At 45.1% G+C, this 144,179-nt stretch overlaps 2 protein-coding genes across 10 annotated transcripts; one reads left to right on the plus strand and one right to left on the minus strand.

Moving 5' to 3' along the window:
* The first annotated feature begins 3,806 nt into the window (after positions 1 to 3,806).
* On the plus strand, positions 3,807 to 106,976 carry PHF10 (PHD finger protein 10). 5 transcript variants are annotated; one of them, XM_088448982.1, is made up of 13 exons: positions 3,807 to 4,010; positions 9,611 to 9,738; positions 18,510 to 18,640; positions 21,019 to 21,102; positions 23,695 to 23,828; positions 44,833 to 44,886; positions 44,972 to 45,121; positions 46,910 to 47,019; positions 47,369 to 47,543; positions 71,750 to 71,899; positions 82,437 to 82,545; positions 92,545 to 92,733; positions 106,134 to 106,976. In XM_088448982.1, exons 1-13 carry the CDS (start codon positions 3,936 to 3,938, stop codon positions 106,217 to 106,219), a joined length of 1,575 nt encoding a protein of 524 aa, XP_088305108.1. In that variant the 5' UTR covers positions 3,807 to 3,935; the 3' UTR covers positions 106,220 to 106,976. The 5 variants fall into 5 exon arrangements, with proteins under 5 accessions (XP_088305108.1, XP_088305110.1, XP_088305111.1 ...); XM_088448984.1 differs by having other exon boundaries at positions 44,833 to 44,859; XM_088448983.1 differs by having other exon boundaries at positions 3,809 to 4,010; positions 47,369 to 47,528.
* A 1,409-nt stretch (positions 106,977 to 108,385) lies between these two features.
* Positions 108,386 to 114,703, minus strand: CUNH6orf120 (chromosome unknown C6orf120 homolog). 5 transcript variants are annotated; one of them, XM_088448988.1, is made up of 2 exons: positions 114,592 to 114,703; positions 108,386 to 110,417 (listed from the first exon to the last, which is right to left on the minus strand). In XM_088448988.1, the coding sequence occupies exon 2, from the start codon at positions 110,411 to 110,413 to the stop codon at positions 109,853 to 109,855; it is 561 nt and encodes a 186-aa protein (XP_088305114.1). In that variant the 5' UTR covers positions 110,414 to 110,417; positions 114,592 to 114,703; the 3' UTR covers positions 108,386 to 109,852. The 5 variants fall into 5 exon arrangements, with proteins under 5 accessions (XP_088305114.1, XP_088305116.1, XP_088305113.1 ...); XM_088448990.1 differs by having other exon boundaries at positions 108,386 to 110,425; XM_088448987.1 differs by having other exon boundaries at positions 108,386 to 110,420; positions 114,592 to 114,702.
* Positions 114,704 to 144,179: the final 29,476 nt, after the last annotated feature.

Consider the following 144,179-nt stretch of genomic DNA (forward strand, 5'->3'; position numbering starts at 1 on the left):
AATTTTAGGCAACAGACCCCGGGCACCTGAGCGGTTTTTATTTTTTACACTTCATCTGGACACGGATACCACCAAGCAGTGGCGTAACTTCATTCCAGACGCCCGGAGGCAAGTTATAATTTGGTGTCCCTTCCATCACAGCCGCTGACACTATAATGTAGCAATTCGCATGCTGACAGGCTATAGATAGACAAAGGCAGCAGCTGATGGTCTGACATGGAGCTCTCCACTAGTGTATGGTGGCTTCTCAGGTGCCGGGAAGGGGTGCCATGTATTGGGCGGACATGTCGGTACACTCCGGGTACATAGGCCCTGATTCAGAGCCGGACGCTCTTTCAGAGCGCTCGCTCTGAATTAGGGTTTTGGTTTTATTTGGAGCCGGCCTCCTGGCCGCTTGCTAAGCTGTGAGTGACCAGCCTCAGCTTTCGCGAGCGGTCAGGTGATGGTCGCGATGGTCGCGACCATCGGACTTGAGACGAGATCCTTGTGGTAGGGTTTCATTCCGGCAAGCCCCAGTGAGCAGGAAGCTGAACTACTGACATCACAAGTGATGTCAGTAGGGCTGCCCTCAAACGGCAGGTGTTCCTTTGGGAACACCTCCGTTTGGCCAGCCACCCCCCTCCCCCTGGGACTGCTAGTCGAGGCTGCGATTAGCAGAGAACGGCTTCCAGTGGAACCTGCTGCTCCGCCTTTCGCTGCAGCTTATGCAGTCCTTAGAAGCCAGTGTTATGCGCATGCGATGTGTCATCGCCAATTCTGCGCATGTGCCGAACCCGGCGATTGGAACTGCGATCACAGTGACTATGCAGACCCATCGCAGAGTGATTGAAGGAAGTGCCGTTTGGGTGTGGTGACGGGGATGGTTGGCGAAACAGGCGTGCCATTGAGTTTGAACGTCGTTGCAGGGACGTGCATAAATTAGGCACTGCGATGCCATATGCAGCTCCAGTACTCGGGCCCTGATTCAGAGCGCGCACTGAATCTGGGCGTTTTTTTTTTTTGGAGCGGCCTTCTGGCTGCTCGCATAGCTGTAGGTGACCAACCACAGCTATTGTGAGCGGCCAGGATGATGACCATCGGACTTGCAACGAGACCCTTGTGGTAGGGTCTCATGGCCGCAAGCCCCAGAGAGCTTCTTGCTCTAATAGAGCCGGAAGCTCTCCCACTGACATCACTGGAGATGTCAGTGGGGCTGCCCACAAACGGCAGGCGTTCGCATGGGAACGCCTCCTTTTGTGAAGCCACCCCTCCACCATGCCTCAAAAACGGTGCGAGCTGTCGATCAAAATCGACAGCCGCCCCCTTTTGGTGCGAGACCTGGAGCAACGGAGCACCCGTCGCTAGCCTTGTCTTGCGCATGCGCACGTCGGAATCGGCTCCGGCGTGCAAATGCGCAGTGGCCTAACATCGACCCGCTCATGAGCGCATAGCGTTCGCAAGCGGGTCTGAATCAGGCCCTCGGTGTGTGCAATGAGTTTAGCAATTCCTGAGTAAGGTCAGACCTTGTGCACGTGAGGCTGCGATGGTACTCGATGTTACCGATGGTTTTGCAATCTTGCTAAACATTATGGATGTGTGCAAGGTAAGGTGGGCGTCCTTATGTAGTACTACGACGGCATAGCGATCGAAATGGATTAGCATTTCATCGCAGACTGCGTGCGTAATCGCAGCCGCGATTGCAGTTGCGATCCTTGCTGAATAAGGCCATGTCACTACTACTAATATCTCTATCATTGGGGGCTATTCAATTGTTTTTTTTTAAGAAGCTTTAATTAATAGGTGCCCAATGTTGCAATTATATTGTTTCAGGGCGCCCATTATCACGCTTGACACGCCTAATTAGACCGGGTTTAGCAGCGTAAAAATACGGTTAAACCCATTCAAAGTCCTGGATAGGGCGTCCCAAATCAGGACTTATCGTATACATTTCTGCTCGCCTCCATCAGAAGGGATCGAGCAGAAATGACAGTGCCGGCAGATATCGCACTGGAACAGAGCAGAAATTGAATTGCTTCATCAGTCGCCCAGCACTGCCTGTCCCAGTGAGTGAAGTGTGTGTGCATCGTACAGGTGTAAAAATGGGTACACACGATGTGTACCCAGCGTGATGTCGCAAACGAGGGGACGGGGGGGCGGCATCGGAACGAAGGGGAAGGCCATGCTACATTCAGCAGCATGGCCACCGCTGACGATATCGACTGTCGGACCTACATGTAGGTCCGACGGACGAGGTAACTGACGACATGCGGAGGCGTGCATCATCAACATTGTTCGTACACACTGGACGACTAATTTGTCGTAACGATTGGTTGTTATCGCAAGTTCTTTAACAATGGAATAACCTCCCATCAGAGGTGGTTGAAGCTAAGACGGTTGAACAATTTAAACACGCTTGGGATAAACATATGAATGTCCTTAAAAGAGCCTAATAGGAGCAAATAGGGTTGAAGTTGCCAAAAGGATAAATGAATAGAGGCAGTCTAGATGGGCCAAGTGGTTATTATCTGTCGTCAAATTCTGGGCCTGATTAAGACCCGGACGCTATTTGCGTCCACTCGCTGGCTAAAAGGGGCCGGCTATTTAAATCATGTGCTCGCACTGCGTCGCGTAAAGCCGCCCACTAAGTAATAGCGAGCGGCCGCACTATGCGCTCGCACCTGTATAAAGACGCCCCTTTGCCACTCGCAACACACGTCATCTCCGGCAGTTGTAGGATTAATTGGGAACATCGAGAGCCATCGGAGCTGCTCGCAGTGCTTGTGGTAGCCTTTTCCCACTGCAATGTTGCGAGCATGTCAGGCTAAAATACAACCCAGTCACGTGTGTAATGACGCTACTTTGCTAATTATGCACACATTAAACGCCGTTCTGATGGTCGGGCACGTCTGCATTCGCACATCCACATCCCCGTTTTCAAGCACCTTCCCGTTACCACCCACAAACGGCACTGTCACTCAAAATAGCGGCCTGACTGCGGGCTACAGGCGAGCACTTTCCCATCGCAATGACTAGTTCGCGCACGCGTATTGCGACTCATATGCATGCGCAGATTGCAAAAAAACACTCAATGCGAGCGAGCACAGCAGTGTCCGGGTCTGAATCAGGCTCTCTGTTTCTAATGTGGAATAGGGATGGCCATCGACAGTCGATAGATAACTATCGATTGTAAACACATATTCAACAATCGATGGTGACCATCGACAGACTGTCCACCGATGGCCAACCCCAAACGGCCCCCATACATCAGAGATTGATTGCAGCAATCGTGCAATTTGCAATCGGATGTGTATAAAAATCTTTCCCTTTTTCAATCGATTGCAGAATTGCCACAATCGACTGAAAAAGGGAAAGATTTTTATACACAATCGATTGCAAATTGCACGATTGCTGCATTCAATCTCTGATGTATGGGGGCCTTAAGGCGGTTTAGGGCAGTAGGTTGTGTTTAGGGCAGGGGTAGACAACAGGCCAGCTGCTGTGGAACTGCATATCCCAGTGAACCCTGCCATAATTTTGATACTAACATTGTAGCAGAGCATGCTGGGACATATAGTCCCAGAGCAGCTGGCGTTCCAAACGCTACCAATACCTGCCCCTCATCTAGGCCGGGGGAAGGTCGGGTGCCGGCCTTTGTGTGGGGGCGTTTCACTGCTCTCTAGGCGTGGTTATAGTATCGGAGGACCTATCACATGCAAAATTAGTGATTTAGAAAGCGTGTATCTGGGCTGTAGGTGTGTTTATAGTATGGTGGACCTACCACGCGCGAGGTTGGTAGATTAGGAGGCGGGTCTCTGCGCTGTAGCCGTGGTTAGGGTAGCGGTGGGTCTATCAGAAGCTGTGTCGGTGGATTAAGGGGTGTGTCAGAGCGCACGGGGGAGGGCTGGCAGCTGGTGGTGCTCCTGTTGTTGTGCTACTTTCTTCCAGCGGGTCGGATCATGGCTGCCTTCATGCCACCAGTGCGGCCTCTGTGCGACAGTGATCCAGCCACCCCTGCACCGCCCTCCCTAAAGGTGACAAGCTGGGCTATGTATCCAACTGTACATACGAGATATGTGTGTGTAACTCCATAGGTCGTCTGTGTGTGTATGTGAGCGCTGCTAAGATCTCTTCCCAAGTCTCTGATTTCATTCACTGTGTTGTACGTCTCCCCCTGGGATGATATTATTATTATTATTATAGTATGTCTGCTTCTTCGTGTACTGTAGTGATTATGTATTTGTGGTAGTTACTTACTTAGGGTCACCATTTTACCTTTTATATATAAATGTCTGTACCCTATGCCGCCATTGCAATTATCACATTTTGGTTTTATTTTGCCATTTGTTATGTCACTTGCTGCATCTCTTTCAAAATCGAGCCAGCCATTGCCTATGGCATAACAGTTTGGTTCCGAATGGCTTTAGATGCTTACATGAGGGTGCGTTTGAGCAGCATGTCTACAATATAGTAAAAGTGGGTACACTAAGCTAAGTAAACTCGTAATATTACATAAGTTATATCTCTCTTTAGATATATAAGTAAAAGGTTAGTGTACCCCATGTCCTGAACTTTAGCCATAAATTACTGTGATACAAATTCAATTCCAAGCGATGTGCCCTTTGAAAGCATCATAACGGTGGCAAGTCACAACTGTAACATCGCTCGTTTTGGCTCTCACCCCATTGGGGATGTGCAGTAAAGTGACCACTGTTTCTTCTCTATAATTCTAAGTGCACAGTTGCACGTTGCTCAAAATTGAATTGGGCCCTGTGAATATTACATGGTTTAATGCTACACAACAAACATGGTAAATTGCATTGTAGCCACCTACATAGACACAGTGTACAGGGGACATTAGATTACTACCTTTGTCTCAAAGGAATTGCTATAAAAATGCATAATAATACATGGCATGGTAAAATGCCAACGTCCGTATTCAGTGCTATCCTAGAATTGTACTTTTACTGCATTTGCGATGGGAATAAGATGCATATTTTGAGGAAAGTCTCTGGTGGGAAGCTTTTCCCGGCTACATTGCAAAGTCCAGGGCATGCCGAAAGGGGCACGATTGAGAAGAGGTGTATATGGACACATCTGTAGGTGAATCATTGATTTCAGTTGTGCTTTTTGGTGCATATGTAATTTTGCTTTAAAGATTTTGTGTATTCTCTGTGGGTGATGTGAGTAATTCTGAGCACCCCAGTTATTTGTGTTGCCACTAGCCATGTCTGTGCAATACATCTTTTTAGATATGTGGAGTTAACAGGAGCATCCCCAGTAATTAAGTTGGCTCCTATACATAGGCATGTATTAAATAACAAAGGTATTTACACCTTGCAGAGCAGGTAGCTGTCTGGCTTGCTAATGCCTCCTGCGCTGGTGCATGACAGTTGTAGAATTCCATCTTTTGTCTCCTGATCAGTCTTTGATCCCATCTGTGTGCACTCTGTAGTGTCTCACTTGATACATTTCAGATAAAATACTTATTAATTTATCACGTGACCATTTAGATGGAGCTTTAGGCCGGGTACACACTATAAGTTATATTCTATCGTCCAACATATCATTCCAAAGTGGCTCGAAATGACTTGTACTCATCATATAGTGTATACGCCCAATCAGTCATTTCCAGCCGTTGGTCATCGCGTTGTCCCATCTGCTTGTGCTGCTAGCAGGTGGGACAACACAATGAACTATGTGGTGCACATCGTGTAGTGTGTACGCATGACCGCACCTAGGACCTCATTCAGAGCCGCTCGCTCTGAATGAGGGCGACCTCATCTCTAAAATGGGGCAGCCTCCTGGACGCTTGCTAAGCTGTGGGTGACCACCTACAGCTTTAGCGAGCGGCCAGGTTGATGGTCGCGATGGTCAAGACCATCGGGGCTTACGACGAGACACTTGTGGTAGGGTCTCGTCTGCCGCAAGCCCCAGTGACCTTTCGGCTCTATTAGAGCCGGAAGCTCCCCACTGACATCACGAGTGATGTCAGTGGGGCCAACCCCAAACGGCAGGCGTTCCGTTGGGAACGCCTCCGTTAGGCCAGCCACCCCCCCCGCCCCGCCTACAAAACGGTGCAAGCTGTCGATCACCATCGACAACCGCCCCTTTTGTATTAAGCCCCGGAGCGAAAGAATTCTCTCTCGCTCCAGGGCTTGCGCAGTGCGGCGGGCCTCTACGTCGACCCGCTTGCGAGCGGGTCTGAATGAGACCCCTAGTGTACAGGAGAAGCAATTATTTGGATGAAATCCCCCGACACATTATATCGTGCCATTGGTCGGAAGATTGCATAGTGTGTACACTCTATATCGTGTGTTCTGGGAATTGGTGAAATTGGCACGACCGTCTTATCATTTATCACATCGTTTAGTGTGTACACAGCTTTATATGACCCTATTGTTGATGCAAGCTGTCATACCCAATGTTTTTCATATTTTCCGTTTAAAGATACATTTCTGGCTAGAGGGATGTAGCTGCCGCCTGTCTAAATGCCGACGCTGATATCCCGACAAGGGAGTTAAGATAGGCATCGAAATACCGACGCCTATCTTAATCTCGATGCCGGAAAGCAAATGGACGGATGCCCGAACGAGGTAAGTCTGCGATGCCCGTCCTCTTTGCTGCTGGTGTGTGTGCGGGGGTTAGGGCAGTTGGCAGGGTTAGTGTTAGGTTTTGGGGTGGAGGGGAGGTTAGGGTTATGCACCCCTAGGGGGGAGGGTGAGGGTCAGGGTCAGGCACTAAGGGGGGAGGGTTAGGTTTAGGCACGACGGAGGCGGACTTAGGTTCAGGAAGGTGCTAACTTTGGGGTTAGAGTTTAGGCTACCAGAAGTTAGGGGGGGAGAGTAACTAAACTTGTCGGGATACCAACCATTGGGATGTTGCTGTCGGTATTCTGACAGGAGGCATCCCGACAGCCAGCATATCATACTGATTCCCTGGCTAGCTAAGGATCGTTTACTCTCCAAAGATCTGTTTTGAAGTGCAGTCTAATTTGTTCATGTAATGATGGTTCAAAATCTTTTCTGAAATATGTTAGATATGTTGTGTAAGCCAGAGATGTTGCTTAAAAAAAACAAACAAAAAAAAACGTATTATTGTGGCATTGTCTATTCTCGTGACTTGTTTTTTTTTTTTTAGAGTTTACGTATTGTTTATAGATTATGTTCGTAATAACCATACACCGAGGGCATACAATTATATGTGAATTGTATGCACTCTCAGCTGACAGCGTATTTAGTTATTTTTTCATAAATGGGTATGTTTTCAATGTGTGCAACCAATCGGACACAGTCCTCATCATCACTCAGCAACTTAGACCAGGGTCAGACCCCTCCAGACGGTTACATTTTAGACTTTCTGCTGGCCATTTTAATCCCAATTTGTGACTACATGCTCATACCACGCTTTTACTGTACTTGGCCACGTCTTGACGCCCATTTCAACCCCAGTCCCGGCCTCCTAGTTATATGCATTGCATGCCCAGCATATGACTTAAGGCGTACATTTTGAAAAGACCTGCATGTGCATTAAAGCAAAAATGCAACTTGTGGCCGGAAAAAAAAAAAATGCGCAAAATCGTTTATAATGGTAGGCATCAGCAGTAATTTGTTAAGCAGTCTACATAGGACTATCTGGGCCTATTTTGTTACATGTTTCGCTGAGTTCATTAATCTAATTAGCAGTAATAGCTGTAGATTGTACATTTTTAATCATGTATGTGTGTTCATTATGCATCAGGGTTGCTGATTGGTTAGATTTGCTGCCTCACAGCACTGGGGTCTTAGGGCCTGATTCATTACCGATCACAACTGCGATTATGCACGCAATTGGCCGCTTGTTGCGTACTGCACATGCATATGCATCGCAGACCGATGCAGGCCCATGGCAGAGTGACTGACGGGAAGTGGCATTTGTCGGAGGTGACGGGGGGTGGTCGGCAAAACGCAGGTGTGCCAGGGCATTTGAACGGCGTTGCATGGGTGTGCATAAATTATCCACTGCGATGCCATACGCAGTTTGATTACTCATAGCGTGCAATGAAGTTAGCGATTCCTGAGTAAGGTTAGAGCTTGTGCAAGTGTGTGTGAGGCTGCGATGGTATTCAATAGTACTGATGGTTTCACAGTCTTGCTAAGGATTATGGATGTATAAGGTAAAGTGGGCGTCCTTATGTTGTGCTGCAACAGCATAGCGATCGCATACTATCGCAGTGAGACTGCATGCGTAATCAATATTAATGTTCACTCTAGGGCAGGCAGGGCGCCGGACCTAGAGCTAGGGCACATCTGTGCGCCCCCGAAAAGGGGCGTGGCCAATGAAAAGGGACGTGTCTTTATGATGCGTCCCCTTTTCGTCACTCTTGGGTGCTTGCCCGGCACTTACGGACTTGCCGGGCAGCCCCGAAGTGCTGCGGTCACTGTGAATGGATGCCGGGCATCCATTCACCCGCGGTGACCGCTGCTCTGTCGTTTACCCCACCCGCGGGACACTGCGGCCCGCGGGTGGAGGACCGAACCTGCAGGCTGTTTCAGCGGGGTGCTTTCTGCCCTTCAGAAATACGGCATGGTGCGGCGCCCCGCTGAAACAGCCTGGCGGAAACGCTAGATATTGCAGTTGCGATCCGTAATAAATCAGGCCCTTAATTACAGTCCTATGTATGGAGTTTATATTTTCTCCCCGTGTATGCGTGGGTTCCTCTGGGAGCTCCAGTTTCCTCCCACAACCCTAGAACATGCAGGTAGGTTAATTTGATTTCTGGGGAAAAAAAAAAAAAAAATTAACTCTTGTATGTATTGCTGGGTACTCGCTACATGATGTGTACCCAGCACGATATTGCTGGCGATGGGACTCGCATTGCGACAAGTGCATACACACTTGATGATAACGGGTCTGACGGGGGGTGTTGCGTGTCATGCTGCATGGCATTGTTAGCGGCATCCCCTTGTTGGCCCTGCAGTAGGACCAACGGGCGATGTCGCTAGTGAACCGCGGGAGTGCACATATCATGGGTACACACTAGACCATGTACCCAATATGTCACTCCGATCCATGGGATCGGGCAACATATCGTCACTCTAGTGTGTACAGAGTTTGTGTGTTTACGTGATTGGGAGTATAGATTGTAATATGTGTTTTTATATAAAGAACTGTTAATAAATGATGCCCCTTCATTTTAAATCTGCACCACCACCTAGTAAAATATTGTACTATGGTGCCTCTTCCACTCGCCAAAGTCACAAAAGCTGCTTTGAGCAGCCACTTTTTTTCCTAGGTGATGGGTACAGAATGCCGGCACTTGGGATCCTGGCGGTCAAAATCCCGATGCCGGCATCCCGCCAGGGTTAGGATACAGACACCTGTCGGTAGGTATCCTAACCCTCCACCTCTCCCTACCCTAACCCTCCCTCCCCGGTGCCTGAACCTACCGCTACTACATATACTTTCAGGTGGGATGGGTACAGTAACCCGGCGGTCAGAATCCCGACACCAACATCCCGTCAGGGTTAGGATACCAACCAACAAGTTGGTGCATAAACCTAACTTCCCCTCCCTGCACCTTAAACCTAATCCTCCCACCCTGCTCTCCATCTTAGTGCAATTTGTTAAATGTATTTGTCCCTGTCTACCCCAGGAAGATAATTCAAATGATGGGAGAGAACCAGAGGAAACTTCCAATGATGGTAGCCAACCCCCCAAAAGAAGGCGCACAGCTTCCGGAGAAAGCTCACCAAGCTGTGAAAATTCAAACCAAGACTTTGGGCAAGTATTTTTCTTTTTCTTTACTTGTGTAGTGAGTTGAATTTATGCCAACAAAGTTTGTTGTTGGAGGGTAAACTGTGAAGAAAGTGTATAGTTGTGTATTCCCGTCTGTGTCATACACCTTCACTGTAACTGACCTGCACTAGTGCTATTGCAATTATTACCATCAACATCTTAATTAAGTTGAATTTTGACTTTCAATTCTTACCAGTTGTAGTAAAACAAATTTTTATACACCCCAGCACTTTTGCATTATATTGCTGACTAGACTGTAAGGCATAGGTCTTCAACCTTTGGCGGCTCTCCAACTGCTGTGGAACTACAGATCCCAGGATGCCCTGCAACAGTTTTAGCATGCTTTTATATCAAAATGGTGGCAGAGCATGCTGGGATGTGTATTTCCACAGCAGCTGGAGGGCCAAAGGTTGAAGACTCATGCTGTAAGGCCTTCCATAGACTGTGAGCTAGTTAGTAATAGGAGACTTTTTCTCAGTACTGTGGTAGATCCTATGGTAAAGAAGGTACCCTTTCTTGTGTGCTGCATGTGAAGGAAATAGATGAAGTGTGTGTTCTTACTGGTATATCTCAGGCAAAATAAGTTATTCAGCTTCCTGCACAGTTTATTGATCTAATTACCTGGATGAAGCAAGCCTTTATTACAGGCGGGATCATAATATTAAATGTCCAAGATCTGTAGCAAGTGCTGAATTGTAAAGAATCTTTGGCAGTTGAATAAGCATCCACGAAATTTGAAATTTGAAACCACGCGCTACAGGTGATGAGGGACATCCTAAGCATTTCCCCCACCTATTGCTGTGGACGGCAGCATCTCCTCCTCCAAACGGCATCTGAGCCTTCACCTCCCGGTCACATGTCACCTGACTGTCTCTACTCAAGATCTCTGCAGCTCCCGTTCCCCGACACCCTGCACGAGTATGGCGGGCAGCATTGGCTGTTGTGTGACTGTGCCCTGGGCCTCCATGCTGAGGTGTCCGGGCAGTGGCTAGGTGACGCCAGATCCCCACTTCTCCTCCTGGGCCGCTCCAGTTGTTGTCTACCCTTACCCCCTTCCTACTCCCAACAATGCCTGCCCCTTGTCCCCTCCCTGCACCCCAGCATTGTCACGACTGCTGTCTGCACTTACGCCCTCCCTACTCCCAGGACTGCCTGCCCTTATTCCTCTCTAGCTCTACCCCAACTTCTCCCTGCCTTTACCCCCAGCTCTACCCCCAACTGCTGCTTGTCCTTAACCCCTTATACCACAGCTGTTACCTGCCCCCAGCACTGTCCCAGCTGCTGCCTGCCCTCATCCCCCTCATAATATGTGATGGACCCAGAAACAGTGGAGTAGGATCCCAATTTATGAAGGATCCCTGGGACTCACAATTTTTTTCGCGCACTGATATTCGTATTAAAAATTTATTTTTAGGGATAAATTCATTGGCAGCAGTCCTGTTTGAAGACTCTAGTCAAAAATAAGGAACAAAAAATATGAGATATGGTAAGAACTTACCCTTGTTATCTCTATTTCTACGAAGTCCATAGGGTTCCACAGGATACCTTGGGGTATAGGTGTGACGTCAGTCGCAGGGCACCAAAGAGTTAAGCTTTCAGCCTCCCAGGATGCACTAGGTCCCCCTCCTATACCCCGCCCCCGGGCCAAGGCACCTCAGTTAGTTACCAAGCCATAGGCCGGAGGAGGAGAAGGAAGAGAGAGAACAAAGATCTGGACACATACAAGAATCACATTCTCACCAGAGGGAGACGGAAAACCGGTGACCAGAGCAAAGCCCATCTGCAGCACAGGTGCGACAGGGCGGGAGTCCTGTGGAACCCTATGGACTTCGTAGAAATAGAGATAACAAGGGTAAGTTCTTACCATATCTCATATTTTCTACTTCAGGGTCCATAGGGTATCCACAGGATACCTTGGGGATGTCCCAAAGCAGTATCCTTTAAGGGTGGGGACGCTCCTGTGCAGAAAGGAGAATCCGCCGCCCGAAGGAAGCATCCTGAGAGGCAAAGGTGTCAAACCTGTAATACCTCACGAAGGTATGGACAGAAGACCACGTAGCAGCCTTGCAGATCTGAACTGCCGAGGCACCACGTCGAGCTGCCCACGAAGGACCCACAGACCTAGTGGAATGAGCCTTCAGAGAAGGAGGGACCGGTAGGCCTTCATGAAGATAAGCTTCAGAAATAGCCATACGGATCCAGGCTGCCAAAGTTTGCTTTGAAGCAGGCCAACCCTTTTTACGGAAGCCAAAGAGGACAAACAAAGCGTCCGACTTCCTAAACGAAGAAGTGCGGTCAACATAAGTCCTTAAGGCCCGCACAACATCCAAAGAGGCCTCACCCACGGAAAGACCCGGTGAGTTAAAGGCCGGAACAACTATTTCCTCGTTAATATGAAACTGGGAAATAACTTTGGGAAGAAACTCGGGCCGAGTGCGGAGCACTGCCCTGTTCCCATAAAAAACCAAGAAAGGGGGTCTACAAGAAAGAGCCCCTAACTCAGAAACACGTCTGGCCGAAGCAATGGCCAGAAGGAAAACAGTCTTAGCTGTTAGCCATTTAAGATCCACTGAGCCCAGTGGTTCAAACGGTGGTCCTTGGAGAGCCCTCAGGACCACAGCCAAATCCCAAGGCGCCACAGGTGGAACAAAGGGCGGCTGAATGCGGAGAACACCCTGCATAAAGGTGCGCACATCCGGGATTGTAGCAATCCTACGGTGAAACCAGACAGATAGGGCCGAAACCTGTACCTTCAAAGAAGCAAGGCGAAGCCCATGATCTAGTCCCGCTTGCAGGAAGGCGAGAATCCGAGACAGACGAAACTCCCGCGGTGCATAACCTCTCGGTCGACACCACTGGAAGAACGTATGCCACACGCGATGGTATATCCTCGCGGAAGACGGTTTCCGAGCTCGTAACATGGTACGCACCACAGAGCTGGAAAACCCCCGGGACCTCAGCATGGCCGTCTCAACAGCCACGCCGTCAAAGACAGCCGAGTCAGGTCCGGGTGAAGGCAAGGACCCTGAGACAGAAGGTCCGGTCGTAGCGGCAACCGCAGAGGAATGTCCACGGACAGACCCTGAAGGTCTGAGAACCAGTGCCGTCTGGGCCACGCGGGAGCTATCAACAGGAGCGTCCCTCCTTCCTGTTTGAATTTCCGGATTACCCGTGGAAGAAGGGAGACCGGAGGGAACAGGTATGCGAACCGGAACGTCCACCGGACGGACAGAGCATCCACCAGAGACGCCCCTTCGTCTCTTGTGCGAGACCCGTACACCGGCAACTTGTTGTTGTGCCGGGACGCCATGAGGTCGATTTCTGGAAGACCCCACCTGTCCACCAGTAGTTGAAAAACGTCCGGGTGCAGGGACCATTCCCCCGGATGAACGTCCTGGCGACTTAGAAAGTCCGCCTCCCAATTGAGCACTCCCGGGATGAAGACCGCTGATATGGCCGGAAGATTGCGCTCCGCCCAAACCAGGATCCGAGAGACCTCTACGAGAGCCGCCCGACTGCGAGTTCCTCCTTGCCTGTTTATGTAGGCCACGGTGGTAGCGTTGTCCGACTGGACCTGCACCGGGCGACCCTGGAGAAACCGCTGTGCCTGCTGGAGAGCATTGAAGACCGCACGGAGTTCCAAGATATTTATTGGAAGCTCCGCTTCTGTCGGCGTCCACCTGCCCTGGAACAAGTGTGGACCCGAAACTGCTCCCCAGCCCCGAAGACTGGCGTCCGTTGTCAACAGGACCCAATTTGGAACCCAGAACGGACGTCCCTTGTTGAGGTGGGTCGTCTGTAACCACCACGTAAGGGACAGGCGAACCTCCTGGGTGAGCACAATCGTCTGGGACCTCAGAGACTGAGTCAGCCCGTTCCACTTGGACAGGATCAGGTGCTGCAGAGGTCTGGAGTGAAACTGGGCGTATTCCACCATGTCGAACACCGACACCATGGAGCCCAGTAACCTCATCGCCGAGTGTAAGGACACCCGGCGGCTGTGCAGACAACTGCGCACCCTTGACTGTAAAGCAGAGATCTTGTCCTCCGTCACGAAGATCCTTTGCTGTCCCGAGTCCAATAAGGCTCCAAGATGCAGAATCCTCCGAGACGGGATTAGAGTGGACTTCTGCCAGTTGATTAGCCAGCCGTGCCGTTGCAGCAGTGCAATGGTCAGGTCCAAGTGGCGTAACAGGAGCTCTGGAGATCCTGCCACCAATAACAGGTCGTCCAAATACGGCAACATGCGGACTCCCTGCAGCCGCAGAGAAGCCGCCATGACCGCCATCACCTTGGTGAAAACACGTGGTGCTGTTGCCAGGCCAAAAGGTAACGCCCGAAACTGGAAGTGGTCGCTGCTGATTGCAAACCTGAGGAACTGTTGATGGCGCCAAAGAATAGGGACATGCAGGTAAGCGTCCTGTATGTCCAATGACACCAAGTAGTCCCCAGGTTCCAGCGCCAGAATGATGGACCGTAGGGTCTCCATCCGAAACTTCGGGACCCGCAAAGACTTGTTGAGTGCTTTGAGGTTGAGAATCGGACGATATGACCCATTGGGTTTCTGTACCAAAAATAGATTTGAATAGAAACCCTGGCCCCTCTGGGAGAATGGAACCGCCACTATAACTCCAGCCTGGAGCATAGTGTGCAATACCCTCCGCAGCTCCGTAGCCTTGTTCCGGTCTGATGGGAGACCCGTGGTGAAGAAGCGAGCCGGGGGTCTGTGCCGGAAGGAGAGGGCGTATCCGTGGGAAACCACCTCCAGAACCCAAGTGTCTGTCGTAGTAGTCGACCAACACTGGGCGAACTGTAGCAGGCGGCCTCCCACCCTGGGATCCCCCAAAGGGAGGCCCGGACCGTCAGGCCGCAGGCTTGCCATCTGGCTTGGGGGCCGGACGTCTGGTACTCCATGCCTGCTTCCGGGGCTTGACCGATTTCTTAGGGCCAGCCTGTCGAGGAAACGACTGTGGTTTGGGCCTGCCCTGGGCCCTAGATGACCGAAAGGACGATGGTCCCGAACCAGAAGGAGCAGCGGCCGACGGGAGACAGGCAGATTTGGCTGCCGCCAGCGTGGCCACAATCTTATCCAGATCCGGACCGAAGAGAACTTCTCCGGTAAACGGCAACGCTTCCACACCTTTCTTGGAATCTGCGTCCGCCTTCCAGGATCGCAGCCACAAGGTGCGACGAGCAGCTACCGCTGCTGAAGAAATTCTAGACACCAGAGTACTAATGTCTAGAGCCGCCTCGTTGATGTAGGTGGCCGAATCACGGAGATTGCCAATCAACTCCGCCTGATCGGCCGGACAGTCGGATTCAAAAGAAGCCTCTAATGAATCCGCCCAGCGCTCCATCGCTCTGGCAACCCAGCAAATGGCCATAGCCGGCCGTGCTGCCCCCCCTGCAAGGGAATAAGCGGACTTCAGGCAGATTTCTACCTTGCGGTCCGTAGCATCCTTAAGGGAGGACATGGATGGCATCGGCAATGTGGCACTACGGACAAGACGGGTCACGTGAGAATCCACCTGTGGAGGGGATTCCCACTTCGCAAAATAATTATCCGCGAACGGGTAAGCCACCGCCAGGCGTCTCTGCGGCTGGTATCTTTTGCCAGGTTGTTTCCACGCCTCCTCTAAATGGTCCACCAACTGACCCGAAAGAGGAAAGACTGTGGCATCGCCCTTCACATCTTTGAAAAAGGCATACTTAGATTTAGCCGCTGGGGGAACTTCGTCCTCAATCACCAAGGCTGTGCGGACCGCCCGAATAAGTCCAGGAATATATACTTTGGACTTAGCATCAGCGTCCTTAGTATGGAGAGGTTCCTGATCGTAAGGATCTAGAATCTCCCCATCATCAGACGTCCCTTCGTCATCCTCATAAGGAGCGGACAGAGACGCCACCGGCCTTTTATGAGACCGCATCACAGACTCCCCTTGCAACACATCCGACAAGTGCTGTACAGAACTCGTCAGGGAGTTAACCCACGCTGGCTCCTGAGAACCCGGGAGCGGGGAAATAGGGAGACTGTGGGGTACCACCAATTGTCGTGGGAACCCCTGCATGGGTGACGACACCACAGACTGCTGGGACAAACCCATCGGAGTAAACGCGGGCTGCGGAGCTAACTGGCCCACTAAAGCTGTTAACGCCTGAGCGAAACAAGCCCAGGGCGGCTCCTGTACCGGTGCTGTAACCGTAATAGGCCGCGCCATGGACAAACACTGCCGGCAAAGGCCCTCCGCGCTACCCTCCCCCTCCGCTAACGGTACTTTGCACGTGGTACACTGTAGCCGGAGGGGAAAATCACTTTCAGACATGATGGCACCACGTATGTGACCTCTCTCACCAATTAAGTATTAAATAGGCGAGAGACCACCCTGCAGCACCGCACCGCAAGGGCTTTAGCAGAAAGAACAGGAACAGTAATAAAGCTGACAGTTTAGAGAAGAAAAGATTACAGGCAGCAGCGCTAGCACAGTCACATACAATGCAGAGAAATAACAATTCCTGCACTAACAGCGCTGATCACTCAACTACACAGACACAGGGCCTGGTAGGACACAGCGCTGCATACACAGACCTGACCACAGCGGAGGAGAGGTATGCGGGGGGACCCAGACCACGATGCTTCCGTCCAGCGCTTCCAGCAGCGTTCACCATGCGTTCTGGAGAAGATGGCCGCCGAGGAGCAGAGAGGAGGCTGGCCTGGGGGAGGAGCGCTGCCACAGGACCAGTCGGCAGCATGCAGAGAGGGCTGTGTGCAGCGGGGGAGGCGCCGGCTGTGAGACAGGGAAGGCGCGCTCCCCTGGCATGCATTTAACCCCTGGGACGCCGCAGCGCTACCGCTCTGCTGCGGTCCGCTGTCCCAGGGGGTAGTGGAAGCGCAGGTTGGTCGCCTGGCTCCACGCTGCAGCCAGTCCCCAGGGAGCCCCCTGCCTGGGGACTTAGGACCATGTGATCAGCGGGGACCCACCGCGGGACCCCGCTGCTTACCTCTGTCCCCCTTGAATCCGGCCATGGTCCGGAGCATCTGGGGTCACCGCTAGCTGTGACCCCAGACGCCCACCAGCATCCCCGGATCAGTACCGGCGTTCTGGTACCGGCGGGGTGTAGGGAAGACAGCATGGACGTCAGGACTGACTGTCCATGCTGTTCATCCAGATGTGCAGCCACAGCTGCATGAAGAATAAGCTTCAGGGGCTCTTCTAGCCCCCACTCCAACAGGTGCACCCGACTCCGGCCGGGCACCAAACTAAACTGAGGTGCCTTGGCCCGGGGGCGGGGTATAGGAGGGGGACCTAGTGCATCCTGGGAGGCTGAAAGCTTAACTCTTTGGTGCCCTGCGACTGACGTCACACCTATACCCCAAGGTATCCTGTGGATACCCTATGGACCCTGAAGTAGAAAACAGGGTATTCCCTGCATATCCAGTAAATTAAGAATTTAATCCTGAATGAGTTGGATAAATATCAGTCTTTTGCTATGAGACTGGAATGTATATATCCATCAATGATGTAGACCTGGTGAAATGGATGCAACTATAGCTAGCGTGTCCAGTATAACTGTACATTCGATGATAGATGGGGGTGGGCGGGGGGCTTAAGGACTCCAGTGGGCAGAAAACTTAGGCATTATTATTATAAAATTCTTTATAGGCTATATGCAGTGAGTCCAGTATTGCCATAATCTCCATACCATGAAACTATGGAGATGAACTATTCAGGCAGATGTCTATCATAAGGTTAAGGTAAACAGACCATACCTACTAAGTATAGGCCTTAAGCAAATTGACATGACCCCCCCCCCCTCTCCCCTCATTGCAGTGGAACAAGAGATGGCTGTCGGGGAGATGAAGGGCCTCTCGACCCAGCAATGTTCAGGTCCAATATACTAGTCACTATTTATCCAGGACAGAATGTCTTAGGAATACAGAGCAGCTATATATGATTCTGACTGGGAGCTTGGAAAAGTCATGCCACTTCCCAAAATGCAATTTCCAGATGGAATACAAATGTAATTGCACAGGCATAAAAGAAAATGGGCATTGTGTCCATTCTACTCAAGAGGTGGTAACTTATTTGGCAAAGAGGGTCCAGGCCTCTGTCATAGGTTTGCAAGGAAGCTGGCCCTCTATCAATACCTTATCTAATCATTATTATTTGGCTATATTATCACTATTTTGTTTTTGAGACCTGTTCTTCGCACAACCTTTTAAATGTTTGATGTAGCATAATGTGTGTGTGTTTTTTTTTTTTTTTGGGGGGGGGGGGTATTCTTATAGTCTTCCCTGTTGTCTTGCTTGGGTACATCCCATTTCACAGACTTCATGGAATTTTTAAGGCGAAAAGATCAGATTATACTCACTGATCATGCCTTTTTTTTTTTTTTTTTTTTTTTTTTTTTTAGATACTCCACTGTATCCCTGATTTCCCTCTCATGTTTTTCCAAATAAATTATATTTTTGAAAAGAGCACATGGGAATTCACTCGAAGACAATGAGCTAACCCATTATAAGGGCTGATGTTGTATCTCATAGAAAAGGAATTCTTGTCTGTATAATCTGATGTTTTGCAAAATGGAAGATGATTTTTTTTTATTTTTTTGTTAAAGAATATTAGCAATGATTTTTGAAAATTTAAAGAAAACAAAAAGCTGTACATAACTTTTATAATTTAATTTTTTTTTTTTAAATGACTCATTTGTTTTTAAAAACACTCTTAATTTAAAACACTTTTTCTTCTTTCTATCAGCTCCAGCTATTTCCCAGCAGAAAATTTAGTTGAATACAAATGGCCAGCGGATGAAACGGGAGAGTACTATATGTTACAAGAACAAGTCAGTGAATATTTGGGTGTCACTTCCTTCAAACGTAAATACCCAGGTAATTATTGTTTTCAGTGGAGAGGATATTACGGTGTAAGTATTCAGTAAGGCTTTCCAGCATAGTCCTCTTCTTCTAAAGAAAGTTATTGAGCTTTAAAATGTTGAAATCCAGCCCAAAGGCACAAAGACAGGTCTGTGCAAAAATATTGGTGCTAAGCCATTTCTTTTTGTACACTTCTGTTTAGACCTTAATCTGAAGTCTCCTTCCTATTAACATATTTGTGTAAATAGATTATATTGTTTTAACAGAGAAAATATATCAAAACTCCTTGTACAACAGTTATGGCCATTATTTTATTTACTCATACTGGTTCAAGGTGCGTACACACTAGACGATGTTTGGAACGTTATGTCTGATTCCGAAGCATCAGAACAGCATATCGTTCAGAATCGTCCAGTGTGTATGCTTTATGTCGTCTGGTGTGCGCTTCCATGGGGTCATCAGTTGCATCGTCAGGTTGGCCTGCTTGTAGGGCCAACCTGATGATGGGGCTGACGACCCCATGCAGCAGGGGCCGACATACCGGGCTGTCGGGCACTGGATCGTCTAGAGTGTACGGGCCACCCGATATGTCGACCCGTCAGCAGGCGGGTTGCCGGTCGCATCTCTGGGTACACACACCGCTAAGTGTGTACCCAGCTTAACATTGTTGCGGCTATCTACCATTTCCCCATATCTGGCATGGTAAACTGCCTCTTATGGTACAGTCATCTGATTTTTACTTTTTATACTGAACAACAAAATATTGGTATCAGTATTATTCTACCAATATTGGCCATCTTTTTACAATAATATTATGTTCTATTTAGTATATAAAAAGGCAACAACTCTACAATTAGTTTTCTATATCTCAAGTTGAATTTAAACTGCTACCTTTTGTATAGAAGAACAAAGTTTATGCATAGAGTTCAACTACAGGAAATCTAACAAAAGCAAACGAATCACCAAAATATATTTATCTGAAAACATGCAATCTGATGAAAAGGTAACTGGAAAAAAAAGTCATATTTGTATTTGTCAGAGCTCCCAAGAGTATAGTTAACAATGTATAAATTACACAAGTAATGTTTTCAGTATAGGAGAATAATATTTAATGCATACAGGAAATAAAAATAAAGTAAATAAAGTTGTATTTGGAAGGACAAGAGGGCCATTGAGCTAAAGTGAAAACTCAAAAGCAATGTTTAAAGTGTAAAATATATACTGTACATATGAATGAAACGTAGTCCCTGTGCCAGGTCATTTCATTATCTGCTCTGCCTCGCTCCCCTCTTTATCCACTGCTTCACCTCCTCTCAGCCTGCAGCTCTGTCCTGCTCTGCCCCGCACCACACCCTCTGCGGCTGTCTCATCCCGTTCCTTCTCTGCCTTCTCCTCTGTCCTGCTCTGCCCCACGCCACACCCTCTGCGTCTGTCTCATCCCGTTCCCTCTCTGCCTTCTCCTCTGTCCTGCTCTGCCCCGCACCACACCCTCTGCAGCTGTCTCATCCCGTTCCCTCTCTGCCTTCTCCTCTGTCCTGCTCTGCCCCGCACCACACCCTCTGCAGCTGTCTCATCCCGTTCCCTCTCTGCCTTCTCCTCTGTCCTGCTCTGCCACGCACAACACCCTCTGCGGCTGCCTCATCCCGTTCCCTCTCTGCCTTCTCCTCTGTCCTGCTCTGCCCCGCACCACACCCTCTGCGGCTGTCTCATCCCATTCCCTCTCAGCCTGCAGCTCTGTCCTGCTCTGCCCCGCACCACATTACATCCTCTACGGCTGTCTCATCCCGTTCCCTCTCTGCCTTCTCCTCTGTCCTGCTCTGCCCCACACCATCTGCGGCTGTCTCATCCCGTTCCCTCTCTACCTTCTCCTCTGTCCTGCTCTGCCCCGCACCACACCCTCTGTGGCTGTCTCATCCCGTTCCCTCTCTACCTTCTCCTCTGTCCTGCTCTGCCCCGCACCACAACCTCTGCGGCTGTCTCATCCCGTTCCCTCTCTGCCTTCTCCTCTGTCCTGCTCTGCCCCGCACCACAACCTCTGCGGCTGTCTCATCCCGTTCCCTCTCTGCCTTCTCCTCTGTCCTGCTCTGCCCCGCACCACAACCTCTGCGGCTGTCTCATCCCGTTCCCTCTCTGCCTTCTCCTCTGTCCCCCCCATTTCACTCTGCAGTTATTAAGTATTATTGATATCCTGGCAATGCATTGAAAGGTTTGTTTTAATATTTTGGAGAGAGAAATATATTGTTTGTTATGTGTTTCAGTATTACACCATAGCAGTGTTTTGTCACTTCTTTTTTTTTTTATTCTACATAAAAAATATCAATCATTCTTTATTTCATGAAGTATTTTATTTTAAGTGTACAGATGAAAACAGCAACACTTCTTTGTCTTTAAAGATTTAGAAAGAAGAGATCTGTCACACAAGGAGAAACTGTACTTGAGAGAGCTAAATGTCATTACAGAAACTCAGTGTACTTTAGGTAACTATAAAAACAGATGTCCTGTTTTCTCACTGTGGTACCTGAATATTCACAGCTCTTCTATATTCCATTAGGCATTGACTTTAGGGCCTGATTCAGCATTAGACGGAATTGCAAAGATGCACGCAGACAGATTTGCCCCAGCCCCCAAACAGCAGCAGACTGTCAATCACTGACAGTCTGTTACCACTCTGCGTGCAATCATGCAGGACCCATTCTGCACATGCATACACTGCTGAATGAGGGCCTTAGGACCAAAATGCAATTTGCCATTGTAGTTTGCACTGACACAAAAGTTTTCTTGGAAATTAATATACTTAACCAGTATTTCCAGTGATAACCCTTGCCTTATACTGGTCGCTAATAGGCCATGCAATGACTACTCAAGTGTAGGAAAGTTATACTCACAAGATTTGTGTGCCATAATTGTCTAGTTGTGGAGATTGCTTATGCTGGATATCATTGTTATTTTTGTGCAGGCTGTAAGCAAACTTAGGGCCTCATTTATCAACAAGTTTTATCACTTACACAATAATTTTTATCACTCATTGGGGCAGATGTATGAAGCTGTGATAAGTGATTAAGTGCAGAGTGATAAACGACCAACCAATCCGCTCCCACCTGTCATTTTTCAAACACTGATAGTAACATGACAGTTGTGAGCTGATTGGTTGGCCGTTTATCACTCTGCACTTTATCACTTTCCAGAGCTTCATACATCTGCCCCATTGTATGATAATGGTGCTCCAGCCAATCAACTCCCCACTGTCATCTGTTTGAAATATGACAGTGGGGAGCTAATTGGCTGGAGCACTATTATCACTCGTTGTGAATGATAAAACTCGTTTATAAATAAGGCACTTAGAAAGTATTGCAAGCTATTTAAAATTTAGGGATTGATTTAGTAAATGAGATCCCATTGGATCCTTGTGTGATGTGAAAGTGCCTGCATCTTCAGATATTATAGAACTGTAAATATTGTCTATATTGATGCGTCCCATTGAGATGTAACGCACGAGGCTCCTTTGACTTATCAAGCATTCTAAAGACTAGAGAAGTTGCCTATAGCAACTAATCCGCTTCAAGTACATTCTATAAAATGATCACAGTAGAAGTGAATTGGTTGCTATAGGCTACTTCTCCACTATTTAGAAGGCTTGTTACTACTTCTCTCTTGCCCTTAATAGAAACTCCCCCTAAGCCTTACTCTTATGGTGCATACACACGCTCAGACTTGCTAGATGAACGATTTGACCAACTATTTCATGCACGATGAACGATTTCTGACAGTATTAAAATTAATGAAATCGGCCAAATCTGTCTGCAAACACAGTCGATGTCAGATATCGTTATCTGACATGCGGGAACACGCATCGTTGCTTGATGTATGTCCTACATGTTAAAGATATGAACTATTTTTACAATCGTTATCGTTCATATCTGTTAAGAAATCTGACCCTGTGTATGCACCATTAGATATACCAGAATCCATTTCCATCCAGACAGACAAAATGGCAGTCTGTTGAATGAGTAGGTCTGCAAGCAGACTTTGTGGCACCTTTTTATAGACAATAGAAATAAAAAGTAATTTATACCACATGTTCTTCATCTCTTTTATAATCCATTAGGGTCAAAGGGAAAATAAAATGTTATCATGGCGTGTACACAACTGTTCATGAGTGTAATACATTTCTGCATGTATGTATTAACCTTTGCTATAGCTCCAACATAATATGCAAAACTTTACAAGGAGTATTCAACCATTTACATCAGTCCCTGTTTCAGTGGAGCCCATGCCCAAGCACTGTGGGGTTGAAATGCTGGCCACAGTGCCACTCATGGAGAACCATCAGTCGCCATCACAGGCTGCCCTGCCATGTAATTGCGCAATGGAACTTTTTTTCTTACTTGGTGGGGGGAGGGGTCATAGACTGGGGGGAATATGGAGCTCCCAATGGAAACCTGAGCAAACATGGAGAGAATACACAGATAGGGCCCTGGGCTACACTGCTGTTTAAATTCAGTACCTACTATAACTGCATTTTATTATGTAGAAAAGTGGTCCTCTTAAAAGCATATTCAGTTTTTGTTTCAATCCCTACATCTTGGTTGAACTATTTTAAATACAAATATATTTTCTAAAATGTAATGCTTATTTCATGTTTAACTGTAGCAACTGTATTCGATTATATGTGTTGGTTAAAGAAAGTATGGTTGCAAGATAATTTAACAGAAACACAAATGCTTTCTGAATGGGTGGTCACTATGGTTACAATAACACAAGACTGCTTATTGTATTGAAGTAGTAACCACTATTATAGATTAGGGGGCAAATTTACTGCATGCTATCACTTCTCAGTGTGTTTAAGCAGGAAAGGTAAAACCGCAATATTATTCAAAGTAACACATGCCATGTACATTTCCTGCTTAAACACACTGAAAAGTGGTGGCTTGGTGAATGTACCCCCAAGAGTACCAATACAATAACGTAATGCATGTATATTCACTAGACTAAATCTTCCCACTCTTGGACAAACCTATTTCTCTTTGTCAATGCCTGGTTGGACTACTCTCCCCTTGCCATTTTCGAAGGTCTGACAGCTTTACGAAGCGATGAAGTAATTGACCTTATGATGAAGGAGTATCCAACCAAGCACGCGGAGTACTCTGTAATTCTTCAAGAAAAAGAGCGCCAACGCATTACTGACCATTACAAGGAATACTCGGTAAGTCATGCTGAAAACCATACACTAGTACTTTCATTTATGTAATTGTTATGAAAGGCATTGACCGTCCATTAGATCTGCTGGCTCCTTGTGCTGAGGTAAAAATTCCTTTCCACAATAAATTGCTTTGCTGAGTGACAACATCAGTATGTGGGCATCATTTAGCAGAGTTTGGTTGCAAAATGTTATACGTGTGATGATTCCTGTTGCATCTTTTCCCCTAATGATTGTAATTGAAGTAAAGAAACTAGTTTTAGATGTTTTTTTACATGTTTATTAATTTGCATAAAAATGTTTGCTTGGGTGTGGTCCGTCTTCTGGTGTCTGTATTTCTTACCCTGTGAGTTGCATTGTATCAGAGTTGCTGGATAGGTATATGACGGTGCTATAATTGACAGTCTGCTCCTGATTGGACGGCAGTGGTGCCCCTCCATACAGAGGTCATCTCTCTCTTCTAGCAATGCATATGTTTAGCCCTTCCTTCTGCCGCTACCTGTTGCAGTGGTGTGTTAGGATATGTTGAATAGGGCAAGCAGCTAGGACCAGAAGCATAGTGCAGTCAAAGTCTGGTGGATAGGATAGGAAGGAACTCCTCTTTAATCTGCTAATAATTGGTCACTGATATATGCTTACACATGAGATCTAGTGAAATCCAATTGCAATCACTGAAATAGAAATGTGTGACTATTGCTGGCCATACACTGGACGATTGATCACACGATTTGGGCAGTTTCTACATGTTGGACAGACCAATCATTTGAAAATAGTTGTATTTTGAGTCTTCTGCGACCCCGATGCGCGTCCCTGCTGTCATCTAGTTGGATCGCAGATCAGATGGTTTCGCAGAGAGATCTCAACTGATCGTGTAGGAATTGACACACAATATGTAATGTGATTGATCAAATCGTATGGTCTTATGTGAAATAGTTGCATTTTAAATACAAAATGTCCTGTATCTCAAGGGAAGAATTTTCAAGGGAAATCGTACAACTGATCTGACCAACTTTTGAATCTCACCGTGTATGGCCACCTTAAGTTTGCGCATGTGCCTTCTTGCATTTGTTGTAATGTCTTAACTAATGCAGGTCCTTTTGGATTTAACAGCAACTTTCCTATCTACAGAGAACCAACTTTGGTTTGTCCTCTCTTGAAAGAATGGCGTGTTTAGACGGTATGCTTGCTTAGATTTTCTCTCCATTTTCACACACAACTACCAAGCTAACCTGAGTGTGGCTTGCTCATAAAGCTTTTCAAGTCTTCCAACCACAAATCAATGTGTGATTTCTCAGTAAAGCACAATTAGTTAAGTGAATAATTTAAACATGTTACAGGTTTGTTATTCAGCCTCCAGATACAGGGGTGAGTGACAGCATGCCCCCTTTGGTGGGCGTGCCGGGGGCGTGGCTGCCAGACGGAGGCGTTCCCATGGGAACGCCTACCATCTGAGTCCGGCCCCACTGACATCACTAGTGATGTCAGTGGGAGTGATTTTGGCTCTGATAGAGCCAAAATCACTCCAGGGATTGGGTCACCGAGACCCTACCGCAGGGTCTCGTCGCAAGCCCGATGGCCGCGATGGTCTTGAGCATCGCGACCATCATCATGGACGCTCGCTATAGCTGTGGGTGGTAACCCACAGCTATGCGAGCGTCCATGAGGCCGCTCCAAGTTGAGGGAGGAGGGCCCTGATTCAGAGCGAGCGCCCTGGTCAGAGCGTTCGGCTCTGAATCAGGCCCGCAGTTAGTAAGCTAATAGTCTTTTGAGTAAATAAGACAGAATGTCGGAACAGATGTTCAATCTTCTATGGCAGCCGTTCAAGTGCACAGCTTCCCTTTTAAGTGAGGTAGAGACAGGTAGCTAAAAAATGCACCCATTTTGTATAAGATGTGGCTCCTCTTTTACTATGTCTTTTTCCTATCCTCTAGCATAGGTAGGTCAGGTACTGCTTGTTATTTATCTGTAGCGACAGTCTTGCCTTCTCTTTCTGTCTGGCATGCACCATCTGATGCTGCAAGCCAGGAATTGGCTGCCTAGGGAAGCATCATGCAGGCTAAGAATAGCTCTGAGCATTCCTCGAACCTAATACACATTACTAGGGCGTTCACAAGGAGGAAATGACATTTTGAAGCAAGATGGAGCCTGAGCCAGACCACAAACTCTAGACAGACATTAATTTGATCGTAATCTTCTAAGTTAGGAGTGTTTTCATATAGTGCAGCTCCATCCTGGTTATTTGTGGTTAATCACTGTATATTCCGTTTCATTAGTCTTCTAGAGCCTGTGGGAAAGACAAGGTAAATTTAAAACACAGGATAATAAAGTCTGTGCAACCTGTGATAAAAGTCGTCTTTTGTGTTAATTGCAGTTCTCATACTAAAGGAAAGTCAGCCTGCAGAACAGTTTGAAGAACTTGTAGCTTGGTTGAAAGAATCTTTTGTCAGTAATACCCCTTTTACACTGGAGCTAAAACCCGGGTTATTGAAGGGTTAACCCGGGCAGCTCCCTGGTGTAAAAGGGGAGAGGGTTGGATCACCGGGTCGAGTGACCCGGCAATCCAACCCAGGTAACTAGCAGGGTTTAACACGGGCGTAGCCGGTGAAACCCTGCTGTGAGAACTGCGCACTCCGGGTCACGATGACCTGGAGTGCGCTTCAAGCCGGCCGATTGGCCCGGCTTCAGTGGCGCTTGGAGATGACGTCATCTCCAAGCATCCACTTTCACACCGGGAAATGTGGCAGACCTGACTCTAGTGTGAGCGGCGCCGACTCGGGAATATCCCGAGTCGGCGCCGGCTAAATTCCGGGTCTGATCCGGATAGGAACTCTGTTCCAACTCCGGGTCAGACCCGGAATTTTCGTGGAAAAAGGGGTATTAATATGATCTCTCTTATAAACACAAACAATATCACATATAAGTATGGTTATAGAACAGTGGTTCCCAAACTTTCTTGGTTCATGGCACCCTTATGCTGGCCACACACATGGGCGATCTGCACACGATCAGCCGATGTATACGATTTCCCTTGAAACTCTCCCCGGCAGCTCTGCACACGATCTCCACATGATCTGCACACAATTTGGTGTCCAATCTTCATATGAGCTCTCCTGCATCCAGACTTTCATAGTGCATCACCTCCTAGATCGTCAGATCTCCCTACTGCATGGCAGATCTGACGATGCGATGTGCGACCAGCGGGGACGCGCATCGCATCATGATTGTGAGTGGGGACTCACAATTTACTGACGATTTGGCCATATTTTACACGATTTGTCCTCACGATTCGACAAAATCGGTTAAAAAAATCGCCATGTGTGTGTGGTCAACTTGAGTGTCCCAGATTATTTTTTCATGGCAGCCCTAGATGCCACTGGTACACAGGGGTCAGACCGTAGTCCCCATTGATGAAAATAGGAACTGTGGTCTGCAGTGGTAATACACTCTGGGTTGTATTCAATTAGTGGCGATAAGATCGGCTGTATATCGGTCAATCATCAACCGATTATCGGCCGATTCTATTGCACCCGCAATAATTTATCGCACTTTTACAGTGAGACATGTTTTCTCCATCTCAGACCTGGAGAAAAAAAATGGAAAAGGCCTATTTTTGCCTAAAAAAATTGTTTTTCTAATTCAGAACCCACTGGACACCCTCACCCCCCCCCCCCTCCCTCCCAATGATACATTTTTTTGTAAATTGCGTACTTTGATGAAGAAGTACCGTGCAAATTTTTGTTGGAAACAAAAAACCCAGTTGATAATGGTTTCCAAGTATTGGGTCTGGTTTTTCGGAGGGGCCGTATGGATGCGACAAGTGTTTTAAACATTGCACGTGGCCGCAGCAGGCGTTTTTCTAACGGTGGTTTGTGAAGGGCACAGGGGAAAGGTAGGTACTGGGGGGTAAATGATAGAAGTAAGTAGAGGGACAGATATAATAGAAGTAATTTGAGGCAAAGGAGGAAAAATAAAGGCCAATCTCACACAAAGATAAGACACATGGACCCTGGGGTGATATTGAGTCATATATTGGGGGCTGGATGGGCATGGTGATATACATACTGGGGGGGGGGGGGTGGGCAGACATATAAACATACACTGGGGCTTGGGTGGGACATAGTGAAACACACACACTGGCTCCTGGGGTGGGGATATGATGATACACACACTGGGGCTTATGGGGGACATGGTGGCACACGCACTGGGACCTGGGGTGGGTGAAGGGGGCATGGTAACACACACTGGCCACCTGATGGGGATACATGGTGACACACATGCCGGGGCCAGGGGACAATTACTACATAGTGACATACACACTTGGGCCTGAGTGGTTAGGCATGATGACACATGCTTTAGCCTGTGGAAGAAAGGGAGACAGCTGTACAGTGAGGTACTATAGGAAGCTGTGGAGCTCCACATAGAGAGCACAGCAACTGCAGAGGAAGCGGTGCACCCCTATGGAAACCGAGATTAGGGTCATCATAGTACAGAAAGCGGGCGGGGTAATCCATCACTGTCAGAGCCCGCCCCCATTCTGCATTGCCACTCCTGCTCTGCCAACACCACGCCCCTACATGCAGGCACCGATCACCCAAGCCCCCTATGGATGAAAGTGGACCCCCTCAGCTGCGGCAACCTCGTGAGTGCTCTGCAGCACCCCAGGGTGCTGCGGCACACCGTTTGAGACGCTCTTATAAAAGATAGATTTTCCCTTTCAGAATTAGATTCTTCAGTTTTATTGGATTCTTCTACACTATGTAGACAAGTGATTGGACACCCCCGTGCAAATGAAATGCATACCATTGCACATGTGTTCCAAATGGCAGTTTTCGACAAGAACACTACGTAGGGTGGCCCAAGCACTTGCAGTTAAATGGAAACAACAAATGTTTTTTATCACAACGACAATAACCTTTGTCATGTTTCCAGGGCGATGCTGGACTGGTATACATAATTTTCTGGTACCCAGAGGGACTGGCCAGTTCAGAGTCCAGATCTTAACCCCATTGAGAACCTCTGGGATAAATTGGAGCGACGGGTGCGTTCTATGCCGACTCTACCTTCTTCAGTGTCCCTGTACTTAAGGCGGAATGGCAAATCATACCGCCTGCTGTTGTCCAGGAACTTGTGGACAGTTTGCCAAGAAGGGTGTCTGCAGTAATCACTGCACGTGGTGGACCTACAAAGTATTGACGTCAATAAAATCTTGTTGATCTATTTGCTGTCTGTGTCCAGTCACTTTTGTCTGCATGTAGTACTGATTCTGAGGTAAATGAAGGAAGACATTGGAGGTTTAATCTAGATAAAGTAAATTGTTGCTTAAACTTGTACAGTATACATTCATGGAAATGAATGAGGCATTCATGTGTCTGCAAAAATCCTTTTGAGGAGCATAGTCATATAAATAGTCTTACTACTACATTAGGTAGTGAAAGATATTAGTCCATAAGGAATAATAGGCACAGGTGGAAATGTGTCAGTCTAATGATAAAATATTACAGTGCATCTGTTTCTTCAATAGAGACTGCTATAGTTTGCATGCCTATTAGAACTATAATTCATCTTGCAGTTGGGAGGTCCTCTTAGAGACCCCATTAATATGAAGATAGAGAGTTCTTTTCAGAATCTTCATATTTCTTTAGGAAAAAAATTTAAATCTGGTATCGCCATGGCCTCAGCGGCCAGAGCCCTCCGATAGGGCGAGACATTCCATAGCGGACATCCAGGAGAAGGTAAATAGGCATTTTGTTTAGATAGACAGACAAGCAGTAAATACTGATAGAGCGCTAATTGGGATTAATTTCCATATATAAGGAGCAGCTGTATATGTGAGGGTAGTCAGTCCTCAAAATGGAAAAAACATGATAACAGCGCTCAAATAGTAAAAAAATATATTTAATGGCTACTAAAAAGCATATAATTGCATTCAATACATAGAATCAAAATTACATAATTAAAAAGCAATCATCCACCAGTAATTAGTCTCATCCATAAATGCTCGGAGGCATATTTGTAATCCCACAATGGTTATAGTTAATGTGCTGTTGTGTTTAGTCCAGACCAAATGGTTACCAAGTCCAGTTTCCAATTGTAAAATGGGGTCCTAATTAGCAAAGCTGGCAGGCTTCTGCATGGATCCGGTCCCCTGGGCAAAGGTATGGCAGTAAGCTGGTGCAACTGGAAAGTACGCTAGATACCAAATGGATAGCACTCCTATGGCTGAGAAGAGTGGTGAAGAGATGGGCAACCAGTCTCTGACGCGTTTCACTGTGTCCAAATCGCAGCTTTATCAAAGGTGGTTGTATGGTTGCTGTAAAGACTTTTTTATAGTGAAATTCCAAGAAATATGGGACTCCTACAAAGAGGGGTATAATTTCGGCGTGAAGCTTCTTTAGACACCTTTTGATTCTTCAGCAAGGTCTATTGTATCAGTAGTGGCTAGAAGAGCCCTCTCAGCAGCAGAAGCCCACTCCACGAATATTTTAGCTAATCCCCCATTGGAAAGGGCTACTCTATATTAGAAAAACTCTACTCAATAATACTTTTGAGGGAAATCAAGCAGGTTGCCACAGTCTAAATATGATCATCCTCCATCACATCAGCAATTCAAAGCCACAAGAAGCTGTAAACCATTAAGACAACAGGGCGAATTCTCCTTCTCCGTCTTGACCACATTTGTGAGCTTTCAAGATTAAAGAAGACAAGCAAAATCGAAGATTGTCATAACGAGTCGCCGCTGGGCCAAGATATGGTCATATTTGGATGACATCCTAGTTATGGGAAGTCCGAAGTATGCTTTTAAGTGCCAGTACAATGCAAGTGATAACCGTTTTGCAGAAGCATATATTATGAACAGGAGAAAGTCAATTAATTTCCTCAAATAGCATACAAAACAAGGTAACTGTCAGAGGAAAGGGTTCTCAAAATACAATACTTGGTACATCAACTACAGATCCATCAGTGAAATGTACTAAGGGAAGTGCTTTAACTGTTCAGCAATGTTTTTCTCCACCATAGGTGTGTTTCCCTGGGAGAGATTGCAGATGCTCAGTCTTCAGCTTGAATAAGTAACCCTGCGGGATCACAAGCAGGCCTCTATAGATCACAACATTCTAAATAGCCACCAAGAGGTTTCGCTCCTAGTGGTAAAACCCAAAATGAAAGACTCACGAAATGGGCAGAGTAGCTAATACTGATGAAAAGCTACCATTGCTTTGTGCTGTGGAGCTCATCTCTTGACAAAGAAAAAAAATTGCAGAAATGTGCTGGAAAGATATTTAACAGTTCCATCAATAAGCATCAGAATATTCTCATACAGTAAGAGAGTGGTGGCCTTCATAAATCTCCAGGAAAGTACCAGAAGCAAAGCTATGATGTGAAGGATGCAAAACTGCCATCTTGGCAGAGTGAAACCAAAAGTCACTTTTCAGCATTCCATGTTACAGTCAAGGCGAATGCAGTGGCTGATTATTTGAACCAATGTCAAGCTGTTCCAGGGGAATGGTCACTACATTGGGAAGTCTTCCACTTACTGATATATTTGTGTTGAGAGCGAAATCTGGGTCCTGGCTTGTAGCCATGAAGTCTAATATGGTAGGCCCAAAGTCCAAGGGTCAAATGCAGTGGATGCATTGCCAATCCCATTCAGGCATCAGCTAGCCCAGGTCTTCCCTTTATTTCCTCTCTCATCCCTCCCATACTGAAAAAGGTAAAGAGAATGTAGACGTGCTAGCAATCCTTCCATTTTGGCGACCATATCCCCCCAAAAGTTCTCCAATAAACATCCCTTGTTATTGAAACTTATGTTTATGGGCTTGTTGATGCCTATTCATTTAGCATATACGATTACTGCTGTAACCCCATACATTGGCTGCCTCCATTCCAAGAAGGTGAAATGCACAGCTAGCAATGTAGCAGTTTATTGGTGTTCAAATTTGATTTTGCTTGCCATAAATTAAAACTGTTAAAGTGCATTGTCCTGCATACATTCAGCTTAGAATGTATTATATATAAACCTAGTTCAAGCTTTTGTAACTGTATATTATTCTGTGTAATATTTTATGAGACTATTAAAACAAGAAAACTATCATTTAAATAGTTGTTACTGTTGTTGTGTAATATGTCTCCTTTTTAGTGGTATGTGTTCTGTAAAGATATCACCATTGTTGTTCTGTAAAGATATCACCATTGTTAGTATGTGTTCTGTAAAGATATCACCATTGTTAGTATGTGTTCTGTAAAGATATCACCATTGTTAGTATGTGTTCTGTAAAGATATCACCATTGTTAGTATGTGTTCTGTAAAGATATCACCATTGTTAGTATGTGTTCTGTAAAGATATCACCATTGTTAGTATGTGTTCTGTAAAGATATCACCATTGTTAGTATGTGTTCTGTAAAGATATCACCATTGTTAGTATGTGTTCTGTAAAGATATCACCATTGTTGCTGATCTTTCAAAAAATACAAATATGTTCAGAGGAAAGTCAACTAAATTGCTGCTTTACTTTCATCTATAAATCAAAAGTTGTAAACTAAAATTTTCTGTTCAGGTCTCTCACATGTTCCAAGTCACTGACTCCTTAAACAAAGTGCTATTTTGGCAAAAGTGTATATGGCAGTGTATCAGGCTTTTTCTACATCAGGTTCCATAGGGTATCCACAGGACACCTTGGGTATAGGTGATGACGTCAGGCATCGGGCACCATAGAGTTAAAGTTTTCAGCCTCCCAGGATGCACTAGGGTCCCCCTCCTATACCCCGCCCCCGAGCCAAGGCATCTCAGTTTCGTTGGTGCCCTGCTCGGAGTCGGATGCACCTGTTTAGAGGGGGGCTAAGATTAGCCCCTGAAGTTTCTTCGCAAGCAGCTGTGGCTGCTCATCTGGAAGTACAGCATGGACAGTCAAGGCTGACGTCCATGCTGTCTTCCCTACACCCACGCCGGTACCAGAACGCCGGTACTGATCCGGGGATGCTGGTAAGCATCTGGGGTTACAGCTAGCGGTGACCCCAGATGTTTGGGACCATGGCCGGATTCAAGGGGGCAGTAGGTAAGCAGCGGGGTCCCGCGGTGGGTCCCTGCTGAGTACATGGTCCAGAGTCCCCAGGCAGGGGGCTCCCTGGGGACTGGCTGCAGCGTGGAGCCAGGCAACTAACCTGCACTTCCACTACCCCCCTGGGGCAGCGGACCGCGGCTGAGCGGTAGCGCTGCGGCGTCCCAGGGGTTAATTGCATGCCAGGGGAGCGCGCTTTCCCTGTACACAGCCGGCGCATCCCCCACTGCACACAGCCCTCTCTGCATCTGCTGACTGGCCCTGTGGCAGCGCTCCTCCCCCAGGCCGGCCTCCTCTCTGCTCCTTGGTGGCCATCTTTTGCTGGAAGCATGGTGAGCGCTGCTGGACGCTGATGATCGGTGGCATCGCGGTCTGGGTCCCCCGACATACATCTCCTCCGTTAGTTACAGGTCTGTGTATGCAGCGCTGTGTCCTACCAGGCTCTGTGTCTGCGTAGTTGAGGATCAGCGCTGATAGTGCAGGAATTGATTTCTTTGCATTGTATGTGACTTCTGCTAGCGTCTGCTGCCTGTACTTTCACTTTCTGCTGTCAGCCATTTCACTGTCCCTGCTCTTCTTCTGCTAAAGCCCTTGCGGTGCGGTGATTGCAGGGTGGTTCTCCCACTATACTAACAAGTATCAGTGAGAGGGGTCACATACTTACCATCATGTCTGAGAGTGACTTTCCTCTCCAGCTTATTTGTACTACATGCAAGGTACCAATAGCGGAGGGGGAGGGTAACACGGAGGGGCATGTCGACAGTGTTATTTATTGGCGCGGCCAATTACTGTCACGGCTCCGGTACAGGAGCCGCCCTGGGCTTGTTTCGCCAAAGCGCTTACAACCCTCGTGGGCCAGTTAGCTCCGCAGCCTGCGTTCCCACAGATGGGATTGTCCCAGCAGTCATTGGTGTCGTCACCCATGCAGGGTTTCCCGAGACAACTGATGGTACCCCACAGTCTCCCTATTTCCCCTCCTCAGGTCTCTCAGGAGCCTGCGTGGGTTAATTCACTGACAAGTTCTGTACAGCATTTGTCGGACGTGTTACAAGGGGAGTCTGTGTTGCGGCCACATAAGCGGCCGGTGGCGCCTGTGTCCGCTCCTTATGAGGATGATGACGTGACGACCGATGATGGGGAGATTCTGGATCTTTCTGACAAAGAACCTCTCCGTTCGAAAGAGTCGGACGCTAAGTCCAAGGTTTATATTCCTGGACTTATTCGGGCAGTCCTCACAGCTTTAGTGATTGAGGATGAAGATCCTCCGGTGTCCAAGTCAAAATATGCCTTTTTTAAGGATATTAAGGGTGACGCCACAGTGTTTCCTCTTTCGGGTCAATTAGTGGACCATTTAGAGGAGGCGTGGAAACACCCTGGCAAACGGTATCAGCCTCAGAGACGCTTGGCGGTGGCTTATCCATTTGCGGACATATATTTTTCTAAGTGGTAATCCCCTCCACAGGTGGATTCTCATGTGACACGCCTAGTCCGAAGTGCCACATTGCCCATACCCACCATGTCCTCCTTGAAGGATGCTACGGACCGTAAGGTGGAGATCTGCCTAAAGTCCATTTATTACCTTGCAAGGGGGGGGGGGGCATCCAGACCGGCTATGGCCGTATGTTGGGTAGCCAGAGCTATGGAGCGCTGGGCTGATAGTTTGGAGGCGTCTTTGGATTCCGACTGTTCGGCTGAACAGACCGAGTTGATAGGCAATCTCCCAGATTCGGCCACTTATATCGATGAAGCGGCCTTGGATATCAGTACCCTGACTTCTCGGATTTCTTCGGCAGCTGTGGCTGCTCGTCGCACCTTATGGTTGTGATCTTGGAAGGCGGGTGCTGATTCCAAGAAGGGCTTGGAAGCTTTGCCTTTTTAATGGAGAAGTCCTATTTGGTCCGCATCTGGACAAAATTGTAGCCACGCTGGCGGCAGCCAAATCGGCATGTCTCCCGTCTGCTGTGGTTCCTTCCAGTTCAGGTACGTCATCCTTTCGGCCTTACAGGGCACAGGGTAGGCCTAAGGCACAATCTTTTCCCCGACAGGCTGGCCCCAAAAAATCGGCCAAGCCCCAGAAACAGGCCTGGAGTACCAGACGTCCGGCCCCTAAGCCAGATGACAAACCTGCGGCCTGACGGTCCGGGCCTCCCTTTGGGGGATCCCAAAGTGGGAGGCCGCCTGCTGCAGTTCGCCCAGTGTTGGTCGGTTACCACGACAGACACTTGGGTTCAAGAGGTGGTTTCGCACAGGCCCCCATCCCGATTCTTCACCACGGGTCTTCCATCAGACCGGAACAAAGCCATGGAACTGCAGAAGGTTTTGCACACTATGCTCCAGGCTGGAGTTATAGTGCCTGTTACATTCTCCCAGAGGGGCCAGGGTTTCTATTCCAATCTATTTTTGGTGCAGAAACCCAATGGGTCGTACCGTCCGATCCTCAACCTCACAGCTCTCAACAAGTCCTTGCGGGTGCCGAGGTTTCGGATGGAGACCCTACAGTCCATCATTCTGGCGCTGGAACCTGGGGATTACATGTTGTCGTTGGACATACAGGACGCTTACCTGCATGTCCCTATTCTTTTACGCCATCACCAGTTCCTCATGATTTCAATCCGCAACGATCACTTCCAGTTCCAGGCGTTACCTTTTGGCCTGGCGACAGCACCACGTGTGTTCACCAAGGTTATGGCGGTCATGGCGGCTTCCCTGCGGCTGCAGGGAGTCCGCCTGTTGCTGTACCTGGACGACCTTCTGTTGGTAGCAGGATCTCCAGAGCTCCTTCTACGTCACTTGGACCTGACGATTGCGGTACTGCACCGGCACGACTGGTTAATAAACTGGCAGAAGTCCACCCTGATCCCGTCTCAGAGGATTCTGCACCTCGGAGCCTTATTGGACTCCGGACAGCAAAGGATCTTTGTGACGGGGGAAAAGATCTCTGCCTTACAGTTGAGGGTGCGCAGTTGTCTGCAGAGTCGCCGGGTGTGTCTGCATTCGGCGATGAGGTTACTGGGCTCCATGGTGTCAGTATTCGACATGGTGGAATATGCCCAGTTTCACTCCAGACCTCTGCAGCAATTGATCCTGTCCAAATGTAATGGACTGCCTCAGAGTCTCAAGTCCCAGACGATGGTGCTCACTCCGGAGGTTCGCCTGTCCCTAGCCTGGTGGCTGCAGACGACCCATCTCAACAAGGGTCGTCCATTCTGGATGGCGAACTGGGTCCTGTTGACAACGGACGCCAGCCTTCGGGGCTGGGGAGCTGTCACGGGTCCACACTTGTTTCAGGGCAGATGGACTCAGGCGGAAGAGGAGCTTCCGATAAACATCTTGGAACTCCGCGCCGTTTTCAATGCTCTCCAGCAGGCACAGCGGGTTCTCCAAGGTCACCCCGTGCAGTTCCAGTCAGACAACGCCACCACCGTGGCCTACATAAATCTGCAAGGAGGAACCCGAAGTCGGGCGGCACTCGTAGAGGTGTCCCGCATCCTGGTCTGGGCGGAGCGCAATCTCCTGGCCATATCAGCAGTATTCATCCCAGGAGTTCTCAACTGGGAGGCGGACTTTTCATCATGGGGGAATGGTCTTTGCACCAAGACGTCTTTCAACTTCTGGTGGACAGGTGGGGTCTTCCAGAGATCGACCTCATGGCGTCACTGCACAATAACAAGTTGCCGGTGTACGGGTGTCACACAAGAGACATGTTCCGGTTTGCTTATCTCTTTCCTTCGTTTTCCCTTCTTCCACGGGTAATCTGGAAATTCAAACAGGAAGGAGGGACGCTCCTGTTGATAGCTCCCGCATGGCCCAGGCGGCACTGGTTCTCAGACCTTTCGGGGTCTGTCCGTGGACAGTCCACTTGCGGTTGCTGCTACGACCGTACCTTCTGCCACAGGGTCCTTGTCTTCACCCGGACCTGACCCAGCTGTCTTTGATGGCGTGTCTATTGAGACGGCCATGTTAAGGTCCAGGGGGTTTTCCAGCTCTGTAGTACGGACTATGTTAAGAGCTCTGAAGCCTTCTTCTGCAAGAATACACCATCGTTTGTGGCATACGTTCTTCCAGTGGTGTCGGCCGAGAGGTTATGCACCTCGGGAGTTCCGTCTGTCTAGAGTGTTGGCTTTCCTACAGGCGGGACTGGACCATGGACTTTGCCTTGCTTCTCTGAAGGTACAGGTGTCTGCCCTGTCTGTCTGGTTCCATCGTAGGATTGCTGCAATCCCTGATGTGCGCACCTTTATGCAAGGTGTTCTCCGAATTCAGCCACCTTTTGTTCCACCGGTGGCGCCTTGGGATTTAGCTGTGGTCCTGAGGGCTCTCCAGGGACCGCCGTTTGAACCACTGGGCTCAGTGGACCTTAAATGGCTTACAGCTAAAACAATATTCCTTCTGGCCATTGCTTCGGCCAGACGTGTTTCTGACTTAGGGGCTCTCTCTTGTAGACCCCCTTTTCTGATTTTTCATAGGAACAGGGCGGTGCTGCGCACTCGTCCTGGTTTCCTTCCCAAAGACGTTTCGAGTTTCCACATCAAGGAGGAAATCTTTGCCGGCTTTTAACTCACCTGACCTTTCCGTGGGTGAGGCCACTTTGGATGTTGTGCGGGCCTTAAGGATTTATGTTGACCGCACTTCTTCGTTTAGGAAGTCGGACGCCTTGTTTGTCCTCTATGGCTTCCGTAAAAAGCGTTGGCCTGCTTCAAAGCAGACTTTGGCAGGCTGGATTCGTATGGCCATTTCAGAAGCATATCTTAATGAAGACCTTCCGGTTCCTTCCTCTGAGGGCTCATTCCACTAGGTCTGTGGGTCCTTTGTGGGCAGCTCGACGTGGTGCCTCTGCAGTCCAGATCTGCAAGGCTGCCATGTGGTCCTCTGTCCATACCTTTGTGAGGTATTATGCGTTTTGACACCTTTTGCCTCTCAGGATGCTTCCTTCGGGCGGCGGATTCTCCTTTCAGCACAGGAGCGTCCCCACCCTTAAAGGCTTCTGCTTTGGGACATCCCCAAGGTATCCTGTGGATACCCTATGGACCCTGATGTAGAAAATATGAGATATGGTAAGAACTTACCTTTGTTATCTCTCTTTCTACGAAGTCCATAGGGTTCCACAGGACTCCCGTCCTGTCGCACCTGTGCTGCAGATGGGCTTTACTCTGGTCACCGGTTTTTCCGTCTCCCTCTGGTGAGAATCTGATTCTGTGTGTGTGTCCAGATCTTTCTTCTCTCTCTTCCTTCTCCTCCTCCGGCCTATGGCTTGGTACGTAACTGAGATGCCTTGGTTCGGGGGCGGGGTATAGGAGGGGGACCCTAGTGCATCCTGGGAGGCTGAAAACTTAACTCTATGGTGCCCGATGCCTGACGTCATCACCTATACCCAAGGTATCCTGTGGAACCCTATGGACTCCGTAGAAATAGAGATAACAAAGGCAAGTTCTAACCATATCTCATATTTCTACTTCAGGGTCCATAGGGTATCGACAGGATACCTTGGGGGTATAGGTGTGACGTCAGTCATCGGGCACCAAAGAGTTAAGCTTTCAGCCTACCAGGATGCACTAGGTCCCCCTCCTATACCCCGCCCCCGAGCCAAGGCACCTCAGTTTCGTTTGGTGCCGGGCCGGAGTCGGGTGCACCTGTCGGAGTGGGGGCTACAAGAGCCCCTGAAGCTTTCTTCTATGCAGCTGTGGCTGCACATCTGGATGTACAGCATGGACAGTCAGTCCTGACGTCCATGCTGTCTTCCCTACACCCCCACCGGTACCAGAACGCCGGTACCGATCCGGGGATGCTGGTGAGCATCTGGGGTCACAGCTAGCGGTGACCCCAGATGTTCCGGACCATGGCCGGATTCAAGGGGGACAAAGGTAAGCAGCGGGGTCCCGCGGTGGGTCCCTGCTGGTCACATGGTCCTAAGTCCCCAGACAGGGGGCTCCCTGGGGACTGGCTGCAGCGTGGAGCCAGGCGACCAACCTGCGCTTCCACTACCCTCTGGGACAGCGGACCGCAGCAGAACGGTAGCGCTGCGGCGTCCCAGGGGTTAAATGCATGCCAGGGGAGAGCGCCTTCCCTGTCTCACAGCCGGCGCCTCCCCCGCTGCACACAGCCCTCTCTGCACGCTGCCGACTGGTCCTGTGGCAGCGCTCCTCCCCCAGGCCAGCCTCCTCTCTGCTCCTCGGCGGCCATCTTCTATGACACATGGTGAACGCTGCTGGAAGCCTGGACGGAAGCATCGTGGTCTGGGTCCCTCCCGCATACCTCTCCTCCGATTTGGGTCAGGTCTGTGTATGCTGCGCTGTGTCCTACCAGGCCTTGTGTCTGTGTAGTTGAGTGATCAGCGCTGTTAGTGCAGGAATTGATTTTTCTTTGCATTGTATGTGACTGTGCTAGCGCTGCTGCCTGTAACTTTTCTTCTAACTGTCAGCTTTATTACTGTCCCTGTTCTTTCTGCTAAGCCCTTGCGGTGCGGTGCTGCAGGGTGGTCTCTCGCCTTTTTAATATATAATTGGTGAGAGGGGTCACATTCTTTGTACCATCATGTCTGAAAGTGATTTTCCCCTCCGGCTACAGTGTACCACGTGTAAAGTACCGTTAGCGGAGGGGGAGGGTAGCGCGGAGGGCCTCTGCCGGCAGTGTTTGTCCATGGCGCGGCCTCTTGCGGTTACAGCACCGGTACAGGAGCCGCCCTGGGCTTGTTTCGATCAGGCGCTTACAGCCTTAGTGGGCCAGTTAGCTCCGCAGCCCGCGTTTACACCGATGGGTTTGTCCCAGCAGTCAGTGGTGTCGTCACCCATGCAGGGTTTCCCACGACAATTGGTGGTACCCTACAGTCTCCCTATTTCCCCGCTCCCGGTTTCTCCGGAGCCAGCGTGGGTTAACTCCCTGACGAGTTCTGTACAGCACTTGTCGGATGTGTTGCAAGGGGAGTCTGTGATGCGGCCACCTAAACGGCCGGTGGCGTCTCTGTCGGCTCCTTATGAGGATGACGAGGGGACGTCTGATGATGGGGAGATTCTGGATCCTTACGATCAGGAACCTCTCCATACTAAGGACGCTGATGCTAAGTCCGAGGTATATATTCCTGGACTTATTCGGGCGGTCCGCACAGCCTTGGTGATTGAGGACGAAGTTCCCCCAGCGGCTAAATCTAAGTATGCCTTTTTCAAGGATGTGAAGGGCGATGCCACAGTCTTTCCTCTTTCGGGTCAGTTAGTGGACCATTTAGAGGAGGCGTGGAAACAGCCTGGCAGAAGATACTAGCCGCAGAGGCGTCTGGCGGTGGCTTATCCGTTCGCGGATAATTATTTTGCAAAGTGGGAATCCCCTCCACAGGTGGATTCTCACGTGACCCGTCTTGTCCGTAGTGCCACATTGCCGATGCCATCCATGTCCTCCCTTAAGGATGCTACGGACCGCAAGGTGGAGATCTGCCTGAAGTCCTCTTATTCCCTTGCGGGGGGGGGCAGCACGGCCGGCTATGGCCATTTGCTGGGTTGCCAGAGCGATGGAGCGCTGGGCGGATTCATTAGAGGCATCTTTTGATTCCGACTGTCCCACTGTTACCTTTTGGCCTGGCGACAGCACCACGTGTTTTCACCAAGATGATGGCGGTCATGGCGGCTTCTCTGCGGCTGCAGGGAGTCCGCATGTTGCCGTACTTGGACGACCTTTTATTGGTGGCAGGATCTCCAGAGCTCCTACGCCACTTGGTCCTGACCATTGCGCTACTGCAACTGCACGGCTGGATAATCAACTGGCAGAAGTCCACTCTAATCCCGTCTCGGAGGATTCTGCACCTCGGAGCCTTATTGGACTCTGAACAGCAGAGGATCTTTGTGACGGAGGAAAAGATCTCTGCTTTACAGTCGAGGGTGCGCAGTTGTCTGCTCAGCCGCCGGGTGTCTCTACTCTTGGCGATGAGGTTACTGGGCTCCATGGTGTCGGTGTTCGACATGGTGGAATATGCCCAGTTTCACTCCAGACCTCTGCAGCACCTGATTCTGTCCAAGTGGAACGGGCTGCCTCAGTCTCTGAAGTCCCAGACGATTGTGCTCACCCCGGAGGTTCTCCTGTCCCTCGCCTGGTGGTTACAGACGACCCATCTCAGCGGGGGACGTCCGTTCTGGGTTCCAAATTGGGTCCTGTTGACAACGGACGCCAGTCTTCGGGGCTGGGGAGCAGTTTCGGGTCCACACTTGTTCCAGGGCAGGTGGACTTCGACAGAAGCGGAGCTTCCAATCAATATCTTGGAACTCCGTGCGGTCTTCAATGCTCTCCAGCAGGCACATCGTGTTCTCCAGGGTCGTCCGGTACAGGTCCAGTCGGACAACGCTACCACCGTGGCCTACATAAACAGGCAAGGAGGAACCCGAAGTCGGGCGGCTCTCGTGGAGGTCTCTCGGATCCTGGTATGGGCGGAGCGCAATCTTCCGGCCATATCAGCGGTCTTCATCCCGGGAGTGCTAAATTGGGAGGCGGACTTTCTAAGTCGCCAGGACGTTCATCCGGGGCAATGGTCCCTGCACCCGGACGTTTTTCAACTGCTGGTGGACAGATGGGGTCTTCCAGAGATCGACTTCATGGCGTCCCGGCACAACAACAAGTTGCCGGTGTACGAGTCTCGCACAAGAGACGAAGGGGCGTCTCTGGTGGATGCTCTGTCCGTCCAGTGGACGTTCCGGTTCGCATACCTGTTCCCTCCGGTCTCCCTTCTTCCACGGGTAATCCGGAAATTCAAACAGGAAGGACGGACGCTCCTGTTGATAGCTCCCGCGTGGCCCAGACGGCACTGGTTCTCAGACCTTCAGGGTCTGTCCGTGGACAGTCCTCTGCGGTTGCCGCTACGACCGGACCTTCTGTCTCAGGGTCCTTGTCTTCACCCGGACCTGACTCGGCTGTCTTTGACGGCGTGGCTGTTGAGACGGCCATGGTGAGGTCCCGGGGGTTTTCCAGCTCTGTGGTGCGTACCATGTTGCGAGCTAGGAAACCGTCTTCCGCGTGGATATACCATCGCGTGTGGCATACGTTCTTCCAGTGGTGTCGACCGAGAGGTTATGCACCGCGGGAGTTTCGTCTGTCTCGGATTCTCGCCTTCCTGCAAGCGGGACTAGATCATGGGCTTCGCCTTGCTTCTTTTGAAGGTACAGGTTTCGGCCCTGTCTGTCTGGTTTCACCGTAGGATTGCTACAATCCCGGATGTGCGCACCTTTATGCAAGGTGTTCTCCGCATTCAGTCGCCCTTTGTTCCACCTGTGGTGCCTTGGGATTTGGCTGTGGTCCTGAGGGCTCTCCAGGGACTGCCGTTTGAACCACTGGGCTCAGTGGATCTTAAATGGCTAACAGCTAAGACTGTTTTCTTTCTGGCTATTGCTTCGGCCAGACGTGTTTCTGATTTAGGGGCTCTTTCTTGTAGACCCCCTTTCTTGGTTTTTCATGGGAACAGGGCAGTGCTCCGCACTCGGCCCGAGTTTCTTCCCAAAGTCGTTTCCCAGTTTCATGTTAACGAGGAAATCGTTGTTCCGACCTTTAACTCACCGGGTCTTTCCGTGGGTGAGGCCACTTTGGATGTTGTGCGGGCCTTAAGGACTTATGTTGACCGCACTTCTTCCTTTAGGAAGTCGGACGCCTTGTTTGTCCTCTATGGCTTCCGTAAAAAGGGTTGGCCTGCCTCAAAGCAAACTTTGGCAGCCTGGATCCGTATGGCTATTTCTGAAGCTTATCTTCATGAAGGCCTACCGGTTCCTCCTTCTCTGAAGGCTCATTCCACTAGGTCTGTGGGTCCTTTTGTGGGCAGCTCGACGTGGTGCCTCTGCAGTTCAGATCTGCAAGGCGGCTACGTGGTCCTCTGTCCATACCTTCGTGAGGTATTACAGGTTTGACACCTTCGCCTCTCAGGATGCTTCCTTCGGGCGGCGGATTCTCCTTTCTGCACAGGAGCGTCCCCACCCTTAAAGGCTACTGCTTTGGGACATCCCCAAGGTATCCTGTGGATACCCTATGGACCCTGAAGTAGAAAATATGAGATATGGTAAGAACTTACCCTTGTTATCTCTATTTCTACAAAGTCCATAGGGTTCCACAGGACTCCCGCCCTGTCGCACCTGTGCTGCAGATGGGCTTTGCTCTGGTCACCGGTTTTTCCGTCTCCCTCTGGTGAGAATGTGATTCTTGTGTGTGTGTGTGTGTGTGTGTCCAGATCTTTTTTCTCTCTCTTCCTTCTCCTCCTCCGGCCTATGGCTTGGTAACTAACTGAGGTGCCTTGGCTTGGGGGCGGGGTATAGGAGGGGGACCTAGTGCATCCTGGGAGGCTGAAAGCTTAACTCTATGGTGCCCGATGACTGACGTCACACCTATGCCCCCAAGGTATCCTGTGGAACCCTATGGACTTCGTAGAAATAGAGATAACAAGGGTAAGTTCTTACTATATCTCATATTTTTTTAAATGGGAGTTCCACTTAAGTTTTCTTGTTACAATAAAACATCCAATCACTGACCCAGAGCACAATAGTATGAGGTGCTGAAACCTGAAACCGACACTTCTTCCAAAAAAACAGCTAGGTGAAATAAATAAATATATAAAACCATCAGCCATAACATTAAAACCACCTGCCTCTGCCTAATATTATGTAGGTCCCCTTCATGCCACCTAAACAGCTCTGACCTGTTGTTGAGGCATGGACTCCACAAGACCTTTGAAGGTGTTCTCTGGTATCTGGCACCAAGACGTTAGCAGCAGTTCCTTTTAAGTCCTGAAAACAGCAGGGTGGGGCCTCCATGGCTCAAACTTCTTTTTCTGGCACATCCCACAGATACTCGATTGGATTAAGATCTTGTCGATATGTGGAGGCCAAGTCAACCCCTTGAGCTCTGTCATGTTCCTCCAACCATTCCTGAACAATTTTCTGCAGTGTGGCAGGACGCGTTATCCAGCTGAAAGAGGCCACTGCCATCAGTGAATACTGTTGCCATGAAGGGGTATGCTTGGTCTGCAACAATGTTTAGGTACTTTGTCCACATGAATGCCAGGACCCAAGGTGTCCCAGCAGAACATTGCCCAGAGCGTCACACTACCTCCACTGGCTTGCCCTCTTTCCATAGAGCATCCTGGTGCCATATCTTCCCCAGATAAACTACACATGCACCCAGCCGTCCACATGATGTAAAAGAAAATGTGATTAATCAAACCAAGCCACCTTCTTCCATTGCTCCATGTTCCAGTTCTGATGTTCACGTGCCCATTGTAGGCGCTTTCAGCAGTGGACCTGGGTCAGCATGAGCACTCTGACAGGTCTGCAGCAATGCAGCTAGCTGGGATGCACTGTGTGTGTCGACACCTATCTATCATAGCCAGCATTTAACTTTTCTACAGTTTGTGCTACAGTAGCTCTTCTGTGGGATAGGACCAGACAGGCTAGCCTTCGCTCCCTACGCACATCAATGAGTCTTGGCCACCACTGGCCCTGTCGCTGGGTCACCAGTTGTCCCCTCCTTTGAACACCTTTGATAGGTACTAATCACTGCATACCTGGAACACCCCAACAAGACCTGCCTGGAGATGCTCTGACCCAGTTATCTAGCCATTAGAATTTGGTCCATGTCAAAGTTGCTCAGATCTTGCACTTGCCCATTTTTTTCTGCTTCCAAGAAATCAGCTTTAAGAGCTGACTGTTCACTTGCTGCCCAATAGTCCCATCCCTTTACAGGTGCCTTTGTAAAGAAATAATCAATGTCTATTAATTTCACCTGTCAGTGGTTTTAATGTTATGGCTTAGAGAGGTATATAAAATGGAGATCCACCATAGACAGCATGGCTTTGGACTTTCCAGTAAGACTGTCATCAGTTTTACACAACATTTTAAAATGTATATTTTTGATAGTTATATTGAGTTTAAGGAATACATTTAGTGGCTATTTTAAGAATCATAGCTCAAACTGTTTTTATACCAATATCTTTCCATAACAGATAACTACTGAAGAGATTCAGAATGAAGTATGTGATCAGGATGAAACAGGGAAAGTAAACAGTTTTACTGTAAATTCCTCTTATTCTTAGATTGTGTGAATGTGATTAGATACCTAACGAGAATATTCCTGTTTTTCAGCAACAGCAGCAGCAAAATACGCAAAAGGTGGAGCCTAGCAAAGTCCCTGAGTACATCAAGAAAGCTGCCAAGAAAGCTGCAGAGTTTAATAGCAATTTAAATCGTGAGCGAATGGAAGAGAGAAGAGCATATTTTGATTTACAAACGCACGTAAGGCATTACATTTTGTGATTCATTGCGTCATGTGTGTACCTGGTTATTTTTGCCAAATGGAATTGTGGAAGGAGTTTATAAAAACTAAGAATGAGGCAGTCAGCAATTTCTGGGATATTCTCATAATAATGAAAACATTTGTTGGGTTCTAGGAGTTGTTTTATGCGAATTTGTTGTAGGCCAAGCTTTTAAATGCATACAAGTGCCATATCATTTTTTTTTTATCATTGGTTCTCATTTTTACTTACTACCAAATTATTTAGAACACATAACTATCACATTATTCAACACACTTAAGCCACATAGGATTTGCGCTTGGACACCCAAAGTTTGTCATACCAGCAAAGCGCACCAGTGACCAAGAAGGAGCCACACAAGTGCAGAGCAGCAATCCACCCACATTTAGCTAAACACACTGGGTAACAAGTAAGAACTCCAGAGGAGCGCAAAATAATCACAATAACCACCAACTACAATGAGAAACACTCATTGCATGGCTTTGCATTAGTGTGTGACCCTTATATGACATGCATTGTGTCGCACAGAATACGTAAGATGTATGCATTGTGAAGGATATGTCCTGAAACGTGGTGCTAGGTAATTACGCAAGTACATTTTGCCAGAGATCCACTGCGATATAATAAAAGCTGTCCTATCCACTTAACGCACACAAAGGAAGAACAATAAACTAGTGTCAAACAAATTGGGCAAAGTTTTTAGTTTCTTCATACATCTGCAAATATGATGAAAAAAGTAGGTAAAACAGCATGTGAGGTGCACATATTATTCCCCATATTTTGTTCAGTTCAAATAGAAATCAATGATCTCTGTTGTGTAATGTCAGCAACTTTGCAAAGAATAGATGTGTCCACATACACCTATCCTCAGATAGCCCCGTTTAGCACGCCACAGACATTTAGGGGGAGATTTAGTTTTCGCTGGCAACTGTCAGTACCGTACGCCCAACGGAGTAATTCAGTTGTTGCTCTGTAGGGGCGGGAACAGCCGCCGGCACTTCCGCTCGCCCTTCCCTGAGGAGGCGAGCAGTAATGTAGGGGAGTTTGGGCGCCCTATCCTGGACTTTAGATGGGTTTAGCAGTTTTACACTAAGATAATATGCACACACAAATATTGAATATCAGGGATCCAATATGAAACAAATGAGATATCAAATAGATGTGACCATAAGTAATCAATATGACCCCAAAGGGTGCTGGATTATAAGAAGATTAATTAAGCAAATATAATTACCCTCATAAGGGGATAAAGAAAGACATAAATAACAATTGGAAATGAATACGCAATTACCCTTAATCACAGGATTTAAACAGATTTAAAAACCGGCACGTACCCAGAAGATGGCCCCTGGGACTCCCAGGTTACCGATTCCCTGGAAGTCCGGATATTCCTAAGAAGATGTGTGTACCATCAAGACCAGACCATTGATCCAGGAGTCGTGTAAGCATTGGGACCTTTTGTATTTGACCCCTGGTCTCTTTGCTTTGTAAACATCCATGCTTTGTGAGAACGAAGAATTGGAGTGACAAATGAATGTATTGCCTTGATATCATTGTTTCTAAGACCTGCTGTTAGACACATTGTTGCATAAAATGTTATGACACACTTCCATGCTGAGTTGTAGTTACCTTGTGAATTGTCCGCTATTAATATTCTTATTGCTTTCATTTCATCAGTGTGTTCTTACTGAATACAATTTTGGGGATCTAGTGATATTCACTCTGTAATGGAATCTGAATGTAATATGGTGAACTTATTCTATAATAGGTAATACAAGTGCCTCAGGGAAAATACAAAATTCTACCTGCTGAAATGACAAAAGTTAGTTCTTATCCTGTTTCCCTCATACCTGGACAGTTTCAAGAGTATTATAAAAGGTAAGTCTCCTTTTACATGTTAGTCCTAATCTCATAGTCAGGAACTGGAGTGATTCTGTCAATTTAGCCCATAGATTTAAAGTAGCAATAGGTTAAATGGCAGAACCATTTTTTTTTTTTAACCTTTAAATTATTGCTGCTTTAACAGTCCTGCAACTGGCAATCTATTACATGAGGGCCTATATGTGAATTTATATATGAATATACTCCTTAAACTGAATAGTTTGTGGAAATATATATTTAATATTAAACAAGAATCAGTAGATAATCTTCATTTTAAAGCACATTTTTATAATCTGCTGCATTCCTGTATACATGCTTAACATGTATTTGCTGTATTGCTTTCCAGGTATTCCCCGAATGAGCTCCGGTACTTGCCACTAAACACAGCCTTGTTTGAGCCTCCACTGGATCCTCTGGACCCTGAACTGCTGGCTCTTGACAGTGATGGAGATTCTGATGAGATTGATGAAGGTCGCAGTGAAAAGAAAAAACCCAAAGGAACCTCAGTAAGACTGCCATGTGTGGGTTTTCTACTTTTATTTCTATTGATGTTGTTTCATGTATTCTTGACTGTGCAATTTGCAATTGGTGTATCTTAGGGACTAGACCAAATTACTTTTTACTTAGACAGTAACTGCAGTGTGACATCTGTTATAGATGACTGGTACTTCTTTCAGATTTTGTTATGTAACAACAGTATGCCACAAAACTTGCCTTCTATAGCATTTTATCAATGTTTTATTTTTTCTTTTCTTACTAGAAAATATTTTATTGAAGACTTATATAAAGTGCACAGCAGATATTATGTATTATCCTTCATATGTTATTGAATAAAGTAGACTGCAAAAGTACAGTACCACAACCATATAAAAGATTACAATACACATCTGAATTTAATAGTAATGAAGATATGTAACTTTTACTGAAAGTATAAAATTTGTGCCAATAATACAGAAAACTTCCACATAAGCTCATACGAGTAATGCCAATGCACAGACAGCCGCATTCGTGGCCTGTCAAGCAACCTATAATGTTTAAAGGGATAAGGGCACTCCTTGTATTTGTTAACGATACTGCCTTTGAACCTTATGAATACCCCTGCCTATACCTTCTAATATCCTTCCTATAAACCTCTAAGGATGACTCTATTTTCCGTACGCAGTCATACAGTAAAAAAAGACTCCAGACCTAGAACCTGTGGTTCCAAAGCACAAAGTATTATTCAAGTAAAAGTACAGCAGTTACACGCTATGATCTTCATATAATCTTAGCGCAAAGAAATTATACAGCTCCAAGTACAGTTATACATACGCAGCGCTCTCTGGTCCAGATGTAGGCATCAGCAAGAAACCCCTCGTCAATCAGCATTCAGCACGAAGACAAGGAACCCAGGGTCAGAGCACACATATTTATACCCCCCAGAAATAAACAACACAATAGAGAAGTTTGTTGCTAATACCATTGGTCCTAAAGGAGAGGGCATATGTTACAAGGCATTTAACAGGTTGGTTCAAATAGACACAGTCCAGCCTCTAACAACTAGTGGTCTCTGGTTTCCCGCCTCATTGAAATCCTAACAGTTTTTCATATAATGTACATTTTGTTGCTTGATGTCTCTGCGGTCCATAAGTTGAGAATGCATGTTGCGATCTCTCCATCGATATTACTGGAATACTGTTGAGAGAGTGCGCATCAGTACAATACCAAACATGGCTTACTTATCACGTATAAAACCTTAGTTATGAAATAATCTTTATTTCCTAACAATTATAATAAATGTGCATACTTGAATCTTATACCTTAAAGCTTATGGAACCTTGTATGTGAATATGTAATGTGTGAGTATGTGGGGTTTGATGTAAAGACGCTAGTTAACTTGGGGCAGATGCGTGTGCATGAAGCTAATATTTGGAGTTTTCATACAGAATCTTATGCATTCGCTAATATGCGACTAGTTAACAGCACTATTGTGCATATTAATGTGTATATGAGAAATTGTGTAAGATGCAATCGCATGATGCTAATAGTAATATCGCCACATGTACTAAGGTGTGAGTTTATGTAAAATGGCGCTTAGGCGGCCATTCGCAAAATGGAATCTTGCGATCTCATTTCCAAGATGGCGTCTTGCGGCCAGTCGCAACATGGCGTCGCTGCGATCCAATTTTAAACTGATCTTGTCTCAGCCAATTATCCAGCTTCGACATTGTATAAAGGGAAGAAAGAGAATTCGAGTGACTCATTGCAATAGATAAGTTTGCTGTTTACAAATGCCACAAAATTCTGGTTAATGTGTAGTATTTTGTTGATGAATATTCCTTCCACCACATGTTCTTCCCTTCTTGAGCCTTTACCTGAATTTTCTCCAGGACTGAACAGTCTAAAAGAGTTTTTAAGGGGTTATTCTTCTGCGGGTTCCATAGGGTCCGCAGGAATTACCTTGGGATATATAGTTGGATAGCATCCAATGCACCAAAAAGCAAAGCTTTGGAGCTCCCAGCATGCACTGGACAGTGGCAGGTGGGCAGTTTGATTGGGGTGGTACACCTGTCAAACCGTAATGCAGGTGTCCTAAGGCGAGCTCAGGGAGGACAGAAACCTCTTTCCTTCTGCTCCACGGGAGGTTTCTGTCCTCCCTGAGCTTGCCTTAGGACACCTGCGTTATGGTTTTGACAGGTGTACTGCCCGCAGCCACAGACATTCAGTTGTTTCGTTTGGTGCGCGGCAAGTGCACCTGTTTTTACAGTGGGACTGCTCAGGCAGTCTCAAGCTTTTTTTTTTTTTTCCCAGAGTTTAGCGGTGCTAGGCACCGTAAAGGACGCCTGCACTGCGACGCCGACAACACCAGCATCTGCCTTGTGCCACTGGGTTTTCAGCGGTGCTGGGCAGTGGCTTGCTGCTGAGGCCTGGGACTGCGGTCGGAGAAACGGAGATGCAGGTAAGTGCGCTAAGCAGTCCCTTACCTCTGGTGCTGAGACGCATCAGAGGGCGGCTGCGTGTGCAGGACGACGCCTCACTGGGTGACCGGGACCGTATCGTCTGTTGCCGGGGATGGGTGGTAAGACTCACTAGAGCGCACTAGTACACGTCTTGCCACCTTGTAGTGCAGCGTTCCTGGCCATCAAAACTCGCAGCCATGGGGAGATGGGCGCTCCCCCGGCCGCTCCTCCCCCCAGACGCAAAGTTCCGGTTTTGGAAAGCCAAGGCGTCTGGTATAAAGGACCTCCTCGTGGTTGAGACACGCGCAGTTGAGCGTTCTGGCAGCGCTGCGGCAGTGTTCTCAGAGGCTGGTCTGTCTCCCTATATCCCTCTCCATCAGGTTTGGCATATAGTGTGCTCTATATCCTACCATTACCCCGCTGGGGCTGGCTAGTTGATCAGAGCTCAGATTGCTGTTGCAATAATGTGTATTCATGCATTGTATGTGACTATGCTAGTTGCTGCTGCTTGTACACTGCCTATTGTTTTCAAGCTATCACTGTATCTCTCCTCATTCATCTGACGTTGTGTGTGGGGGGGTCATTGATATAAAGCCATGTATACTGTGTACCTCAACCATTGATATAATATCATGTCTGAAGGTAATGAGCAGGATGTGAGTTTACCGGTTGGTTTGTCTTGGAATTTCTGTTCTACAAAACTGTCTAATCAGGATGTTGATGGAATATGTAGCAGATTATTACAGCATATATCTAATGCATCTGTACTAAAGGTAGAGCCACAAATGGTAGCTATCACGCCTCAGGTTTTGTCCTATTTGATAGGCAAAGCTACTGAGGTTAAGGCTGCGGTACCACAGGTAGTACCCCAGGCTGTAGGGTACCCACAGCCTACGCATCATCCTGTAGATATGCCTCCTATAAATCCCTGTTGGGATTATGCTGAGGCTCACTCTAGTCAGTGTATTGCCATCCTCAGTCTCTCCGCAGGTGGAGAAGCCAGCGGGGATAAAGAAGCAGGGGCATAAGAGAAGATCTCGTCAGGTGTCACATATCTCGTCAGGTGTCACAAGTTGTGGACATTCCCTCTCTGGTTAGAACTGGTCTCAACATAAAAGAGGTAGAGGAAATTGCTCTGATAGATGATGAGCCAGTCTTTAGGCGCCAGTTAGTGTCTAAAGATTATTTTCCTCGGTCTGGACAACTGACTAATCTTATGGCTGAAGCTTGGGAGACTCCTAATAAGCATTTTCAGCCCACTAAGAATTTGACCTCTCGATATCCATTTGCTCCAGGAGCCTGTAACAAATGGGAGATTCCACCAACGATGTGACGAGGCTGGTCAAAAGCGCTACGTTGCCCATCCCAGCAGCGTCCTCATTAAAAGAGGTTACCGATAGAAAGATTGATAATCATTTAAAATCAATGTTTTCAATGTCGGGAGCTGTTACCAGGCCCGCTATAGCCTGGGTAGCTAAAGCTATGGAGGAATGTAGTAAGGCACTAGAGGCTTCTATGATTAACACGTCTAGAGATCAGCGGGCTCTTTTTGGCCAATTGCAAGAAGCAGCTATGTATATGGTGGAGGCAGGGATCGACGCAGGTGTTCTAGCATCTATGATCTCGGCCAACTCGGTGGCAGCCCGCAGGTCCCTCTGGCTTAAGACATGGAAAGCGGATGTAGGGTCCAAGAAGGCTCTGGAATAATTGCCATTCTCAGAGAAGGTACTATTTGGTCCAGGTCTAGATGATGTAATGACTTCCTTGGCAACACCGAGGTCAGCGGAATTACCATCCACGTCTACCTCTAAGGCAGCCATATCGGTCCTTGCATCCGCAAAGTAGGACTAAGAGGCAGTCCTCAGCCAAACAAATTGGCAAGAGAGCACAGCCCAAAGGGTCTTGGCCGGGCAAACGCCCTGCTTCCAAGCCAGACAGTAAGCCTACTGTCTGATGGGGTGGGCCTCCCCCTGGAGGATGTCAGGGTTGGAGGCCAACTGTTGCAGTTTACTCAGGCCTGGCATCAGACCGCTACAGATGACTGGGTACGAGAGCTAGTCTCTCAGGGTTATGCCATCATGTTCCTCAGGCATCCCCCTCCAAAGGTTTGTGGGCACAACCCTTCCTACAGACTCGGTCAGGGCCGCGGCCTACCGGGAGTCTATTGGGGCCCTCCTGGAATCAGGTGTTATAGTCCCTGTCCCTGTGATGCAACAGGGAAGGGGTTACTATTCAATTGTGTTTTCAATTCAAAAACCCAATGGGTCACACTGCCCTATATTAAATCTGAAATCCCTCAACAGATTTATCAACGTGCCCAAATTCCGGTCAATTGTGTTGGCGATGGAGCCTGAGGACTTTATGGTCTCCCTGGACATACAAGATGCATATCTGCATGTCCAAATTTACAAAATCTCACCAAGCCTTTCTCAGGTTGGCAATAGATCAGCAACACTATCTGTTTCAGGCGCTACCTTTCGGGTTGGCCACAGCCCCTCGGGTATTCACCAAGATAATGGCGGTCATGATGGCTCATCTCAGACGACATGGAGTCAGGATACTGCCATATTTAGATGACCTCCAAATATTGGCACAATCTCAGGAGATGTTACAATATAATTTACGGATGACCATTGTCTGCTTACAAGAGTAGGGCTGGGTAATCAATTGGAATAAGTTGTCACTTTCTCCAACTCAGCAGATGGTGCACCTGGAGGCATGGCTGGACTCTCTGGGACAGAGGATTCTTCTTCCAGAGGACAAGATTTTAACACTACAGGCTCATGTGCACAAATTGCTTTGAAAGCAAACAGTGGGCCTGATTCAGAGCCGCTCGTAAGCTCCGAGCGATATTCGCACATCCGCGCATGTTTATGGGTCGTAATGCGCATGCGCCAACCAATCAGTGCGGTCGGAAATCGTGTGTTCGCAAAATAGCGAGTGCCTGCTAATTTGAGTGACAGGATGAGGCGTTTGTGGGTGGTAACAAGGGAAGGTGCTTGAAAACGGCGAGTGGAGATCCAAACGCAGGCGTGCCAAACGGTCAAAACGGGCGTTTTAAGGGTGTGCATAATTAACAAAGCAGCGTCATCGGCCACGTCACTTGGTTGTCTCTAAGCCTGAACTGTTCGCATGATTGCGGTAGGAAAATCCAACCACAAGCACTGCAAGCGCCTTTCAATGTACTCGATTAATCTAATAAATAGCGGAGATGACGTATGATGCGAATGGCCAGGGGGCGTCTTTACAAAATAGCGAGTGCATATTTCGTTAGCTCGCTCAGACATAGAGGCGGCAACAGACCGCAAAGAGTGAGCGCTCTTTTAAAATATCCGGCCCCTTTTTCTGAACGAGCGAGCGCAAATAGCGTCCGGCTCTGAATCAGGCCCAGTGTCCGTTCACTTGGCGATGCGTAGTAGCCACATTCGACATGGTGGCTTATGCCCAGTTCCACTCCAGGTCCCTACAGCGGTGGATCCTGGCTCAGTGGGAAGGTCAGTATCATCGGATAAAAACCCAGGTGGTACACACCTCGCCGGAGGTCCGTCTCTCCTTAGCCTGGTGGCTGGAGACGACTCATTTAAACAAGGGTTGTCCGTTATGGACCCCAGAATGGGTACTTCTCACCACGAACGCAAGTCTGCGAGGATGGGGAGCAGTGACGGGTCGTCACACTTTTCAGTGAAAGTGGACATACCAAGAAAGTAATCTACCAATAAACATATTGGAGCTTCGGGCAGTGCACAAAGCAGGCCTGTCCAGGTTCAGTCCGACAATGCGACAACAGTGGTCTACATAAATAATCAAGGAGGCATTCGAAGCCATGGAAGAAGTGTAAAGGATTCTGCTATGGGCCGAATGCCATCTTCCTGCAATATTTATCCCAGCTGTTCTCAACTGGGAAGCGGACTTCCTAAGTCGCCAGGACTTAAACGCCGGAGAATGGGCCCTTCATCCGGAGGTATTTCAAGTCCTGGTGGACAGGTGGGGGATACCAGACGTAGACCTTATGGCATCACGTCACAACCACAAGGTCCCCAGGTACGGGTCCAGAAAAAGGGACCCCTCAGTAGCCTTCGTGGATGCTCTGGCGGTGAGATGGAAGTTCAGGTTGGCATACCTGTTTTCTCCAATCTCCCTTCTCTCAAAGGTCGTCAGAAAATTCAAACAGCAAGGCGGCAGGATGATACTGATTGCTCCTTCCTGGCCCAGGAGGCATAGGTTTGTGGATCTGATACGTCTATCAATAGACAGTCCATTTCCACTGCCTCTGCGGCAGTACCTGTTAATGCAGGGTCCCTGCCAATACCAGTATTTACCTTGGCTGGCTTTGATGGCTTGGCTCTTGAGTCTTCCGTCTTAAAGGCCAAGGGGTTTTCTCCTTCAGTGATACAGACGATGTTTAGAGCAAGGAAGCCTGCTTCTGCTTGCATCTATCACAGGATTTGGCTGTCATTTTTTCTGTGGTGTTCCAACAAGAGATATGACCCTAAGATATTCAAGGTATCCAGGGTAATTGGTTTTCTCCAGACTGGATTAGATTTAGGTCTTTGCTTGGCTACCTTGAGAGTCCAAGTTTCGGCTTTGACTGCTTGGTTCCAGCGCAAGATTGCTCCTCTGCCGGATGTTAGAACATTCATGCAGGGGGTACTGCGGCTGCAACCTCCACTGCTCCCACCGGTAGCACCGTGGGATTTGTCTTTGGTTCTCAGGGCACTGCAGACTCATCCCTTTGAACCCTTGGATAAGGTGGACTTGAGGTGGCTGACAGTGAAGACGCCTTTTCGCCTAGCTATCTCTTCAGCTCGCAGATTGTCTTTCTGACTTGGCAGCTTTGTCATGTCATATTTGGTGTTCCCTCAAAATAGAGCGATCCTCCGTACCAAGGCGGGCTACCTTCCAAAGGTTGTCTCCCATTTTCACATTAATGAGGAAATTGTAGTCCCGGCCTTTAAATCCTCAGACCTGTCTACAGGTAAGGCTTCCCTTGATGTGGTTCGAGCACTCCGGATCTACGTGGATCAGACAAGTCCATCAGGAAGTCTGATTCACTCTTTTTGTTATATGGTTTTCACAAAAGAGGTTGGCCAGCAAACAAACCTTGTCTCGCTGGCTTCGTATGGCCATTTCTCAGGTCTACTCTCAGGCTGATCTCCCTGTTCCTAACAAGATGACTGCACTTTCCACGCGGTCGGTCGGACCATCATGAGCGGTAAGATGAACAGCTCTGCAAGGCAGCGACTTGGTCTTCCTTAAGTACGTTTATAAAGTTCTATGCTTTTTGATATGTATGCCTCCCAGTATGCTTCCTTTTGGGCGGCGGATTCTCCTATCTGCTCAGGAGCGTCCCCACCCTTAAGGGAATTGCTTTAGGACGTCCCAAGGTAATTCCTGTGGACCCTATGGAACCCGAAGAAGAAATATAGAATTATGGTATAACATAACTTTTTTGATAATTCTTTTTCTTCAAGGTCCATAGGGTCCACAGGGCACCTGGCCTCAGATGGACTTGTTCTTAAACTTTATATCACAGTTTCCCTCTACGCTTGTTGAGTGTTTTCTTGTGAAATGTTTCTTCCTTCTCCACTCTCCGTCTCTTGCCGTGAGGCTTGGTCATGAACTGAATGCCTGTGGCTGGGAGCTTGGTATATAGGGGAGAGAACCAGTGCATGCTGGGAGCTCCAAAGCTTTGCTGTTTGGTGCATTGGATGCTATCCAACTATATATCCCAAGGTATTTCCTGTAGTCCCTATGGACCTCGAAGAAAAATATTTATCAAAAGGTATGTTATACCATAATTCTATATTTACTAAAGTGCTGGTTTTTAGAAGTGGAATTGTTGCCCATAGCAACCAATCAGATTCTACTTATTTATCTAGCACCTTCTAGAAGATAATAGAATCTGATTGGTTGCTATGAGGAAACCCACTTTAGTAAATAATAGAGATGTGCAGGCTTGGTTCGGTTTTCCATCCAAAATCTGATTTTTCCCAGCAAATTTCGGGTCTCAGGGGCAAAATGTCATATTTCATGGACTTTTGTCGTTGACATTTTGCTTTTTTCTGTTATCCAAAATTTGGCGGCAAAAAATATAAATCTAAATTTGGTGGGAAATCCGAGCCTGCACAGCTCTAGTAAATATACCCCTAAATGTAAGAGTTGTGCCCTGGAATGTTGTTAATGCAGCTTATTAATGTCACTGCAACCACCCAATATGCAGTAGCAGTAACCTTCTCCAAATGTAATTTACTTTCCACATTTCCAGAATGTTGGCTTGCTAGAATAATCCGGTGCAGGCTTCAGTGTAGATAAGTTTTTATGAATAGTAATTGCCTCAGTATGGGGATCTTCACTGATTGTAATTGGATTTGAGCAGAGTAACACAAAAATGTAATTGTCATTACTCGGCCCACTAATATGTCGAAACTTTTGTCATCTTAAGTGCTAGTACTAGAAGAGAGAATATAGAAACTGCTTACAGATAAAGGTTATATCCACCGAACAGATCCTGCAGAGTATACAGATGTGTTCCTAAACATCTTTGCTGCAGTAGCGCCAAAAAGCCGGTCTCAGTGCACCAGGTGACGCGAGACGCTGCTGGAGCTGGGCGTCTTTTTTTTTTTTTTTGCTTAAATTGCAATGCATTCCAACTAGAACGCAGCAGGCTGTTATATATTTGATAACTTATATACAGTATCTGTGTACAACAGAGTCTCTGCATCTGTGTACGAAGTGCTACAATGTAGCAGCCACAGTTTCCTTCATTCTAAATTCCGTTGTGCTTCATATACAGACTCAAGCCAAGCAAGTCGCGCTGTGTGGCGTACTGAGGCTAGATGTATGAGGACAACTCTGTGTATTTTGCATGTTTTAACCACTACGCATGTATGTGTACAATGAAAACCATGGCTAAATTCTGACCAGAGACTCTTAAGAGAACAAAAACATGTTCTAAAAAGCCAATGACAAAATTTCTAGGCTGTATCTACAAGGGTCTGCATATGGCATGAGTTCGAGGTATAATCACAACTTGTATAAAACTTGCACTATTTGAGGCACACAGTGCAAAACAACCTATACTCTGACCAATGCATACATCTGGGCTCAGTACAATAGCTACACAGCACATGATGGATCACAATAAACACAATGCAGTACAGTACAGCAGTTGTATTAAGGGATGACATATTTAAGACTATATGTGTGAAATAAATCCGATGTCTTGTGTACGCTTTTTTTTTATTTCTCCCATAAAGGAGGAGGCTTTAGATAATGGAGGCAGGGTCCATAGAGCTCCACAGGGAGACATATGGGGTGTAGGTGGGACCTGGAGGACCGGACACCAACAGCAAAGCATTTCAATCCCAGGATGCTCCGGTCCCACCCCCATACCCCGTCCCACAGCCTGAGGACACTCCAGTTTTGCTGGAGTCCGGCAGGAGCTGGACCACCATTATAACAGAGGGCTGCATTAATCAGCCAAGCTTTAATTTTATGATTTAATTTACTTTTTATTTTTTTACCAAACGGGCGAGCAGCACCAGACTGTCCTCCGGACATCTATGCTGCCGCCCCATCACCCCTCCGCGGCACCGTGACACCAAGCCTGTGCTAGGTACTCACGGCGGGGCTCCGAGGGGGACTAGCTAGCAGGCTCCCCAGACTGCAGCCTGGAATCCAGGGGACAGGTAAGGCGGAACCCCGTTCGCGGGGACCCGCGTCTTAGTGCAGTCTTGCCTCCGGTCTCAGGAGACAGACCGGAGGCGCTGATGTGGACACTGGCTCGCCCACTACTCCATTAGACCACCGGGGCATAACGATACTGGTGCAGAGGCATATTGTAAAGGCCAGTGGACCCGGTGGTTTAGCCAAAGGATAAGGCGCTCTCCCTGCAGCCCCTCCCCCAGCTCAGGGCGCCATTCCACTGTGGTCTTGGTGTTCCTTGAGCTGCTCCTCCCTCACCCTCTGTAACCTCAAAGGCGCGCGGAAGCCATTTTAGGCAAGCAGGGAAAAACGTTGGGTCCAGTCTCCATGTAGATCTCTCTCATGGGTTATACAGCGCTATATTATACCAGCCACTGTGGTCTGTGTAGTTGATTTTAGTGCCCATTGTGAACATGTAATGTTTTTTTCTGCGTTTTGTATGTGACTTGTGCTAGCGCTAATCTCTATTTTCTATACTGTCAGTTTATACCTGTCCCTTTTTTCTACTATACCCTTACATACTAAGGTATTGGGGGTTCATAGTACCTCACATCTGCTATTTAAGTGTGAGGACTATCACATACTATATAGTGTGGTTGCCACTACATTGTGCCATATTACACAAACTGCAAGGTGTTCATTGCACTGTATCATACTGTATATTCTATTACTCTTGTGACTATGTCTGGCAGAGGGAAGAATAACAAGCAGCCTTATGCTGCTCCTCCTACTCTGATAGCTTGTAAATCCTGCTCTGCGGGCTTAACCACAGAGGACCTCATTCAGGATGGTCTCTGTATTAAATGTTACACAGCCCCAGGTCCATCAGCCCTGGTGTCTCTCCCTCCGGACCCACACTGTGCTGCCTTTTCACAAACGCTGGCAAAACTTGTGAACAAAGTAGCAGTCCCCGTGATGGCTCCACCGATGGGATGGCCACAGCAGGTACCCCAGCGAATCCTTTGCCTCCCCCATGGATAGACATACGGTCTACCTCAGTAGATAGGCTAATACCTCTACGGTTTTTCAGCAAATGCTGCAAAAAGATAAACCTTTACCCACTAACAGGGGTATCCAATATGGGTGCGATAACATCGTTTTTTGCGTTAATATCGCACTTTTTAACTTTTTTGCGTTATCGCTGGTTTTAGTTTTACACCGTATTCAATTTCAAAGACTTATCGCAGTTTTGAAAAGTCTTTGATAAAAAATGGTGATAACTTTTCACCATTGAATAGGTGTCGAAAAAAAGTGCAGAATTGGGGTTTAGGGGTGCAGGCTTAAAAAAAATAGCCTGCACCCCTGATATTGACATTTAAAAAAGAACTGTGTCAAAAAAAGTTTTGGAAAAAAAAAATAGGGACACCCCAAAAAATTAATTTAAAAATTGGGGTGCAAAAAAAAAAAATGGGAAAAAATTGTTAAACAATATGGAAATAGGTTCAGGGCTATTCTGCAAGTATGCGGCAGGTGTTTTCTAGAATAGATTTATAGTGGCAGGTGCACAATTGCAGAATTTTTAAAAACTTACTTTAGGGACACCAAAATATGCTAGTACCCATTTTCATGTACCCCAAATTTGATGGGACCACTTAAAAAAACGAAAAAAATAACCTAAGTGCTCTTCTGCATCACTTCTTCAATGTCGGGAAAAAAACACCTGCTGCGGCTATTTAAATCCCCGACTTTCAATTAAAGGCTAAAACGGGGGTACCCATAGTGTTCCCCCTTGTTTTTACAACTTTAGGGGGTCTTACAATTATTTTAAGGAAAAATTCGTAACTTTACGCAAATCCAACTTCAGAGTTTCCCGTTTTCGTTAATTTTATTTATATAATACGGGGATAAGCGGGAGCGCGCACCATACCTTTACGCAGAAAAAAACTCCGACATGAAACGTTAACTTCGCCAGGGAAGTTAACCTTTCATATTGAATACCCCTCTAAGCCTACTAAACGTACTATGATATCTTCACCATCCACACAGTTATCTGATTCTGAGATTTCATCTGGGGAGGCAGAAGACGCAGATCTCTCTCACTCTGACTCTGTCTCAGGAGAAGAGGAGCCACTCTCTAAACTAAATATACCTGCTCTTGTGAGAGCTGTTAAAACTGTATACAATCGGGAAACCGGCTGCCTTAATACCGACAGCCGGCTTCCAAACTGTCATATCCCGGCGAGGGTGAAATCGAACGGATGCCGGGCGCCGCAAGCGGACAGCCGCGGGGGAGGGGGGGGGGGGGAGGGTTAGGTTTAGGGCACCCGGGGGGACTTAGGGTTAAGCACCCCCCCCTCTCCCGGGAGGGTTAGAGTTAGGCACCCCTAAGGAGGGTTAGGGGGTTAGGTTATTTTATACTTACCTTAGCGACGATCGGGACTTCCAGCGCTGTCGGGCTTCCACTGCCGGGAACTCTGCTTTTGTCGGCCAGGCGCTGCTGGTGGTATTTCATACCGATTCCGTTAAAACTATTCTATAAATTGACGAGGAAGAACCTGCTCCTAAGAAAAAAAACATGCACTATTTAAGTGACAAAAGGTTGTTTTAACAGAGTTTCCTCTCTTTGACCAGTTATCTGATCACATGAGTGAAGCTTGGAATATGCCCGGTAAAAGGTTTCAAATTCCAAAATGGTTCAGTTCCTTTTACCCGCTCCCAGCTACTGCTTGTACTAAATGTGAAGTTCCCCCAACGCTGGATTCACATCTGGTTAAAAATGCCACCTTGCCCATTCATACTGCAACCTCCATGAATGAGACCACAGATAGACGTATAGAATCTTGTCATAAATCTATACAGTATACTCTCTTACAGGAGCTTTCTACATCAGGGTCCATAGGGTATCCACAGGATACCTTGGGGTATAGGTGATGACGTCAGGCATCGGGCACCATAGAGTTAAAGTTTTCAGCCTCCCAGCATGCACTAGGGTCCCCCTCCTATATCCCGCCCCCGAGCCAAGGCATCTCAGTTTCGTTGGTGCCCGGCTCTGAGTCGGCGCACATGTTTAGAGGTTGGCTAAGAATAGCCCTTGAAGTTTCTTCAAGGCAGCTGTGGCTGCACATCTGGGAGTACAGCATGGACAGTCACTGCTGTCTCCCCTACACCCCGCCGGTACCAGAACGCCGGTACTGATCAGGGGATGCTGGTAAGCATCTGGGGTCACAGCTAGCGGTGACCCCAGATGTTTTGGACCATGGCCGGTTCATGGGGAGCAGGTAAGCAGCGGGGGTCCCGCGGTGGGTCCCTGCTGAACACATGGTCCACAGTCCGTGGAGCCAGGTACTAACCTGCGCTTCCACTACCCCCTGGGACAGCGGGCCGCAGCTGAGCGGCAAGTGCTGCGGCATCCCAGGGGTCAATTGCATGCCAGGGGAGCGCGCCTTCCCTGTATACAGCCGGCGCCTCCCCCGCTGCACACAGCCCTCTGCGCTGCCGATTGGTCCTGTGGCAGCGCTCCTGCCCCAGGCCGTCCTTCTCTCTGCTCCTCGGTGGCCATCTTTGTATGATCGGTGGCATCGCGGTCTGGGTCCCCCGGCATACCTCTCCTCCGTTGACTACAGGTCTGTGTATGCAGCGCTGTGTCCTACCAGACTCTGTGTCTGTGTAGTTGAAAAAGAGCGCTGATAGTGCAGGGATTGATTTCTTCTGCATTATGTGACTTCTGCTAGCGTCAGCTTCCTGTACTTTCACTTTCTACTGTCAGCCATTTTACTGTCCCTGCTCTTACTCTGCTAAAGCCCTTGCGTTACAGCGATTGCAGGGTGGTTCTCCCACTATACTAACGAGTATCAGTGAGAGGGGTCACATACTTACCATCATGTCTGGGAGTTAATTTCCTCTAAAGCTTATGTGTACTAAGTGCAATGTACCAATAGCGGAGGGGGAGGGTAACGCGGAGGGGCTATGTCGGCAGTGTTATTTATTGGCGCGGCCAATTACTGTCACGGCTCCGGTACAGGAACCTCCCTGGGCTTGTTTCGCTAAGGCGCTTACAACCCTAATGGGCCAGTTAGCTCCGCCACCTGCGTTTTCCCAGATGGGATTGTCCCAGCAGTCAGTGGTGTCGTCACCCATGCAGGGGTTCCCGAGACAACTGATGGTACCCCACAGTCTCCCTATTTCCCCTCCCCAGGTTTCACAGGAGCCTGTGTGGGTTACTTCACTGGCAAATTCGGTACAGCATTTGTCGGACGTGTTACAAAGGGAGTCTGTGTTGCGGCCTGTGGCGTCTCTGTCTGCTCCTTATGAGGATGACGACGTGACGCCCGATGATGGGGAGATTCTGGATCTATCTGACAAAGAACCTCTCCGTACTAAAGAGTCGGACGCTAAGTCAAAGGTTTATATTCCTGGCCTTATTCAGGCAGACGGCACGGCTTTAGTTATTGAGGATGACGATCCTCCGGTGTCCAAGTCCAAATATGCCTTTTTCAAGGATATTAAGGGTGACGCCACAGTGTTTCCTCTTTTGGGTAGGTTAGTAGACCATTTAGAGGAGGCGTGGAAACACCGTGGCAAACGGTATCGGCCTCAGAGGCGCTTAGCCGTGGCTTATCCGTTTGCGGCCAATTATTTTTCTAAGTGGGAATCCCCTCCACAGGTGGATTCTCATGTGACACGCCTAGTCCGAAGTGCCACCTTGCCCATGCCCTCCATGTCCTCCTTGAAGGATGCTACGGACCGCAAGGTGGAGATCTGTCTAAAGTCCATTTATTACCTTGCGGGGGGGGGGGGGCATCCAGACCGGCTATGGCCGTATGTTGGGTAGCCAGAGTTATGGAGCGCTGATAGTTTGGAGGAGTCTTTGCCCACCAACTGGCCGAACAGTCGGAATCCAATCTGAACAGGCCGAGTTGGTGGGCAATCTCCGGGATTCGGCCACTTACATCAATGAAGCGGCCTTGGATATCAGTATCCTTACATCTAGGATTTCTTCGGCAGCTGTTGCTGCTCGTCGCACCTTATGGTTGCGATCTTGGAAAGCAGATGCTGATTCCAAAAAGGGCTTAGAAGCTTTGCCTTTTAAAGGAGAAGTCCTATTTGGTCCGGATCTGGACAAAATTGTAGCTACGCTGGCAGCAGCCAAATCTGCATGTCTCCCGTCTGCTGCGGTCCCTTCAAGTTCTGGCACGTCGTCCTTACGGCCTTACAGGGCCCAGGGTAGGCCTAAAGCACAGTCTTTTCCCCGTCAAGCTGAGCCCAAGAAATCGGCCAAGCCCAGGAAATAGGCCTGGAGTACCAGACGTCCGGCCCCTAAGTCAGATGACAAACCTGCGGCCTGACGGCCCGGGCCTCCCTTTGGGGGATCCCAAAGTGGGAGGCCACCTGCTTCAGTTCGCCCAGTGTTGGTCGATAACCACCACAGACAATTGGGTTCACGAGGAGGTTTCTCACGGGTATGCCCTCTCCTTTCGGCACAGGCCCCCATCCTGGTTCTTCACCACAGGCCTTCCATTAGACCAGAACAAAGCCTTGGAACTGCGGCAGGTTTTGCACACTATGCTCCAGGCTGGAGTTATAGTGCCTGTTCAATTCTCCCAGAGGGGCCAGGGTTTCCATTCCAATCTATTTTTGGTGCAGAAACCCAATGGGTCGTACCGTCCTATACTCAACCTCAAGGCCCTCAACAAGTCCTTGAGGGTGCCTCGGTTTCGGATGGAGACCCTACGGTCCATCGTTCTGGCGCTGGAACCTGGGGATTACATGGTGTCATTGGACATCCAGGACGCTTACCTGCTTGTCACTATTCTTTTGCGCCATCAGCAGTTCCTCAGGTTTGCAATCTGCAACGATCACTTCCAGTTCCAGGCGCTACCTTTTGGCCTGGCGACAGCACCACGGGTGTTCACCAAGGTCATGGCGGCTCACCTGCGGATGCAGGGAGTCCGCATGTTACCGTATCTGGACGACCTTCTGTTGGTGGCAGGATCTCCAGAGCTCCTTCTACGCCATTTGGACCTGACGATTGCAGTGATGCAACGTCACGGCTGGTTGATAAACTGGTAAAAGTCCACCCTGATCCCGTCTCAGAGGATTCTGCACCTCGGAGCCTTGTTGGACTCCAGGCAGCAGAGGATCTTTGTGACGGTGGAAAAGATCAGTGCTTTGCAGTTGAGGGTGCGCAGTTGTCTACAGTGTCGCCGAGTGTCTTTGCACTCGGCGATGAGGTTGCTGGGCTCCATGGTGTCAGTATTCGACATGGTGGAATATGTCCAGTTTCACTCCAGACCTCTGCAGCAATTGATCCTGTCCAAATGGAATTGACTGCCTCAGAGTCTCAAGTCCCAGACGAAGGTGCTCACTCCGAAGGTTCGCCTGTCTCTAGCCTGGTGGTTGCAGACGACCCACCTCAACAAGGGTTGCCCATTTTGGGTGGCGAACTGGGTCCTGTTAACAACGGACGCCAGTCTTCGGGGCTGGGGAGCTGTCACTGGTCCACACTTGTTCCAGGGCAGGTGGACTCAGGCAGAAAAGGAGCTTCCAATAAACCTCTTGGAACTCCGCGCCGTTTTCAATGCTCTCCAGCAGGCACATCGGGTTCTCCAAGGTCACCCCGTGCAGGTCCCGTCGGGCAACGCCACCACCGTGGCCTACATAAATCGACAAGGAGGAACCCGAAGTTGGGCGGCACTCGCAGAGGTGTCCCGCATCCTGGTCTGGGCGGAGCGCAATCTCCCAGCCATATCAGCAGTATTCATCCCAGGAGTCCTCAACTGGGAAGCGGATTGTCTCAGTCGGCAGGACGTACATCCGGGAGAATGGTCTTTGCACCAGGATGTCTTTCAACTTCTGGTGGACAGGTGGGGTCTTCCAGAGATTGACCTCATGGCGTCACGGCACAACAACAAGTTGCCGGTGTACGAGTCTCAAACAAGAAACGAAAAGGCGTCTCTGGTGGATGCTCTGTCCGTCCAGTGGACGTTCGAGTTTGCTTATCTCTTTCCTCCGTTTTCCCTTCTTCCGCGGGTAATCCGGAAATTCAAACCGGGAGGGGGTACACTCCTGTTGATAGCTCCCGAGTGGCCCAGGCAGCACTGGTTCTCGGACCTTCAGGGTCTGTCCGTGGACATTCCTCTGCGGTTGCCGCTACGACTGGACCTGCTATCACAGGGTCCTTGTCTTCACCCAGACCTGGCTCGGCTGTCTTTGACGGCGTGGCTGTTGAGATGGCCATGTTAAGGTCCAGTGGGTTTTTCAGCTCTGTGGTGCAAACCATGCTAAGAGCTCGGAAGCCATCCTCTGCAAGGATATACCATCATGTGTGGCATACGTTCTTCCAGTGGTGTTGACCGAGAGGTTATGCCCCTCGGGAGTTCCGTCTGTTTAGAGCAGTGGTTCTCAAACTCTGTCCTCAGGACCCCACACAGTTCACTTTTTGCAGATCACACAGCAGGTGCACAGGTGTATTCATTAGTCACTGACATTTTTTAAAAGATCCACAGGTGCAGCTAACAGTTTCACTAGTAATTTATGTGAAGAGACCTGCAAAACATGCACTGTTTGGTGTCCTGAGGACCGAGTTTGAGAACCTGTGGTCTAGAGTGTTGGCTTTCCTACAGGCGGAGCTAGACCATGGCCTCGCCTTGCTTCTCTGAAAGTGCTGGTGTCTGCCCTGTCAGTCTGGTTCCATCGTAGAATTGCTGCGCTCCCTGATGTGCGCACCTTTATGCAAGGTGTTCTTCGCATTCAGCCACCTTTTGTTCCACTGGTGGCTCCTTGGGATTTAGCTGTGGTCCTGAGAGCTCTCCAGGGACCGCCGTTTGAACCACTGGGCTCAGTGGACCTTAAATGGCTTACAGCTAAAACAATATTCCTTCTGGCCATTGCTTCGGCCAGACGTGTTTCTGACTTAGGGGCTCTCTCCTGTAGACCCCCTTTTCTGATTTTTCATAGGAACAGGGCGGTGCTGCGCACTCGTCCTGGATTCCTTCTGAAAGTTGTTTCAAGTTTCCACATCAACGAGGAAATCGTTGTGCCGGCTTTTAACTCACCTGATCTTTCAGTGGGTGAGGCCACTTTGGACGTTGTGCGGGTCTTAAAGATTTATGTTGACCGCACTTCTTCGTTTAGGAAGTCGGACGCCTTGTTTGTCCTCTATGGCTTCCGTAAAAAGGGTTGGCCTTCTTCAAAGCAAACTTTGGCAGGTTGGATTCGTATGGCAATTTCAGAAGCTTAACTACATGAAGGCCTTCCGGTTCCATCCTCTGTGAGGGCTCATTCCACTAGGTCTGTGGGTCCTTCGTGGGCAGCTCGATGTGGTGCCTCTGCAGTCCAGATATGCAAGGCTGCTACGTGATCCTCTGTCCATACCTTTTGTGAGGTATTACGCCTTTGACACCTTTGCACCTCAGGATGCTTCCTTCGGGCGGCGGATTCTCCTTTCAGCACAGGAGCGTCCCCACCCTTAAAGGATACTGCTTTGGGACATCCCCAAGGTATCCTGTGGATACCCTATGGACCCTGATGTAGAAAATATAAGATATGGTTAGAACTTACCTTTGTTATCTCTATTTATACGAAGTCCATAGGGCTCCACAGGACTCCCGCCCTGTCGCACCTGTGCTGCAGATGGGCTTTACTCTGGTCACTGTTTTTTTTTCCATCTCCCTCTGGTGAGAATGTGAGTCTTTTGTGTGTCCAGATCTTCTTTCTCTCTCTTCCTTCTCCTCCTCTGGCCTATGGCTTGGTAACTAACTGAGGTGCCTTGGCTCGGGGGTGGGGTATAGGAGGGGGACCCTAGTGCATCCTGGGAGGCTGAAAACTTAACTCTATGGTGCCCGATGCCTGACGTCATCACCTATACCCCAAGGTATCCTGTGGAACCCTATGGACTTTGTAGAAATAGAGTTAACAAAGGTAAGTTCTTACCATATCTCATATTACTCATCCTGCTAGGGCTACGGCCTTGGTGACCAAAGCAATGGAGAGTTGGGCAGAGGCCCTAGAAGAGACTTTCCCATGGGCCGAGCGCAATCTCCCAGCCATCTCTGCAGTGTTCATCCTGGGGATTTTCAATTGGGAGGCGGATTTCCTCAGCCATCACGACGTGCATGCAGGAGAATGGTCTCTACGTCCAGAAACCTTTCAGCTTCTAGTGGACAAATGGAGTTTTCCGAGGTGGATCTCATGGCCTCCAGACACAACAACAAACTTCCTATTTATGGAGCCAGAACAAAGGACCTCGACACAGCATTCATAGACGCATTGTCGGTGAATTGGAGCTTCCATTTAGCATATCTCTTCCCTCCAATATCCCTGCTTCCTCGAGTGCCTCCCTCCTTTCTGAACTTTCGAAGCACAGTCATATTAATAGTTCTGGCCTGGCCCAGACGTCACTGGTACTCCGATCTTCAAAGGCTCTCCATAGACGTTTCTCTTCAGCTTCCTCTACGAGTAGACCTGTTGTCTCGGGGTCCATGTCTACATCCGGACCTAGTCCGTCTGGCTTCGCTCTTGAGACATCCCTCCTAAATGCTAAGGGTTTTTACATCTCTGTGGTCCAGACCATGCTAAAAGCACGTAAACCAACCTCAGCCAGGATTTACCACAGAATATGGCATACATATTCCAATGGTGTGCTCCAAGAAACTGTGACCCTTAGGCTTTTTTTTTCCAAAAATTTGTTTATTGAAGTTATCAAATGTATCATCATACACATAAATGTATCATAGTCATAACATAAATATGTTATTTATTACTTTCAGAAAATATTACTTCAACACAATTTTCTCTTTTTACCATTCCATAAAAAATAATCAAGAAATTATGATTGACTTCATGCATAATAAAAATAATAGAAAATAAAATAAGAAACTGGTAGTAGGGCAAAAAAGAAAAAAAAAAAAAGGGGAAGAGAGAAAAGAAAAACACCAAGGAGGGGATATGATGGGAAGGGGGTATGAGCCATGCACTCCCGGTTCCAACCTTACCATGTCCTGTCTTCCTTGATCATTTTTTTTAAGTGTCATTTATTGGGGGATCTTGTAAAACCAGTCTAGGTTCATACCATTGTGTTGATTTGAAACATTGCTGTATTTGTCTTTTAATCTTAGAGTTTAAAGTATCAATAAAGCTCTCCCAAATTAAGAACTGTTCTGTTTTTTATTTTCCTTATCAAGGGAGGAGTCGACCCAGTCCATTTTGAAGCTATAGAACAATTTCTCTTTGAACATATTTAATGAAGGAGGGGTAGGAGCAATCCATTGCTGCAGGATACATTTTTTAGCTACAGCTGAGATAGACCCTTAGGTTTTTAAGGTTTCTAGAATTCTTGCCTTTCTTCAAGCTGGATTGGATCTAGGCCTCCGCCTAGTATCTCTGAAAGTGCAGGTCTCTGCTTTGTCTATCTGGTTTCAGCGCAGAAATCCTATACCGGATGTTCATGCAGGGTGTTCTATGAATACAACCTCCCTTTGTCCCTCCTGTCGCTCCATGGGATTTGTCAGTGGTGCTCCAAGCACTTCAGGAACCTCCATTCGAACCCCTGAATCAGTGGATGTCAAATGGCTCACTGCAAAGACTTTGTTTCTTCTGGCTATAGCATCTGTTTCTTCTGGCTATAGCATCTGCCCGTAGGGTATCGAATTTAAGGGTGCTTTGATGTCGCTCCACCTTTCTGATATTTCATCAGGAAAGGGCTGTTCTTCAAACATGTCCGGCCTTCCTTTGCCAAGGTGGTTTCTCTCTTCCACCTGAATGAGGAAATTGTAGTTCCAGTCTTTAATTCACCAGATTTCTCGTCAGGTGAGGCCTCTTTGGATGTGGTCCGTGCTCTAAAGATCTACTTGGATCTTACTGCTTCCATCCGGAAATCGGACTCCCTCTTTGTCCTAATATGGATTCCACAAGAAGGGATGGCCAGCTAACAAACACTCTGGCCAGATGGATTCATATGACTATTTCACAGGCTTACACGCAGACGGGCCTTCCTGTGCAAACCTCAGTTTCTACTCGCTCTTTGGGTCCCTTGTGGGTAGCCCGGCGTGGCGCCTCATCTGAACAGCTATGCAAGGAGGCCACCTGATCTACTTCTGTCTGCACCTTTCTTAAGTTTTATAACTTTGATACATTTGCCTCTCAGGAGAACCGTACGCCTAAGGAAGCATCCTATCAGCTCAGGAGCGCTCCCGTCCTTGAACAACTGCTTTGGGACATCACCAATGTCTCCATGTGGAGCCCTATGGACCCTGAAGAAGAAAAGGAGAGTTATGGTAAAACTTTGCTTGGTTAACTCTTTCTTCGAAGTCCATAGGGTCCACAGGGCACACGCCCTGACACTCCTAGTTTCTATGGGTTGTCTTCTCCTGGTCACTTGTTTTCTTCTCTGTGTGAGTGTGTGATTCTTCAGTGTACCAGTCTTCCTTCTCGCTCATGCCTTGGGCTTGTTAACAAAACTGAAGTAAATAGGGGGAAGAACCAGAGCATCCTGGGATTGAAATGCTTTGTGTCCGGTCCTCCAGGTCCCACCTACAGCCCATTGTTTATCTGTGGACCCTATGGCCTTCAAAGAAAGAGAGTTAACCAAGGTAAGTTTTACCATAACTCTCCTTTTTTACAATTTGTCATTGTTCCAGAAATCTGGTTTGCAATCTGCCACAAGGCCACACTCTCAAAATAATAGTAGATGTGACCATTATAATTCCATTAAAGAAGTTGGTCAATTGATGTCATTATTCAAAAGGGCATCACAAATTAATTTATTTCTAGAAAAAAAATTAGCATTGACATATTTGTAAAATCTGTAATTGATCATAGGAAATTAAGCACACTTGTTGTTGGCAATTACAGATGTACATACTTGAATGGATGTAGACAGATGGGAGGACACAGTAGAAATGTGTGCATTTATGAGATTGCAGGGTTTATTTTCATTATTTCATTTATTTTTATTTTCTTATTTCAGAAAGGCAAATATGGGAAATCTAACACATAATACATACTACAAACGTAGGGAAAAAACACCAAGTTTTATACACATTTTGTTTACAATTCCAGAAAGAGTGCTTATTTATATGGTGCAATTTGCGCAAGAGACATAAGTAGAAACAGGTCCTGCCTTGGCGTAAAGCTTGTACTTTATCACTTCTGCACTACTAAATAACACCTAATAATACTAATAATGTTAACAGGTGAAAGGAAATTTTTACCTCAAAAAAATATATATATTTCTGTTGCTATATGTGCATGGCAGCATCAGTAGTCCCTGTATTACTATTACAGGTGTGTCTCCCTACACCTAACCATTTTGAGCCGTGTGAAGCAGAAGCCTGGCACAACCCAAGGGCAGCGATTCCTGTGTTGATCGATACATTTACAATGAAAAGGTCGACAAGGACTTGGGTCAACAGGGTTAAAAGATTGACATTCAAATAGTTGACACAAGAAAGTTGACACGTGTTGCTTTTTATTTTAGCTTAACCATAAATTTAAACCTAAAAATCATGAAAAACAATGTTGAAACCCCTTTTTTGTGTCAACCTGATGTCCCTGTCGACTTATTGACTGTCTACCTTTTTACTGCAGCGCCATCATCCGGATACCTTCAGCACTGCGTACTTTATCCTTCATTTTAGTCTGCCTATAGTGTACTAGGTACATTTTTTTTTTGTTGCAAAGGAAATAATATAAAGTCGCAGGTGCAGCATAAGAATGCGTGGTGCAGGCCACTCGTATCAGACCTGTCTTGTCTTGTCATTTTACCCTAGATTGTGTACTTGTTCCTCGATTATTTTATTTTATTTTTTTATACTTTTTTCCTCAGTACACTTTAACCGAACTAAGACTAAAAACTAAGTACTTTAAGATTAGTGTTTTGGCGCTGCAAAGTCTGTGGCGCACTAAATGTGGCTATTTGGCGTGATTTGAGGATAATTGTACTGTATGTGGACACAAAATATGTCGGGGGGAAAATTAAATGAACGTAATAAAAAAAATGTTGAGAATGCCAAAGCGAGCACAAAATAAGAGAGAGGTTTCTAATTGCCCCCTTTAGGCTTCCTGTACAATATGCAAAATCGCAGCTGTATACACAATTTCTGTGTGGGCAAGGTTGCAGACAGTTTAGTAATTTTGTGTGTGATTAAGTTCTTTAGATTGGAGGATACAATGACAAACTGTTCTGCGAGCACGCAGGAAGACCTAGGGCATTTATTTTACTAACAGATTGCTTTTCTGCTTTTTGTTTTGGCTGTTTGTATTCCCCTTTTTGGAGCAGGTTGGTGAAGCAGACTTTTGAACGAACTTCTTTCACACAGCAAATAAAGGGAGTCCTACCCCTTGGGACACATCCTATTACATGAAGCTGGGAACCAAAGACAGATACTTTTCATGAAGGTTACCTCTGCATGACATAGTGAAGGAGAAGACTATCTTTACAGCCTGAATAAATAGTGTGTTCCTAGGCTGTGCATTGCAGTAGTTTCTAAAGTGGTGTGGTCTGAAATTAGGTAATGGAGGGAGATCCTCCCATGGGAGGGACACAAGTTTATAGATCTGTGCAGAGGGGGGATAAAAAGTGTGAACATTCTTAGTGTGCATTCCCTTATACCACCATAGGGTGAACAGCGGTGGTGGCAATAAGCAGTTATTTACTGTGCTTATTTATGTTTACACTGGTAAATTGGTCTCGGCTCACCTCTGTCTGTGCCCTCCCTACTGTATTACTTATACCATTCCTGGTTCCTGGTCTGTCCCATTGCTGGTTGCTGCAGTGGGAGCTGTTAGGGGAGTGTGTACCCTGGCTCCAACTGCACATGACGCAGACAGGACATCTTGGGGCAATATATAACCGATTTGCCTTTAAGAAAATGCCCTACTGCTCCAGGGGACGTTTCTGTCCTCTCTGAGTTCGCCTTAGGACATGTGCATTACTATTTGACAGGTGTGCTGACCCAGGTCAATCTGCCCTCCAGACACTGTCCCTGAAGTGGGTTCTACTGTAGTTCTGAATTTGGCAGGGTCAGTGTATGAGCCCAGCCTTAATCTTCATTTATGAAAAGCACAGCTCACATGCAGTAAGCTACGTCCAGTTTGTCGCTAGATCTCATGTTATCAGAACTCACAAAATTATTCTGTCATTTCAGGACAGTTCATCTGGGAATGTATCAGAGGGTGAAAACTTGCAGGATGCCCAGGAGGAATCTGTTCAAGCAAAGCCGAAGGCGAAAGAAAAAACCCCCAAAAAGGAGGGCACCAAACGTTCTGTAATGTCCAAAACCACGACTGGGTACAAGGTAGAAGAAAAAAGCCCCTGACTCGGCTTCTTTACTGACCAGCCTTTCTCCCTGAATTACTCTTGCTTTTTACATTTCAATTTTCCATTTTACTCCTCCGTTCATTTTTTTTTTTTATGGTCTTTTTTTTTTTTTTTTTGTTTCTTTTTTTCTATATATATATTTTTCCTGCATCTAACATATATATATTTGTTTTTTCGCTCCCAAGCATATCTTGCCCTTCTCCTGTCATTTGTTCCACTTCTGGTTTTTCACTTGGGGCCTTTCAATAACCTTTTTACTTTTGGAGTGGCTACTGAACTCATACCTGTTGGGCTTTCCAAGACAAATCCAAATACCAGGTGTTGAGGTTTAAGATCTTCTTTTTCTCTCCAGACTGGTCTTAATACTTCACTACAAAGCAGTTGTTGTGGTACTAACTAATGTCTGTACTTTACTTTTCTTCTCTTTCATAACTGAAATGATGATACATTGCTGATAATGGGAATATGGTGTTTAGTAACAGTTGTACTCTCTAAATGACATTTTTATTCTGAGAAATAGACTTCAATTATTTCTCAGTTTGTCCTGTTTAACTATAACCCACTGTGTTGTCATGTGAAGACTCATTGCCACCAGTTAGATTATGCAGATGATGTCTTTCTTGAAATGCAGGATGTACAGTTGCTGTAGATGCGATGAAAATACTTAGATCCTCTTTGTAATGTAAACCATAAAATATATTTATAAACCAGTATTTCTAGTGGTCACCTACCATTGTAAGGCAAAGAATTTAGTCTCTGGGGACTAAATTTGATGGTCTTTCTTAAAATTTGCACATTATAATTACCGTATTAGAAGTCCACACAATTTGTTTTGTTTTTACATGTGAGCCATCCTATAACCAGTTGACAGTATGGCGAGGGTCCCATGTGCACAGTTCCAGAGACACTAATTTTAGCCTGAATCGGCAAAGTTAACTTCTCCAGGGCTGACATTCAGCAGAAGTTTGAGTGACTACATTGTCCGTGTGGTGTGACCATTTAAAGTTGAATTTTCTTTTTTAGGCACTTAATCAGCTTTATCTACACATTGCAGTGTATTCCATTCAGCAGTTACCAGCAAGGGAGAGTTTCTCTGGTATTGTAGGGGTCCCACACATGTTTGGGGAAGGAGATTTATCTGTAAAATGAAAATTATTTGTGGATATTTTTAATAAACGTATTTATTTTGATTTTTTTCTATAAATTGGTATTTGACAAAAGTGCACCTTTTGAGAAGATGAAAGTTAAGTTAGTGAGGATATCCTCTCCATGGTGACACTATTTTATGTAGCCTTGTGCTTTAGGAAATAAAACATTGTAATATCTGTTAAAAGCATATACAGGTATAAAACAAAATACTTTTGGCATGAAATGATTCCAGATAGGAAGGTAACTTTTATTATAAGGATGTTTTGTATAATTCAACTGTACTTTTTTGTTTTTATCTGATGCTAGTATGTGAGAATTATTATTTCCATTCTTTAAGCACCTATTTCCATTCTTTAAGCACCTGTAGTCAATGCTCACCCAATACTTTGTTATTTCAGAGTCTGCTAGGAACATTTTTTGTAGAATGTTATTGTTGAGAGCTATCCTGTACAGATTGTCTTATGCTGCTTGTCTGTTACTATTAAGCAATACTGCCCAACAAGTGTTGCAAATATGGGGACACTTGTGCTGATTTACCCTGGTAAAACAAGCACATTGGAAGCCATTTATGGCGCTTCATTACAGCTGTACTATGGGAGGGGTTACGGCGGTCAGAATCCCGATGCCGGCATCCCGACAGTTAGGATACTGACACCTGCAGGTAAGTATCCTAACCCTCCCCCTGCAGCCTAACCCGAGCCTCTCCCTATTTGCTATGTGTACTGAGCAGGATGGCGTTTAAGAATGTGCTGCCCCACGTGGATAACCCCTTTTTAATATTTTTGTCTCCTTGTTACCTGTCAACAATGATTAGATTTATTTATGATAGATTTATATAAATACTATTTTTTAATAAGAAAAAATATATAATACCTTACTAATGATGTGAAAATGCTCAGTCTTACAGTGACGTCAGTGCTTTGGTTTGATGGCTGTTATCAGTAGTACTGGCCATATGTATTTTCAGGCTACATAATCCGTTTGCATATTTTTTTTATTCCCAAACAGCTTGACTGAAATTCCAGTGAATGACAGTTGTAAGACTTATCATGACCTCCTGCTGAGATAATGCTGTCAATATTTTGGCAATAGGCCCAATATGTGTGCCGAAAACAACCAGGATGCCCAATAATACTATTGTTAATGACTCCACGTATATCGGGCATAGTTGGTAAGTGGGATTAGAAGATGTCTGCATGCATAAACCAATAGTGGAGAGGCCTCAGTCATGGGGAAGAGTTCCATGGCCACCCAAGGGGCGAGTGGCTGGAACTAGTAATTTAACAACAACTAAGGTGGGAGATGTATCAAGCAGTTTAAACACTGGAAAAGCTGCCCATAGCAACCAGTCGGCTTCGAGGTAGCATTATTAAATACATTCTATAAAACGATAGGTAGAAGCTGATTGGTTGCTCTGGACAAGTTCTCCACTTGTCCAATCCTCCACTCTTTACACTGCTTGATACATCTCACCCTTAGTTTGTAGTAAAATAAGCATAAAGTTCGGCCTATGTTCAGCTAGTATCAGATTCACAGGCTCCGTGCACTTCTCTGATCTGTAAGCAGACAACGGAGATGAACAATTATTTTGTCGCATATATTGGTGGTGACAGTCATCATCTGTCAGTGGTTATCAAACTCCGCCCCTAGGATCCCACAAAGTTCACGTTTTCCAGGTCACCCAGCAGGTGCACAGGTGTGTTCATTACCCACTAACACATTTTAAAAGATCCACAGGTGGAGCTAATTATTTCACTTTTGTAGTTTGGGCATGCTTTAATACCATTTTTTTTTTTTTTTTACATCAACAAAATTAGCCTGTATTAATAAGCGAAGGCTAGCACAGGGGTTAAGCTGGATACATACTGGAGTGATGTCTGGTCGATAGGCCGTTCATAACGACATATCGCCTACATCGTTCAGTGTGTACACATGTTTTCGCGCTCCTGTGGTCACTAGCGACGCTCGCCAAGTTTGATGTGCTGCACATCAAACCTAGCGATATCGCTAGCGGCCAGTGCATAGTTAGTGAATGACGGTACGTCGTTCATGAAAGTCGAAACGAATGCCCGTCGCTCCAGTGTGTACCTAGCTTTAGCCATGCAGTCATTTGATTTAACAGTCTTATATCTGCTTGGCTGCTATGAGTTATACTTTCGTTCTTTAGCCTACAATTTTGCAAGATTTAAGGATATTTAATTTTGAGTGTAGGTCATTAAAGGGGATTTTCTATTTAAGAAGTAAACTATATAATATTACTTCAGGAAAGGTTCCCCTCCATTTGCTGTGTTTAGCAGGATTAGTGCACTAACCTACAGTATATAACATTGATCACCTGCCAGTCACCTTTGGCATTGCTGTGATCTCTCCATAGCAGGGGAGATCTGGTACAGGGTCTCTAAGCTAAAAGTGATTGGGAAAGGTCCTGGCCAAAGTGCTTTCATTGGGAGGGGATTTTGGTAACACTATCTTAATTTGAGTAGAATTCTTTGGGGACGATTCATTTTGTTTTTTACGACGTAATAATGAGTGCCCAGTGTTGCAATTCAATTGTTCTGGGCGCTCATTAATTATTGCCCTCTTCGCCCCCTATGAGACTGGGTATAGCCGCGTAAAACGGTTATACCTGTCTAAAGTTCTGGTTAGGGCGCGCTAACTGTGGTTGGCGCGCCCTAACCAGGGGGTTTCTCACATTTCTGCTCGCACCCTCCTGAGGGTGCGAGCAGAAATGCTGGCGGCTGTCGCGCCCTGACGGAGCAACAATTTATTTGCTCCATTGGGCGTCTTAAAACAAAAGTCTCCGGCAAAAGAATTAAATCACCCCCTTTTAAATTATATTTAAAACTTGCAGTAACCTCAAAATTTGTTCCTTTGTGTAAACCTAGACAAGGTACTGTATTTCCTATGTCCCAGAGACGACTTCCTCTTATTATTCCCGTGCTAAACCATGCAAGAGAGGTAAAATCGCATATATGAGATATCTGAAATGTTTACACTGTATTATAGACAGTCTACGACAGAAAATAATATCTTTGAGGCTTTTGTTGTTTGTATTGTATTGTTTTTATTCGCTGCAAGGGATGATCAAAATAATATTACCAAAGTTCAAGTATCAGCAAGAAACATGGATACAGTTGCATCTTGCCATGTCTGGGCACTGTTTTTATTTAGTTTTATCAATCTTGTTTAGTGCCTATATGCTAACCATTCAGCCACTGTGTTTACAAATATACTCTGCACTACTAATGGTGCGTACACACAGTCCAGATAAGCTGTCAGATTTGTACGATAATGATCCTATCGTTACCGTTTAAATCTGACAGCTTCTGGTCCCTGCAAACGATGGTCTATGCGTGGAAACGTATGGTCGTTATCGACCATCGTCGGTAGTCCGTGCAAGCAGGCATACCTGGTCAATATCGACCAGGTTAGCCTGTTTACTATAGGGACGCGGGTCGTTATAGTTGTAAGGGGCTTGCAGCATGTGTTGGATGATCGTTATCTGATTGTCCTGCATGTGTTGGATGATCATTAACTATCGTTATCTGAACGTCCCCCCGTCATACCATGTGTACGCACCATTAGGTTATAGAGGACCAGGCGTATACAAATAGGACAATCTTAATGCACAAAGGACATTAATATTTCTATGTAATGATTTATTTGTGAAATCAAACACACAATCTTCTGTTGCCATCTAAATGTATTAAAATAAGAAGTTAAAGTCCTCCTTTGTATAGGATAGATATACGTCCCGTTTTATTTTGGTAGTGATAGGTCTTTAACTCCATCCCCCATCACCCTGGCTTCCATACAAGATTAAGTTATAGCTGTCTGTCTTTTGCTTTTAATCGCTGTAGCTGTGTCTATGCAATACTTAAGTTCTTTACTGTATGGAGTACTAGTTATCACTTGCTAACACTCTTCATCTACATAGGAGAGGTTATAGCACACATGCATCAAAGCTAAAGCTGAGTACACATTAGACAATATATTGGACGATTTGACAATTTTCCACGAATCAGAACGACAAATCTTCCAGCGTGTACGCACTATGTTGTTCATCGCATCTTTAGTTCCGCCTGCAGTGTAAGCCAATCTGAAGATTCGAGGAACAACACCATGCTACCGGATGCGGCGGGGAATGACATATTGGGCGGTCATTTACCACATCGTGCAGTGTGTACGGACTGCCTGATATATCTTCCAGACGCATCTGCTGTCCCTGGGTACACACATTGTCTGTCTAGTGTGTACACGGCTTTAGCGAGAAAGTAGAGCAGTTGCCCATAGCAATTAATCAGCTGCTGTGAAACTGAACATCCCAGCATGCCTTGCCACAGTTCTATCATGTCTTTACAGCAAACTTTGGCAAAGGCATGCTGGGATGTGTAATTACACAGCAGCTGGAGTGCCGGAGGTTCCCTTCCCCTGTTATAGATTCTACTAGAGAAATAATATCTTTAACCTAATTGGTTGCTATGGGCAACTTTTCCAATCTCTGGAATGTTTGCTACGTCTCCCCCAAAGCATTCCCTATTTAGTGGCTGAATCAGTATTGTTGCACAGTGTGGAATTAGGATATGGTCCTAATCTGATTTGTTTCTCCACTTTAGAAAGAGGAGCTTGAATATATTAAGTGTATTGGACAGTTATAAAGTTGTTCCTTTCTCACACATAGAAAAGTATAACAATGTCCATGGACTTAATACACTTCATGGAAACAGAATAGTAATGTAATAAGTTTCAAGCCATAACATGTGTAATTTACATTTGATATTCATTTGCTGTTTAGGAATATATAATTCGTTACGATGTTAATATTAGTATAGATGTAACCTATACCACTGAAAGGAATGTGCAAATCCTTATCCTGACCTACTGCAGCCATACAAGACTAATGCTGCATACACACGTAAAGATTTTCTGTCCAACCATCCAACTAGTTGGAATGAAAATCTGGTAAGGTATGGGAGTAACTGATGATAAGCAATTTGCTCCTAAATGCCAGAAAACAGATGAAAATGGTCGTCAGACAAGTTTGTTAAATGTTTGATCTAAACAATTTGTTCAAACAACTGTTTTTGTCCATTTTTCGGCATTTGGGAGCAAATTGCTGATTGTCATTTGCTTTCATCTGTTTTCTGGCATTTAGGAGGAAATTGGTGATAATCAGTTACTCCCATATGTTACCATATTTTCATTCCAACCAATCAACTAGTTGGATGGTTGGACAGAAAATCTTTACGAGTGTATGCACCTTAAGGGTCCTATGTATTAAAGCTGGGAGAGAGAGAAAATTGTGAGAGATAAAGTACTAACCAATCAGCTTCCAATTTACATTTTGCAGGTGGTGTTTAAAAAATGATAGTTAGGAGCTGATTGGTTGGCGATTTTATCTGTTACAATTTTATCTCTCTCCCAGCTTTGATACATAGGTCCATAAATTGGCCTATTTTGGTAAGTGAGAAATAAAAACTACCAAAGGAATGTTTTAAAGCTAAAAGCAGTTTAGTGAAAGACAAGGGGAAAACTTTAATTAGCATTAGTGCAAATTTTACTCATCATGCTCCAAATTCTGAAGCACAAACTTTGCAATCTTATTCCTGTCCCTCACCATTAGAGCTGTTAGGGTATGAGTGGTAAATTCGCTAAGCAGCACTTTTTAAAACTGATGCATGTTTAGTTTTAAAGGGGCAATAATATTAAATACAAAACCAGTATTTAATATTTGTTGCCCCTTTAAATCCAGAAGCCGAATATGCAGCGGCTTGAAAAGCGCCACTTCATAGATGTACCCATAAACCTCCAGATGGATAGAGTCATGCAGGCTTTAACAGTTTGCAATTACTTTTACTGAAAGGTGTGCCATAGCAAGAGAAAAATACATTGAAAGCATTGTTTTGTATTGACATAAATATTGTGAATGTTACATGTTGTTTTACTATTTACTTTAAAATGCTGCATCACTAGGACTTAAGTTGGTTTTGCAGAGAGTTGCACGAAACTGGGGAATATTTATTTTTTATGAAGAGAAATTTTTTACAAAAGTGTCTGTACGGTACAATTATTTTGGCATAAATGAAGGTATGCAATGGTTTAAACCTTGTATTAAGATGCGCCTGCGATTAATCAGTGGGATGGAATTTTATAAAAAGGAAAATAAACATCCCTGAAATACAAACAAAAACCTGAAGATGTTTTTGTCAAGTTCTTGTGCAGTTTTAGCAATGGGCATACGGGCATTCTTGTGTATCTAATCTTTGTTCCAGTTTTTAACCAGCAGACCGAAAAGATTGAACAATGCATAGTCATGTGTGATCTCTATGGAGAGTCGGACGGACTGTATCTTCCATGAGTATCCATCTCTTGCATTCTTTGGTCAAAATGTGGAACTGTGGGAAAATGGATATAAAACAGTCTTGTGCACATTGCATTACTCTGCTTATATTAGATGCTTTGGATATGTACGCTTTTGTTCCACGGTATTCCTGAACTCTGCATTGTACAGGTTGTTTCTTTAAAAAAAAAAAGCCAAAGGTTTGTTACATAGGTGAAAAATAAAATAAAAATATGAATGCATGAAAATATATATTAAGGAAAAAGAAGAGCAATTTGTCCTTTGAAGTGTTTAAAGTGTTTTAGCTTAATTTCCGTTCTATTTATTTTGTAGATGTAGACTTAACCTATGAATGTCTCACACACTTTTTATTTCAATGTTTTATTGTATATAAAGAGGCTGAAAATGCTTTAATTTTTAAATAAATGGCACTAATGTCATTATGTATGCTTCTGTCATCTTTTAAAGGTCTGCAGATTACATTTTGATGCAGCTCACATCCTAAATATTTCCCCTTTAAACTGCTATAATAAATATACTCCAGTCTTTCTAGACCTGTGTTTAAGCCTGCAATCAATTTGTGACATTACTGCCATGGAACTCTGGCAAGAAGCTGTCTTGTGATCGAAGGAGTATATACATGGTTTTGTCCTGTATTAGGGTGTCAAATAGTTTAAGGCCATATGGGTTTTTATCGATGTATTCTACTTGGGAGTTGGAGGGGGGCTGTTCATATATAACCTATGGCGGTTTTCAGTGATGGTGATGGCTACAGAAAACAATAGAAAATACAGTCCTGAGTTTTGGAAAGAAGGAGTGGTGTCATCCAAATGGGCGTGGCTTCAGCAGGATATGTTTTAATCATGGTTGTGGCCTAATGTGTGGTCCGCACAGAGCCCTGAGACTGGTGTAGAGGTACTTAACAGGATCACAAAACTCAATGTGGTCGTCGCATATCCTAATCTACCTCATGTACTCTATGGCAGTTATCTGCTAATTCTGAATATTAATAAGCACAAGTTTGTTTTTGTTTTTTTCCTTTTTATTAAGTTTCATGGTCATGCATCTAGCAACTTATATTTTGTACACACGGGAGAGAATATACAGGATACTCTGCCTAAATGTGTCTAATATTTAGCTTTAGCTGAGGACTCTGGGCTTTCAAATGCTTCTGAGGTTTTGCTGTAAGGATACTGTAGTTTAACAAGCTATACATTTTATTTGCAACTAAATATAAACATGTATAACTTAACTCGTGCATTCTGCAGTGTATAGAAATATGATTAAATCTGACATTTTTCTGTCTATCATCTGTTTGTTTGGTCCCAAACATGTCATTGTACTATGGAAGTATAAAGTGGAATAACACTTGTTTACACTGGTGGCCGGGAAAGCTCTAAAACAGGGTTTCTCATCTTTTGGCTGTGATACCTCAGACAGATTAAAAGTTAAATGTTATATTGAACCACTTGAAAGTGAGGGTTTTTTTTTTTTTTTCTTGTACTTGTTTTCATTAAAGCAATGAGCTTTACAATCAAGAGTAATCATTCGAATCAACAAATTGTCCAGCAGTCCATGTTTAGCTTAACAAAGAAATAGAAGTGAGTGTTATTTGTTAGCTGTATAAATACATATATGGCTACTTCAGGGTTTCCCAAATGTGGTCCTCAAGGCACCGTAACAGTCCCGGTTTTAAAGCTATCCATGCTTGTGCACAGATGGTATAATCCAATTGACTGAGATATTAATTAAGTCACCTGTGCTTAAGCATGGATAGTCTTTAAAACCTGTACTCTTAAGCTGGCCACACACTAGACCAACTTACATCCAACTAGTTGATTGGTTGGAATGAAAATCTGGTAAGGGATGAAAGCAAATGACAATCAGCAATTTGCTCCCAAACGCCGGAAAATGGACTAAAAACTGTTGTTTGAACAAAGTGTTTAGATCAAACATTTAACAAACTTGTCTGGCGACCGTTTTCATCTGTTTTCTGGCATTTAGGAGCCAATTGCTGATCATAATTTACTCCCATACCTTACCAGATTTTCATTCCAACCAATCAACTAGTTGGCTGGTTGGATGAAAGTTGGTCTAGTGTGTGGTCAGCTTAAGTGTACCTCAGGAACCATTGGGGTGCTTTAAAATAATAAAAACACCCAGAGAACTCTTGTTCTATGGTTTGCCTTTACCATCTGTGTAATTATATAAGACCTGCGTTAAAGGTTTTTGCAAAGTTTGCCACTGATGCATGCTTTACCAGTTAAATAATATACCTCTATCAGACCAACACAGTGGTGGCCTTCTTTTACTGCCCTTTATTGACTTGTACAAATTTAGTCTGCAATTCGCAAGTGCTGTATACTTGTGCAATTGGTCTGCTCTTTTCAGTCTGCTGTAGAAAGGATAGCACTGAACAGCATGAACGCCTACCGTAATTGTACAGATAAATTACCACGTTTAAGAAACTAGAGCAAAGTTTAGGTAAATGGTTGTCGTAAATATTGAGTCAGGGGCAAGCAATTTTGTAAATCGAATTTCCATGTCATGTTGCTCTTCTGATGTATTAATTAATAAAAATAACAGAAAAATTCTCCTTTTAAACTTTCTTTGGTAAAATACAAACAAAAACTGTGGATGAACAAAAAATAAAAAAACAATTTTCGATAGGGACTGCAACTGGCTTCATTTAAATTTTTTTGCCTTTTTAAAATTATAATTTCAGCATTAGCAGACCCTGAATTTATGTTAGGTTAGCGTTTCATAAAGATTGTGTAAAAATAAGTGTAGTAATACTTTCAATAAATAGATGTTCTCTTTTATGCAAGGTGCTATTACAATATACACATTATTATATTTTTTGTCCCTTTGATGCTTTTTTTATTTTTCTTCTGGCACAGGTATAGTTTTCATGTGATTTTGATTTCTTGACATAAATTGATAAAACTGCATATTGGAAATCATTCTGATGAGCCCACAGTGGGTTCTTATGACATGACATTACTGCCCTTTTCTACCCTTCCAGCCTAAGTCCATCCCAAATGCTATTTGTGGAATTTGTCTGAAGGGTAAGGACGTCACCAAGAAGACCAAATCAGAGAGGCTTATACACTGCTCCCAATGTCATAACAGTGGTAAGTCAGTTTCTATATGTACATACTTATCAACCATACTGTTTTGTAAGACACTTATGTACTCTTATTTGTTTTGCATGTAGAATCGGCAGCATGGAGTATGTCAGAAGTAGCAGTGATCCCCAGTAGTATGTACAGCAGTAGTAATTGCCATTACTACACGGTGGTACATAATAGTGGAAACACCCTTATAAAAAGGAAATGAGTAAGGAAATAGTAATCCACTGATTACACATATGATATGGGAGTGGGGAAAACTTTTTAGGGTATGTCACCAATATGGTGACCCTCTTGGATTCACTAATTTTTTTAATTGGGAAGATAGTCATGTGACCTATCAAACAATTGCAGAATTTCATAAGAAATTTGGGTGACATTGGTTGAAATGGTTTGCAATAGCACATGTGCTTCGTTCTACACATATCAAGACAATCTCAACACGTTCTGTTTGTGTTGGTGCCATTGTCATTAATGTCGTACCTGCAAAAGAAAACTCAGTGAACATTCTTGAATAAATAAAGATACAATAAAATGAAGAACCCCATTGTTTTTCTTATGCACTCCCATATGTGTAGACTCTGGATTAATATTTCCTTACTCATTTCTTTTTTTATAAGGGTGTTTCCACACTTATGGACCACACTGTATATTAAGCAGTAGCACTAATGCTTGGTAATATGCCAGTAGCATCATCCATTAATAGGCCACCAACCGTAGCAATGTCCAGTAGTATATCAGCAATATTTTGCAAACTGTTACAGAAATGTTAATTGAGCCGCTAATAATAATAGTAATTCCCATAATATGACACTACAAGTAGTAGCTCAGTGTGATGCCAGCAGTTGTAGTAGTGTAGAAAAATCAAACTGATACTCGCTTCAGGTTTCTTATCAAACACCTGTTAGGAGTAGCACTAATTTGTGCATAGCATTTTGGGGAGACTCCACACCCTCCTTTGGGTGCTAGCATTACCAGTGCATAGCTAGTATTTTTATCTTGGAATATTAAATTGCCTTCTTTTGTAAGAAATCACATTTGCCCTACCTGAAAGCATTATATAAATTGAACATAATAAACATTACTTTTACCCACAATGTGTTGTAATGTGTAAAATACATTAACATATACATTATTAAAAGGTAATCATCTTCCAAAACTGTTAAGCAATTTGTTTGCTCTAATTAATCCACTTCTACTTTTTATTGTGCTTTTGAATATTTTTCATAAATTTATACTATGCCCATTTAGTAGTTATTTGCTTGTTGTTGCCATATTATGTCAGTCTATATTGTATAATGAAAGTAAAACAAATTCAGCGCTCTTGATCCTATCTGGAAGTCGCCCCTAGCTACTCCACTGGTAGAGGTATCCCGACCTCTGAGTATACAAATATTAAGATCAATAGTGGTGCGCTTTAGGGCGATCCTAGTGTGCTAATAGTATGAATTGTTTTATGTGTCTCTTGTTTGAACTTAATCGTATAACAACTTGTGTTTAACAGTAAACATAATGTCCCGACTTTAAATCTGTAGGTAGGGTGTTCTTAGGAAAATGGTTGAAATCAATATGCAATCCTTAACCCTGACCGGGGAATGTCCGTGCTTATTCCAAATCCTAATGATCTCTTATGGAGAAAACGTCATAGAGAGTGTTTATAAGGAATAATTCCCGAGGTATCTGTAGGATGGGTGTTCTGATAGTATAACCTGATGACAACATGCACCTCCTCGTTCTCTCCACCTCAAATGCAATACATGGGCACAGTATCAGGGACTTGGTGAACACGATAATGCAGGTAGGTAAGAAAGGATGCAACTTACCCCATATGATGTGCAGTTCCTGCTGGTTCTCCTCGTCCCGGTGCTCGTGCAGGTGGTAATATAGATGTTCATGTGGGTCTATTAGGCAATGTGTCTATGTGATAGAATACATGCAGACTCCAGTCTGATATAACACTATTATTGCTCTAATTATAAACACTATGGCTCAGCAGAGTCTGAGTGCTCTAAAAAACATCCTTTATAGAGGATATATCAAGGGTCTTGACATAGTCCATACCATTGGATGAAACGCATTGGGCCACGCTCCTTACAGACAGGACTTATTGAAAGACTTATGTGCTTGGCACAATTTGTAACTTTTTACAGACTTGATATATCCTCTATAAAGGATGTTTTTTAGAGCACTCAGACTCTGCTGAGCCATAGTGTTTATAATTGCAGCAATAATAGTGTTATATCAGACTGGAGTCTGCATGTATTCTATCACATAGACACATTGCCTAATATACCCACATGAACATCTATATTACCACCTGCACGAGCACCGGGACGAGGAGAACCAGCAGGAACTGCACATCATATGGGGTAAGTTGCATCCTTTCTTACCTACCTGCATTATCGTGTTCACCAAGTCCCTGATACTGTGCCCATGTATTGCATTTGAGGTGGAGAGGAGAACGAGGAGGTGCATGTTGTCATCAGGCTATACTATCAGAACACCCATCCTACAGACACCACAGGATTTATTCCTTATGAACATTCTCTCTGACGTTTTCTCCATAAGAGATCATTAGGTTTTGGAATAAGCACGGACATTCCCCGGTCAGGGTTAAGGATTGAATATTGACTTCTCAACCATTTTCCTAAGAACACCCTACCTACAGATTTAAAGTCGGGACATTATGTTTACTGTTAAACACAAGTTGTTATACAATTAAGTTCAAACAAGAGACGCATAGTATGAATCGTTTTATTAGCACACTAGGATCGCCCTAAAGCGCACCACTATTGATCTTAATATCTATATTGTATAATGATAACCATTCGTAAATGTATGTTATTTCAACATTTTATTTTACATTGCGATGCACTGAATTTTGAATAGTTATATTGATAAAGTAAAAAGTGTCAACTTGTGAAAATTAAAAATATGCAGCAACCAACTGTTTATATAAATGTTTTTAACTTTCTTAATCTGAAACAATAATGATATTCACAATTATATTGTGCTTATTTTCCTCATTAAACAATTAGTAAATTCCAAATTCCTTCCACTCGTTGTATGCCTGTTTGTAATGCCTTGAAAACACTAGTGCAATATGCAGTATGTAGTAGCAGTGGCCGGTAATGTGCCTGCCAGTATGTAGTAGCAGTGGCCGATAATATGCCTGCTAGTATGCGAGAAGATCCCGACAGGGCAGGTAAGTACTCTCCCTACCCTTCTCCCCCTCCTAACCCTAACCTTCCCCGGGGGTGCCTAATCCTAACTCCCCTTACCGCACCCTTAACCTAACCCTTCCCGGGGGGGGGTGCCTAACCCTAATCCTTCCTGGGGGGAGGGGGGGGTGCCTAACCCTTCCCCCCTAGGAGTACCTAAACTCCACCCTCAAAACCTAACCGCGCTACACCCCCTAAGCTAACCCTCCCAACTTCCCCCCCCCCCTCCACGGCTAACACTAAGGGCGCCTGGACTTACTGTTACGGTCCGGCGTTCCGGTGTCGGGATTATAATAGGCATCTCTTGTCAGTATTCGGATATCGGTATTGAGAGGTCTCATAACTACATCCCGTATTGTGCCTGCCAGTATGTAGTAGCAGTGGCCGGTATTGTGCCCGTCAGTATGTAGTAGCAGTGGCCGGTAATGTGCCAGGGGATGCGGTCAATATCCAGACCGCGTAGATTCCGGCACTGATTGCCAGTGGGAATCCTGACACCTGTCAGAATCCTAGCGCAGGCATCCCGACCGCTAGAATCCCGAAGGTAAGTATCGGGGTAGGGGGAGGGTTAGGCACTAAGGGGAGAGGTTAGGTTCAGGCACCGAGAAGGAAGGGTTAGGATACCGAATGACAGGTGTCTGTATCCTAGCCCTGTCGGGAATCTGGCGTCTGGATTCTGACCGCAAGGATCCCGAGCGCTGGCATCCCGTACCCATCCCGCTTGACAGGATATATGTAGCAGTGGCCAGTAATGTTCCTGTCAGTACATAATAGCAGTGGAAAGTTATGTGCCTGCCAGTATATGAAGTAGCAGTGGCCGGTAATGTGTAGTATAGCCCCAGTGACTCTTGATGTGATGAAAGAGTTGCTCCATCCCCTTAAGTGATAATCGCCAGCAATCATAAGCCAGTGGCAAGTGCCCAAATAACATAAGACATTGCTTCTACAAGTTTTTCCTCTTCCAGCTTCCTGGAAACTTTCCTCACTCCACAAGTGGTGGAAGTATAAAAGAGATTTAAAGAAAATAAAATCTATTCTATTCTGGTGTTAGACAATGCACTTGTCCTGACCTGCATTGGGGAGCGCTAGAAAGGGGGGCGTATGTGACTTGCTGGGTGCCATTTGGATACCATTGCTCTAGCAAGTGTTTTTGTTTTCCACTTTTATATTTAGTATTAATTTTTGTTTAAATAATGAAAATTAGTAACTTTGTGTAAAACTTATTATTAAAGCGAGACTGAGCACCAGAGCACTTCTGCTGCTGCCTATCAAGACGTGGAAGTTCTACACTGTAGTGGTGTATAAAATAAATAGACATGGGCAGTACCAGAGGTTACCTTTATAACTGTAGCCTAAATAGAAAACTGGGTTTCCCAAACCCTTAATGGTAGGTAGCTATAAAAAGGAGGATTATCTGGTGCTGGAAGAGGGTAAGATACAAATATTTTCCTTTAAATGAGTTGTCTCTAAACTGTGATTAGATCTACCCTTGCTCACCCATATTGGGAGAGCTAAGATGTAGATTGGGAGAGGTCAAGGTAATTATCACAACTATTCTACAATTGGTTAACACCTTAGAGCCATTAATAAAGGATTTAATTCAATAATGGATCTAAAACAGGAGAACACATTATGCTGCAACATTTCGATGTGCCTCCTTTAATAGCGCTCTAATGTTCCACATATTATATATCTCCAGTGTTCAGTATACACCTCTACAGTGTAGATGGATATAAAAAAAGGATTCCCTGTTGCTGGTAGAGGGTAACATACAAATATTTTACTTTAAATTAATTGTCTTTATGACCCTATACTGTGATTAGACCTACCTTTACTCACCCATATAGGGAGAGCTAATGTGTAGATTGGAAAAGGTCAGGGTAATTATCACAACTATTATACAATTGGGTAACACCTTGAGCCTTTAATAAAGGATTTCATTCAAAAATGGAGGATATCCCTTTAGGTTCAAATCACATTTGTTATGAATTTCCAAGTAGCATTAGAAGTACAAAACAATTTTTGTCATGTACAAATGTAATATTAAAACCTATAAAATGTTTATTTGCTATTTACAGACAGTACATTTTGTATATAAAATTAATTGGATTGTTTGTCACTTTCTGTCCGGTTAAGCATTGGGACACCAATGAAACCAATGCGAGGTGGTCCAGCTGGACCCTGGCCAGGTTTTAGGGGGGTTAGGACCTCCCTTTGAAGTTTTGGTCCAAATCCATCCAGTGAAAAGCTCAGAACAGACTCACCGTGTCAAAGTTCTGCCCAGCGTACACCAGAGTGGTAACATTGATTCCCAGAAGACATAGTAGTAGGGGATGAGGACCCATTCGGACCTCCCGTTGGTATACGCTGGGCCTGACTTTGACCCGGGGACGCTGGGCAGAACTTTGACCCGGGGAGTCTGTTCTGGGCATTCCACTGGATGGATTTGGACCACATCACATAATAAAACTTAATAACTTAAATATTTAAACCCTGGCAATGCTAGATACTTCAGCTAGTTGAAAGAAGAAATTATTATTTAAAAAAGCATCAGTAAAATAACATCAGGCATAAAATCAAAATAAAAGTATCCTAGGAGTAAGCTATTTTATTCATCTTATGCGTTATTTGAGTATTATAGTAATGCCTGATGTTATTTTACTGATGCTGTTTTTTTTTTTTTTTTTTAATATTTCGTATATATTATTAACTAGCTGGGATACCCGGCGTTGCCTGGGCTAAAGACTGGACCCTGAAATACACCTGCAGCCTTTACTTGTTTACACTGTCCTCATCTATAACCCCATTCCATTGATTCTAAAAAAGACCCCACTGTTTGCTAACATGCATACAAACAGTGGTGTAACAACCGTGGCTGCAGAGGGTGCATCTGCTATGGTGCCTGAGCTGCCTCTGTGGTCCACTGCTATCCCTGCACACATGGTGGTCCAGTCCAGTCAGGGCCGCCAAGGGGGACCTGGGTGTCAGCAGTGTTGTTAGTGCCTGCCCACCAGTTGATTACAGCTGGTGCACTGGCAGGCAGCCATGGAGAGACAGTGCCGCCGGTCGCGAGTCAATCTGAGCACAGGGATTGGCTGTAATTAGCTGGCGACTCTGCCCCAAATCCACGCATGCTTGCTGCTGCTGGCACACAGGGGGATGCGAGAGGCTGCTGGTGGGACCACGGGGAGGTGAGTTGCTGGGGGACATAATGTGTATGGGGCACTACTATTGTGTGGAATAATGTGTTAAATGGGGCACTACTACTATGTGGCATAATCTGTAAAGGACATTACTGTGTAGTCTAATTGTAAGGGGCATTACTGTGTGGCATAATGTGTATAAGGGGTACTACTGTGTGGCATAACCTGAATGTGCTCTGTGGGGGGGCAATTGCATGTGGGTTTTTTTTTTTTCACCTCTGGCGGGGGGGGGGGGCTTTTAAGATCTTGCTATGTGGCCCACAAAGTTCAAGTTTCGCTCAAACACAGAGACTCCGGATTTAATATGCACTTGCATGAGTCATCAAGTTTGCTCAGACTGAGATTAAAAGGATAATTTTGTAGCTTTCTCTCAGGTTTATGGCAGACTGCCAATTTTCACTGGAGCCAGCCCCAAAACCTAATTTAAGTGTCCCCATTTTTAGGGATTGCGTAACAGTGTGTGGCCCTGACAAAGTTCAAACCTAGGCAAAAACCTAATCCTGGCCAAACTATACCACCATGCCAAAACTATGTCCGTGCATAAAGGACAAAGAAACGGACAGACACTTTCTCGCTTATTATATAGATTTACTGTCTGTAAATGGCGAAAACTGTTTTAATATTTCTTTTGCCCATGACAGAAAAAGTTTTGTACTTTTAATGCCACTTAGAAATTTATACTGTAAACCTAAAGGGATATCCTCCCTTATTGATTTAATCCTTTATTAATGGCTAAGGTATTACCCAATTGTATAAAAGCTGGGATAATTACTTTGGCCTTTACCAATCTACACATTATCCCTCCCTATATGGCTGAGTAAGGGTAGGTCTGATCATAGTATAGTGTCATAAGCTGGCCATACACCTGCACGACCAGCATACGTTCCGATTCACCATCCGACTCCCCGGAGCTCCCTGGCAGTCCCGGCAGCATATTTGTTGTTTTTCTTAGCACAGGATCTATTTTATGATCGATCCTGTGCCTCACGGGCTCATTAGGGAAACAGTGAAATGACTTGAATTGCCACACGATGGATCGCATGAACAAAATAAACGGCACGATCTGCACACGATAGGATGGAACATATTGGCTGCACATCTGAACATAAGATCCGATTTATAGGAGCTGCAGGAGCGCGCATCTGATCTTATCTTACTAAACTAATACACGATTTCCACAAGATCCATCATATGACTCGTCGAAATCGGCCCGAAATTGTGCAGGTGTATGGCCAGCAATAGAGACTGTTCATTTAAAGTAAAATATTTGTATGTTACCCTCTACCAGTGGCAGAGAATCCTTCTTTTTATATCTATCTACACTGTAGAGGTGTATACTGAACACTGGAGACATATATGAAACATTAGAGCGCTATCAAAGGAGGTACATCAGTGAGTAGCCTAAAATGTTGCAGCATAATGTGTCTTCCTGTTTTAGATCAGCAATACTGTAATCATGTCTATATTGTCGGATTATTTAAAGAAAAGTGGTTGTAAATGTTCAGAATTTACAGCCATATGCATTATTATGTACAGCATATCAAACTAAGTGATTTTTTTTTTTTTTTAAATATTTGTATTTACAGTAGAGGGGGTTCATAAGCCCCATTTCATTTGTGTATCTTAAAATGTTGCCAGTATACAAAAGTGGCATTATGTAAACTGGTATACAGAAAAAAGTGTTCTATCCCTTAGCATCCAGCCATCAGACATCTTTGTTGATTACAGCACCTTTTTCTTGTGCCACCATTTTCAAAAATCCCCTCCCCCCCACCACTATGGTATTTATGTGTAGTTATATTGTATCCAATGATACAGCTGCAAGAATTGGGTACGGGATGCCGGCGCTCAGGATTCCTGTTGTCAAAATCCTGGCGCCGGCATCCTGACAGGTTAAGGATACGACACTTGTCAGTCAGTATCCTAACCCTCCCACTCTCCTTACCCCTAACCCTCCTGTCCTGGTGCGTGCCTAAACCTAACCTCCCACATAGTACCTAACCTCCCCCACCCCACACCCTAAACCTAATCTCCCCCCCCCCCCCCTTAGTGCCTAACCCTAACCCACCACCTAACACCAGGATTTACCATCGGGCGGGATGCCAGTGTCGGGATTCCGGCATGGCATTCTAAATGCCGGCATTCCGACTGTCGGGATTGGGCCCAGATCCCCATCTGGACACCTGTTTTAAGTACTGTGCTGAGAAGTCCTTGAAGAAAAGAAAAATACATAAGTGCTTGTTATAAGTTGGTATTTTACATAATTTAGCTCCTACTTGTACTGAGTAGGTTTAGTAGCCGTTTAAATGGGCATACATGAGAGGTAGTTCTGTACTGAATGAGGCTGGTTCTTACAACTGTTTCACGCCATCATTCTCTTAATGCTTTTCTGGGGAGGTCTCAAAACAAGTAGGATTCAATGTAGAGCTGCATTACAGAAACAGTGGGGGAGCCTCATCGATTGTAGCATAGGTTCAGTATACAAAGCAGACTGATTGTGATCTATTCTGCTGTACATCTCAATTAATTAGCTATACTGGACACTGATCTTCTTTTATGTCATTATTAACTGCCACACTGTGCAAGCAGTGCTAGTGATGACCATTTGTATATACAGCAGCGGTAGTAATGCTTGGTGATATCCCAGCTGTACCCGTAATGCACTTTAATAAAACATCAGCAGTAGTAATGCCCAGTAACAAATCAGGATTTTTAGCAATACACTGTATTATGCCAGTAATTACAGAAACTAAATTCTACCCATAGTTGTGTAGTGCCCAGAAATAAACCACAAGTAGAAGTAGTGTCCAAAGAGCCAGCTGTTTTTAGTAGTCCCCATTAACATGTATGCCTTAATGCTTTGGAATAAGCTCACAGTAATTATCTCGCTGCCTCTGCTGCTGTGCCTTTTTCTTCTCTTTGACATGGCACGGCTGTTGCGCTGCCATCTACTAATGGTCACTGCATGTGGACCATTAGAAGCTAATGGAAAGCATGTAACATAATACATGATGATGTGAGACTGGTGGCATGCAGGCAGCACTACTACAGGTTTCACCCTCCTGCAATTCTCCCTCATTCTAAATGCAGGAAGTTAAACATTTTCATAATAAAGATCAATATTAAAAATAATCTTGTATGTACTCTCAACCAGTGCTCATGCATGAGCCTCAAGTCCGCTGTATGGGCAACTGTGAGAGAATTGGTCCAACCTCTGTAGCAAGTATAATGCAATTAAGCTGAACCATAAATTCACAGAATATGGAATCAGTGTAAAGTCCAAATTTATGGAATTAGTAGAAAGTTAGTAAAAAAAAAAAAATTTCATTGAAGTATAACCCTTCTTGAACATGCGGGAACTGTGTTTAAGAAGGCAACCAATAGGTAGAAGCTTATCATTTTATGATTGTTCCTGATCATAAATGCTAATTGGTTGCTATTGCCAACTTCGCCACTTGCTCTTTCACCACTCTTTACAAAACTTGATACATCTCCCCCTATGTTACATACTAGAGACTGTCCCTCTGTTCTTGCAGTATAAAATATACTTTCATCTTAAACGATCTTGTTTTTCTTAGGTCACCCTTCATGTTTGGATATGTCACCAGAGCTAGTTGCAGTAATAAAGAAATATCCTTGGCAATGTATGGAGTGTAAAACATGTATTATATGTGGGCAGCCTCACCATGAAGAGGAGATGATGTTCTGTGACCACTGTGACCGTGGCTACCATACCTTCTGTGTTGGTCTTGGTGCACTTCCATCAGGTTTGTGTTTTTGTTTCCAAAGACATTTGTTATGTTTTTTTTTTTTTTTTTACCCCATCTGAAAAAACTTGTGCGGTGGTGTCTGTAAAGAAATATTCACTTGGGGCTACTATTGGTAAAATTACACCTTACTGCAAGAGCAGAGGGTGTATCTAGGCAAAATATTTAATGTTTCAGTGTCCATTGTGGCCTTGTATATAAAACTATAGCATATTCTATATAGCAATTGTTTCAAAGTTAAGGTATAATAGTATGGGGACATTGCCTTAATGAATGGGATAATAATAAAACTTTTGGTAATACTAGGGGCAGGTACAAACATGGGGGTAAATGTAATAGGCTGAGGCTTTGAGATATCGGGGAATCCCGTATGAGACTGCACAATGTTTTAAAGTAGCAGTCTTGTAATAGGCAAAATCAAACTGGTTTTGCCTACTAAATGACTGCCACTTTAAAACATTGGGCAGTCTCATACAGGATTCCCCGATATCTCAAAGGCGCAGCCTATTACATTTACCCCATGAAGTTTGCTTTAATGTTAGTGCCTCATAAGATTTGGTATACCATATTAGACTATTTTACTACATTGAGGCAATATTTGTTTTTATTTTGTCTAAGTGCATTTAAGTAAACTAATCAAGCGTCTCATTAAAGGATATGCTACTCTTTGAATCAAAGGATATCTGGTCTTCGTAGGAAACCAGAAAGCTATGATGTAAGCCTATTTAGGACCCCTTTTTATGCAAGCTACATTTACTAGGACGTTTTTAAGATTGGGTTATATTTTTTGTAGAGACAGAGGGCTTCATTCAGAGGCGGCCGTACGGTCTACGACCGCACGGCCGCCTCGATGTTTGTCCAGTGCGCATGCGCACGAGGGAGCCGGCTCCTTCGTGCACATGCGTGAGACCCGCTACGACCGACAGCGCCGGTCATAGCGGGTCTCTTTCCAAAGGGGGCGAGCTGTCGATGTTGATTGACAGCTCGCCCCGTTTGGAAGGCGGGCCGGGGGGGGTGGCAGCCCAAACGGAGGCGTTCCCATGGGATGTCAGTGATGTCAGTGGAGAGTTTCCGGCTCTGACAGAGCCAGAAGCTCTCCAGGGGCTTACGACAAGTGAGACCCTACCCTAGGGTCTCGTCGTAAGCCCCGATGGTCGCGATGGTCTATGACCATCGCGACCATCACCCTAGCGGTCGTTAGAGCTGTGGGTGTAAACCCACAGCCTAACGACCGAAACAGAGGCGGGTGGTCAGGATGCAAGTGGCTGCCCAGTTTCTGAACGACCGCTTGCATCCTCCAACCGCCTCTGAATGAGGGCCAGAGATGCATGATATTTTTGCGCCATTATGACAAAGATCAGAACTGATATAAAAAAACAAACTATAATTGAACTTCAGAAAACATCAGAACCTTTAGCCATAGTAAAATGTGGGTGAGTTTTGTAAAACAACAAAGGAACAAAAATAAAAATTTTCACTGCGCTGGTGTGAATAAATATAAAGATAATTGTCCCACTCTTAAACCAATGGACTGTGAAAATAAATTTGTATAAAAGGATTATAAAAATATATATACAGCTCAATACAGGTTTTAAAAAAAAAAAAAAAAAACAGCCTCACTTGCGCGTATGAGTTGTTCCTTCAGTAGTTAATGTCACATGTGTCCAAAATGTTCCAATGTAGGTAATCCACAGTACATGAAAATTATAAGAAAAGTACAATAGGGTAATAGTGTCACTTCCTGGGTACACTCCACCGCAAGGTAGTGTAACACAAAAAGAAGAAAGGTGAACGGGGATCCACTCCCAGCTTCCAGGGTGGATCCCCGTTCACCTTTCTTCTTTTTGTGTTGCAACCTTTGCTGCTTTGAGGTGCAGCACCATTGTGTTTAATTATTATTTTTTATCAATACAAATGTTATTTCACAAAGTCAGTATTCAGTTAACTGTTAGTACATATGCTACAGTAAATATGTATCAGTAATTAATGGCAACAAAGTAAACCGGTTACCTTATGTAGTTAAATGTTGGTGAAGTAGTCCAGGAAGTTTAGTGAATTGATAGTAAAGTGCAGGTTGTTAACAGTGTTTATGGAACTTAGCTGTATTTATTACTGGACTAGCTGTTTATTCCAGATAATACTTGAGTCGTTCTTGGCTTTGCAGCCATCAGTTGGATCCCCAAGATATTGTGCAGGCACACCTCTTATCTACATCAATGAAGTATCATATGTCACATAATGTGATGTACATCCGTACAAGGGGAACAAGGTGGAGTGCACAGTTCCACTTATCAGATGGAACCTTTGTATTCCATCTAATAATGCACTGCGGACACCAGAATACTTGCTAGATACCTCAGGATCCAAGTGACCATTATGGTGCAGCCTCCTTTCCCTCTTACATGTGTCCACATACACCTATCCTCAAATCCTACCAAATAGCCCACACCGCGGAATATGCTACTTGACTGTGCCAAAATACTAATCCTAAGTGCCTAGTACACTATAAGTAAACAAGATGCAAAATTGAGGATAAAGTATGCAGTCTGTATAATGGGGCCCATACATCATGATGAATTGCCCCAGTTCCACTTTATGCCTTTGTTGGGTGATGAGGGACATCCAAAATGTTGGAAATCCTTGATTCACTATCCTGACCAAAAAATGATTGGGATTGGCGAGTCAGTGATTTTTAACATGGTGTTTTTCCCTGATCCGCCGACTAATTGCCGATCATTGATGTCCGCAAATTATCTGATCAGCGCTGGGGCAAAAGACAGGTCCGATCAGTGTGACCTGCTCCATGCATCATTATACTTCATTTGTGACTTTTTTTTACCATTTCCTTTGTTCCAAAAAACGAAACCTAAGTACCTAATTTACTAACGAAATCGCAAAACTGAGGAAAAGGTAGCATAAAGAAGGAAAAAGCAAAACTGAGGAAAAGGTAGCACAAAGAAGGAAAAAGCAAAACTGAGGAAAAAATAGCACAATGAAGGAAAAGGCAAAACTGAGGAAAAGGTAGCACAATGAAGGAAAAGGCAAAACTGAGGAAAAGGTAGCACAAAGAAGGAAAAAGCAAAACTGAGGAAAAGGTAGCACAAAGAAGGAAAAAGCAAAACTGAGGAAAAGGTAGCACAAAGAAGGAAAAAGCAAAACTGAGGAAAAGGTAGCACAAAGAAGGAAAAAGCAAAACTGAGGAAAAGGTAGCACAATGAAGGAAAAGGCAAAACTGAGGAAAAGGTAGCACAAAGAAGGAAAAAGCAAAACTGAGGAAAAGGTAGCACAAAGAAGGAAAAAGCAAAACTGAGGAAAAGGTAGCACAAAGAAGGAAAAAACAAAACTGAGGAGAAAATACGCAGCACGGGAATCGCTCCAGTGTCTCGTGCCATATGAAACAAAAGGGATAGATGTATGAGGACACAACATCTGAACTTACCCAGTGGATGCCTGATAAATACATTTTTACTTACCAGAGTCATTGCAGTGCTGGAGACAAGTTGGTCCTCTACAGTTTACATGCTGAACATGAGTCGGACTTCTTAGCATAGGAGTGAAAACCTATCTGTACTGCAAGGTAGTAGTTACTTAATTAGCATTTGTTTGTTAAATAGATTTACATTTTTCCTCCATAGCAAACTTACACATGTAATTTTTATTCTAATATATTTGTATAGCACCATCCTCTCATCCATCTCTCCACAAAAGTATTTGAATGATTTGAATGATTCACATCATTCCCTGATCCATTGTTGTTTCAAATCTATGACTTGTAATATACATAATCAGTAGGCAGTGTATTATTCCTTATGATACATATGTTTTCCTTGAAAAAACACTTGTATTTATTAGAGAAAGAGGAACTCTCCATTTATACAGTAATATAAGGTAATTTAAAAAGCGTCACTTGTGTATTTTAGAAATATACATGTTGGTTGTGTACTCTATGCCACAAATAAGAGTGGTCCCCTATTGGTCGTTCAGCCCACATGTATTCTGTGAGTATAGTATGCGATAAATACTCAAGGTGAATTTCAAGATGACTTTTTATCTAACCTATTTTGTGATTTGCACCATTTACATTGAATGTGTATCTTGAGATTGGATATTGTGTGTAGAATGTATTTACATTAAGGAAAACTAAATCATCCATACATCTACCCTTTGAATAAGCTTGAAGTTAATAAAGTCTATCTTGCATAGCTTTACTACTTAATGATAGATTTTTGACTCTTCATGATTTGAGTTTTTGGCTAATGGTACACCATCATTGAGTATGGGTTCCGAGACATGTATTTATTTGACAAAAAATTAGGAACAGCATGATGTTGTTGTTTTCTGTCATTTTTGTTTTGTTTTTGGAAGCAACATTCATACCATATTAGAGCAATGGGGATAGTAGATCTAGGTCTCATCTGCATTTTTAAATTCTCTTAATATATAAAAACAAATGTCCTGACTGACTCATCAACGCCCAGTCCAAACCCCTGTACCTAGAAACATGTAATTTGGGGAATATATTCCTTCCGTGACCTTAGCACCCACTATGCAGGGATTTTTCTAAATTCAACTCCAGCTGAAAAGGGGTAAAATGTTTCCTCTCGGCGGAGGTGATTGGGTGACAAAGTAACATGGCCCAAGTGCTCCGGGACTGTAAGATCATTGTCTGGGACGAGTGGTGGCTCCAAAGGTGGGGCTGCAGCACACTCCAATATTCAAATAGGGGAGCCACAGCAACTGCCAGTGTCACCGGCTGTGCCCGGGGGGTGGGTGTTCATACCATCACAGTACCCCTTTTGAGTTTAAGAGGCTGCAGTTCCCCCTCCAGGTCTGCTTTACAATGGCCATCAACAAGTCCCAGGGGCAGTCAGTGAAGGTGGCAGGGATTGACTTGAGGGAGGACTGCTTCTCACATGGGCACTTCTATGTGGCCTGCTCCATAGTGAGCTCTCTCAGCAGCCTGGTGATGCCAACACCTCAGGAGAGAAACACCAATGTGGTTTACAAAGATATCCTTCAGTAGAGAACAGAGAGGTTTACACACGTCTTCTAACCCACCTTCAATTGCTTCATATAAAAATAGTTTTTAAACTTAATTTATTTAAATGGATACTACCACGCTCTGTTACCCCAAAGGCATAGATGAACTAAGCATATGTTAAGTATTAATGGGATGTAGGGAATGGAAATGGTAAATATAGTAGAAGTCTACACGGGTGAAACCGGGCACATCAACTAGTTGGTATTAAGAATTTGATTGTAGCTAAGATATCAAATATCATTGGTTCTCTTTATATTGCTTGTGTGAGGTTTAGCAGAGAACTGAACACTAGTGCGGCTTGTCTCTTGTATGAACTAAATGAAATGGTTCCCTCTTATGCAGCGTACGGTTTGTCATCTCCCGTTTTTGCATTGGCTCATACTATTGCATCTATAATTTTTTTGTCTTTATTTTTACTCTCTTTGTTTTTATATGTACATATTTAAACTCTTCAATAACAGTACGCACAAAAAAAGCATTAAATGGTTTCAGCAGTACACAGAGGTCTTCTTCAGGGGATCCAGTCACATAGGCGACATTCATACCAAAACCACATTGTCAACATGTCGACATCCTCAGATAGTCGACATGTTCACAATATTCACATCTGAAATGTCGCCATTCCACGATTGGGGTTAGGTGCTGCCAGGGGTGTAAAGCGGAGTACGCACTATACAATTATCGGCCCGATCAGGCAATTATTGGATGATTGCTCTGGTTTTTATGTAATGTGCATGCATGATGGATTTGCAGAAACGCAGGCAAAAACAGGACAGAAACCCTATGCTCTGATTATCTGATCGTTCACAATTCCTAATCTGTTGGCCACAATGATATTACGATAGCATATAGTGTGTGGGCATTTATGATAATGTGGCCATATTTCCCTATTATTATTATCATTATTATTATTATTACCTCAACATCCTTGTGAGCGTATATATCCAAAATCACTGTGGTGAACGATTGATGTGCCAGAAAATCGGCAGGTGTTAACAAAAAAAAACAACCCAAAACACTGTGTGTAGCACCGATATTGGGAGCTTACACTGGCAGAAAAATCGTCCCGTATATCGGCTCGATCAGAAAATCACGCTAGTGTGTGGCCATTTTAAGGGTTAGGCTGTGGGGGGCAGTTAGGATTAGGCACTAGGGGGAGGGTTAGAGATTGGGGTAAAATACTCACTGGAATGCCGCTCTGGTGGAAGTGCTGTTCACATGTCTGATGGAACCTGGAAGGAGACGCTGCTACCACTGGGACCAGATAAGTGATCGCTGAGCCACCAGGGACGTTAGAGTGAAATTATTTCATGTCGACATGTCACCCGTGTAGACATGGTGAATGTCAACTGAAGCATGTCAACATGAGAACTTTTGACCTAACATACCACACGCCTGCACCAGAAGACCAGAAAGAAAAAGCTGCTGTATTCTGTATGCATATCACCAAATTTTCCTCAACTGCTTTAATGCTGGCCATACGGTGAAAGATTTTCCCAGGCAATGTGACAAACGAGCAATGTTCTGACCGTTCTGAGAGATCTAGTAATTTTACAGTTACCGACCATTTATTTATTTTCTTGGTGGTGCAGAGGGGAGATTTGCGTACATTTCTGAATTGGGTAACAACCAACAATGGATGAGACCCTTTCGACGCTCAATTATCCAGTGGCTAATTGACCGGCCCAATCCTTTCATCAAGGATCAACAATAAGACATAATATAGTGTATGTCAGTCAACTCTCTGAATCAGGCCCTAAATAAACCAATCCACCTCATACCAGCAGAAACCTCCAATTCATTTAATTTTCTAAAACTTTTTAGCTCACTGCAAATTTCTCCCAGATTTCTACATACTCTTGTACTAATTTGACAATCCCACATCTTAATCACACTTTAAAATACAGCCCTTGATCAAATGGCTCTAGCTAATATCTCTTTTTAACGTTAAATGCAAATCTCAGCTATAGCACATAATGGAAGCATGCTGCCATAAAGCAAAACTTCACTGGCGGGAAAGTTTCCTACTTCTGAATAATTCCTCCGGTAGACTGCCATTTACCACACCCTGGCCATGCATGCTCTTCACACTGCAAAAATAACTAAACTTCCAATCTCTCATCTCTTAAGGGGGGTAAATTTACTAGAGATTGGTTTTGTGGGATTTAAAATCAATGGCTATCACCGCGGATTGACAGAGGTTTTAACTTAAAAATACAGCATTTACCAAACGTTGGTTTGACCTTCTAAAAATAAATGGCCATTAATTCCCCTGCTGCCATCCCACTGTAAATCCAGCTGGATTTTAAAGTGCAGGCGTATATATTTAAAATAATTAAAAAAAAAGCAGAAAATCATTAAATTGAAAAATATAAAGCTATAGGGTCTGCTAGTGGAAAAATCGAGGGAACAAAGCTCAAGGTGCCCTCAGTTTTCCATGAAACAGCACTTGCTTTACCTACCGGCTGGTGGAATCATAGGGGGGAGACCCACAGTACTCATGGTATTCCCATCATGACTACAACTAGCCATAGGTTAGTTGGCTCTAGGACTGGGTAAATAACCATACCCACAGACACCGCAGTCACTATTTTATTACTTCCAAATCAGTCAGAGCTTGGCAACTCCCACACGCTGACAGGTCAGATCGCTTCCATTCATTCCTCTGGCAAAGTCAGATTGTGACATAATTTGCGATAGGCTTCCAATGGAATTGGATGAAAGATGAGTGAGTAATAAAATACAGTAGACAAATCTGTTCAGTGGTATGGATTAACCCGCCTGTCAGAGGTAGGACATTTATCTGGGTGGGATTTTGTTGGGTTCTAAACCTGCTGCTTAGGAAATATGTGGGATTGCATCAGGGCCGGACTGGGACTAAAAATAGGCCCTGGCATTTACAGCACACAGGTCCACCTCGCAGTGGCTCCTGGCATAGACTCCTCCCCTTACTATTCCTGACTCCTCCCACTTAGTAATTATATTTGTAAGAGTATAGACTATCAGAACACCATACAAGTGAACATCATTCTCTGTATTAAAATACAGAGCACATCCTGCCCTAGTCAGACATTTGGTATTTGGTTGGTTCTGTTAGGTAAAGATGGAATTTCATTGGTGGAGGTCACTCACAAAGATAAGGGAAGGCATTTCCCAATTGAACAAGCGTAGCAGTTGTAGAGGATTAGATGGTGTCTCTGTAGGAATTTTTTTACGGCAGGGGTGCTGAACGCAGAGGATGACACATCTGTGCACACGAAAGCATAAAAAGTATACATATTGGTTCCCTGTGTACATAAAGAGCATTGGTGCCCTCATCCACAATTGAAGTAAGGAGAGTGCGTGCTGAAAAAAAACCTGATGTATTCTTGCTGGGAAGGGGCAAGACCACACAATAGTACCCCACATTTAAATTATGCTACACATTGGTGTCCCTTGCTCATATTTCACAGCACAGAGGAGCCCCTTATTCATGTTACGTCACACAGGAGTGCTCTTTCTACATGATGCCAAAACACTAATGCCCCCAGAACACATGATGCCAAAACAGTAATGCCCCCAGAACACATCATGCCAAAACAGTAATGCCCCCAGAACACATCATGCCAAAATAGTAATGACCCGCGCCCCAACAACTCACCTCCCCCCAGGGAGACCTCTTCCGTTCCGTGTGCTGATGACTGCCCATCCTCCTACGGCCGCCGCCGGTCTCCTCATGCCAATGCCACCCGCACCGGGAGAGCTGAAAGATCTGACTAGACTGCGTTCTCTGCTCCTCGCGCTAGTGTGCGGCCACATCATAATGTCACAACATGGCTGCACATGAACCTCCACCCGGTGAATATAGGTGAAACTAGACATTTGGTAATAGGTGGTCCCAATTCCAACCCTTAGGGCCACCCCACAATTCACATTATGCCAAATAACAGTCCCCAAAATTCACAAATCAAATAGCAGTCCCCACAATTCACATTATGCTGAAGTTAGTGCCCACAATTCACATTATGCCAAAGAGTAGTGCCCACAATTCACATTGTCTAACCGTAGTCCCCACAATTCACATTATACCAAAGAATAGTCCCCATAATTCACATTATGACAATTAGTAGTGCTCTAAATTCATTTTGTGCCAAACATTAGGGACCTCAATTTATTTTATGCCAAACACTAGGATCCCCAATTTATCTTATGCCAAACAATATTGATCCCAGTTAAATTTTTTTTACAAACAGTAGGGCCCCCAAATCATTTTATTAAACAATAGGGCCCCTTATTCATTGTATTACAAATATTAGTGACCCAAAATCATTCTATGGCAAGCAGGAGTGCCCCCAGTTACTATTATTCAAAAAAAGTACTTCCTTCATTCATATTTTGAAAACCACTAGTACTGACATTTAATTTTATGCCACACCAAGTGCCTCCAGCTCATTTTATGCGAGCCACACAGATGGAAGTGCTTCCTGATCCCTCAGGGTAAAGCTGTGCATTGCAAGCCTTACAGGTCTAAAACAAAAAGAGGTTACATTATTATATAAATTATAAATAATATCACAATAAAGTAATATACATGAGAACGCTATGATATAATCAATATTTATTAGAGTACATATTACTCTAGACAGCAATTGCCAATAGTAAAAAATAAAAATAAAGTGCACATACTATTTTAAATTACTATTGAGTTTTATTGGCTATGTGCACTTTATTTTTATTTTTTACTATTGACAATTGCTGTCTAGACTAGTAATATATGCTCTAATATATATTGATTATATCATAGCGCTCTCATGTATATTACTTTATTGTGATATTATTTGCTATCTTTGTGTGTGGGGTGCCCCCAAACGCTCCCTTTTGAGAGCTGCTGTACTAGCTGTTTATAATTATCCCTAGAAGATTGCGCCTGATATGTGATCTTCGGAGCATATATAGTTTGTTTATATAAATTATGTCTACCTGCTGCAATCTGAGATATTTTACATTTTAAAGAGACCGATCTATTAACCAAGAAATCTAAAGAAACATGTCATAATAAACAGAAGTCCACCATCCACATTGTTTTTGTATGTGGCATTCCGTATGGCCTTCGATGATGAAGTATTGAACTCACTGCGAGGGCTACTTAAGTATCCAACTCGCAGTGGGGGATAGATTACACCGGAGCAATTCATCATTGCGCCAGTGAGGGGACAACTGCTCCGAAAAGCAGCTGCCCCCTCGGTTAGTATCGCAGCTACAGATGTAACTGCGTTACTTACCTCTTCCCCGGCCCGGCTGCACATGCGTGACCCGAGGTCAAGCATGCGCACAGCCATCGGGGAGGTGGCGGAGAGATCCGCTCGGATCCCTCTTTGCATCCCGGAACTCCTTCCCATAGAAAGGAGCAGGGCTACGAGAGCAAGCATTGTCTGAAGATGGCACTTGTTCTCGGCAGCAAACTCCGAATACTTTCAGTTTTCGGAGTTTGCTGAATACAAAGGGAGTCCTATTGGACCTCTGATGATGATTGGCCCGGTAACTTAGCATTTCGCATGGTTACTGGTCCATTTATCGTTTCATGAATAGGCCCCTATTCCCCATTAGCCGTCCTGTGCCAGATGAGCCCCAGGGAAACAGATCAAGACTTATTTCTTACCCAGTTTGATCGGACTAAGTGAATGAACAGAAAAGCATGACCAATGGGCACAGACCCAGTCTGGGCATTATGATATTATGCCATGGCACACTCAGAAAAAAGTATCACCAGGGGATTTGAGCACTGAATAACTTCTAGACTGGGAAAAAGTCAGACTCCAGCGCAACAGCCACAAGACATACCACGCACATTGTGGGCCTTAATCAACGGGTTTTATCATTCACGAGTATGATAATGGTGTTCCAGCCAATCAGCTCCCAACTGTCATCTGTTTGGAGGAGAAGGTCAAAGCCACCACTTCCTTTCAGAAGAGAGATGGCCCCGAGCCAGCACAACATCCACCCCCTGCCGGGGAGTTAATGCCACACAATTGTCAGTCCACATGGTCTAAGTAGAGAGCAAGTCTCCCTGTGATTGGAGGAGATCCAGGGTGATGTCATGATTGCTATGATAGGTAGGGAGGAGACAGGGAGAGAAAGGCAATGTGGAGTGAAAGACACTTGGGGGAGAGACATGAAAGAGAAATGGGGAGATAGAGACTAGAGGTACAGAGAGATATGAGTGGAGGGGCAGAGAGGGCAAAAACCCTTTGCAATAGCTAGTGATCCAGCAAATGGGTCCAAAATACTAGTATGATAATCCCATGTATCAGTGTGTATTCCTCCTCCTATAGCACTGTACAGTCACCTCTACTGTAAATAAAAATAACCCCAATTTTTGTGTATGATGGGTTAATTAAATTAATACCGCCTCTCTTAACTATCCCTGCCAGTCTGCAGTCTCCCCAGAGTATCACTTACCAGCCTTTCTAATGCTAGTGCTCAAAGCCCCCCTTAAAAAAAAAAAAATCTGTAAATTTTTTTTGTGTGTACTAAATAAAAATACACCTTACCTGTATGGTGATTTCTCTACAATAGGTGACCTCTGAATAAATTGATCCTGCTTGGAGAGTGTCTTCAGTCGGTATTCATTATTCATGTTGGAGATCACATGGTCCAGAAAATGCCTGTTTGTGTAGGAATGTAACCAATGTCATCATCATACAAGAGACTCCTTCCTTACTGTGTCACTCCAGCTCCCTATGTCTTTCCAGTCACATGTACCCTCCAGCCCCCTCCGTCACTCCAGCCACATGTCTCCCCTCGAGCCCCCTGTCACTCCAGCCACATCCCCCGTGGGAATACATATGTTACACCGCCGACCGCATGGCCGGCGTTTCAAATCCCGGCAGCGCCAGCCCAACGTGGAAGGAAATCCCGATCGTACGAAAGGTAAGTATTTCCTAACCTAATCTAGCCCCAAACCCTCTTTTAGGGTGCCTAACCCTCCCTCCCCCTAGCCTAAACCTAACCTCCGAGGGGGTGCCTAACGCTAAGTCCCCCCCCCCCCCTGCGTGGCTGTCCGCGCCCGGCATCCCTTCGATCGGGCGCCAGTCTCCCGGCGTAGGTTAATTAACCCTAGCCGGGATTCTGTAGTGGAGATGCATCATAAACGCATACCCCCCCCCGTGTGTCCCCACTAGCTCCCTCTGTCACACAAGCCACATGTGTCCACTACAGCCCCCTTTGTCACTCCAGCCACATGCCCTGTGTGTCCCCTCCAGTTCTGTAATTCCAGTCACCTACCCTATGTGTCCCCTCCAGCCCGATCAGTCACTTTAGCCACATGCCCCATGTCTCCCTTCCAACCCCCTCTGTCACTTTAGCCACATGCCCCCTCCAGCCCTCTGTCACTCCAGTCCAGCCACATGCCCCATGATTTTCCAAGGCATGGGAGGCAGAGCTTATAGGAAGGCTTGCCCTGCTTCCTCATCTCGGTCTGGGCCAGCGGCGGTGAGTACACAAAAATGCCACACTTTTCTTGCCCATCTGCAGTGGAATGATGTCACGACGCGGCCGCATCATGACTTAATTCTGCAATGACGCTGCTGCCTGAGCAGCAGTGCAGTGCCGCCCGGGAGGCAAGGCTGCCGGGCGGGTCTGCGGACATCTAGGCCGGCCCTTCGCCCGATGGCCAGTCTGGCCCTGGGTTCTATACTTTAGAATAGAAATCACCTTTGGTGTTTTGGCACATTAAAAGTACGATCTCTTGATGAGTGATTGTGGTGGTTTTGTTCTCAGTGAATTGTTGGCATGCAATTTCACCAGGACTTCAAACTTGCCGCTTAGTAAACCCCCCCCCCACGCTATCATTCCGGGGGGGGCGGGCCTAATCCTAACCACCCCCTTCCCCGGCTTATCTTCATACTTAACCGCCGTCTGGACATTTGGGATTCTGTCGGTCGGGATGCCGGCATCCTGATGTCCACAGACATATCGGCATTATGCCAGTTCGGCGGAATTTCGACTTCCGACAACCTGTCCGCTGGCATAACTGCATCCCAGACAGACCAATTTTTTTTTTATGTTCTTTTCATTACATTTAACTTGTTATTCAATTCTGTGTAGGAACTTTCTGTAAATAGAGGCTACCCCCTTGTATGAAAAATTTGTTCAAAGTTTTTTTTTTTTTTTTTAAGTTCTCTATATGAAAGCATTTAACAATGTTGTTAAAAAAAATTTTTTATAGATTCATAAAAAAAATTCTGTGAAGTTTAATATTACTGAACATTCATAGAAAAATATACTGTGTAAATGATATAAATGAAAGGGAAAACATTCCTTGGCATGTGTGTATTTAAAATAAAAATTAATCAAACGTGTATATTTGTTTCTTTCTAAGGTCGCTGGATATGTGACTGCTGTCAGAATGTCCCACCCACACCAAAAAAAGGAGTCAAAAGAGGCAAAAACAGTAAAGAGGGATAAACTATTTAGTCATTCTCAGATGTTGAAGATTGCACAAGCCTTTTAAAATGGTGCTATACAACTAAATACTATTGCGTGGTCTATGGAAAGATCACAAATATGTACCACTTTTTTCAGTTTTTCACCAAATAAAAATATTTTGGAATTTTACGCAATTTTCCTGGCATCCTGGGACTTTGAAATGAAAGCATTTCTTGTTTGTAGCTTTTATTATGCTTTTTTTTTTTTTATAAATCGATGTTTGTTTGTTTTTAAATATACCTCATACAAATGGGTTTATAGACAGACCGAACTAACCGTATGTGTGCACTGATAATTTCCCATATGCTGCAAACTTAAAGAAATAATTAAATTAAATTTCAATTATTTTCTTGTAAATAACTAGTCAAAAGTGCTAACATTCTTTGTTAAAGTAGTTTTGGGTTGTACACACTGCACAAGCAGATCTACCTAGAGTTCTGGAAATCTCAAAAGTACAGCTAAGTCTTATGATTTGTGTGGCATGCTTGTTGCACCATGCCATTTTATTCTTGTGCACATAACTTGTGATTCATTGCTATTTTTTGCAAATATTGTAGAGTTTACCACCAATTTTTTTTATCTTAATATAAGCAAAACCTCAAAAGTTGTTTAAAGCCCAGACTCGACACACTGTGACATGATATTCACACTTCTGTCATCATTGATTTTTGTGAAACCAGGGGCCTTTAAATGGGACTTTATATATAAAAAAAATTAAATTGTTTGGTCTATGCTGCTTGGAAGTCGGTTATTTTATTTTTAAATATGGATTTAAAAATCAAATCATAAAAAGTTTTACTTGTCTTGTGAGTTTCTGTTTATTTTAGCTTGATCATACAGCAGCAAACTAAACAAATGTAATTAACAGTTGAGTCAAACAATTGTTAGCCAATCATTTTGCAAGTTCTGCATTCTCAAAACACAATCTGTTGCAATGAACATTTGATCAGGAAAACTATAGTTTTGGGCGCACACACAATGCATTATTGGGCTCATTCCATCAAAAACCTCCAACCTGGTCAACAAATCTGCCAGGCATCAGCCACAGTCCTTATTGTGTGTGTGTTTTGGTCTATGTAAAGGTGCGTATCCACTAATAGACGGAGAAACGAGAGCACGATTACGACATTGTAATCGTGCTGTCGTTTCTCAGTCTGTGATGTGCCTACACTGAACGTTCAGTGTAGGGACATCCATCTTCCCCGTACAAGCTGAACCTGACGTGATCGTCAGGTTGACCAGCATGGACAAGTGATGATAGATGTCAGAAACTACCAGCACGCGCATCGCTGGTCGTTTCAGACATAAATGTGCCTGATGCATGCACAATTTGCACGCGATTGAACAATAACGTCATCGTTCAATCACCTGCAAATCTCTCTTAGTGGATACGCACAGTAAGAGTGAACATAAGCTCTAGAAAATGATCTGTTTTGCTAACACAAATTTTACTAAATATATTTTGTCCCTCTTATGCCTCGGCAGGAAATAAGGGCATTGCATTTGTAATCTTGCTGTGGGCAATATTCTTAACAGAAAATAGCCATTTTTATTTTAGGAAATAGATTTGTGGCTTTCGGTACAACAGAGCGACACCAAAGTTAAATTCTAGTATTAAAAAAATACTTAAGGGATTGTGCATAAACTAACACCATTATGCAAAGCAGTTTAATCTCTTCACAAAGTTACTAGGGTGCACTGTAGGTGTTTAAGACATTGGTGTTACATACACAATAAGATGTGCATTTACCATCCATCCAGCTATTAAGTTTACAATAGCCTAGAGTTCGTAATTAGAGACATTTTTTATATATATATATATGTAGTAGCCGAGTGTGTATTATACTTGAGTGTTATTGGCTAAAAAAAAAAAAAGAGGATATTTTGAAAACTGGAATCATTGCAGTATATTTCAAACTACAGTAGTCCTAAATCATCCAGCCACCTGTAACTATGCAAAATCAAGTTATATATTAATGATGGCTAGAGATACGTGTGGGGGGAGGAATTCCAAGACTAGATAAAGACGTAGAAGCAAGATTTCAAAATACAGTAGTGGATTCTTTTTTGGATATTACAGTGTAAAGGTGAGAAAAAACACAACAGAACTTTCATGACCTTGAATACAAAAGAAGGAAAAATAAATCAGCAGCTGATAACATTTTATTCCCAAAGAATGTCACTACAAAAAGTTGTCTACCTACAGATACCAGTCTGTATTTAAAGTGTAATCTTTTACATAAAATATATTCTGAATGATCAATTTACATATGTGCACAAGGTAGTAAAAAATGTATACTGGTTAATAAAAGTAGTCCATGCTATGGTTTTTCCTCCTGCGTCATAGTAAGTTTATATGCAATACCTTCACAGTGTAAACAGTAGGACCAAATGGTCCCATAAAAATGTTTCTCAGCTATTCTTTAGTACAGTATTCTGCAGATTAAAACAACTGTTTTATTTATACATTGCTTCTCCTAACCCCCCCACTAATTTAGCACTTGGTGTATACTCTACACCAGTGGTTCCCAAACTGGGTGCCTCGGCGTACTTGCAAGGGAGCCTGGGGTTGGTGGTCCAGAAACAAAACAAAATGATTATGGTCTAGGTCATAGGAAAAACCAGTGTTGGTGGCTGCCAATCGTAACATATGTGAGCAACCAGAGCACAACCCTGTCCACCACAACATAGCTGAGACTAAGAATAACAGGTAAACACAGTTGACTTAATTGAATATTTTGTTGATAAATTTCTAAATAAAAACTTTTAGCCTAGGGGTGCTGTGGAAAAAATGCTGATACTCCAGGACGCCGTGATTCAAGAAAGTTTGGGAACCACTGCTCTACACGAAGGTGTTTAATATGTATGAAGGTAATGGCCATGACAAAATATTCTCTCCCCCAGTCTAATGCTTTTTATTATAGAATTACTGCGCTGCCATCCTTGCCCAGCTACCTTTTGCAGTATTAACACTATTTGGAATAGCAGCTCAAGACTCCTTTTGATTTCATTATGTCAAAGTACACTACTGAATAATACAGTACTGCTGTATGTGCTATGATATATAGCATAAAATATTGAGGCAGCACTTGGAAATGGTAGTGTCCAGATCACTCATACACTTTTTTTTTTTTTTTAATTAAGGGAAAGCTGAAGTCTTACACCCTACAATGGCCCAAGCCTCCCATCTGATTCAATAAACTGAAGACAATGGCATCAACGTTGTAATGGTGCTTACCCTTTGAGTCACTTATTCCCACCCTAATAAAACCACCCTTGCTAAAAATGCCCGTTTTATCCTGTGAGCAGCCTAAAGGGTTGTAGTTCATTGCCTGGACATATAATGACATCCCTATTAGGGGTGTTTTAGCCATAATATGCCCATAGTGACAGCTTGGCTTCTTATTTTTATGGCTTTCACCACATATGGTTGCTAATTATTTCAAGGCAGTTGGCTGCTAATCTGACATGCATTACAGAAATAGATGGGAAAGCTACTATGTAGTTTATATCCTGGACTTTGTCCTTTATTGTTAATGGAAAATTCCAGTTCTCATTACAAAGTACAAACTTCACTGAGTTTTGATGTAGCAAATACAAATATAATAGCACTTAGAAAAGAATCTCTAGAACTATTTTGAGAATCCCTATGAGTACAGTCCGTAGCATTGGTTCTTCTTCTTGAGATGCTTCGAGTGGGGCTTGTCTTTGCTGTTTGTGACTTGCCTCCAGTTGTTCTGGGTCATAGGAGGCTTCAGCAAAAGGGTCCTCTTGAACTGTTCGGTCATAATATACTTTAATTTCAAATTCACTCTCTATGTAAGATGGATGGCCATAGATTGCTATACCCACTGGGCGGTAAAAATGGTCTGGAACAACTATTATGTCCTGGCCACATGTTGTGGATTGTAGCTCATACTCGTCAAAACTGGGATTAAGTGTTGAATCAGAAACATAAATATCTGCATCGCCTCTCAAGCTCTTCATCTCCAGTATTATCTTTCCTTCCTGGTTAAGTCTGAGATAACTGTAGTTTCCGGACCCTATTTGTCCCTGGACCACATGGAGGAGCAGCCACTCGTTCGGTATCTCATCCTCTGTGAAACATTCTACGAGGGATAGAGTGGACAGTGCGAAAAGTGTCAGAAGGCTCTTTCCCCAGTGCGAAACCATCTCTCTACTGGACTTGACATGAACATCCCAAGGGAAATAAAAGAAAAAAAAAAAACTGTCATTCTTTAAATACAGATAGACATGAAAACAACAAAAATTAATACATATTTGTTCTTTACCACCAGTGTTTTCTAGGCAATTGATTTTTGCAGCCGATCTCCCGTCTAAAGTGACAGATCATCGGGGGAGCGATATTCAATTGTTTTCGGCGCCCATGCCTTTTTGCGCATGTTGTGCCCAAAAGCACCGGGTTTTGACGCATAAAGCAACTAAACTCATGCAAAGTCTGTGTTAGGACCGGAGTTTTCGCGGATCTCTGCTTGCCATCTTAGGAGGGAATAAGCAGAAGTCTGTGTGCATGCAGCATTCGGGCCTGATCGGAGCAACATTTGGGCGCCCATTACTAACAGCCAAAATCAATTGAATTCCCACATAGTAGTATATTTACTAAGTGTCAAATTGCTTTTTGGCGTGTTTAAGTCCAAATTATAAAACGGCAATAATATTAAAAGCAAAACATGCCATGTTTTGTGTTTAATATAATTGCTGTTTTAAATTTATGCTAAAACAGCTTAGTGCATTTATACTACAGGTTGAGTCTCCCATATCCAAAATGCTTGGGACCAGGGGCATTTCGGATAATGGAATATTCCGTATTTTGGAATAATTGCATACCATAATGAAATATCTTGGGAATGGGACCCCAATATACACACAGAATGCATTTATGTGTTATATACACCTTATACACACAGCCTGCAGGTAATTTTATACAATATTTTCAATAATTTTCTGGCTCAAGCAAAGTTAGTGTACAGAAATGAAATTCATTTATGTTTCATAAACACCTTATACACACAGCCTGAAGGTAATTTTATACAATATTTTGAATAATTTGTGCCTTAGACAAAGTTTGTGTACATTGAACCATCAAAAATCAAAGGTTTCATTATCTCAGTCATGCCAAAATTATTCCGTATTTCGGAATATTTGGATATGGGAGACTCAACCTGTATAGAGTTCGCTGAGGTGAAACCACGCACTGCACAAATCCATGATCAGAATACAATTCCATTAAATTTTAAACCTTCGTCGGGTACATGTAGTAAAAACAGTGTCCTGTACAGAACGAGTGCAGTGTTCCAATATAAAATAGCGTTATTTAAGGGTAAACAACAAACTAATGAAACATAACATATACATTAAGGGTTGCCAGACTATAAAATGGATCTGTGGGGACAAAAGAAATAGAAATGCATGGAATCCATCTTACATACCAAACATCCCGGCCTTCAAATAAAAAAAAACAAAAAACTTCAACTGGACACACCCTATAAATCAGCAGTGAATGGATCTGCATAATTTTCCTCATTTAAGACTTACAATTGTCTGTTAATGTTTAATTGGGAGATGGTGTAAAATTACTATCAAAGGTTACAGTGTCACCCTAGCAGTTTTGCAAACTAGAAGGAGCCATAAGGCCCCCATATACCTGCTGACAGGTCACACGATCGGCTTGGAAATGCCGACCGGCAGCCATCGATGTTCCGTGATCCGTCAGAGGGTCGGTGAAATTCACCATGTTAAATTTCACCGATGTGCAAATCAGTCATATTTTGATTGTGATCGGCAAATCAGTGAACATGTTGGATTTCACCGATCCTGCAATTGAATGGGGAATGCTTTGTTACATCTGAACACTAAAGGTGGGTACACACCTAAAAGATATCTGCAGATCGACTGATCAGCAGATGATGGTCGTTCATACATACTGAACAACCATTATCTGCCAACTGGCCGGGGGTCCCATCGCGCCCCCCTCCTCGCAGCCTCTGCAGCAAGTGTATGGGCGGTTGCCCGACCGCTCGTACACAGTACGGCGAGCAGTTATATCTGCCATCGGCTGTGCCGCAAAGCCGACGCGATATATCGACCAGTGTGTTCCCAGCATAAAAAGACCCCCACACGGAGCGATATAGCAGCTGATCCGACGGATTGGAACAATATCGCTGCTATATTGTTCCGTGTGTGGGTATGATATCGGCCAGTTCACACTCCCATGGGATCGTACATCACTCCTCCAGATCTTTCATGCTGCACAAGAGATCTGGAGAAGCGATGTACGAGGGGGAAGCGGCATATCGGGAGGTCAGGCAGCGGATCGCTCTGTGTGTGGGGACCGCCCCATGCAACGGCCGACACATCGCCAGGCCGGTTTAGGAGCAGAAGTTCTACTCGCTTTGACAATCAGGAGTACGTAAAAAAATATATATATATATCTGTAATGGGGTGTGGGTACAGACATCCAGGTGCCAATTAGACATATAGTAAAAGCATTGTCCTTGGAATCTTTACCCCCATGTGTCACAGTAACACTGTGACATTATCATTGGTGTTTCCTGCAAAAAAATATATTTTCAAATTAGTGAAATCCAGATCATTTCTGATAAAGCACCTCTAATGTAAGTGATTATTATTGCTATGTGTGAATACAAACAACCCGGGACGAAATCCCGGATCCACGACCTTGCTCTTTACCAGGGTCGGGATAAGATCCTGCAAATTTCCGAATCTTAAGGCGGGTATCCACTACCCGATTAAACTGAGCGACTGAACAATAAAGACATAGTTATCGTTCAATAGCTGGTTAATCGGGCAGCTTAGTGCCAAAAATGACCAGCGATGTGTGCTCCTGCTGGTCGTTTTTGACATCTATCATCGCCCGAACATGCTGGTCAATCTGCTGATAACGACAGATTGGCCATGTTCAGGGATGAGGGACAGTGCCTTACACTGAACGACTGATCATTCAGTGTAGGCACAGCACAGACTGTGAAATAACTGACTGCACGATTACTATGTCGTAATCGTGCAGTCGTTTCAGTCTGCTAGTGGATACGCACCTTTAATCTGAAAGGGGTATTCGTGTTTTCTCTAGGCGCAGTGGGCTGATCAGTGAGGAGGGCATACCTGTATTTAAATTTTAAAGGACATAGTTTTAGATGTGATGTATATTACAGTAGCTGTATCGATACATCACGTTAAAATTTTGCCATTCAAAATTTAAATATATGCCCTCCTCACTGATCAGCTCCCTGCACCTAGAGTGAACACTAATTATGGTATTGCATGTATGTTTTATCAGTTACTAATTGATTCAAAATAAAGATGCAAAAAAAATAAAAAAGTATCTCTCTGTAATTATTAGAACATAGCACATCACTTCAAAACACTAAGAATGCATATGTGGACTATAGTTTAATTGTCAATCTAATGCTTTTTTTTTATTTTTTTATTGTAATGTGAAAAATGTTTATGTACAATTTATTCTATAGTCTTTTTATTTTGTTTAAAGCTCATTTAATGTGTTTTTTGTATATTATGGTGCCTGTACACATTTTAATAGCAATTCTATTCATTACAAATATTTTGATTTGCAAATTTTGGGGGTACAAATAAGACGAATGGGCTGGTGGAAGCATAAGCTATCCCGCGTGATAAGGGAGGAGTGTTCCCTATATGAATTCAGGCACTTTGCATCAAAGCTCCTGTGTGGTACAGCACAAATAGGGGTTTTAGGTTTTATTTTTGCACCAGAACACAGAGTGCCCCATAGAAATGTCAGAAAAGTATTTTCCCAACAGATTCAAAAGTTGGCAGAAACATACTTCATCATACCGAATAAACATTTGTAGTATTATGCAATACTTGTTTATCACTTGTTCAAAAGGTGTTAGCCTTGACTAGGAAAATAAAACATATAAAAAGCATAAACTATAGCAATGACACTGCCATAACTTAAATTCCATGCAGCTGTTTACACGCAGGAAGGTAGACTGACATACCCAGCACCTCAGCTTCTGTACCTGACGGCATACACTACTTTCTCACTGTTATGTAGGCTAGTGAGAATACTAGAGGCACTACAAAGCTCAGCAGCTCTCGCTGCCCGCACCACACACAGCGTGTAGACAAGTGGCAGGAGGCGTGTGCAGGGCCCGTGTAAACTCTCTCTTACCACCATGTCCTCGGATCCTGGATTAGGAGCCATGTTACAGGGGTAGTGTCTCCGGGTTAGGAGAACAGAGCATTGGTAGTGACAGCAGCAGCGTCACCGGGGGCAATGTTACCCCATAGCAGCAGCCGCCGCCGCCGCCACCAGTCAGAGACTCACTCACCGGAGAGGAGACTGCAGTTCCCCCAGCCCAGAGGCGAGCGCAGCCCGGCCCCCAGATCTACCACCAGCAGCACCTGAGAGTAGTGCAGGAAGCAGTAATGGGAGGAGGAGGAACAGGAAGTGCCTCATACATAAATAACTATTGTGGTGGTGGTGATGTTGGTGATTCCAGCCTGGCACCATCAGTGATAAATGACAGACAACAACCCATGCTGTTTACCCCTTGGCCTTAGGCCAATATGACGGGTGCAACTGCAAACGAGCTACCATACATTTAGAAAGGAAAATAAATCTCATTATAGGGCAGTGGTTCTCAAACTCGGTCCTCAGGACCTCACACAGGTCACCCAGCAGTTGCACAGGTGTGTTTATTACTCACTGACACATTTTTAAAGATCCATTGGTGGAGCTAATTATTTCTCGTGATTCTGTGAGGAGGCCTGGAAAACATGCACTGTGCACTGAGGATCGAGTTTGAGAACCACTGCATTAGGGCTTTATAAAATATAGAAACCTTTCTACCCCAATCTTCAGTCAGAAAGCAGGTAAATTGTTGTCTGGCTAGCTTCCTGTTGGGAGTGATTGGGAATATGCTTTGAGCATACAGAGAGGTGTCAGGCTGTGAGCGGTGCTTTAAAATACATTTTATTGACACAATATGTGGACAGCAGAATGCCGACGCCATAATACAGAAACGGCTGAAATGTTACAGCAATTTAACGGTGTCGTAAATATAACTTTAAACATGATCTTTAAGTATTTTTTTTAAAGTTTTAATGCTGACACTGTTAAAAAGTTGAAAGTAACATCACACCCATGATTTCATTATGCCATCGCCATTCTGCTGTCCATATATTCACGGTCAACACAAAATGACTGCTTCCCCTTTAGGGGTTTGTTGTTTGAGAACCTTAGGGGTCAAGTGTTTTTAGTATTGCAGGTGCTTTATGAGGGTGGAAATTCGCATTTATTAAAACTATACTTTAGAGACATTAAAATATGCTAGCACCCATTTTCAGGTACCCCAGATTTGACAGGACTACTTCTTTTCTAAAAATACTGCTTTATGCCATTCTTCACCACTTGTGCTAATTAGTGGCAATTGTGCGAACTTAAGTACCCCAAACAGTTTTAATAGGGCTAATCTGGCACTACTACATTGATCCCCAATGTTTCTGCATCTTTTTGGGGGGTTCAGGCCAGTGGTGTAACTAGGGTACCGGCCCGCCCGCCCTAGTTAGCCAGTGTAGCGCCGACCGCAATGAGTGCGGTCAGCGCTACACATTTACACAGGACCGGCGCTAGGTTTCCAGCGCCGGTCCTGTTCTGCACGCCTGAGCCCGTTCCCTCCCCCAGGAGGCGGGCTCAGGCTGTGCATAACACACGCATCGCTGGCGGCGATGCGTGTGTTAAACAGCAGCCAATGAGAGTCAGATAGACTCTCATTGACTGCTGCAGCACCCACTGCAAGAGCCGGACTTCCGTCCGGCTCCTGCAGTGGGTAATGGGACTGACGTCATGACGTCTGTCCCATAATGCTGAGCGAGCCCGCCCGGGCGGGAGCGGCGTCGCGATCAGGAGCAGAGATTCAGGTAAGTATATTTTTATAGATCTATATATATTTTTATTTTTTTGTAACCTATCTGCACAACGGGGGAGGGGGGTGGCTACTACCGGGGGGACCTCTACTGGGGGAGGGGTGGCTACTACTGGGGGGACCTCTACTGGGGGAGGGGTGGCTACTACTGAGGGGACCTCTACTGGGGGAGGGGTGGCTACTACTGGGGGCACCATTGGGAGCACCTACTCTACTGGGGATTACTACTTGGGGGGGAACTACCACTGGGGGAATTATGAAAGGGGCCTACTAGAGGCACTGCACTCGGGGGACCACTACTGGGGGCAATAATAGGAAGGGCCACTACAGGGGGCACTGGATAGGGGGGGATCACTACAGGGTGCCTGCATAAGGGGACCACTACTGGGAAAACTGCATGGGGGGGACTACTGCTGGGGGCACTATATAAAGGGCACTGCATAGGGGGGGGACTACTACTGGGGGCACCATATAAAGGGCACTGCATAAGGGAATACTGCTACTGGGCGCACTGCATAAGGGGAACACTACGTGGGGCACTGCATTTGGGGGGGCCACTACTGGGGGTACTGTATAAGGGGCACTACTATGGGCCTGCATAAGAGGGACCACAACGGCATACTGGGGGTACCGTATAAGGGGTACTACTGGGGTTAAGGTGCATATGGATAGGAATGTTCAGCGTGAAAATAAAGGGGGGTGTCATGTTGACACGCCCAATTTTTAAGTGACCACGCCCATTTTTTCCCGCGCGCATATCGGTGTGTTGGGGGGGGGCTCCGTTTTCAAATTTGCCCTGGGCTCCAAATACCCTAGTTACGCCACTGGTTCAGGCTGATTTCCACGATTCTGACAACACTTTTCGCCTGTTCTGACTTCGCATGTCGCTGTTTTCATGTCTTTTGTAATTGAAAAGGGCAAATGGGTCCACGCACGATAATTTTCCGCGTCTAAAATACACGATGTAGGCAGAAAGTCCAGCATGTGAAACTTTATCACGTACGCGGCTGTGTTAGCAGCTGCGATAGCTCTAATATGGTAATGCAGCAGTAGGTATCATGCCTCCTGCATGCATTACTGCTCTGAGCTGCTTCCAAGGATGCGTCAGATCATGCCTCCTGCATGCATTACTGCTCTGAGCTGCTTCCAAGGATGCGTCAGATCATCTGTGATACCTTCGCCCAGCTGAGTGACTATGGGGTCACGCAAGCTGGCTGCCTCAGAGGAGTGAAAGAGGGCAGAAAATTTCTGTTAGCTGGCAGAGATCCTCGACTCTCCACTCAGAAACCCCACCCCCCCCCACCCAACAGCGGGGACACACCGCCGTTTTGGGAAATGGAGGCTGTTGCCACCCCCTCCCCACCCAGAAACGGCAGCAGTCTGTCAATCACTGACAGTCTGCTGCTGGACTGCATGGCATGCGGGATCGCAGACCTGTACTGCACATGTGCAGTACAGCTCCGGTGCATGCGCAGAATCCCAATATTCTGGAATCTGCGTTATCCCTGTCACTGCGTCCACTGCTGAATCACCCCCTGAAATCTCTCTGCAGACCAACATTGAAGACAATGTCTAGATGGGCTGCCATCAGGGGGGAGATGCTGGGATTGGAGCCTTGTTCCTGGACAGAAGAGGGCCCGCCCATAGTGGTACTGTGTGGCTGCGATCAATCTCCCCTTCTGTTTGTAATTTCCATAAGCTAAGCTTTGGCAGGATCCAAGATTGTAGATTGATTATTCTGTCTGCTACAGTCTGAATGTATCAAGTGCTGAGCTGCTCATGAGCCTGCCAAACTGTCGGCTAAGAACCTCGGGGCGGCTGCTGTAACATGAGACAGTGCGTGAAATGCTAATAATGCTTACTGTTTAATGTCAAAGTTTACCATGCAAACACCGAGGGCTGACTGGCTTTGTGTTTCATGTACAGCCATGGCCAAAAGCTTTGAGAATGACACAAGTAACATAACATAACACTGGGACACTCTTAAATTACACAGGTTCTGGGGCTGAGTGAGCCCACTCCCTTGGCTGAGAAGCAACCCCACTCATGAATGGTCTCAGGATGCTTTACTTTTGGCCCTGACTGTATGCGGCTGTTGGAAAAGTTATATAACACAGAACTTTGGAAGAAATGAGCGTGTGACAGTGTGTATGAAGCCAAACCCTCAGCCCCAGAACCTGTGTGGCCCTGATGAAGTTAAAAACTAGGCAAAACACTAATCCTGGTAGGTGGTTTAGTGGAACTAATATATAATTTATTCCAGAAAGGAACGGCACTCCACCAAACAGTGTAAATTGCAGAGATGCATTTCTCATAACATATAAACTCTACAACAAGGGCACTCTTCGGACTTTAAAAAGTATGAAGAAATTCTCCTTTTACTCCGTTTCCAATTTTATTTAACACCCCCATTTTCCAGAATGAAGGCCTGCTCCACCCCCAAACAGCCACAGCCTGTCAATCAGGCTGCGGCTTTGGGGAACTGCAAGAGATCTCGCAGTAGAAGACTGGCACATGTGCAGTACAGATACTGTGCATGCGCCGATCTAACATCAGAGCAGTATGCAAACCATTAGGTTTGCGTACTAATCTGAATTAGGCCCATTATCAGCTCAGAACCCACTTTCAGTTCTCACTCCGAATAAATAGTTAGCAAGGTGGCTCTGTGTAAGTGAGTCAACCGACAGACAGCAATATAGTGAAAATGAAGATGTATATAACTACATATGTTTTGTGCGAATTATGTCTGTCTATACCATAATGACCAGCTAGGTCATTTTTTAGTTGTACACCTTTAAAGGTTATGTTTTGTAATTGGGTAGATCTGAGTGCCCAAACAGTAAGAAACTTTTTTCTTACCGTTTGCATTGAAATACTCTGGTTTGACTCACACGGGTGCACCTCCATATTTATACAACATCTGTGACAGTGGATTAATCTACCAATCTATAACACCAGTTTCTGCTCCAGTGCATGGGATTATCCCTTTTTCCCCTGATCCCAGGATTACCTTGGTACATGGCAGCAGTGGTTCAAGAGAGGAAGAGGTCCCTGTGCAGTCTCCATGCAGCATCCCCCCCCACTGGAACTTTATGCCATAGTCAATTGCGCATGCGCTGAACTACAGGAAATGGTGATTCCAACAGCGTCGGCAGGAAGGGAAGTATAGGTTATGGGTGCAGGGTGTGTGGTGTGCAGTGGCTTGCTGGGCCGGGGGGCAGGGTGCCATGTGCCCCCCGGGCCGCAGCGTCATGCGGGCCGCGGGCCGGTGCAGTCTGTGTCACTGTGACACAGACTGCACCGCGTGTGTAGTGCTGACCGGACGGAGTTCGGTCAGCGCTACACTGACAAACACAGCCGCCGGCTACGGCAGCTGTGTGTTTGTTGTAAGCAGCAGCCAATGAGAGTCGGTCAGACTCCCATTAGCTGCTGCGCCCACTGCGGGAGCCGCTCCATCTTCCGTCTCCCGCAGTGGGCAATGGGAGAGACGTCATGATGTCATATGACGTCTCTCCCATAATGCAGAGCGGCCCAGCCAGGGAGGACAGACGGAGGAGCAGATGGCGGCGACGGGAGCGGGGATTCAGGTAAGTGTTTTTTTTTATTTTGTTTTTTATATTACATGTGTCTACTGGGGGGGGTGTCTGGCACTACTGGGGGCACTACAGAGGGGGGAACTACTACTACTGGGGCATTACAAGGGGGGTGGGGGACTACAACTACTGGGGGCACTACAAGGGGGGGGACTACTACTGGGGGCACTACAATGGGGGGGGGGGACTACTACTACTGGGGACTACTACTACTGGGGGCACTATAAAGGGACTACTACTACTGGGGGCACTGCAAGGGGGGTGGGGGACTACTACTACTGGGGGCACTATAAGGGGACTACTACTACTGGGGGCACTACAAAGGGGGGGACTACTACTGGGGGCACTACAAGGGGGGGACTACTACTGGGGGCACTACTGGAGGCCTGCATAAGGGTGTTCTCTCCTGTGGCACACAGGGGCACTGCATATGGGCACTACGACAGGGGGCTGCCCTAATCTTTATTTTTACCTTACATTAATCCCATATGGACCCGCCTCCTCCCTGGAGCACTGGTGGGGGGGGGGGGGCACCGTAGCACGCATATTCTTCGGACACACACGCTACTCCTCTGCCAGGGCCGCCTGCATGCATTTGCCTCCCAGGCTAAAAGTTGCCAGCCAGCCCCTGGTGGTGTGGGCCTGCACTGCACATTCTGCACCTATTATAGATACGCTCATGATACAAGGCTTGAACACACTGTACCAGGTCCAGCCAAATGATGTGAAGGCTGAAGCCAACAATCTAACTGAAGATCATGGCAGCTGCAGCCGGTGACACACTTTCTGCAGACACTAAGCAGCACTACCATGGTTGCCGACTCTGAAATGAAAAACAAGCAACTGATAAGTGAAAAACAAGCCCAAATCAATCCTAAAAAGTCCAATTTAGGGGGAGTGTCTCTTTGTCCTTCCCTCTACCTGCCTAACTTCCTTTCCGCCCCCCTCTTCACTAACCTAAATATTTTAATTCCCCATCCCCACTTTACTCGCCTCACATCCTTGTTACCCATCTCACTCCGGCCTCATTCCCCTCACCACTCTTATTATCTGCCTATATTGCTTTTCTCCTGCTCTACCCCAGCCCCCATATTTTTACCTCCTCCCTCTTTTCATACCTCATTCCCTTGCCAGTCCTCCTAGATCTGACTCCTCCCGTCCATTCCTCTCACCCTTCTTCTCTACCTCCCTTATTTCTTTCACCTGTCTAATTCCATTATCTCCTCTCTTTAATATCCTCGGTAGTTTTTTTTATATTGTGAAATCTATAATTTTTTATAAATTTTTTGTCAATTTTAGAAAAATTTAAGTTTGAACATTAAAAGTACAATCATCAAACAGCTTACACCATGCTGAGCATCTTAATACCAATAACTTCCAAAACTAATTTTCATTTTTCATTTTTTTCTTTTCTTTTAGGAAACATAGAAAATTAAGTACATAAATAAAATCAGAGAAACTATCAAGTGTATATATATATAAAAAAAATAAATTGGGAAAAATATTCTCTAGTGCTGAAATGACCACACTGCTGGTTGCAACAAGAATTATTACTTGTGAACAGGATGAAACTACTCGAATTATTATATGTATAAAACCCTACACCTCAAAAAAAGAGACCTATTCAATAAGATATAACATTAGTGGCATATAAGAGTGCAGAAGTATGGTTTTTTTCCTTTGCGTACACACCTTTAGATATATCTGTCCAATCTGTCTCGTGGAATGGAAAATCTGGTAATGCATGGGAGCAAACGACAATACTGGAAAACGGACCAAATTTTCCTTCCCATCAGACTGATTGGACAGATATAGCTATTGGTGTGTACGCAAGACAACAGTAATTAGCTAGTTATCAGTAGAGATGACTGGGTCCGGTTCTCCGAGAACCAGGCCCACCCGAACTTGCAGATCCGAGGCGAGATCTGAGTCCGGCTCAGGTTTTCCCACCTGACTCTGATCTCAAAGCGAGGCAATACGTCATCATACCGCTGTGTCAGATTCTTACTGGTTTTGGATTGTATAAAAGTCCCTCCCATACGGTGATTGGCGCCATTTGTTTGCTGAGTCCCGGACTGTCAGGGCTGTGCTTCATCCAAGAGGGGCTGCTGTGTTCATCCAGGGGTTGTTGTGTCCATCTAGGGCAGGGGCTGCTCTGTCTATCCAGGGGTTTCTGTGTCCATCCAGGGGCAGGGGCTGCTGTGTCCATCCAGGGGCTGCTGTGTCCATCCAGGGGTTGTTGTGTCCATCCAGGGGCAGGGGCTGCTGTGTCCATCCAGGGGTTGTTGTGTCCATCTAGGGCAGGGACTGCTGTGTCCATCCAGGGGTTTGTGTGTCCATCCAGGGGCAGGGGCTGTTATGTCCAATCAGGGGCGCTCTGTCCAAGGGTGCCCAGTGTATACAAAAATAAAAGCTAATAATAAATATAATTAATAAAAAAAAAATATTTTTTTTTGTGCTGTACGCCAGTGTGTATTATTATTTTTTTTTTTTTTACTGTGACGCTGCCTGTTAGGCCACAGTGTAAATGTGTAATATTCATACACATATTGTTTGTGACACTGTAAGTGGTAGTGCAGTGTATAATAAATATTGTGACACTAAGTGGAAAACGCAGTGCATTCATAAAAAATATTGTGACACTGTTAGTGGAAAACGCTGTGTATTCGTAAAAAATATTGTGACACTGTTATGGTAGCACAGTGTGTTATTCTTATTCATAAAAAATCTTGTGACACTCAGTGGTAGCGCAGTGTGTTATTAACTTATTCTTTTCTTATTCATAAAAAATCTTGTGACAATGTAAGTGGTAGTGCAACTCCATACAACCGTATTCCAGGGTGCAGCTCAGGTTAGAAGATGTGTAGGGGGTGTGGTGATATGGACTAAAATGGAGCTCACATCCATTAAAGTGGATAATGAATCCCCAATCTAACAGGGAGCGCAGCTGTAATTTATACACAACACAGGATGGGATGATGATATAGGCTTGGGTGCTGGTATAATCTGGGGTGATGGTATAGGCTGGAGTAACAATATAAACTGGGGTTATAGGCTGTGGTGACGCCTGGGCATAAGACCAGAAAAGCCACATCTTGGGTGTAGAATTATTTTAACCCAAATCCTGACAACAGTTGTAAAGGCATCTGTACCATTTGTAAAGCCAGAATTAGTAGAGATAGGGACCTTAACCATCTAGGAACCTCTGCCCTGTTACGTCATCTGCAGCGCATCCATCAAAATGTTTTTGCTAAATTCAGGTCAATTTTTTGGCTAAAAAAGTAACAACAAGCAATCCAGCGTCAGCTAGCTCCCTTCTCTTTGCTAGATCCAAGCACCTGCCATCTTCACCACCAACACCTTCATCAACAATATCCTCAATCATGAAGAGATTGGTTTGTTTGGGCCCCCACAAAACAAGCTACCAATGGCCAGCTGACATTGCTGGCAATTATCTCTACGTGCACAAACTGGCTTTACAGAGGCAAGATGTTGTCGCCATCATCATCATCCGATTCCTCACCCTCATCAGTGTATACATCATCTTCACACAATATTAATTTGTCCCCGCTGGATTCCACCATTACAGGTGCCACTGTAATTTTTGCATGTAATTGATGGTAAGGTCTTTCTCGTAGAATTTGTATTTCAGTTTGATAGACATCATCTTTTGCACATTTTGGGGAAGTAGCCTCATAGGCCGATCACCGACATGGTTCCCAGCTTTGCTGAAAACTCACACTGGAAGGTGGGCAGCTCAAGTAAAGCAAAGCCAGTTTGTGCAAGGGCCTCCAAATTACCTTTTTTTCCTGCCAGTAGTCAAATGGACTGTCTGACATGCCTATTTGGATGCTATCATTAAAATGTTTTAAATAGTCCTCAATAATTCTTTGAATGGTGACCGTATCAGATGGAGTCATGGTAGAGGTGTCATTAATTGTAGGCAATTCTCTGACCTGACCAGATGTCAAAACGTGGATGTGTTGACTCATCTGCATCACCAGTGGGTGTTTTGAAAGTTTAGTTTTTTCTCGGCAGATACACTTGCTGGAGAAACTGAAGGAGAAGCCATCGGTGCATCACGTGCCACTTGAGCTGACAATTTGCTTATCAACAGCTCTTTACATCTATTCAGATCTGTGTCCGTTGGGAAGAAATAAACAACGTCTTCATCCCTTCTGGGATGAATATCCACTCCCAGCAGCACGTAAGACTTAAACGTTAAATCTTGCATTTTCTCTGTTCTGCTTGTCCACTTATCTGTGCAGGTTAAGTGCACAGTGGGTACCATGGCAGTTTGGAGGCCACTATGTTTTTTTTTTTTTTTTTAATATTTTATTAGTATTGTAAGAACAAATAAAACAGAAGTTAATTATGCACAGGACATACAAAAATAATACAGTCAATCTCAATTTTGAAAATACAAAACAGAGAATGCAATAAAATATATTCAAAGATTATGATAAAACTGTAACAAACAGTACAATTTTTTGAAAATATAGATCCAATACCATCTTTTTAATTATATATATATCAACAAAATAAAATAGAGGAAAAAAAAAGGGGGAAAACAAAATAAAGTAGCTCTTCGATTAGTATAATGCAGTATACTTTCACAAGTGCAAAAGAAACAGAGCTTGAATATCAAAATACAATACACTTATCTATGTAAGATTTCGCATCAATGACCACGAAGTGTTTTCAAATATTTTCATTATATATGTCACATTTTCCGGAGGAAGATAGTCCAAATATAATTCCCATTTCTTATGAAAAGGTGCAATCCCTTTTTCTATATCAATTAAAGCCCTCCTTCTATCAAAAATAGGATAGAAAGTAGTTCAGTTTTCACCATACTAATTGATGGTGGGTTCGGAGATAACCAGTTTTGCAATATAGCTTTTCTAGCTATTGTTATCAGTAGAGACAAAAAAGGGATATATTCTTTAGGTAAGGATGTCTGAATCCAGGATGTAAAGTCTACTAGTAATAATGGAGCCCAAGAAAAAGGTAAATTAAGTTTAGTCACATCCACAGTAAAATTATGAAGCTTACGCCAAAACTTTTTGACCTTAGAGCATTGCCACACATTATGTATAAATGTTGCAGAAGAGGCATGACATTTTGGGCAATTGCCAGAGACGTCATGTGAGATAGAATGTCTCTGTGCCTGTGATATATAAGCTCTGTTCATAAATTTAAAATGGACCTCTTGTAACTTAGAAGAGACAAGAGAACTCATAATGCGCGGCATTGTGGACAGTATAACATCAGAGGGGTTAAAGTCGGGGAAATCCGTCGACCAAGCTTTCCATACTCCGGTCCATAAACTGGTAGAAGTAAATAATAAATCATTATATATGAAACATAGTTTGAATTTAATGGATGAACAGAGTGTAAATAGAGCACGTAATGTACAATCTGACACAGGGAAAGATTTGGCACCAGAAGGTAATCTACTAAAAACAAAATGTCTGACTTGTAGATAAAGAAAAAATTGCGAATGTGGAATATTGTATTTTTTCTGAAGCTCTAAGAATGAATAAAATCGTCCCCCCGGATCGAATATATCTCTAATTTTTGCTATACCCTTCTGTTTCCATGTGGTATAATGGGAGATAGTTAGCGAGGGTGGGAAGACAGGATTGCCCCATACTGTAAGGTAGTTAGTAAATGCGGGGTCAGATTTCAATTTCTTATGAATAGCTATCCATGCTTTGTAAGTATCTTTAAATAAAAAATTATGCAAAATGCCAGCTGGTATTTTAGAGCATGGCATATGTAGAATCGCTACTATAGAGTAAGGATAAAATAAGGCGTTTTCTATTTGTGGGTTTGTGAAATGAGCAAGTCCCAAACACCAATCTGGTATATAATGAAACGATGCTGCCTGGCAGAAAGTCTTTATATCTGGCAACCCCAATCCTCCCTTAGCTTTTGGTAAAATTAATCTAGCTCTGGCAATTCTAGGTTTTTTGTTTTTCCAAAGAAAAGACTGAAATATGTTTGTACAGATCTTGGTATCAGATGGGGAAAGGAAAATGGGAAGCATTTGGAGTGGGTATGTTAATTTCAGGAAAAGTACGCTTTTTATTACCGCTATATGTCCCAAAAGAGACAGAGGTAGTGACATCCATTGTTTAACTAGTCTAGTGATTTTAGCTATAACAGTCGGAAAATTGGCTGAGTAAATATTTTTGATAGAAGGTGTAATATATATACCAAGATATTTAATATTATCTTCAGCAATATGAAAGGAAGAGGAGAGTATCGGATGTTGGTGCAGCAGGTCAGAACGTGTGAGAGGCAAAATTTCTGATTTCTGAAAATAATTCTGTATCCGGCAAATGAACTGAAGCGCTGTATCTCCTCTAAGATAGCTGGTATTGAAGTAGCAGGTTTTGATATGAACAAAAGCATATCATCCACAAACAAGGACAGCTTCAACTGTATATCTCCAATATATACACCAGTGTATAGGGAATTGTTACGTAGAGAGATCGCCAAAGGTTTTAATGTTAGGGCAAACAATAAAGGAGAGAGTGGACAGCCTTGACGTGTACCCCTTTGAATGGAAATTTGGGAAGACATAAATCAATTCGCAATCACTCTGGAGGATGCAGAAGAATTTAATGCACAAATCAAATTAATAATTTGCAATGGGAAACCAAACCATCTGAGTACCTCATAAAGATGATCCCAAACCACCAAATCAAACGCCTTTTCGGCATCTAAGGACAACAATAGGTTGAGACCATCCTCATGAAAGTCATCAATTTGTTGCAATACCGCCAATACCTTTCGGATATTTGAAACATATTCGTCCCTGAATAAACCCCGTTTGATCTTCATGGACCAAAAAAAATGGAACAACCTGTTTAAATCTATTAGCGATAATCTTGGTGAAAATTTTATAGTCGACGTTTAATAACGATATGGGGCGGTATGAAGCTGGTATAGTAGGATCTTTACCAGGCTTAGGTAGCACTGTAATAAAGGCTTCATTAAAACCCGGTGGAAGAGTACAAGTAGTGAGAATGGAATTAAATAAACTAGTTAAAGGAGTAATAACTGATGGTTGAAGGAGCTTATAAAACTCACCAGTAAAGCTGTCCGGCCCTGGCGATTTGCAGTTGGGAAGGTTTTTAATAGTTGCAGCAACCTCTTCCTCGGTAATCAGGTGACATAAAAATACAGTTTGATCTGTCGAGAGCTGTGGAAGGGTAAGTTTTTGCCAGAATGAGTCCCTAGCAGTAGTATCAATTGGGTCTTGGGAATATAAAGCAGAGTAAAAATCATGGAGTACTTCAATGATATTCTGACCAGTATATTGAGGAGAACCAGCACCATCAGTAAGGGATAAAATAGTAGAAGAGGTACGAGTGCCTCGTAGGAGATTGGACAGGAGCTTACCTGATTTATCTCCATTTATATGAAAAGTTGATTTGTTGGTATTAACTTGACGATCTGCAACCTGCTGCACCAAACAATCAAAACCAAGTCTAGCTTCGTCGAATTTAGTTTTGGTAAGAGGTGAGGGAGATTTACTAAAATTTTGGTAAGCTAATGTTAATGTAGATTGGTCATCCTGCAATTTCTGAGAGTGATGTTTGCGGTGATGTGCAGCGAAGGACATAATTTGCCCTCGAATTACCGCTTTTGCAGCCTGCCAATATAAAAAGGGAGTATCTAAATGTTGAACATTGGAAAGCATATAAGAGTTCCAAGATAATTGTATTGTATCTTTAAATTTATGAGATGAAGTCAAATATGAAGGGAAACGCCAATTATAAACATTACCAATAGGTATTGAGGGAGAGAATTCTATCCAAACTAAAGCATGATCTGTGAGACCTAGAGGTTCTATATAGGAGGCCAAAGCAGCCGTAACCAAAGTAGAAGACAATAATATATAATCAATTCGTGAGTGCATTTTGTGTGGTGCTGAGTAAAATGTGTATTCTTTATCTATCAGGTGGTGAAACCGCCAATGATCTGTAAGATGTAATTGTTCTAATAAAAATGACATACCAAATTTACGCTGTCTCCCTGAATAGTGAGATGAGGATTGACGATCCATTAAAAAAGGAGGACTCCATATTAAAGTCACCGCCTAATACCAAATTCGTATCCTGAAATTGATATAACAAATTAATTAGTGACCAAAAAAAGGACGATCATAAACCGTAGGGGCATATATATTACATAGAGTATAAAGAGTGCTAAAGAGCGTAATTTGGAGGATAATAAAACGACCATTTGGGTCAGAGATCTGTTTTTCTATAGTAAATGGGAGGCTTTTTCGTATCAAGATAGTTACTCCGCGGGATTTAGAATTATAAGAAGAATATGCTACTACCTGTTGTCTTAACATGGATAATTTGGCATGTTCTAAATCAGTCAAATGTGTCTCCTGAAGGAAGGAGATATCTACCTTTTTAATATTTAAATAGGAGATAATCTTGCAACGCTTTGCTGGGGAATTAATACCTTGGAAATTCCACGAACATAATTTAACAGTGGTCATAGAAAAAATGGTATAAAGATATTAATACCAAAATCCTACACAGAAAATCTTGCGAATATATACTGCAAATAAACATAGGAAATATATTGTAAAGCATAACATCCTTGCGTAAAAATTGGGAAAAAGAAAAAAAAAAAAGGGAGATAAAAAATGTTTAAATAAAAGAGGAAATAAGAGAAAGAAAGAAACACTAAAACATGTGAACCATAGCAAGGAGATCCTCATAACGTCACAAGAGAACGGGAGAAAAGGTCATAAGGTTCCCCACTCCGATACATTCCAAAAAGAGAAGAACAAATATAATATAATATTTAACATTCAACAAACACCTGTAATGACAGGAAACTTCACTAGAAAATAGAAAGACCATTCCTAATATCACTGCTAAGTTATAGAAAAATCAGATACGCAATAAAGGAATATAATTATATATCCCGTATACCACTATTATAATAACATATCTATAGTATAAAACTTCAGAAAATAACATGGCATATATAAGGTAGAGAAAAAAAAAAGAATAAATGTTAATATTTGAGAAAGTAGAAAGATTATACTCAACAAGCAATGGGCAGAGAATGTCAATCAACGGAAGCGTTTCGTTCTTCGTCCTCTTCCTCCAAAAACGCTTGTGCATCAGCAGCATTGGTGAATTCTTTAAAGTCTTTTCCTTGGAAAACTCTCAGCTTTGCTGGGTAGAGAAGGGCAAATTTTCTCTTGGATTGAAAAAGTTTGGAGCAGACGGAACTCATTTCCTTGCGGGCTTTGGTAACTTCCACCGAATAGTCCTGAAAAATAAGCAGGCGGCGATCCATCCACATTATCTGGTCTAATTTACAAGCAGCTGACCAAAGAGTCACTTTGTGCGCAAAGTTGAGACATCTGAATATCACAGTGCACGGGCGGGAAGAATCAGTAAAAGGTTCCAGGCGATGAGCCCTTTCAATTGCGAAATCAGGAATAGAATCAGTCACTCCTAAAAGTTGCGGCAGCTCAGATTGAAGAAACGTAAGCAAATCAGGACCACTCACTGTCTCAGGAAGCCCGACCACATGCAAATTATTCCTGCATGAGCGGTTCTCTAGTTCATCAACCTTGCTGAGCAGTTGGTAGTTTGATTTTTGTAAAGACGCGACTTGCTGTTTTAAGCTGAAGATATCCTGCTCGTGTTCACCGATCTTGTGCTCGTCAGTCACCACCTGAAGGTCTGTAGAATCCAGTTGAGCTTTGACTTCTTTGAGAGCATCCGCAAATTTTGTTGCCTGCATCTGCATGATAGGAGCCATGGTGTCTTTTATAGCTCTAACCATGTCTTCATACATCAGAGGGAATACTGGTGGTACATCTGTTGGCAGCGTGGTGAGAGATGGAGAGTGTGCTCCTGTCGAGGAGTCGTCTGCAGATAAGGTGGACATTTGCGCTCACCTGTGAAGAGTCCGCCATAGTATTAGTATCTGTACGTCTGCCAGTCCTGATGCGCTGATTTTTACCTGGAGTAGGGGCCATTAAAAATTTCTTCATACCCCAGACAAACAAATATCAAAGCAATATGGTACACAGGATCTGAAGCAATTATGGATGTAGAAAAAGAAGAAAAAATGTGTGAAGCTCCAAAAATAGTATTCAGGAATGAGAACAGAAGTGTGAGTTCTTCTAAAATGATTAGACAGTGAGTAGGGAGTGTCCCATCATCTCTCCTCAGATCCTCACATGAGCCATAACATCAATCCTGCTGCGGAAAGCATGAGGATGGAGAAAAAAAAAAAAAATAGAGAAAACCTGCAAACTAGGAGAGGCAGGTATATGCAGCAGTCATGAGCGCTGGTGATTTCAAAGATGGCCGCCGGTACAGTCCTGGGACTTGAGAAAAGCCAGAGAAGCCATCTGCTACCTGTGGCCTGCTGTATTTATTTATTTATGCGGTTATTCGCCGCAGGCGCGGCAATACAGAGCAGGCAGCAGGAGGTTTTGACCTAGCGCCGTCCAGCAGCGCAGCGTCGCATTCCTGCCTCCTCACTCAGGGCAGCAGACAGGAACAGGCAGCGTCAGCAGCAGCAGGAGCGGCTGGTGGCGGAGGCCCAATGTCGGGAGCCAGCTCCGTTGCGGTAAGTGGCGCACCAAGGGTCACATAATGTTTCAAGTGGAATCATTGCAAAGGATTATTTAACAGTCAATTGTTTTGGAAAGCACTCTTCCTGGTCCCCTTCTGGGATGAAAAATGTTCCACTCCCAGCAGCAGAAGCAGGCATGGTGCTCAAGGATTCTCAAGAAAGACAATGTAAGACAAACCTTAAATCTTAAATTGTCACACATCGCTCCAGAGACCCCAGAATCAGACCCCGTCACGTACCTTTGCAGGCACTGACCCGCGGTGTCTTCCGGCTCCCGCACTGTGCACTGCTTCCTCCTCTCTCAGGGCGGGTCCCGCTGTTGTCCTCTGTCAGGTCCCACTGCTGTTCTACCTCCACGCTGGCTCCTGCTGACTGCTTGGTCCCCGTTGCTAACATCCAGGAAGCGCTGTCCTCCGATCCATGGGCACGGCCATCTTGGATTCGCCCATGTGACTCCACTACCACCAATGAGGAGCCTTCTCCTTCTCTCTCAGCCTACCAGCTACCAGCATCCACTATAAAAGGATTTATCAAGCCAAGTCTCCTCCAGCGAGCATCTGAGCCGAGTAATACAGGTCCAAGGCCCAGCCCGGGAACACAGCCTCAAAATCCTACGATTGTGACAGTTTGCACTGGCCAGATGGACTCTGCAAGTGGTCAAGGATCTGGGGTAGATTCCTCTCAGGAAAAACAGGAGACCTCTCAGGCCCAGTTGATCCAATTCATCCAGGATATGTCCTCACGTCTGGACAACATTCAGTCCTTGCTGGCTCATCCTGCTCCTGTTGGCTCTCAAGCTGCCTCTCCTCCTGTGGTGTCACCTGCTCCTCCGGTACCACCTCCTGCTCATCATCAGCTTTCTCCTCCAAGCAAGTTTGATGGCAACCCCAAATTATGCAGAGGGTTCTTGAACCAATGCGAAATCCATTTCGAGCTTCAGTCCGCCAATTTTCCAACAGCCAGAACCAGAGTGGCGTACATTATCTCTCTACTCTCTGGTCAAGCACTCGATTGGGCCTCGCCTCTCTGGGATAAGTCAGATCCTCTGCTCTCCAATTATTCTGAATTCATTGCCACATTTCGCAGGATTTTTGATGAACCTGGAAGAACCACTTCCACATCAGCTGATATTCTACGCCTCCGTCAGGACAGCAGGACTGTCGGCCAATATGTCATCCAGTTCTGGACTCTTCCTTTGGAGCTCAACTGTAATGAGGAAGCCCTCATCGCTGCTTTTTGGAGTGGTCTTTCAGAAAGACTCAAAGACGATCTAGCTTCCTGTGACCTTCCAGCCAGTCTGGATAATTTAATCTCTCTCTGCAATAAGGTGGATCTTCGACACAGAGAGCGTGCCTTGGAGAGAGGCAGACTTGATCATGGAAGGCCACGTCCAGCTTCTCGATAACCTTCACCTCCCTTGGGCGAAGAACCCATGCAAGTCAACTGCTCCCGCTTATCGGCTGAGGAATGGCAGAAAAGGCAAAGACAGAATCTATGTATGTATTGCAGATCTCCTCAACATTTAGTTAAATCCTGTCCCATCCGGCTGGAAAACGCCTCCTCCTAACTTATGACAGAGAGGTTAAGTTAGAAGTTGGCATCGACTCACATAGGAAGTCTGATTCCACCAGCCAGGCTCATTTAAAGCTTCCTTGAGGTTCCAAAGCTGTACTAGCCCTTCTGGATTCTGAAGCAGCAGAGAACTTTGTCACCACGGACTTTGGGCCTGATTTAGAGCTGAACACTCTGACCAGAGCGCTCGCTCTGAATCAGGGCCCTCCTACCTGTTTTTGGAGCGTCCTCATGGACGCTCGTATAGCTGTGGGTTACCACCCACAGCTATAGTGAGCGTCCATGTTGATGGTCATGATGGTCAAAGTCCATCGCGACCATCGGGCTTGCGACGAGACCCTGCGGTAGGGTCTCGCTGCCACAAACCCTGGAGTGATTTTGGCTCTATCAGAGACAAAATCACTTCCACTGACATCACTAGTGATGTCAGTGGGGCCGGACTCAGATGGTAGGCGTTCCCATGAGCCCGCCTCCGTCTGGCAGCCACGCCCCCGGAACACCCACCAAAGGGGGCGCGCTGTCAGTCACCATCGACAACATGGCCCCTTTGGTGCGAGACCATAAGCGATGTATTCCTCACCGGGTCTCGCGCATGCGCACGACGGAGCTCCCTCCGTCGTGCGCATGCGCCCAACATCGACCCGCTAGCAAGCGACCTTCGCTCGCGAGCGGGTCTGAATGACCCCCTTTGTCCAGAAACATCAAATTCCCATTGAAGCATTGCCTCAAGTCATCACTAACCGCCATCGATGGCAGTCGCATTACTAGTGGAACCATCGCTCATCATACAACACCACTTAAACTTACCATCGGGATGCTCCATTCCGAACAACTATCCTTCCTAGTGATTCCCAAAGCCTCTCATTCTTTAGTTCTTGGATTACCCTGGCCACAGAGACATTCACCACAAATTGATTGGACAACCATGCAAATAACCTCCTGGGGTTCTAATTGTTTCAAGGGCGGCCTTCATCGGGTAGTACCTGTTCGATCTTCTGTCCTACACAATTCTACAGACCTGTCTGAATCCTATGTTGGGTTCCTGGACGTCTTCAGCAAACAGAGTGCAGATTTATTACCTCCCCATTGTGATTGGGACTGTCCCATAGATCTGATTCCCGGGAAGAATCCTCCCAGGGGCCGAACCTACCCTCTATCTCTTCCTGAGACTCAAGCCATGTCGGAATACATTGAGGAAAATTTAAGTAAAGGCTTCATTCAACCTTCCACGTCTCCAGCTGGGGCTGGATTTTTCTTCGTAAAAAAAAAAAGATGGTGGGCTACGTCCGTGTATTGACTACCGGGGTCTTAATGAAATAACTGTTAAGAATCGCTACCCTCTTCCTCTCATGAACAGAGTTATTCGATCGAGTCAAGGGAGCCACAGTCTTCACCAAACTCGACATAAGAGGAGCCTATAATTTAATCCGTATTCGTCCAGGAGACGAATGGAAAACAGCCTTCAACACCAGGGATGGGCACTATGAATACCTCGTTATGCCCTTTGGCCTCTGTAATGCCCCAGCTGTCTTCCAGTTTTTCGTCAACGAAATCTTCTGAGATCTTCTATACAAGTGTGTGGTCGTTTACTTGGACGACATCTTGATTTTTTCTCAAGACCTCCAAACTCATCGTGTTCAGGTGAAAGAAGTTCTTCTGAGATTACGGTCCAACCAACTTTTTTGCAAATTAGAAAAATGCCTATTTGGAGTCTCAAGTGTACCATTCCTGGGGTACATCATCTCCGGAACCGGCCTTCAAATGGATCCTTCAAAACTACAAGCCATTCTTGATTGGTCTCTTCCTTCCTCCTTGAAATCCATACAAAGGTTCCTAGGCTTCGCCAACTATTGTCATAAGTTTGTGAAGGGTTTTTCAACACTGGTAGCTCCTATCACAGCCCTCACCCGTAAGGGAGCAACCGGATTCTACTCGACCATTTATCCTGGAAGTGGATGCATCCTCCGAAGGTGTCGGTGCAGTACTCTCCCAACGATTTGAAGATGAAAAACTTCATCCCTGCGGTTTCTTTTCTCTGAAGTTCTTGCCAGCAGAAAAAAAACTACGCTATCGGAGATCAAGAGCTGCTCGCCATAAAAATGGTGCTCAAGGAATGGCGATATCTTCTAGAAGGGGCCCAATACCCCATCACCATTTATACAGACCACAAGAACCTGCTTTACCTTAAGTCTGCAAATTGCTTGAACCCTCGTCAAGCCAGGTGGGCAATGTTTTTCTCCAGATTTAATTTTAAACTCTCCTACCGTCCCAGCTCACAGAACCTCAAAGCCAACGCACTCTCTCGTTCCACGACGAGTGACTCTGATCTACCCATGGAACAGTCTTATCCAATCCTAGATCCAGCTACCTTTGCTTCTACCAAGTTATGTTCAATGCTCCCTGTTGGGAAGACTTTCGTTGCTCCTGAACTCCGTGAGAAGTTACTACAGTGGGCCCATGCATCTCGGTTCTCTGGTCACTTGGGTATGGATAAAACTCTTGAATTCATCCAGCGGTCCTATTGGTGGCCTTCGATGAAAGGGGACGTTAGGTCCTATGTGTCGTCATGCATCAAGTGTGCCCAGCACAAAACACCTCGGCAGGCTCCACTCGGACAGCTCCAACCTCTAGCAATTCCATTGAAGCCATGGACCCACTTATCTATGGACTTCATCTCCGACATTCCTCCATCTCGGGGTCACAACACAGTTTGGGTTATTGTGGACCGATTTTCCAAAATGGCCCATTTCGTACTTCTTACTGGGCTTCCGTCTGCATCCCTACTCACCCAGAACTTTATAAAGGAGATCTTCAGACTTCATGGCCTTCCTCAAGAGATCATCTCCGACAGGGGAGTGCAGTTCATGGCGAAGTTCTGGAGGTCACTCTGCTCAGCCCTTCAAGTAAAGCTCAAATTCTCTACCGCATATCAGCCCCAGACCAATGGTCAGACCGAAAGGGTCAATCAGGACCTGGAACAGTTCCTGCACACTTTTATCTCCTCCTCCCAAGATGACTGGATTGAACTTCTCCCTTGGGCCGAATTTGCTCACAACAACCACTATCACACATCCACCAATTCAACTCCTTTTTTTACAGTTTTTGGTCATCATCCTCGGGTTCCAGATTTCCCTCTCCTTCCAACATTAAATGTGCCTGCCGCCAAGATGTCTCTTCAGTGGTTCTCCAACTCTCTGACTAAAACCTCAGCTCGATGCAAGAAATTTGCTCACCACAAAAGACGAGTGGTTCCAAGTCTTCAACCTGGAGATATGGTCTGACTCTCTACTCGAAACCTAAGACTCCGAGTTCCTCGATGAAATTTGCCCCATGTTACATTGGTCCATTTCCATTCGTCAAAGTCTGGAACCCCGTGGCTTACAAGCTAAAGCTTCCTCCATTTCTTCGCATTCCAAATTTCTCTTCTGAAACCATTGGTCTTAAACAGATTCCTAAAGGTCCTTCCTAAAGCTTCTAGTGTCCAAACACAGCAAGGAGAGGAGTTTGAAGTTGACAGAATATTAGATTCATGCTGTCGATACAACCGTCTTCAATACCTCATCGACTGGAAAAATTATGGTCCGGAAGAACGAATCTGGATAAACGTTTCCGATGTCCATCCGCCCTGTCTAGTCAAGGCCTTCCATATGAAATTTCCTCATAAACCAAGGAAGTGTCTGGTGGCGACTCGTGAAGAAGGGGGTACTGTCACACGTCACTCCAGAGACCCCAGAATCAGACACCGTCACTTACCTTTGCGGGTGCTGACCCACTGTGTTTTCCGGATCCCATTATGTGTACTGCTTCCTTCTCTCTCAGGGCGAGTCTCGCTGTTGTCCTCTGATGGGTCCCACTGCTGTTCTACCTCCACGCTGGCTCCTGCTGACTGCTTGGTCCCCGCTGCTCACATCCAGGAAGCTCTGTCCTCCGGTCCATGGGTGCGGCCATCTTGGATTCGCCCATATGACTCCACTACCACCAATGAGGAGCCTTCTCCTTCTCTCTCAGCCTACCAGCTCCCAGCATCCACTATAAAAGGATCCCCACTGCTGACACAAGTTGCCAGTGCAACAAGTCCCTTAGTCCAAGTAAGTGAGCCTCCCCACTGCGCTCTGTAGGTGTTGTCACTACTCCAAGTAGCTTCCACGCTACCAGCTCCTCTACACGGCTATCCAGCCGCTCCAAGTAGCTTCCACGCTACCAGCTCTACACGTCTATCCAGCCGCTCCAAGTAGCTTCCACGCTACCAGCTTCTCCACACGGCTGTCCAGCCACTCCAAGTAGCTTCCATGCTACCAGCTTCTCTACATGGCTATCCAGCCGCTCCAAGTAGCTCCCATGCTACCAGCTCCTCTACACGGCTATCCAGCCGGTAAAGTATCTTCCACACTACCAGCTTCTCCACACGGTTATCCAGCCGCTCCAAGTAGCTTCCATGCTACCACCTTTTCCCCATGGCTATCCAGCCGCTCCAAGCAACTACCACGCTATCAATGTCCCGATACGACTCCTTAGCTGCACCAAGCTCCTTCCGCATTACCCAAATCCTCTAACAGTCTTCTGCACCCTCTCATGCGGAGAAACTTTATCAAGCCAAGTCTCCTCCAGGGAGCATCTGAGCCAAGTAATACAGATCAAAGGCCCAGCCCGGGAACACAGCCTCAAAATCGCACGATTGTGACATAAATATTGCATTTGCTCTGTTCCACTTGTCTACATACCTCTGCTGGTTAAGTGGACAGTGGGTACAACGGCAGTAGGAAGCCACTAACTAACTATGTTTTTTTTTAATGTCCCTGTACAGGTTGGAAAATGCTTTTCAAGTGGAATCTTTGCAAAGGATTATTTAACAGTCAATTGTTTTGGAAAGCACTACTAGAAGTCTTCCTGGTGCCTTCTGGGATGAAAATCCACTCCCAGCAGCAGCAGGCATGGTGCTCAAGGATTCTTCTGGGGCAACGACTGATGTGAATGAGTAAAATATATTTTTAAAATGCCTCCACTCCTCCCCTCCCATTCTCCTTCATAAATTTACTTTGGAATCAAAAACCCAAATTATGTGATTTTAGCAGATTTTATAAATTCTTGAAAAAAAAAATACAGATCCAAAACCAAAAACGAAACCCGCAAGGGCGGTTTTGGCAAAACCAATCCAGATCCAAAACACGAGGAGATACAGATCCAAAACCAAAACATGGGGGTCGGCGCACATCTCTAGTTAAATTTTGGATAAATCACTGTGCTTATAGTCAAGGTCCTAATGGGCAGGGTGTGCTGCGTCTATGAAGAAGGGTGTCTGACCTTCTGACATTAAATTAATGATGTTATAGATGCGCTCAAAAAAAACCCTTTTGTTCTGGTGTGCAAATGAAAATGATAAAAGAAACAAGGTATTTAAAGGTTTAAACTAATCTTTACTATTCGAAACTGAAAGTAAACATGCAAAAAAAATGGTATACAATAAGAAAATGTAGCTCTGATCAATGTCAATGATGCAACTAAAATATGTCCATATTAGGTAGCAAAGACAGCTAAAATGGTAACAATGGTGGCAAACACCTGAATAAGGTCTGGGGGAGGGGGAGTTAGATCCTGAACAATGTTAAAGAGAAAAAAAAAGTGGGGGAGAAAAAACGGGAAACTGAAATAAATTGTTGCAGAATTTAGGTCTTATAAGGAATAGACCCGATTGGTCGGTGTAAAGTTGAGGGGGTATGGGGACCATAATAGAAAGTCTTGGGGGATTATGTCCAGGAAAGCTCAGTGCAGTGATAATGCGGTGTCCCGCAATTTGATGATTTGTAGTTAAGTAATGGTGTGCACAGATGTTGTTGCCCGGGATATGATTCTCGGAGTAAGGAGTACGGCACTGGAGTTACTGGGGGGTGGTTCTCTTTGGCACAGTGCCCTAGGTGTGACGGTGCACAAGTGCACGCCTTGAATAAACCGACAGAAACCGGCACTCCGCACCGGAAGGTCCGCTGATGTCTATTTTTTTTTTCTCTTTATCATTGTGGAGGATTCAACTCTCCCGCGCCCCGCACCTTATTCAGGTGTTCGCCACCATTGTTACTGTTTTAGCTGTCTTTGCTACTTAGAGCCGTATTCAATTTGCGCGGACCCGCAATACTTTTCCGGCTCCCAGACTTTTCGCCTACATCGAGTGTTTTGTAGGCAGAGAAGTATCGCGCGCGTGCCTGCGTATCCCCGTATTCAATTCGAAAGTACTGTCAGATTTGGGGAAATCAGCCTGATACCCCCCAAAAGATGCTCTGACATGGGGGTTAGGTATGGTTACCCCCGATTTGGCTTGCTGAAGGTATTTGGTGTTTTTAAACGGGCTCAATAGCTGCTAAATAGCATTTTTGTATAAGTGGTGCAGAATAGTATTCAGGAGGTTTTATTGCAGAAAATAACTTATCCCAGCAAATTTGGGGTACTTGAAAATGGCGGCCAGCATATTTTAAAGTTGGTAAAGTTAAGTTTAAAAAAAACGTGAAAAATCCACCTGCCGTAAGCCCCTGCAATGAAAAAAAACACTTGGGGCATACTTGGGGACCCCCCAGAGTCTCGCTAGTTTTTAACTTTGTCAAAACTTTTTTTTTTTCGCCCCCAAATTCAATTTTTTGGGGAGTTAAGTGTTTTTTTTTTTTTTTAAATTGACACAGTTTACCTTTGGGGGACTGTCTGAAGGCTGCAGGGGGGTTCCCGCAACGTTGGACCCCAAAGCCCCAATTCTGCACTTTTTTCCGCCTGCTATTCATAGGCGAAACTTTTTCGCCTATTACATTGCATTGACTTTCTGCCTAGGCGGAAAGTCTTTCAAATTGAATACGGCGCTACTTTTCCGATTGGCGAAATGACGTCATCGGCGAAACTTTTTCACCAATTCCGGCTTTTCACCTCAAATTGAATACGGCCCTTAGTATGGACATTTTTTAGTTGCATCATTGACATTGATCAGAGCTACATTTTCTTATTGTATACCCATTTTTCTTTGCATGTTTACTTTCAGTTTCGAATAGTAAAGACTAGTTTAAACCTTTTAGATACCTTATTTCTTTTATCATTTTCATTTGCACACCAGAACAAAACGTTTTTTTTGAGCGCATCTATACCATCATTATTTAATTTCACATCTCTAGTTAGCTGTAAACATTTGTTCACAGGCTGCTTTTAAAAGCCTGATGCTCTTCTCAATAGAGGAGGACTTGTATGTACCCAGGCCTTGAACCATACTTTTATACCTCTTTTCAACCAAAAACCTGGGTCCGAACTGGGTTTTCAGACACCGTTTACACAGCACCATCGATCTGGGTTATTCTCAGGTCAGCCCCGTTCACACTGAACCTGGGTCTGCCCTGCTAAACTTGTGAGCTCATAAAAAGTGGGAGGTGACTGCTCCACAATCACCAATCAGCTCATTTTAGGCATGACCCAGGTCAGATAACCCGGGTTGCGCCCTTTACACAGCACCATTACCCAGCTCCATCCTGGGTCCGACCCTGGTAGCTACCTAGGTTGGATTGCCGGGTCACTTGACCCGAGTTTTTATTTTCAGGGACCCTTTTACACTGAGCTGCGACCCGGGTAGACCCAGCAAAAGCAAGGTTTTTGCTCTGGTATACAAGGGATGCAATTGCTAAGCTGCATGCTAATTATTTAATTTGTGGTAAGAAGCAGAAGCATTTATAGAACAGATCCGAAGGAAAGTAATAAACCATGTACCAAATAAGAGATGCAAAAATGATGTTAGTGCTGTTGGAAAGGACAGCCACAGGGGGCTCAGCTAGTATTACAGAAGATAAAATCCCTCTACCACAGCAGTATAGCATGGCACACGACCAGGAGGCCATAGGGATTTGAGATGCCACAGCGACAGCTCCATCCTGCTCTCTAGCAGATAGCAAAGTAGTGAGCGCCATCAAATACAGGAAACATAGACAGGCTGGCATACTATACAGAGACCTCAGTGATCAGTCAGCCTCAGTAGTTTTAACTCCCTCCATGTACCTGCCTCAGGGCCTGATTCAGAGCCGGACGCTATTTGCACTCGCTCGTTCAGAAAAAGGGACCGGCTATTTAAATTGAGCACTCGCTCTTTGCGGTCTGTTGACGCCTCTATGTCTGAGCGAGTGAACGAAACATGCGCTCGCTATTTTGTAAAGACGCCCCCTGGCCGCTCGCATCCTACGTCATCTCCACTATTTATTAGATTAATCGAGTACATCGAAAGGCGTCTGAACTGCTCGCAGTGCTTGTGGTTGGATTTTCCTACCGCAATCATGCGAACAGTTCAGGCTAAGAAACAACCAAGTGACGTGGTCGATGACGCTGCTTTGTTAATTATGCACACCCTTAAAACGCCCGTTTTGACCGTTTGGCACGCCTGCGTTTGGATCTCCACTCCCCGTTTTCAAGCACCTTCCCCTGTTACCACCCACAAACGCCTCATCCTGTCACTCAAATTAGCAGGCACTCGCTATTTTGAGAACACACGATTTCCGACCGCACTGACTGGTTGGCGCATTACGACCCATACGCATGCGCAGTTGTGCGAACATCGCTCGGAGCGAACAAGCGGCCGCTTACGAGCGTCTCTGAATCAGGCCCACATTTCCTTCATCAATTTTACCTCTCCCTCTTGCCTGCCCCCTCCAACTTTACCCCGTCCTCACTCCCTCTGCCCGGCAAGTGGTAGCCACTTGCACAATGTGCACACAAAAAAAAATCACAAGCCCAAAAGTATGCAATCCGCAGCTGGGCAAAAAAAAAGGGGCAAATGAAAAAGCTAGCAGGCCTAATTCCGCTTGTTATAAGTGGAATTGGCAAATATGAGCACTAATCTGTGGTAGGTTTGGCCATCAACCATTGTAAGCTCTTATGAACAGGGCCCTCTACCCTTTTGTGCTTCTCTTTACTTATACTCTCATGTATTCCTTACTAGAGCATCTATTACTTTGTTGCTTATGCCCTGTTGCTTATTTGAGAGTTTATATACATTGCTGCATTAGCTATCATAACAATGTCCTGGTCCTGCAATGTATTGTACTGTAAGTCACTCGCTTCTTGTTCACTTATTTGTTTTTGTACTTTGTAAGGAGCTGTGGAACACTTGTGGCGCCATGTAAATAAACAATAATAATAATAATAATGGATGTCTGCCAATGACAGATAGCTTTACCATCGATGGCAGAGATGCAGATAGTTACCAGCCATCGTGGACGAAGGCGGGAATAGGGATGGACATCGGAATGGTTGCTGGGCTTCTGACATCAAATCCAGCTATGCTGCCATCACATTGCAACCATCGTGATGGGGTTATACTTTTCGCATGCACAATTTAGCCATACCTCCCAATGGAGCCTCTGGGAAAGGTGGCAAAGCCTCGTGGTACTCCCCCTCCCATGTTCACATCACTGTGGGGTCGTGCCCAGCACTCTACAAGATGCTAGGTTGTCCCCAGATTCCCCGTACACTGTGCTTAGATTCAGTGTGCATGCGCACAGCATCATTTCTTCTGCTGCACAGCGGTGTGTGCTCCACCACAGCCAGCCATCGGCTTGGCATTAGAAAGCTGCATCCGATGGCTGGCAACCATCAAAAGCCTGCTATTCGATGGAAAAAGTACTTCATCGAATTGGAAACATTGATGGTTGCTAACCATCGGCATCTGATGTCCATCCCTAGGCAGAATGAGTCTGTCAACCACAGCCCCCAGCAGCATGCACAAACACAGCATTGTGTGTAAACTGTGTATTGAAATGTCAGTATCACACATAGTAACTGCAGTTGCCAACAGCCACACAGTGTTAAAAACGAAAAAAATATTGGAAGACATCTGGGAAACATCGGGGAAGAAATCTAGCGAAGGTGAGGAAACATTGGATCCTCACCATTGCAGGGTTAAACATAGAACATTGGAACCATCTGACTGATGGTTCAGAAAAAAAACATCAAATGATTCCCATCCCTAGGATGCAGGCAGAAACAGGTCAGAATCAGATAGGTCTGCAGCGCTCATGAGATTAGACATTTAGGGGTTAATCCAATTAGCCCCAAAGGGTGCGATTTGCCGTTGCAATGGCGATAAAACGCCGGCAACGGACTGGCATCTCGCACCATTCGCGGCCCGCTCGGAGCCGAAATTCGTGGAATTTTGCTTGCAGCTCCAACAAAATTCTGCGAATTCGGGCTGCCGTAAAGCTTGGCCATTGCCGCGATGACTGGCGCCAGCGAGATCATTGCGGCTAATTGGATCAACCCCTAAGAGGTCGAGCCTGGATTCGCATAGTTTTGCTCAAAGCCCTATGGGGCTGTGAGCAATATATTCGGCGAATTCGGGCTGCCGTAAAGTGCAGCCACTGCCGCGATGACTCCTATGTGAGTGTCTGCTTCGTGAAATAGGTGTTTATGTAAAAAATAAATAAATAAATTGATTTCAGGATACTGACAGTCCAGGGCTACATGCGCTCCAGACAGATTACCTGAGTAATCACGGATAAATAAAGACAGGATGCTTCCTGTGGTCCAGTGTTTCGGGCCTTTAAACCTGAAAAATTGGATTACAGGAGTCCTTCTGTCTTTTAATTATATTTTTACATTCATTACATGTATTCAGGGGTGTATCTAGGGATCCAAGCACCCCTGGCAATGTAATGGACTGACGCCCCCCTACCCCCCCTATGCAGTGCCCCCAGTAGTAATCCCCCTCTATGCTGCATAGGGGGGGATTACCAGTAGTAGTCCCCCCTATACAGTGGCCCCAGTAGCAGTCCCCCCAATGCTGCATTGCCCCCAGTAGTCCCCCCACCAATGCTGCATTGCCCCCAGATGTAGTCCCCCCTATACAGTTCCCCCAGTAGTAGATCCCAGTAGTAGTCCCACCCCTATACAGTGCCCCCAGTAGTCCCCCCTATCAGGGCTGCTATCAGGGGGGGACTGCCGGAACTATAGTCCCGGGCCCAAACTGAAAGGGGGCCCGGTTGGCAGCGGAAGCAGTGTAGTGGACATGTGCCGGCAGTATTTTCAATTTGGAGCTTTCCGCAAGCTGATCGGAGCTTGAGGACCGGCAGCCAATCAGGAGCGGCCGCAGCTGCAGCTCCTGATTGGCTGCCGGTCTGCAAGCTCTGATTGGCTTGCAACCAGTGCTATATTCAAAATGTGTTGCCTGCCCCCCGGGTCCCTCTCTCTCTGTCCGGGTAAATGTACGCGGCATATGCTGGAGCAGGAGCAGCAGGGAGAGGCTGTGCAAGGAAGACAGCAGCCGGGGAGAGAGGGAGCAGCAACTGTGGGCGGAGATGCTATTTACAGCCGCAGCGTGTGGTGCAGAAGGACGGCAGGAGCAGGAGAGGCTGGAGACTGATCAGGTACATAGACTCCAGCTCTCACACTCACACCCTCACACTGCTCACACCCTCCCCCTGCTATCACACACTCACCCTCACCCTGCTCTCACACTCACACCCTCACCCTGCTTTCACACCCTCAACCTGCTCTCACACACTCACCCTGCTCTCACACCCTCACACCCTGCTCTCACACTCACACCGCTCTCACACTCACACTGCTCTCACACCCTCAACCTGTTCTCACACACTCACCCTCACCCTGCTCTCACACTCACACCCTCACCCTGCTCTCACCCTCACCCTGCTCTCACACTCACACTACTCTCACACACACCCTGCTCTCACACTCACACCCTCACCCTGCTCTCACACCGTCCCCCTGCTGTCACACCCTCAACCTGTTCTCACACCCTCACCCTGCTCTCACACTCACACCCTCACCCTGCTCTCACATCCTCCCCCTGCTCTCACACCCACACCCTCCCCCTGCTCTCACACTCTCAACCTGTTCTCACACTCACCCTGCTCTCACACACTCACCCTCACCCTGCTCTCACCCCCTCACCCTGCTCTCACACTCACACCCTTACCCTGCTCTCACACTCACACCCTCACCCTGCTCTCACACTCAAACCCTCACCCTGCTCTCACTCACACCCTGCTCTCACCCTCACCCTGCTCTCACACCCTCACCCTGCTCTCTCACTCACACCCTGCTCTCACACACACCCTCACCCTGCTCTCACTCACACCCTGCTCTCACCCTCACCCTGCTCTCACACCCTCAACCTGCTCTCACACACTCACCCTCACCCTGCTCTCACACTCACACCACTCT

This window comes from Taudactylus pleione, unplaced genomic scaffold, assembly GCF_031769625.1.
Source record: "Taudactylus pleione unplaced genomic scaffold, aTauple2 ptg000473l, whole genome shotgun sequence".
In the NCBI taxonomy this organism is placed as follows: Eukaryota; Metazoa; Chordata; class Amphibia; order Anura; family Myobatrachidae; genus Taudactylus; species Taudactylus pleione.

What these genes read in the sequence shown, in the direction of transcription:
- CUNH6orf120 (XM_088448989.1), bottom strand. Translation starts at nt 114,464, where the DNA reads ATGGCTCCTAATCCAGGATCCGAGGACATGGTG. An exon ending in CAGGATCCGAGGACATGGTG is followed by an intron (nt 110,426 to 114,431) that starts GTAAGAGAGAGT and finishes GTTCATGTCAAG; the next exon opens with TCCAGTAGAGAGATGGTTTC.
- PHF10 (XM_088448982.1), top strand. Translation starts at nt 3,936, where the DNA reads ATGGCTGCCTTCATGCCACCAGTGCGGCCTCTGTGCGACAGTGATCCA. An exon ending in TTTCAAGAGTATTATAAAAG is followed by an intron (nt 47,020 to 47,368) that starts GTAAGTCTCCTT and finishes ATTGCTTTCCAG; the next exon opens with GTATTCCCCGAATGAGCTCC. An exon ending in CCTCAGTAAGACTGCCATGT is followed by an intron (nt 47,544 to 71,749) that starts GTGGGTTTTCTA and finishes CTGTCATTTCAG; the next exon opens with GACAGTTCATCTGGGAATGT.